Source organism: Aphidius gifuensis, linkage group LG2 (genome assembly GCF_014905175.1).
Source record: "Aphidius gifuensis isolate YNYX2018 linkage group LG2, ASM1490517v1, whole genome shotgun sequence".
NCBI classification, from domain to species: domain Eukaryota; kingdom Metazoa; phylum Arthropoda; class Insecta; order Hymenoptera; family Braconidae; genus Aphidius; species Aphidius gifuensis.
In genome coordinates, this window is record NC_057789.1 from 14,677,486 (window position 1) to 14,821,664 (window position 144,179).

Sequence of the window (144,179 nt, forward strand, 5' to 3'; positions counted from 1 at the left end):
CAGATCTGGATCTGGAAATCTTTATCATTTTAGCTGCAATGATTACCGGAAAATTACTGGTAGATTACTGGTAAAGATTTGCCACAAAGATTATCAGAAAATTACTGGTAGATAACTTTTAATTATTTACCACAAAGATTACTGGAAAATTACTGGTAGATTACTGATAATATTTTTGGTAAATGTTTACTAGTAATCTACCGGTAATTTTCCAATAATATTTGTGGTAAATGTTTACCAGTAATCTATCAGTAATTTTCTGATAATCTTTGTGGCAAATGTTTACCAGTAATCTACCAGTAATTTTCCGTTTACCTGTGTTTTGAAATATTTTGTATTTACCAGTAAATTTCCGGTAATTTACTAGTAGCATATTGTCTTGGTTATCTGCAGTTCAACACAAAACTATTTAAAAATGATCTCAGTGACTTATAGTTACACCGTAAGTCAATATTTCTTTAAAAACTATTGCTTAAAACTATCATTTATTCATTATTTACTATACATTATTTTATTATCTGTTTTTTTCAGTAAAGAACAATGAAAGCTATTTGTGGCCACAACCAATACAAATTGACATTATCTTCGAAGAAGTTAACAGCCATCTAAAATTCAGTGATCTTCTAAATGTAATTTTAAATCCAACTGGTCTTTCATATTAAGAAAAAGATGGTGAAGATATTGTACTTATAAGTTATAAGTAACGCATGAAACGTCACTTTGTTATTTTTAAAAAGTAAAAAAAAAAATTCATAATAAGAGTTGTATTTTTAGATAATTTTGATAAAAGTTGATAATAAAAAATTTATTTTCATTTACAATTATATTATATAATTTCATTATACAATTACATTATCTTTCAGCTACTTGTCTGAGGTGGCCAGTATACAATGATGATAATTACAATTATTTCTAATATTTATCACAATTACTCCTCTGTTAACCCTGGCGGAAATGGTGAGAGCTAAGCCAGAAGAAAATGATATCGCTTTTGTCGCCATAGCCAGAGCAAAACCAGAGCAAAGCCAGAGATAATAAAAACAGAATATTAACGATATCAAACGTAAATTTGGGCTGTATATGGATATATTATTCAAAATAAATTATTATTGAACTTATTTTTAGCAATAATATTGATGTAAAGAGATAAATATAAGTATAACAAGTAATATAAAAGTTGACAGATTTTGACGTTTTGAGGTTGATATGAATCGGATAATTAATAATCCGCACCCGTATTCACAGGGCATTACAATTTAGGGCTTTTTTCATCCACCGGTGGCGCTTGTGGAGCTTTTATATGTAAAATCTATATAAAAAAAATTTTATAAGCGCCATCAGTGGCAAAAAGAAGCCCTAAATTGTATAAAATTTGCCCTGAGAATACGGGTGCGGCAGCAGTCCAATTCACAGGGCAAATTTTTTACAATTTAGGGCTTTTTTTTGCCGCTGATGGCGCTTGTAAAAATTTTTTTTCACTGAAATATAATAAAACAGCAGCACCCGTATTCACAGGGCAAATTTTATACAATTTAGGGCTTTTTTTTCCCACTGATGGCGCTTATAAAAATTTTTTTATATAGATTTTACATATAAAAGCTCCACAAGCGCCACCGGTGGATGAAAAAAGCCCTAAATTGTAATGCCCTGTGAATACGGGTGCAGTCCAATTCACAGGGCATTACAATTTAGGGCTTTTTTTCACCACTCACAGCGCTTGTGAAGCTTTTGTATGTAAAATCTATATAAAAAAAATTTTTACAAGCGCCATCAGCGGCAAAAAAAAGCCCTAAATTGTAAAAAATTTGCCCTGTGAATTGGACTGCTGGAAGGTGAACTCCTATGCTTAGCCAATGCACGGAGTGTCGCCAGAGATAGCAATATATTGGTTGGCTTTCCCTCTCTCTTTTTTCACTGAAATATAATAAAACTGGAAGGTGAACTCCTATGCTTAGCCAATGCACGGAGTGTCGCCAGAGATAGCAATATATTGGTTGGCTTTCCCTCTCACTCACGCATGCGCACATTAAATCTTGTACAGTCAACGTCAAATCAAACAAGTACTACACGGTATAAAAGTTACATTATATTCCAGTAGTCTCAACCAATTATAGTTGACGTGACTGTACCGACAAGGACAACAGCACCCGTATTCACAGGGCATTACAATTTAGGGCTTTTTTCATCCACCGGTGACGCTCGTGGAGCTTTTATATGTAAAATCTATATAAAAAAAAATTTATAAGCGCCATCAGTGGCAAAAAAAAGCTCTAAATTGTATAAAATTTGCCCTGTGAATACGGGTGCAGGCCAACCATTGAGTTTCTCTCTCGGCGACACGAAGTTCGGCTTCCAGCTTTATTATATTTCAGTGTTTTTTTTATATAGATTTTACATACAAAAGCTTCACAAGCGCTGTGAGTGGTGAAAAAAAGCCCTAAATTGTAATGCCTTGGAATTGGACTGCCGTATTCAGAGGATGTTCTCATTAGGGCGTTTTTTTTTCTGATGGTGGCGTTTGTGAAGCTTTTGTATGTAAAATCTATATAAAAAAAATTTTTACAAGCGCCATCAGCGGCAAAAAAAGCTCTAAATTGTAAAAAATTTGCCCTGTGAATTGGACTCATATATTTAATACTACTATATTGCGCATCGCCTATGCTTTCCCATAAGTGGGCTGTGCGCATTCATTACGGTGCAGACGATCTCTCTGTCGCAGTCATACTGCTCAACAAAAATCTTTTGCGCATGTCCGAATTATTATTCGAGTAGGAGCTCGGAAACATTCGGCAACGCACACAAATTCATTGTGTATACGTGTGAACCGAACGGATTATTCGGACATGCGTAAAAAAAATTTTGTCGAGGCGTATGACTGCGACAGAAAGTGCTTCCTTTTGTGTATTTATTTTTTTTTCACTTTCATGCGCATGATCATGCACATGCGCCTGTCATGCAAACTTGATGAGAGAACAGTGACGTCGAACAAATAATTCTTAAAAAATAAAAATTAAAACATTGCTGATCCAGCCCCTCATGTCCTACGTTGTTGCAAACTGACTTTTTTCTGATTGCGCATTCGATTGCGCATGCGTAAAAATAAACAGGAAAAAAAATAAATACACGAAAGAAAGCACCTATTGAGATTGTCTTTACCGTAATGAATGCGCACAAAATCATACCCTAAGCGCAATATAGTAGTATTAAATATATGATTGGACTGCTGTGATGGGTAATTCGACGATTTTCGGGGTATCATACAATCATACTAACAGAAGTGTATGATAGTTGAAAGTGACCTCTTTTTTTATAAAATGAACTAAATGATTTATTAAACTCTGTTAAACTCTCACTCACACCACTGTACACAGCTGTCAAACTGTTTTTTTTTATTACACGATAAATAATGAATAAATTCATCAACGTGTATAAAAAATTTTAATAGAATTAAAACATTATACGAGAAAATAATTTAACAGTTAATATTATGACTTCTTTGGAAAATTAGCTCACGAGTTCGCCTGGAATATATTCAAGTATGCTAATATGATGAAAGAGGTCAACTTGGCAAATAGGTCTCCCAGATTAATATAATACGTTTCTCATAAAAAACGACAGGGAAAATATATATTTGTGATACTGAGTTATTTTATGATATTGATGTTAAATTATCTGTGTGATTATAATCTCATAATTACTGTATTTATTATTTTTTTAACTAATTAAACTATCTTTTTTCCTGGCATTTCATGATGTTCCTTAGAACTTGTCAAAACCCTCTTTGCCTACATATCATGTCTATTATCTCATTTTTTTATTGTAATTTTTGAGATTATTCAAATAAAATACACACAATCATTTTTCGTGAGTTGATTTATTAATGAATATTAATAAATTCATGAGATTAGATATTATGTTGGATGTTGACATATTAGGTGTGTTCGTTCACTATTCACACCGAGCGTATGCACGGAGCGTATAGAGTGGGTATAATTTGATATAATTTGATATAATTTGATAAAGATCCCCAGATCTGGATCTGAAAACCTTTATCATTTTAGCTGCAATGATTACCGGAAAATTACTGATAGATTACTGGTAAACATTTGCCACAAAGATTATCAGAAAATTACTGGTAGATAACTGGTAATTATTTACCACAATGATTACTGGAAAATTACTGGTAGATTACTGATAATATTTTTGGTAAATGTTTACCAGTAATCTACCAGTAATTTTCCAATAATATTTGTGGTAAATGTTTACCAGTAATCTACTAGTAATTTTCCGTTTACCTGTTTTTTGAAATATTTTGTATTTATCAGTAAATTTCCGGTAATTTACTAGTAGCATATTGTCTTACCAGTTATGGTTATCTGGGTAGTAACCGGTTAATAACAGCAATCGCATTCACGGAATTCGCTGATGGCGCTTGACAAAATTTTTTTATATAGATTTCACATAGAAAATAGAGGGGTATAAGCAGAGTGACGCCAATAGCAAAAGTTAAAGCCCAGAAGTCACTGTGCCTATACCAACTCTATACAAAAAGCACGATATGGCGGACCTGAACCCGCTGTTGGCGTGACTCTGCTTATACCCACTCTAATAGAAAAGCTTCACAAACGCCACCATTGGAAAAAAAACGCCCTAATGAGAACATCCTTTGTGATTTTGAATGAATTTTTTTTATATAGATTTTTATATAGACAATTTTGTCAAGCGCCATCAGCGGAAAAAAAAAGCCCTAATGAGAACAATTTTGCCTCGTGAATACTCATTAGGGCTTTTTTTTTCCGCTGATGACGCTTGACAAAATTTTTTTTATATAGATTTCACATAGAAAAGCTTCACAAACGCCACCATCGGAAAAAAAAAGCCCTAATGAGAACATCCTCTGAATACGGGTGAATGGGTGCATTCCTTTAATAAAAAATTTTTTTTCGTTTTGCAATTTCGCCCTGTAATACCGACTAAAAACTAGAAACAGAAAAAACGACAAAAGTGATAAATTTCTCTATGCAATATTCCAGGCTTTACAGTTTACGATAATGTGTGGTATGAGCTATGTGACAATAACAAACAATCACAACAAGTCAATTTTCTATTTATTTCAGTTTGATATAAACATTGAACAGCAGTCCAATTCACAGGGCATTACAATTTAGGGCTTTTTTTCACCACTCACAGCGCTGTGAAGCTTTTGTATATAAAATCTATATAAAAAAAATTTTACAAGCGCCATCAGCGGCAAAAAATAGCCCTAAATTGTAAAAAATTTGCCCTGTGAATTGGACTGCAGTTATCCATCTAATAATTGGAAGCCAAAAAAAATAATGTCATGTGCCAGTACTGCCACTACACGAAACAGCTTTTTCCTATAAAATTTTGGCCGGTATTACAGGGCGAAATTGCAAAACGAAAAAAAATTTTTTATTAAAGGAATGCACCCCAGCAGTCCAATTCACAGGGCAAATTTCATACAATTTAGGGCTTTTTTTTGCCGCTGATGGCGCTTTTAAAATTTTTTTTATATAGATTTCACATACAAAATCGTCACAAGCGCCGCCAGTGGAGGAAAAAAGCCCTAAATTGTAATGCCCTGTATTTGATTTGTAGCAATTCATTTGGTACTTTTTATATTTTAGTTTTGCATGATGGCGCTTGTAAAAATTTTTTTTATATAGATTTTACATACAAAAGCTTCACAAGCGCTGTGAGTGGTGAAAAAAAGCCCTAAATTGTAATGCCCTGTGAATTGGACTGCAGGTATGTGAAATCTATATAAAAAAAATTTTACAAGCGCCATCAGCGGCAAAAAAAGGCCCTAAATTGTAAAAAATTTACCCTGTATTGACTACCCGTACTGCATTTATATAATTTAAGCTTTTGCCACTGATGGCGCTTATAAAATTTTTTTTATATAGATTTTACATATAAAAGCTCCACAAGCGCCACCGGTGGATGAAAAAAGCCCTAAATTGTAATGCCCTGTGAATACGGGTGCTGCAAGAAAGAAACGGAATCTTACCGTGGTTGAACCATAGTACCATACCTTTAATTCTCTAATTGACTGAAGGACAATTGCATTTACTGGCTTACTGCAACAGAAATCCGAAACGACGGTGGACGTATAAACCTACAATATTAATCTTTTTTTTTCATTGCATTTTACCCATTGAATTGTTAGCAAATTTGATTATTAACTTATTATCGTGCATCTTAGTTTGCTTTGAAATGAATTGTTGTCAACAATAGGATTTGGCTATTTGTGCTCTTTTCCGTGGTTCCAGAGTGAATTTAGCCTAAAAAACAAAAATCAAATTATAAAAAAAAAAATCTAACCGTATATATATATACTGGCAATCGTTCAATCATTGACATAAGCTATGCGCGTGCGTCTGACACATATTCTCACTTTGTGTCAAAATTAGGTCGTGTCACTCCTAAAGCCGGCAAATTGTACTCACGGTACTTGTGCGTTTGACGTATGGATTTGAAAAAATTAATTGATAAATGTTATAAACTTAAAAAAATATCGCAAATATACAGTAAATCGTGATCATTTTCACTTGTAAAACTTCGTCGTTGACGAGATATTAATTTGTCTCCCCCTTTCTTTTTTTTATTCATTGTCTACGAGAATTACTTCTACGAAAGTTTCTTCTTTTTATTATGTAAATGATAATAAAATCAACCAATAGCTCGACATATATTTAAAACTAGAGTCAAATATAAACACTCTTTAAAAAAGTTCAGGTATGTAAGATAATACTACTTCATGAAAGAGTTGAATAAATTTATTCAAACGTACTTTGAAGTGGTGATGCGCAAATTTTGTGAAAAAAAGTAGATCATTATAAAAATAATGTTAACTTTGGACTAATTTTATCATCATCAGGTAGTTCGAGCAGTAGTGTGAAGTCAAGATGCCGGCAGTGCGTGGTGATGGCATGCGTGGACTTGCAGTTTTCATTTCGGATATAAGAAATTGTAAGTTTTTCAAAATATTTTAGAAATAAAAAGCATGAATATTAAGCATAAAACCTGGCAAAATCACGATCAGTCAGGCATGAATTGAATAGTCGGAGACCGTATAATCGTTTTTTAGTATTTATTTCTTGAGCACAGAATGGCTGAAATTACAATGCAACAAACAAATACGAAAAAGAATTTCTGGAAAGGATGAAGTGCTAATTATTTTTTCGACTACGTGTTGATTTTTTGTTGACATGAAAGATATTTTTTTTTTTTTTGAATATCGTCGATTAACTACCGTATTTTTACAGGTTTGTAAGTGCCCAACGGACGTAGGTAAATTCAGTTACGCGGCACCTCCCGGGGTCAAAGTTTTCTGACGTTTATATACCTTCGCATGTGTACCTGGTCCATGGAGTTTAATAAGGTAGATAATCTCTGATGTCACACTAGTGACAATACGTACTTACTCTATTCTGTGAGCTTCAGTAAAATTTGAGAGATTACCCTCCTTGTAGACCTCCATGACCTGGTCACTGCATTTGGAACTAAATTTACCCTTTGAAGATGCAAACGAGAAGTATATTTCGTTGCTAGCTAGAAAAAACCAGCAGGATGATACCACAACGACAGAATATTGAACGATAGTTTATCAAGTGATAAAACATAAAACAGTTCGAAATCAATTTTAAATTATTCTTATCCTCTCTATTTTCTTTATGTTTATATTTTGTGAGTTGGTTGGAGGTGATTAGTTTCTGGGCGTGACACTGATAACTATTATCGTCCAATGATAATATATGGCAATATGCAAACGGAAACTTTCTAATTGCGGTATTTCGTTTGTAGAAACCGATTCTAAGTTTTTTGATGCTACTTTGAATTTTATTTTGATTACGTATACGGAGAGACAAAAATAATGAAAATTGTTGCAACAGCACGACAAACTAGAGGCGAAATCTTATCTTGTCACTTTTTTTTGTATTGCAAAAAAAATTGTCGTATCGTTGAACAAATTTTATTTAGCTGCACAACAATTTTTATCATTCAATAATATTCGTTGTGCTGCTCAATAATATTTGTTCGGCTGCTTAATAAATGTTGTCCAGGGGTGCTATTCTTGGTCCCGTATTTCGGGAGTTATTGCGGGTCCCGCAATAACGATTCGCCAACAAGAAATGTTTGTCGCGATAGAAAAACATGAAGGCACTTGTTGCTTTCATGTAAATTCTACCTTATTTTTGCATTTGCATACGACTATGGCAGCTTCACATGAAAGCAACAACAAGCGCCTTCATGTTTTTCTATCGCGACAAACATTTCTTGTCGGCGAATCGTTATTGCGGGAATAACTCCCGCAATACGGGACCAAGAATAGCACCCCAGGATAGCTGTTCTCGACATAATTATCCGCAAGTTATCCCGAGCGACTGGGATAACTATTTTGTGGAAATTCACCTTAATTTATGGCTTTATTTGTATCTTTTTCAATGGTTTCCATCAAACGACTATATCGCTTTCAAGCGTTTCCATGTTATCCGATGTAGGTGGGATAACTATGTCGAGAATAGCTATCCAGTTTCAAGGCAAACTTTACCGTGCTGCACAACAGTGTAAGGCTTTTCGGGTATTATCGGTAAAGGCTTGTGGCCACTAGCATAGTTTTTCGACCAAGTTCTATGCCATAGCGATATGGCAGAAATAGTTCACATATGACGGCGATAGGGCGGCGTTTTAATCATTTTTTAAAATTGTTTCAGCTGTACCAACTTGCTTAGAAACACATAAAAAATAAATAAAAATATAACCTTTCTTATTTGTTGACAATTTGATATTTTGACAGTCAATCATTATACATGTGTAAATATAAACAAACAAATTTATTAATAACGCTAACCATTCACTGAAATATAATAAAACTGGAAGGTGAACTCCTATGCTTAGCCAATGCACGGAGTGTCGCCAGAGATAGCAATATATTGGTTGGCTTTCCCTCTCACTCACGCATGCGCACATTAAATCTTGTACAGTCAACGTCAAAACAAACTAGTACTACACGGTATAAAAGTTACATTATATTTTAGTAGTCTCAACCAATTATAGTTGACGTGACTGTACCGACAAGGACAACAGGCCAACCATTGAGTTTCTCTCTCGGCGACACGAAGTTCGGCTTCCAGTTTTATTATATTTCAGTGTAACCATTGTTGTTGTATTTTTTTAATGTTGGCTGTATCCAAAAAAACTAGTGTGAAGTTAGCGGTTCTATGCTGAAAATGCTGCGTGCAGCATTTTTTCAACATAGTCCTCAGCGGCCGTTTTCTAGTAAATTTTTAGTGAGATATAGTGACACAAGTGCTATGGCATAGAACTTGGTCGAAAAACTATGCTAGTGGCCACATGCCTTAAGACTCTGTCTTGCTCGTGTGCCTCGGTATAGCTACATGGCATGGTGTGGGATTGCCTTAGTTGTCAGTTGAGATTAGCTTTTGTGTGATTAACATTTTAAAAATAAATAAATTAATGCCAGGTTTCGATAAAATTTTAATAAATAAATTATAGACTATACAATATTTGTGAGCAACTAGATAAATAACATAACTTGATATTCAACAAATTACATCAACAATAAAATATGATTCATGAAAATGACAAACATAACCTGCAGAGATTTTTTATTTTAATCTTTGGTAATGAATATGAAAAATAAATCAAAGCATCGTAATTCGAATTAATTTGTTCCACAATTATTTTCTTTCTTATTTTCAATTATCATAATGAAAGTTTATTTTGTAATTTTGAAAAAAAAAAATTTAATATGGTTTTAAAACTTTTTTTATGTGGAATCTCTCCTTATATAAAAAGGACACTTGACCGCTTTTTATTCGTGATGTGATTGGTAAAAAATATTTAGCATTTGTTTATAACTAATATTTTATTATTTTCTCTCTCATACTAACTAACACGTTGCTACAGAATAGAAAAAATTATTAAATAATTATTAATTAATTCATAAATAAATTATTTAACTCTAAAAATAATTGGAGTTTATTATATAATACGGTGCTATGATATTGAAATTTTTCTAAGTCCAAAAACTGGAGTATCAGAATACTTTTCAAAGACTTTTAAAATACCCAAACATTTAAAATACCTGTCAGGGATAATTGTATCCGAGAACCGATATTCGAGCTCTTCATTTACTTCTTTCATAATACCACCAAAATATCGAAAATACTCATAAGTATTCTCACAATACCTCATAAACATCGCCGGATATAATTCAAACACTATAAAATATCAATAATACTATTCGAATACTTGATTTTTTCATCTCGGGATATAGATTTAAATATTATATAAATAGTATAAATGTTTATATAAATAAGTAAACAAATAGAAAAAGTTAGTGTGTGGTTGCTACGTATGATTGCTACTTATATTTTTTCATCAAATACAATAATATACAATTGACTTTATAAAAAGCTGTAATATGACTTTAATACTTTGATTGAACAACGACACGACTAAAAGATTTAATAATTGTTTATAATTAGATCAAATGATATTTTTGTTCATTAAGATAATTATAATATTGATAATTAACTTGAAATAAATATAGTAATTCATGGAAATGACAGATAAGAAATGTACTTCTTGGGATTAATAAAAATTATAATTATGATGAAGAAAATAGTATTAATAAACATATACACAATAATATATACAACCACGCGCCGGAGTCGCGGGGTCGCTCTTGTAATAAAAATTAATAAACTAAATCCGAAAATTGTTGTATGTTCAACATTTTTTGTTTGAAGCATAACAAATTTTGTTCTATGTTTATCAATTTTTTTTGAAGCATGACAAATTTTGTTAAACTAACATAATATATAATAGAAATAAAAATTGTCGTAATGCAATACGAAAATTCTTACACGGTTTGCAAGTTTTGTTGGACTACAAACATTGTTGCGCTGCACAACAAAATCTATTATGCACAAAGCAAAAAATGTTAGATTGCAAATAAACATTATACTAATAGAATATAACATTTGTAATTAAGTAGATAAAATTCGTAATAAAGTAGGCTAAAAAATGTGGTCCAATAAAAATTATGACGCTGAAACTGGCATCCGAGCTAGCGTCCAAATCAGGGGCGTAGAAGAACCGGTGCCCCAAACTAGAATTTTTTTTGTTTTTTTTTTTAGACTTCGGGAACGTTTCACGTAAATATGAAAAATCGATCTCCCTTGAACTACCCTGAGGAGTTTGAACCCTGTAGAAGCTGCGTGAACCTAGCACCCCACTTTATTGTAGAAACTTCTAGTAAAGTTCATTTTGAAGGTCTTAATTTGTAGTAATTTGTAGTGTAAAGGGTTTAATTTGTAGTTCGAAAATCAAAGGTGGAAAAAGGGTTAAAAGATACTTTCTTCAAAAATTGACTTAGAGCAATGAAATTAGGGGCAATACGTTCGTTGAAATTTGTAGTAATTTGTAGTGAAAAGGGTTTAATTTGTAGTTCAAAAATTAAGGGTGGAAAAAGAGTTAAAATGTACTTTCGTAGAAAATTAAAGAAAAAAAGTGATAAATAGGTCCAATAGCTTTCGTAGAATTTGTAGTAATTTGTAGTTAAGGTATAACTTGCCAAAATTTTTGGGGGCGTGTCCTAAATATCAAGGTCTGTAGATTAATAGACGGCTGGGATAAGGTCGTCGCACAAGCATCAAACATGGCCGACTTTTAGGCGCGCATTATTTAAACCATCTTTATAGCTTACATCTGGTCTATTACAGAAACAGTATACAACAAGAAGTTAACACTTAATTTTTTTTAATCAATAATTAATTAAATATTCTGAAAAATTGACAAAGTTATCAGACAGTTTAATATAAATAGTTGTAAAAAAGTGAAACAAAAGAAGAAGAAGAATAATATAATTTTTTCTTTTTCAATATAAAAATAAAATAATCGAATACAATTTTTTATCTGACAACAAAATATATTTTTCTGGCTTTAGTAGGCTTTTGCCTGTCGCATACTATAAATAAGTGAATAAAATAACTCAATTAAAAGGTTTTTTAAAAATGGACAATTTTCCGAATACATTAAGAAGCTTGTTAAACTTGTTTTTAATTTTTTCTCGTTGTCTTTCTGACAGTATCCTTTTTTCTTATTCAACTCGTAATTCGCAGTCTAAACTAATATTTATTTTTTTTAAGCTTTCTACTTCCTAGTTTAAACTCGAAATTTCGTGGTGATAAAGACAATGTTGATTTTGAAGCATGAAATTAAATTTAATAACTCCTTCATTATATTTTTTTATTATTTCTGCTTGTAATTCATCAGCAAGAATTGATACTAAATGATCCTTATCCAAGTTTACTAGTGGCAATTCAATCTGCTGCTCATCACTTGGTAAACATTTGGTATTATTAGACTTTGGTAACTTGAATAAACTCTTTTTGTTGTCAGTGGTATATTTATCTATGATCACATCAAGCAATGGTCTGGAAAAGGATTCACCTAAGTTTGTTGTTGACAACTGCTTTAGTGATTCACATGAAGTCTAATTAACATCATGTTCTAAAAAAAAAATAACTATTAATATTTTTTTATCAAGACAACTTTAATATAAGTTAAAATTCAATGTTTATTCTTACTCACGTCACTTGTATTTTGGTGAATTTTACTTAAAAAATCTATCAAAACATCACCAAACAAAGTTGGTACTGCATTTGGTTTTAATTTTTTTTGAGCCATCCTGACGATGTTGTTCATATTGAGATTCATTATGTTGGATCTTTATAAATATATCTGTAAATATCAATATTTTTTAACTAGTAAACTAATAATTTTGATCAGGAAAAAGAAAATCATGTGATAATTTTGATCAGGAAAAAGAAAATCATGTGAAGAAATAATCTTACCTCACATAACGTTGAGCATGGTTTTATTTGGCTCACACCAGCACCAGTAGATCATTTTCGACGATGATCTAAATCTCTGGGGGAAGCAACCGATCGCACAACGTTGACGTACAATATTTATTCAATAAATAAATGATTAAATTTTGATGTTGAAATTTTTTTGACATGCCATACACTGTTTGTTTACATTGTGTGGTGAACATTAGGAGTGGGGAATAGCATCAAACATGGCTGACCGCGCATGCGCACTGAGTCATGCGACGACCTTATCCCAGCCGTCTATTAATCTACAGACCTTGCTAAATATACTGCCTATGCTTTTACATGGATAGTTTTTGCGTTGCCAACCCCAAATAACTAAAAAAATAGATTTTTCTCGGTGGTTTGTGGCTTATTAATAATACTTTTTGCTAGAGAATCTTATCATTTCGTCTATTTTATTGCATAATAAATCATATTCTTGTAATTTAAACAATTTTAATTAGTTTTTATTTTCTCGTAATGACCCCGGCAATAGTGCTTTTTTTGTCAGTTTGCAACACTGATCTTGACGCCATCTTAATATCTATTTCATGAATGTATGTGTGTGTATGCTGTGTAAAAGCTAAACATGGATGCTAAATTTTGCTAAATTTGCTGTTTAAATTTTCCCGCTTCAATGCGCTGTTGCCAGAGCCTCAATACTTGTTCTCATAAAATTGCTAAAAATCGTGTTTTTAGCTTATATTTTTATTAATTACGTGAGATTTAGTCTTATAAGCCCATTTCATCCTGATATCAAAAAATTCCTTATTTTTTCTTTTATTATCTATTAGTTTTTGGGATAGGTGAGACTAAAACAAGTATTGTTTTGTTAAGTTCGTAGATATTTTCTAACACCTCCTCCCATAAGAGCCCATGTTTAACCTCTCTAAATTATGTCAACTTTGAATAATTATTAAAAAAAAAAAAGTATTATAACATAAAAACTGAATTGACAAAAAGATGCATTATTATTTCATTTATCTAAATTATTAATTTCATGAGCCTCAGACTATTTTTCATTTTGGCAAGTTATACCTTAACGAATTTTAATTTTAAGATGGAAAATGATGACAAAAAAAAAAAATTTTTTTTTTGGAGCAATAATATTAAAATTGCATAACTTTTTTGTTTATAATAAGAAAAAAGCAACTCGTAAAGAATATAAAAAAATTTTTACTAAACCAGTTTCCCAAAAAAAAGCGTCAAAAAAGTGGAAAAAATTTTTTTTTTTTTTACTCCAAAATATTAAAATCTTGATAACTTTTTTATTTGTAGACCAAAATTATAACTAAAATATCTAATAGATACAGAAAAATCCTAACTAATTTCTGGTGAAGAAATTAGAATTTGCAGTTGAACCGTTTTTGCGGTATTGAAACGTACCCCAAATTTTCAATGTAATTCAGCCGGCTGAAACCCGTAAATTTAAAAAGTAATTAGCCAATATCTTTTAAACGGCACTGAGGAAATGGATAATTTTTTTTTCATTGATTTCGTATTTGTGAAGTGTACAAATCTGTAGAAAAAAATCAAAATTTAAATTAAGAGTTTTAAAAGTACAAGCGCAAACGTACCTATACTCCATATGCTTGCGTGTTAGAGTTGTCAACTTTGACACTAATTATCTGGATTTTGACGCAGAGGAAAATTACGAAAAATTCCACCAAATAGATAATTATTTTATTTAAACATTAAAAAAAAAAAATCGAAAATTAAATTACGGGAATTTCATTTGAAAACAACCTTAATAAAATATTACGTAACTTTTTTATTCATAGACCAAAATTATAACTATAATATCAGATAGATACAGAAAAATCCTAGCTAATTTGTAGTGAAGAATTATTTGTTGAATTGAACCTTGTAAAATATTGCGTAACTTTTTTCTTTATAGACCAAAATTATAACTAAAAAATCAGATAGATACAGAAAAACCCAAGTTCTGGTTCAACTACAAATTCTAATTTCTCCACTACAAATTAGCTAGGATTTTTAGTATCTATCTGATATTTTAGTTTCAATTTTGGTCTATAAATAATAAAGTTACGCAATATTTTATTAAAGTATTTTATGAGAGAATTATTTTTCCCGCAAAAACCGTTCAACTACAAATTTTAATTTTTTTCACTACAAATTAGCTAGGATTTTTCCGTATCTATGTGTTATTTCAGTTATAATTTTGGTCTATGAATAAAAAAGTTACGTAATATTTTATTAAGATATTATATGAGAGAATTAATTTTCCCGGCAAAACGGTTCAACTACAAATTCTAAATTCTTTACTACAATTTAGCTAGGATTTTTCTGTATCTATCTGATATTTTAGTTTCAATTTTGGTCTATAAATAAAAAAGTTACGCAATATTCTATTAATGTATTATATGAGAGAATTAATTTTCACGGCAAAACCGTTCAACTACAAATATTAATTTCTTCACTACAAATTAGTTAGGATTTTTCTGTATCTATTAGATATTTTAGTTATAATTCTGGTCTATAAATAAAAAAGTTATTAAGATTTTAATATTTTGGAGTAAAAAAAAAAAAATTTTTTCCACTTTTTTGACGCTTTTTTTTTTTGGGAAACTGGTTTAGTAAATTTAGAAATTTTTTTACCGTTATCATCATCGATGTAATACTAACCCTCTACGAAAATTTCATCCCCCTAAGTCGTGTTCTAGGGGGTGAAATTGAGGTAGACACTATATTTATACAAAAAAAATTAATTTCTCTAAAACTACTTGTAGCTACCTCGAAAGGTACACGTCTACCTTAATTTAAGGTAGACGTGTCTGCCTGAATTTCATCCCCATTCATTGATAGAATAATCACATAATGTGATGAAAAAAATATAAAAGTATTTTAAATTAAAATGTGATCAAAAAATAAATCACATAATGTGATCAAAAATATAAATGTGATTTTAAATTATAAGTGATTATTTTGTCATAATTAGTGTGAGTTTTGTGTGTGTGAGTATGCAGCTGCGCATTCGTCCGAATGCGAATTTATGCTTTAGCTCTATCTGGCGTTCGAATTTTGAATTAATTAAAAAAACAAAAACATTTTAATCCATGGCGCGTAAGCACACACGTGGGTTCAGACGCCATAATGATGATAATTATCGACGCTCGATTCTCATTGGTCAACTTAAAACGCTAATAACTCGGGCACAAAGCGTCGTAGACCCAAAATTTGAAAACACGTACTATTTAAAATTTCACGTTCAATCTCGTGGTATACCTGGCATGCGCGACTTACGAGACATCCTGTATATTCTACTACATTTTTGCCAGAATCGTTACTCTACAGTGATCATATCACTCAAAAAATTATAAGCCACTGATACACTTTTTTTATTATAATTATGTATTTGTAACTGTGTGTGTTAATAAAAACTTACAATATCTGCCTAAATCAGTACTTAGTTAATTTGAACAATTTCAAGACTCGATTTATAATAAAATTAAAGCATACTTTCAAAATAAAATACATACGTAATAGTTTAAATATTGTCAAGTACTAAATTTTCAATATCTTTGAAATTAAGAAAAAATTCAAAAATACTATCTTGAACATTGTCATTTGCTGTCCAATCAATTATTATTATGATGAAAAAAATATCTTTAATATCTATCATTATTCATTAGATTTTTCATCAACAGCAATTATTTATTAATTTGTTATTGGTAATTATTATTTTTATAAAGTTCTTTTGATTGAGAGATTTCCAGCACAGATTGAAAACGCAGATAGACCCTTAAAATTTTTTGAGTAGATTTATGAAATAATACTACACACGCTCAAATTTTTTAATAATTATCTTTTGGACTACTTTTTGGAGGTTATACATGGGTTCTTATGGAAAGCCCGGTTCAGGTTCAAGAAACCTGGTTAGCCATTTAATGAAAAACGCAGATGGCTTGACCAAAAACTAGACAGATAAAGGATAAAATAAGGAAAATTTTTGATATAATTTCTAATAGAGCTTACAGACTTTTTTTAATTTTAATCTCTTTAACAAGATTACGATATCCGAGACACCCCATTTTTTAATTGGTTTTTCGTAGGAAATTTGCTCACGATTACGGGAAAAATATGGAAAAAATTCCTACGAATGCGCAAAGTGCTTAAAAATCGAGTTGAAATATGGAAAAAAGGCTATGCATATGTACACTGAGAGAAAAAAACAGTTATTTTTATTTGACAATTTATTTATTTTCACGTGATGGATCAAGTTTTGACGGACCGAGAGACCATTTCAGTAAAATTCACGTGATCGCAAGGTTGAAATAACGTAACGTAAACAAATGACTTTTCACTGGGGAACCACGTGAAAATAAATACATTTCTCGAATAAAAAACTTTGTGTCACATAAAAATAAATTTTTTTTTTTTTTGTCAAATATTTTAACAATGATAATTTCACGTCAGAATCACGTGAAAATAAATCCAGTTTCGAGTTATGAATACTATGAGTTACGTTAAAATAAAATTGTTTTGTCTTTTTTTCCATTGAATTTGAGATCACGTAAAAAAAAAAAAATTATTATATAATAAATTAAACAGCTTTATTAATTATTTTAATCACAGAAACTAAGAACTGAAAACAAACGATATAGTCATTTTTTACCTTAAACTAACAGGAAACAAATTTGTTTTTTTGGCCTAATGCGGGGTTTGAACTTGGGATCGCGGGGTGCGAAGCAAACGCGTTATCCGATGAGCCACGATAGTTAATGTTACTTACATAAGGAGCTTGTATTATTTTTATGTAAAAAAATAAATTTGTGAGTTAAAAAACTTCGAAAATGTAAAAATTTATTAAATAAATAAAATACATGTGGTTTATTTTTTGAAAATAAAAATGTCTAAGAAAAAGATAAAGCTAAGAAATTAATGCTGCTTACTCCATAATTTTTTTGGCTACATTAATTCCTTAGCTCTATTTTTTCCTTAGCCACTGCTTGTCCTTGGTATTTTAATTTATTAGCATATATTTCTTTAATTTTATTTGTTAATTTGTTAATAATTATTTAATAATATTTCTATCCTTATATTAACATTTCCAATTTATTCTAGTAATCATGCTGGGGACACCACATCTTTTCCTTACATACATTTGCCAATAGCTATTTAACTATAATTAATTATGGCAAATGTTGATTAGGAAAGAATGTATAGTCAAATAAATCGAGTCGTTATCTAAAATAACGATAGTGAATCTCTTTTTTAATTTTTTCAATAAATTATATTTGTATAAACCTCGTAGCTTATGTGAACAAAATTTCAAATTTTATTAACTTGTAAAAATGGTCTCGCGGTAGAGTGTAGGTTTAGTAATTAGGAAAACGTAGGATCAAACCCCGGGTAGAAACGAATTTATGTGTAGTGATGCCGCGAGACGAGACGAGACGAGAGTCTGCTCTCTCTCGTCTCGTCTCGACTTTAAAAAATCGTCTCTCGTCTCGTCTCGTCTCTCGTGACGAGAGAAAATTTGTCTCTCGTCTCGAATATTCTCGTCTCTCGTCAGCTATCTCTCGTCTCGTCTCGTCTTCTCTCGGTCAAAAATTTATTCTTAGTAGTTTTATTTACAGTATAAATAATAGATTCATTACTTCGATTTTTTTATAAATTTTTTTTAAATTTTTTAATACAAATTATTTATGCTTAGATATTATTTGGTTATTCCGGTAATTTTCTGCGAAAAACAAATATAAAATGGAGAATAAATATGTGTTATCTACTGTACTACAAAAAAACAAGAAGCAATATAAATAATATTATAATCAACATTGATGAAAAAAAATCAAAAATTTGTTATAATAGATTAAACAAAATTATGAAAGTGTCTAAAGTATAATCCCTGAACCAAAAAAAAATCTTTAACAACAAGTAATATAGAATGGGTCAGAAATGTATATATAAGTAAATTGAAAATATATATAAATTAAAAAAAAATAAAAACAAGAACTAAATTATTTATCTCTCGACTTTTCTCTCGCATATCGACATCGGTGTCTCGTCTCGTCTCGTCTCTCGCGACGAGAGAAAATTCGTCTCTCGTCTCGAATTTTATCGTCTCTCGTCACCTCTCTCTCGTCTCGTCTCGAGTTCTCTCGTCTATCGCGGCATCACTATTTATGTGAAAAAATATATATGTAAAACGCACTCTTGTTGGATTTATTTTTTTCAAATAATTAACAGGTATTTTAACCGGATACAATTGTATTTTTGAGTATCCCGAGCAAGTATTTTAACCGGATACAATTGTATTTCAAATACTCGTCAAACATAATTATCCTGCTAAAAATACTTTTCAATCGTTATTCGAAAAGTACTTTTAAGGGCGCTCAGAAACACAATTTCAAGTATCAAACACAAGTGTGTTTCGTCAAAATACCTCAATTTTTTCATCTCGGGCTAGATTTTAACTGAATCATTTGACTCAAGCATCTTTCCCGTGATTCCAACGTTATTATAATTTGACATCTCAGGAAAAAAACTTGGAAATTTAGGGCTTCATGCGGTACGAGACGAGACGAGATTCAGCGAGTCTCGGTATCGGTCTCGCTCGTTCGCACCAGGTCTCGGTCTCGGTCTCGTCTCGCAAGTATCGCCGGGTCTTGCTTTTATACTAATATTTTTTCGTTAAGTATGGTTTAAAAGAATGGAAACCAATTGGTTTATTTATATATTATTCAATCTTTAAATGATTGAATAATATATAAATATTTTATTAAAAATTCATATAAAATAAAAACAATTAATATTATATTATTCAATATTTTAAAATAAATATTGAATTATTTTAATTAATATTTTATATCAATAAAATTGATAAATTAAATCATACAAAGGGAGTTCAAACAACACTCGATTCTATTTAACTTTTCATTAAATTTTTAGAGTAGGTTTATGAAATAGTTATCCATCTTATGCCAAAATTTCAGAAGTCTATACCTGCTAGTAAAATAGTTATTAATGTTTAAAGTCAATAACTTTTAACGTGTACGTTTACGGGAAAGTCGAAAAATGTTAAAAAAAAAACAATATATATCAAATTTTTACCGTGTTCTTAAATTCACACCTAAATAAAAAACTATCTGTATGAAACTTTAAAATCTTAGAATAATTATAGAAAAAAAAAAAATTCAAGTTACCTGCTAGAAAGTTAAACAATCATTGTTTAAAAAAAAAAAAAAAGTCAAAGAGTGAAGGAGTGGAGGTAACAAAATACGTTTGTGTGCATGTAAATACACACAACCGCACATGTATTGGTAGAAAACAGGACCGTCTACGCAGAAAAAAGTGAAGAGTGCCGCATAAAATTTTATAAATTTTTACCATAGCATTGAGGGGCCCACTAGGTCACATTTCTTGTTTGTACTTTTTTCGTTCGAACTCCCTTAATAATTTTTAGAATTTTTAAAATATTATTTCCGAAAAAATATAAAAAGAAAGAATGTTCGAAGTTGAAACTTTTAATTTTAAAAATCAATGAAGTAGTTGGACAAAAGTCTTTAGAAATTTCATAAACAAATAATAGATTTTTTTTCTTTTTTTCTCTTCATTGACATGTATTTTTCCCTTTCCACGAAGTAAAATACTGCTTTTAAAATATCAGATACAAAAAATATCAGTTTAGGAAAATATAATTGGCGTAACTTTACAATTTTCATAGGTACATAAGGCTTGTAGATATCTCGTTGTGACTGTAGCGTCAATGTCTTACTGTGCAGTATTGTACTGCATAACAGTTCTTCTTCGTTACGAGAAAAAAAAAAAAAAAAAAAAATTCAATCTGAAATTTTCAAAGTCTCGCGATACCGGCGAGACTTTCAGTCGATACTCTCGGTCTCGGTACCGCATGAAGCCCTACTTGGAATTCACGTGAAAGGCTTTTAACGCTTTTTTCACGTTAACATCACGTGAAAATAAATAAAAAAACAATGTTTCTTTATTCGGATTGGCTATTGAGTCCGGTAAAACTTGATGTCACGTGAAAATAACATTTTTTTTCTCTCAGTGTATAGTAACACATACTTTCTTCTGTAGTTGAAAAAGTTTCTATAGGATTTTGCTTAATTTACTATCAATTTGTACTTCTTTACAATACGAATTTTTTAAGCCCTTAACGATAATTAGGGCTTCATGCGGTACCGAGACCGAGAGTATCGACTAAAAGTCTCGCTGGTATCGCGAGACTTTGAAAATTTTAGATCGAATTTTTTTTTTTTTTTTTTTCTCGTAACGAATCGTATTGAAAAGAAGAACTGTTATGCAGTACAATACTGCACAGTAAGACACTGCACAGTAAGACATTGACGCTACAGTCACAACGAGATATCTACAAGCCTTATGTACCTATGAAAATTGTAAAGTTACGCCAATTATATTTTCCTAAACTGATATTTTTTGTATCTGATATTTTAAAAGCAGTATTTTACTTCGTGGAAAGGGAAAAATACATATCAATGAAGAGAATAAAAGAAAAAAATCTATTATTTGTTTATGAAATTTCTAAAGACTATTGTCCAACTACTTCATTGATTTTTAAAATTTAAAGTTTCAACTTCGAACATTCTTTCTTTTTATATTTTTTCGGAAATATTATTTTAAAAATTCTAAAAATTATTAAATTATGTTATAATTTTGTATGATTTATTTTATCAATTTTATTGATATAAAATATTAATTAAAATATTTCAATATTTTAAAATAAATATTTTTTTTATAAAAAAATTATAATTTATAAAAAAATATTTTTTTTATAAATATTTTATTTATTTTAAAATATTAAATAATATAATATTAATTGTTTTTATTTTATATGAATTTTTAATAAAATATTTATATATTATTCAATCATTTCATTTCTATTCTTTTATATTTTACTTAACGAAAAAATATTAGTATTAAAAACGAGACCCGGCGATACTTGCGAGACGAGACCGAGACGAGACCGAGACCGAGACCTGGTGCGAACGAGCGAGACCGATACCGAGACTCGCTGAATCTCGTCTCGTCTCGTACCGCATGAAGCCCTAATGATAATTTTCTACCGTGGATTTTAAAAGATATTCAATTATGAGAATCAAAATTTTCTATCATTAGCGGTCATTCTCTCGTGCTGTCTCATGTTTCTTGGCTATGGTAGTATGTGTGTGTCTATCCAGATAGACTACATACACCCATACTACCAAGAACCTGCCAGTATAGTGAATATATTTTGGACAGAGAGGTACTGAAAATATTTTTTATAACCATATGTAGATGCGCACCCTCTCAGGACCAAACTTCCTCCACCGGTGCGATTTACTTTCAACCTTAATGGGAAATTCATTAGGAGTCTTATAGCAACCATGAATCATCCTATGTAAAAAAAGATAGGACTTCCCTTAGGATATCCCTTTCATTTATTCACCAAAATTAGCGCTGGTATTGCCTCAAGGTTGAGTGTAAATACGAGTTCCCTCTCCTCGATTTTGTCATTTTTTTTTTCAATCGCTAGCTAGAATATTCCCCTATTCGGTAGAATTTTTTCGGATTTTTCGATAGTGAAGTAAAGATGACCAATTTAACACAGCCGTAAATGGAAAAACCCACTTTTTGATTTGTATATCACCAAACCATTCACTCGAAATTACTGAATTTAATTGAGATTTGTACTTTTTACAATTACGAAAATTTAAAAAAAAAAATCATGAATTTCGAAAGTTTTTTTTTTTAGAAGATATTCGATCGCGAATGGTTAATTACCTCCAAAATTTGCTTCACGATCTGATTTTACTGCTGAAGTACACTGTTAAAAATGTTAGTCTGAAATTCTGCATATATACTTAGAATGTGCATGAAATTTCATGTTTCTTCAAAAAATATACAGTAAAAATCAAGTATTACGCACAATACTTCAAATTTCCAGTACAATAGTTGGATTTTAATGTAAATTTACATTAAAATTCAAGTTTTTGTACTGTAAATTTATAGGACTGTGCATAAATCAAGAGGCACGGTAGTGCCTTGAGTCAAGTATGAGAAAGAAATATATATGTGTCGATGAGAATATGCGTGAGATGAGCTGATTAACTACTACTACCGTGCCTTATTATACATCAAATATTTTGTCCCCTTCCGTTTCTATTCTTTTAGAAATTCAATTAAAATATGATAGAGTTGAATGAGGATGCTGAGGTTTGGTAATGAACCCATAAATCGATGTCGAGCTTTTTTTAAAAAAAAAAATCAGATTTTTTCGTTGCGGTAATCAAGAGGCACGGTAGTGCCTCGGGGAATCGGTAAATTCAGATTCTTGGCACCCAGCGGTGAGGGTCATGCCCTATCTTGGATTATGCCATTCTACTGCTCTTCGGTAGATTCAGTTTTAGCTCTCTCGTTTTGGCTAGTTTTGCCAAGTCAAATAAAAGTAAAATAAGGGACTTAGGATAATTTTTACTTTTCAATTAATAATAATCTAAAAATTAGAAAAAAAATTTAAAAAAAATTCTAAGTCCCTTATTTTACTTTTATTTGACTCGGCGAAACTAGCCAAAACGAGAGAGCTAAAACTGAATCTACCGAAGAGCCGTAGAATGGCATAAACCGTGACCCTCGCCACGAGGGGGTCCCCAGGAGGACCCCCCCATAAATCGATGTCGAGCTTTTTTTTAAAAAAAAAATCAGATTTTTCCGTTGCAGTAATATATATCTAAAGCATAATTGATATTTACGGTCTTTTCGTTTTTCTCAAATCGACTACATTTTGTTCGTTCAGTTGGTATGGTATAAAACTTTACAAGGGTGATGCCATATTGGCTGCACTGCAGAATTTTATTTTATTATTTTTCATAACCTCCAGAGACCAGAATACGTCGTTGAACTGTCACGTTAAACGTCAAAAAAAAAAATATATACCTATATATGTAATAAAAACAATATATATTTACTAAATAAATTAATATAATAATAATAATAATAATTTATAATAAATACATCAAGTAGTAATGATAATTTATTGGGTGGTCTTGATCTTGGTATAACAAGTCTTGGTGGTAATGTTGAGCAAAAAGAAAAAGACTTGTTGCTGAATTTCGTAATCGTTCAGTAAATCCGCTAGATTGGGAAGTATTTTACAAGTATGTTGTGTTATGTTATGTTATTTATTGCTATTATTATTTGTATTATTCTAATTTAATTATTTATATTATTTATATTATATATTTGTGTATTTAGAAAAGGAGAAATAACAAGTGAACATGAATTTTTAAATGATAATACAAGTTGGGCATCTTGGGCAATAAATACAATGGTTAAAACACAATAACATCACCAGAAACAAATTACATTCATTTTAAAACAATTCAAGAAATTGCTGATTTAATATATTAAATTTATCTGTTAATGATTAAGATTTAATTCTTTCAGTTGCACAAATAACTAAAAAATGTTGTGATAAATATATATAATAATAAAAATATAACTGAAGAAAATATTAGAATGGCATTATTGTGGTTGTCAAAGCTTAAAAATGTCATCAAGGTATAACAACAACAACAACATCAACTACAACAACTTGCTGGTTTAGAGAATACTTTGGACTTAATCAAGAATTACATAAAGAGCTTAATTGTATTCAAGATAATTTACCAGTTAATATGACTACAGATAAAAATCTTTTTGCAATTTCTGGATCTTAAATTAATTTTGTAAATATCATTAATCATTTGGATTAATTTATTAAATTTTACATTACTATTGGTGAAATATATTTTTTAATTAAATTTTGTTTAATCCAGATATTTCAATTACAAGTATTGCCACCGTCAAGCAATATTACATTACCATCTGGACAAGTAACACAAGTACTAAAAGTATAACAAATTTATCATATTTAATCTATCTACATGAGTCCACAAACAACAAATGATTAAGAAAAAGATTTAATTATACAAAATAGAATACGTCAATTAAAATGGGTAACATGTCATAAGCTGAGAAAAAAAAAAGGTGACAGAAGAGTATTTACATTACCAGAAATAACTCTCTCTGAAATAACATAAACAAGTATTAGTGATCTTTTAGTAACACATCCATATTTTATTTCAACTATCCAACAAATTTAGCTAATTTTTTGGTATCATTTTTGGATAATAAACGTCCATCAGTTCGTGAAAAAGTATTTAATTGTGTAAAAAATATATTTAAAGATAATAAACGTGGTAAATTATCACTTGTTATTATTCGTAAATTAAACCAATATATTAAATTACGTGGTCACTTGGTTCATACTGAACTTGTTAAAGTATTATTGTCATTGAGAATAAAAGATATTGATCTTGATAAAAAACGTGATGATGAAATGACACAAAAAAAATTAATGAGCCATCAACAACGTATACTTTCATTGAGTAAACGTGAAAAAAGTAAAAAATTAGAAGCTGTTGAAAAAGAGCTTGAAAAGTTGAAGAACAAAAAATATTAACTGAAATAACAAGTATTGTATTTACAACATATTTTAGAATGTTAAAACAAGCACCAAATAGTCAAGTTTTACCTATAATGTTTAGAGGGTCTAGCTAAATTTGCACATTGTATTAATCTTAAATTTTATCAAGATTTAGCTAATATCATAAATACACTGATGGAAGAAAAAATTTAGGTTTACGTGAACAATTACATTGTATACAAACTGTATTTACAATATCGTCTGGACAAGGACCAGCATTAAATATTGTTTCATACAGATTTTATGTACATTTGTATAAAAATTCATTATTATCAATTAATGCTGGGAAAAATCAACAAGATTGTCATATTATCATTGAAATATTAATTCAAGTGTTGATTAATCGTAGAAAAAAAAATAAAGCAAAATCGTTTAATAGCATTTATCAAGAGAATTGCACCAATGTCATTGCAATTACAACATCATGGATCATTGAGGCTACTTGGTATTATTAAAATAATAATGCGAACAAAATCAATTGAGGGACTTTTTGATACTGATGCTAATTCTGCTGATGGTTTTTGTCAACCAGAACTTGATGAACCAGAATGTTGTGATGCATATTGTACATCATTATGGGAACTTGTTGCATTACAAAGACATTATCATTCTGTTGTACAAAAAATACCACGTAATATTGCAGCTGGTATACCAATAACTGGTGTTGCTAGTTTACCACCAGAACATTCCAAATTAAAACCCAAAGATTTGTATGGACAATTTGATCTAACTGGGTATTTAATCCATCAATTGAATCTACATGAGTCCACAGACAACAGATGATCAATTATTAATTGTTGTAATAATATATTTAAATTATTACAATTATCAGTTCGTGGACCAGCATCAGCTGATGAATTTTTACCAGCTTTAATATTCATTGTGCTAAAAGTCAATTATTGAAATGACAAATGGTAATCAAGATAATAACATTAAAGATGATAAACAACAACAAATTGAATCACAACAACAATTACCAAATACGAAAGAAATGTATTTGTGTTGATGAGAATATGCGTGAGATGAGCTGATTAACTACTACTACCGTGCCTTATTATACATCAAATATTTTGTCCCCTTCCGTTTCTATTCTTTTAGAAATTCAATTAAAATATGATAGAGTTGAATGAGGATGCTGAGGTTTAGTTATGATCCCATAGATCGATGTCGAGCTTTTTTTAAAAAAAAAAATCAGATTTTTTCGTTGCGGTAATATATATTTAAAGCATAATTGACATTTACGGTCTTTGTGTTTTTATCAGTTTTTATCAAATCGATTTCTTTCGTTCAGTTGGTATAAAACTTTACAATTATTTTTCTTCTCTCTCCTAGACGTCTCTTTTTTTTTAGTGTTTATATTTTGGCTGCACTGCCAATATTAATTTAAAGTGGACATTTAGCTTTCTGAAATTTTCTTTTTCAAAATGACTTTTGCTATTTATATTTATACTTCTTTAATAATTCATCGTCATATGTGCATTTATTTTTTTATGTTTTTTTATTCTTTTAAATAATGCTAAAATGGCTACGTGCAATAGAACTCATATTTTCTTGATTTTTTTTTTAACCTCATAAAATATACTAATTAAAATTTCAAAAATTTATACACACAGAGAAGGATATGTTAACAGTTAACTTATCCTGTTTAATGTTAACTATGCCATGTTAAAATGGGTGGTGGCTGATAAGTTCACATCAAAGATATATATATTAACATTAAACATACGTATCTTAATAGTTAATATGCGTATGTTAACTATTAAGATATCTGTAATTGACACAATTTGAAGGTTAGGCTGATAGTTGAAGACATTTACGTATGTAAATATAAAAATTGAATGTAAAATTAAGAATGAATTTACAAAAAAACTAAATTTAAATAAATTTATGACCACACGAGTACATATTATATTATATTACAATTAGAATCGTATCACAATATAATGTCAAAAAAAAAAGATGACAAGAAGTAGACTGGCGTATCAAAATATTTGGCCGCGTAAAGATACGTATGTTAACTATAAACATACGTATGTTAACAGTTAAGATATCTATGTTTATTGTTAATATATATATCTTAACATTAAACTTTTGTATGTTTAATGTAAACATATTGGTATGTTAACTGTTAACTTATCCTTCTCTGAGTGTATATTTGAATAAATAAATAATTCTTATAAATATTAATTAAGGTACAACCGGCCAAAATTTTTGGGGGCGTGTCCTAAATATACTGCCTATGCTTTTACATGGATAGTTTTTGCGTTGCCAACCCCAAATAACTAAAAAAATGGATCTTTCTCGGTCGTTTGTGGCTTATTAATAATACTTTTTACTAGAGAATCTTATCATTTCGTCTATTTTATTGCATAATAAATCATATTCTTGTAATTTAAACAATTTTAATTAGTTTTTATTTTCTCGTAATGACCCCGGCAATAGTGCTTTTTTTGTCAGTTTGCAACACTGATCTTGACGCCATCTTAATATCTATTTCATGAATGTATGTGTGTGTATGCTGTGTAAAAGCTAAACATGGATGCTAAATTTTGCTAAATTCGCTGTTTAAATTTTCCCGCTTCAATGCGCTGTTGCCAGAGCCTCAATACTTGTTCTCATAAAATTGCTAAAAATCGTGTTTTTAGCTTATATTTTTATTAATTACGTGAGATTTAGTCTTATAAGCCCATTCATCCTGATATCAAAAAATTCCTTATTTTTTCTTTTATTATCTATTAGTTTTTGGGATAGGTCAGACCAAAACAAGTATTGTTTTGTTAAGTTCGTAGATATTTTCCAACACCTCCTCCCATAAGAGCCCATGTTTAACCTCTCTAAATTATGTCAACTTTGAATAATTATTAAAAAAAAAAAAGTATTATAACATAAAAACTGAATTGACAAAAAGATGCATTATTATTTCATTTATCTAAATTATTAATTTCATGAGTCTCAGACTATTTTTCATTTTGGCCGGTTGTACCTAAAACAAAAAATGAATTGTATGAAAATAAACTTTAAATTATTTATTCATTCATTCATTACGTTTTTTATAAAAACAGGAGCTTTTACACAAAATAATCGGTTTTTGTTTATTGTCAAAAAAAGAAATTCATATTAAATTACAACATTTGTACCTGGTAGTAATACTGAATTTTCATAATTAATTTTCAACAGATATGTACAGTGTGAAGTTGATGGAATATACATATGGAATTACCATATGGTACAATGTCTGATGATGAAATGCAACAGTTGGGCCTCTCTGGTGGGAATATTTCTTCGAATTTTCTACGAATCTCTACGAATTTTTACGACATTGACCCATTCGAGAGTTTCGGAGTTGTTTCTCAATTTTTCTTCGAGTTTTTTGGCCTTCGGAGAAACTTCTCCAATTGCTCGGGAACTTCTCTAAAAGTCAACCATGTGTTAACATAGTTCCAAAATTTTCTTTGAATGTTTCTCCGAGTTTTTTTGGACTTCAGAGAAGATGGACTATTAGTAGAAATAATTTATAAATTTTCTTTGAACATTTTTCGGAATTTATTTAGTTCTTCAAAGAAGCTTCTTCGATTGTTTGCGAACTTTAGAAGAACTATTCAGAAATTTGTAAAAAGTTCGTTGAAATTCGTAGAAGTATTTCTACTATGAATTATTCGGCAAGAAACCTTAAAATATTTCTCGAAGCTCAGACAAATAATTAAGAGTACGGAGAAAACTTTCGAAGATTTTTTAAAATTTTTTCTCCGCATGGGTCAATTTCGTAGAAATTCGTTAAAATTCGCAGACAGCTCTTAGAAAATTCGTAGAAATATTTCTACCAGGGATACCAGCATTACAAGAGAAAGGTTTATTATTTCTTTGGGTAATTGGACGTGCTACGGAATCTGGTCGTGAATGTTTACAGCTATGGGGTTATGATAGAGTGGTTTTAATCGTTGGTGAGTGGCATAAAAATGACGTCAGTAAAATAGTTCAAAAAGTAAAATGTAGGGGCGCTTTTAATGTATAATGCATAGAGTGGGTATAAGCTTCTCCCCCTCTAATAATGCATATTGCATGGTATATGAAACTAAAGATTGCTAAAGATGCACATATGTATGATTGTATGAATAGATATCCGTCGTCAATATTATAAACAATTATAAAAGTGTGTAGGCTTGAAACTTTATTTGGGAAGAACCGGGCGGGGTCAAGTATAAAATTTTGTCAAAAGTTAAGACCATTCATATGGGTCAATGATTTTTAAAGAAATTAGTACTTTTGTACTTGACTTTTTTGATATTCTCTTTTTTTGTATGTTTAAAAAAAAAAATAATAACAATTTCGAATACTTGACTCTCCTTTTTGTACAAAAATTTATTTTTGTTTTTTGTTTGATATCTATTTAAAGCATAATTGATATTTACGGTCTTTGCGTTTTTATCAAATCGACCAGATTTCTTCCGTTCAGTTGGTAAAACTTTACAATTACTTCTCTTTTCTTTTTACGACATCTCTTTTTTCTAGTGTTTATATTTTGGCTGCACTGCAGTATGTTATTATATGTTTGTATTATCACGACATAACCTCCAAACTACTTTGACAGCATAAATAAATAAATTGTTTACTTCGCAAAAAGATGTGATATCTCAACAAACAAACAAAACAAAGTTTTTTCACAAAAAAATTGTCAAGTATTCGAAATTGTCACTAATTGTAAGTATATATTAATTAAGAGGTGATACCAGAAAGACAATAAGAAAATATATTTTTGATGAATGTAATTAAGTCTCAACTATTGAAAAAAAAAATTTTAAACTTGACCCCACCTGGTTTTTCCCAAATAAAATTTTAGTATTCAAGACATATATTTTACATCAGGTGGGGTCAAGTTTAAAATTTTTTTTTTCAATAGTTGAGACTTAATTACATTCGTCAAAAATATATTTTCTTCTTGTCTTTCTGGTATCACCTCTTAATTAATATATACTCACAACTAGTGACAATTTCGAATACTTGACAGTTTTTTTGTAAAAAAACTTGGTTTTTTTTTTTTTTGAGATTTCAGTTTACAGCACAAAAAAATATAATTTTACATCAAAAAACTTGAAATTTCATGCATGGTGTACACGAAACCCACTTAAAATTTAGGTTTATTTTTAACAGTGTAGTATTTGTGTGTGTTGTATAGGCCGGGTACACACATACTACTAAAAATGCGATATTAACGGGCACAGATTTTCGGCATAGAAGGCACTAATTTATATCGTGAGAGCATGGGCCGCAGGGCCGGGGCGTGCTCTTTTAGCACAAACAAGTCGTCCGACTACACTGAGAAAAAAAACGAACAATTTTTACTGTGCTAGCAGGGTATCGTCTGGTAAAAATTGATTTTCGGGTTTTTAATGCTCTGATAAATAAAAAATATTGTTTAGATAATATAAATTACTGTAAGTATATCACTTTTTACTTTGCAGCACAGTAAGAATTGAGATATGACAGGGTAGTATTTATAGGCATAACAAATATTAGTGAGCTAAATACTGTAACGGGATGGAATGCTCCGGCGCATACTTCGATGCCCCCACCACATTTACCTATCGTGTGACGTAGTCAATGTGGTGGTGGTGGTGGTGCTTCATAAATTAGTTTGTAAAATATAGAATTTACTTCGAGTCTGGCCACCAAGCTAATAGGTACGACCGAAAAATACACTGCTCAACATATATTCGTGACGTGGCTTTGCCACATCACCAATCCATAATATATATATCTTTTATAATACTCGAATAGTCTAGATCTTAAATCGAGAGGCACGGTAGTGCCTCGTGTCAAGTATAAGAAAAAAATAGTATCTTATATAACTAGTACGTAAAGTAGGTGATTCTTGAACGATTTTGAAGGTGTCAATACGAGTCACCAGGAGTCACGAGCCGATGGTGAGTCGAAAACGACCTGGTGACGAGTATGACACTTTCAAAGTCGTGGGGGATCACCTTCTTCACGTACGACCTATATACAATATTTTTTGACACGAGGTTTGTAATATGGACGCCATTTTGCGCCAATATAGTGCGTAAGGAGATACTTCTACGCACGATTTCTTGTTAAAAAATCGTGCGTAAAAGTATTTCTTTACGCACTATAATTGGTGCGTAATGGCGTCTTTTACAAACAGAGTGTCAAAAATAATAATACAGAAAAAAAAAATAAAAAATGAAAGTGCAAAACACTACCGAGTCTAATATACATCAAATAGAGGTAACCTCATCCCTCGCTAATTTTTAAAAATTTATTTAAAATATGATGATGACGATAAAAAAAAATCATTTTTATAATTTAAAATTCTATTGTATCAAGCTTTGCTATTAAAAAAAAACCAATTTATTTAATCGTTTATTTCATTTTTAATATTTAAATGAATTTTTTGACTGTGCGTTTTTACTTTTAAGGACAGAAAATTCTTATCTCTCTCATACTTTCTTATTACTCGCTATATCTTTCTCTCTACACGGAGAGAAATATTCAACAAAAATTGTTAAAAAACTACTTAAAAATTGTTAAACAGAACCACAAAAAGGTGGCAAGATGTCAATCCAATAAAATTTGTTGTGGTCAACATCAAAATTTGTTTTACCGACCCACAAATTTTATGGTTCCCGGGGACACAAAAATTATGGTTCTGTACAACAGAATCTATTGGACACATATTAAAATCTATATAACTTTCAATAAAAATTCTTATACAATACACAAATTTTGTTCTTTCTCAAATAAAAATTCTGATAAAGTGAACAAAATTTGTTCTTTTTTCGTATAAAAATTGTTGCACAGCACAAATAACATTTATTTGATTTCAAATAAAAATTCTTGTGAATTAAACAAAATTTCTTGGTTTTTTAATAATATTTATTGTACAATAACAATTGAATTCATTCAACTTTTAATAAAAATTCTTACCAAATGAATAAAATATGTCTTCCACCTAAATAAATATTAATAAACTCTTTAAAAAAAAAAAAATTATTAATAATTAGTAATTAATTGGTAATTAATGCAATTTATATATGGCAAGTCTTTTTTATTACTGTTACATGAAGCTTTACATTTTGTAGAATCTTATTTTAACTTACTTCTATTTAAATTACGTTTTTACCACCAGTTTTTCATTATAAATCTATGCCCTCTAAATGCACGTACAATGTAGCTAATATTACAACTATATAAATCATTTTGCGTTAGAATTTTCTATTGATAACGATAAGTTAATAATTTATACGCTTGGGTATGTGAATCATAAAAAACATCGGGTAACAATTTAACGATTGATATACAATTATTATTCTATCCAAGAATAATATGATTGACTTCAAAGAATACTGGTCCTTCTTCTGATGCAGTCACAACAACACATTGGTCTTTTATTAGCATACCATCCCAAGTTAACTCTTTAACTTTTGATATCAATCTAGTGATTGGATCACTTAATGGATACAAATATTCTTGAATTTTCAAGCAACTACTAATTTCATCAATGAGAAATGTCTTAACTAAATTTTTTTTATAAATTAACATTTTAAGATTCAAAGATTCATTCATTAAAAATCTATAGTTTAATTGAAGTTGATGCTTTATTGCAATCGTCTTACATACATTTAATCTACTGATAGCGACAGCTGAGGTTCTTTTACCATCACGATGTTTTGCCTCAAATCTCATCGTAGATATTCTAGATGAAGATCCAGTTAGAAACACCTCTATAAAGCTAGCTCACCAACATGGGCACAAATAAAAAAGGCTATACTGGAAATTTTGGGCTTTTTTTGGGCTTTTTTTGGGTGGTAATATCGATTTTTGGGCTTTTGTAGTTTTTTTTATATGCAGTGTTGTGCTAGCTCAAACTTAAGCTAGCACAACTTTGTCAATAATTGTTTGAATTGAAAAAAGGTAGGCTCATTTTTATGGGCTTTTTTTGGGTTTTCATTCTATCATAGTAAAATTTTTTTTTTAATATTATTTTTTTTTTTAAGTCTATTGTTGTGCTACCTTAAGCCTAAGCTAGCACAACTTGGTCATTAATTCTTTAAATTAAAAAAAGGTAGGCTCATTTTTATAAGCTTTTTTTGGGTTTTCATTCTATCATAGAAACAATACTCTGGGATAATGCAATAAGAAGTGATGTTTCGGTTTCATACTATTAGGAAAAAAATTATTACAAAGCGTTAATTAGTCGGTTATTATTTCACTTAATGTTAAATGTGTGTCACAATCAAGATAATAGCTTGTACAAATATCAATTATATCTTTTAACAGTAAAAATATTTCCCAAAGTTTATCATTTTTGTTTATATAATGGCCAATAATTAAACTAAAATGTCGAATCAAAGTCAACATTTCTGAAGCAGACATAATAATTGATTTTTTTTTTGTTATTTGTTTTAACAATATTTCGGATGGTTTATTTTTTATAAGTCCGTAATGAAAGCCTTGAATTCGACTATTAAGTTCATCTAGTGTAAATAATTTTTCTACAATGATATAATGATTTAAAATTAATGCCATGTCATATCAAAAATTGTTGTATCGTTTAACAAAAGTTTATTATCCTTGAACCAAAAAATATTAGATTGGAAATAAAAATTATAAAACAAGAAAATAAAAATTATAAAACAGATAATAAAATTTGTAATACGGTTAATTGAAAAATGTAGTCCAATAAAAATTGTTGTACCGTTCAATAAAAATTGTAAATCTACAAAATAAAAAATATAAAACATTTAACAAGTTTTATAAGAAAAACGAATAAAAAAAAAGAAGCTTGTATTTTGCCACCAAATTGTTGTACCAGAACCACAATTTTTGTTGAATATTTCTCTCCGTGTACTTTTTTATATTTTATTAATATCAAGAGATTCTTTTGTTTTTTTGGTAACAACTTTTTGTGAAGTATGTGTCATACTCAAAACAAATGTGTAAATGTGTCAAAGTTACAAAACAATGATTTTGAGGCTGGATTTATTAAATTTGATATGACCAAATGACTTAATTTTTAAATGACCAAATTTTAAATATTCAAACAGTATTAAAACCACACGTTACAATACAATTACTACAGTTTTTTTTTATAAATAAATTACTGAGCTCCTGATAATTTTTATTGTGCTGAACGCTAAATATTACTCAGCAGCATAGTAAAATTCAACCCTCGGCAATCTTCGCTGCTGTTCGATAATTATAGTGTAAGGCCCTTGTTATTGCTTGTTATTGTGGATGTAAAAAAAAATTGATATTATGAAAAATGATATTTATATCAATTAATTAAAGTGAATGAAAAAGTAAAATTATCTGAAAAAAATCTACGACTTAATGTCAGCACTTTTTATCAATAATTATTCATAAATTATCACTATTGAAATGGAAGTGCGAGCATAATGCCTTTACTACGCAGCACAGTAATTTTTATTAGAAAGTAGTAGTGAAAATGTTTTTTTTTTCAGTGTATGGGACTTACATTCAACCTTAAGCTGAAGTGTAGTGACAATCTTATCATGTGACTCATATGTAGTCAAACGTAGTCACTTAGTTAGAAGTTTTTTTAACTGTAGTCATTCGTGTTCACTAGCTGCTTGTAGTCATACATAGTTACAGCCATTTTTAATACATTTCGACTACATTTGTAGTCGTGTTGTCACTAAATCAGGGCACGAATGTCCCCTCGAAAAAGACTTATCAATTCAAAAAATACTCAAATAGATCTTTACATTTAGGCTTTTATATTATACCTATTGACAACATTGAGTTTGTCATTATCGTCAGAAAAATTTTTTGTTTATTCTTTTTAGAATTTCTTTATAATTATTTATTTATTCATATATTATAGGCAAAAGCAAAGAAGCTGAAATCAAGAGGATAAATAAAGAATTAGCAAATATCAGAAGTAAATTTAAAGGTGATAAAACCCTTGATGGCTATCAAAAAAAAAAATATGTATGTAAATTACTGTTCATCTTTTTGCTTGGACATGACATCGATTTTGGACACATGGAAGCTGTTAATCTCTTGTCTTCTAACAAATATTCGGAAAAACAAATTGTATGTACAGATAAACTTGAATATTTCCTAAATATTTATATAAATACTTTTTATATATTCTAGTTATAGTTTTTATTTAATATATGACAATAACTTACTATGAATTTAAATAAATTTGAATTTCTATTTGCAGGGATACTTGTTTATATCGGTTCTCGTTAATACTAACAGTGATCTTATTAAACTAATAATCCAAAGTATAAAAAATGATTTGTCGTCTCGCAATCCAATCCACGTTAATCTTGCTTTACAATGTATTGCAAATATTGGCAGCAAAGAAATGGCTGAGGCATTTGGTAATGAAATTCCTAAACTTCTCGTTTCTGGGTATGTTGGAAATAATAATATTTATCGTAATTATTTTATAGCTATTCAAAAACTGAATCAAAATTGTTCATTTACTTTGTATGAAACATTTTTTCTTATCGCTATAACCGTATTGAAACATTTTATTGCAAACAAAAAAATTTATTGCGTGTTACTTTATTAGATTTTGGAGTTTTTTTTCCTTTTCTAATACTTAAGGCCGAGTCACCTAGCCTAAAAATTTTTTTGGCCGGATTTTTCTTCGATAAAATTTTTATATTAAAAAAAAAAAAAAATCTTGTTATATTGATTTAAAAATAGAATGTGTTTTATCAAAATTTTATTTTTTATCTAAATGAAATGGTGATTCGATTGAAATCGCCAACAAAGATACATTTTTACGAACAAATAAAAAAAAATGATTTTAGTGTCTAAATTGCGCCTCGTGTTAGGTGCGTGAACCTGGCCTGCATAAGTCCTAGAAAAATTATCTAGGATACTCATTAGAAGCGTCTTAATTTGTACTATTTTGTACCGCCATTGATTTAATTTGTACCTCCAAAATTAAAGGGTGAAGAAAGGGTTAAAAATAGATTTTTTTTATAGATGACTTAGGAGGGAAAAAAAACTGCTACAGATACAGAATAATTTGTACTAATTTGTACCACCAAGCCCGGAATTTGTACCTCAAAAATAACAACAAAAAAAAATTATTTACTCCAAAATGATAATTAACAATTGCATATCTGCTTTAATTATAGGTATGAATTCGGCTCTTATCGGTACAAATTAGCTTTCGTTCTGCTCTATAAAATGAAAAAAAAATTATTTGAAAATATTGTTTTTTGAAGGCACCATGCGTTTGTTAATAAAAATGTTTGACTAACAATTGCATGGCACCTTTAAAAATCAATATTTTTAAATAATTTTCTTTTTACTTTAAAGAGCAGAACGTGGGCTAATTTGTACCGATTAGAACGAAATTTGTACCTCAATAATTAAAGCAGATTTGCAATTGTTAATTATCATTTTGGAGTAAATAATTTTTTTTCGTTGTTATTTTTGAGGTACAAATTCCGGGCTTGGTGGTACAAATTAGGACAAATTATTCTGCATCTGTAGCAGTTTTTTTTTCCCCCTAAGTCATCTAGAAAAAAAATCTATTTTTAACCCTTTCTCCACCCTTTAATTTTGAGGTACAAATTAAATCAATGGCGGTACAAAATAGTACAAATTAAGACGCTTTTAATGAGTATCCTAGAAGGTACATAAAGCTGGCACAGGCATAATAGCGCAACCAGATCAGACCTTATCAGTAATTATGAGCTATTTTTGAGTGCAAATTGCGGTTTTTGAGCTTTATTTTTTTTTTTTTATTCATATAGATGTGCTAGCTTTGAACGTATGCTGGCACAACTTTTTCATTTATTATGCGATAACAATCAAGTGAGGCCCTTAATTATGAGCTATTTAAGAGCTATAATTGAGTGTGTAAAAAAAAATTTTTTTTATAACATTTTTTTTTTTTATTAATGACTATGGTAGCTTTCGACGTAAGCTAGCACAACTTTTTTATCAATCATGTAATTCTGATCGAGTGAGGCCTAAAATTAAAAGCTATTTATTCGCTAAATATGTGTGTATAAAAAAAAAATTTATTCATAATAATTTTTTTTTTTTATCAATAATTATTCTAGCTTTTAGCGTGAGCTAGCCAATTTTTTAAATTTACGAGATGACTGGGCGCGCTTCGCGCGCCTGTTTTTCTTATGAACATGAGAAGATAGTTTTTTAAAAAATATTATCACAATCATACTTTCTCTTGATGTCATTATTCATTGAGCTATTTTGTAAAAATAGTAATTCACATTTATGTTTCAATTATTTTCATTGTTATTTAGTAATAATTTAAAAAAAAAAACAACACTCTGTTCACACGAATAAAAGACAATTTTTAAAAAAGATAGAGTTTAAACAAATTCGTACAGCTACTGTTGAAGCAAAACTCATTTTTTTATGACATTTTTGTGGATGTTTAGTTCGAATATTTTTTATTTTACTATTCAGTTTTTCATGGCTGATAACTTAATCATTCAGTTACAAAAAGAGCAAATTATAATTATGTTTTCTTATGTCTTTTAAAAAACCCTTCTTATAATTTACCCATAATACTTTATTCATCAAAGTCTGGATCATTTTATTTTCGATTCTTTTATTTCTGTGATGCAATTCCCAATTAATTGATTAAATATTCATTTCAAAATTACTCATGTTCATAATAAAATATTTCTAAATAGAATTTTCCCGAAATCATGAATCCTATATTCAAAAAACACCTCATGAAAAAAACTACAGGAAAACAAAAAAGTAAATTTTATAAATTAATATGGTTAAGCATGTGTTTTATTTTTTTAAATTGTAAAATTCATATTAAAAAAATATAAAAACACGTCTCCGTTTTTTCATTTTATTAATAGGTAATTTTCACTTGATTTTGTCCTTAGATTCTTCTTTTCCTCCGTAAAATATTAATTATACAATTTTTTTATGATAAATTTTACTTTTCATTTTTGTCCGTGCAGTACTTCTATCCTGAAAAATTTTAAAATCAATTTTGACTATTTTTTATATTTGCTTTAACTTGTAGACGAAATACGACGTTTCCTGCTTTAAGTCATGTACATAAAACATATATTTCTGAATAGAATTTTTGTGAAACTATGAATCTGAGACTTCAATCTCACCCTCAATAAAAATCTCCGAACAATTTCATGAAATGATTATAACTCTTTATTTTATGCAATTTTATATTTACCACGACTTGTAGATAAAATAAATTCAAAAAGTGGCTAATATTTCGTTTTTCTTGAGCCATTTGTCAAATCATAAACTAAAGATCTGAAAAATCATGCGCCTATTTTAAAATCTTCTTTTTCAATTATTTTTTATTAATGTTGATTATTAATTTTTAAAAAAATTTCGACATTATATTTTCACGAATAACATATAATTTATAAAACAATGAAATTTCCGGCAACCTTTGTCGAAAAAAAATCCATTTCTTTATAACATTTTTGTGCTTACTTCAAACATTTTCCATTTTACTATTCCGTTTTCAGGGGTATGTATATTTTTGATTAATTAATCATTCATTCACACAAAGCGAATTATTATGTTCTTAAGTATTTTAAAAAAAAAAATTCTTCTTTATAAATATGATCCCGAGTGGAAATCTGGTCAGGCTAGCCTGATTTGACTTCAAGACTTGATCAATGTTCCCTTAACACTGGAAGCCTGATCGAAATTTGATCAATATTTGATCAAGATGCTTGATTAAGGATAACTCGATCAAGATTGGATCAAGGAACCCTTCACTCATCCTTATTAAGGCCAGCCTGATCGAAAATTGATCAAGGAAACCTTAACTTATCCGTAATAAGGCCAGCCTGATCAAGAATTGATCGAGAAAACCTTAACTTATCCTTAATAAGGCCAGTCTGATCAAGAATTGATGAAGAAAACCTTAACTTCTCTTTATTAAGGCCAGCCTGATCAAAGAACTTCTTCAAAAAAATTGCCTAGCTTAGATACATGAAAATCTTGTGAGACTAATAAATATTTTCCAATGAAATTTTAGTGAGATCATGACTAATATCAAGACAACACCAACATATCATTTCAATTAAAAAAAAACCAGAAACTTAGAAAAAATAACGAAGTTCCCCCGCCGGGAATCGAACCCGGGTCTTTTGCTTTCCGGGCAAACGCCTTGACCACTAGACCACAGGGCTTCTTATTTTTTCTAAGTTTCATCAAGTCAACTCCGACGTCCTTCTATGCGTCAATTCATTTATTACCTTTAAAATGGTTTCCCTGGGCTATAATAGAAATCGTACAGTTTGAACGCATTACAAAAGTCGACATCCATGACTGTCGCAAAATGAGTTGTAAGGAGTTGACGGTTGGAAATACAGAAAGCAAGACGTGAGGCATACCGTGTTAAAAACTTCTTCATGAAAAAGAAGTGTAGCACGTTAAATACGACTCATTTACATTTACATTTTATTACCTTTAAAGTTTCGAATCCTCATTTTATTTGTTTCAATTTCTTTTCATTACATAATTCACCACAACTTCTAAACAAAGTGTGACATTACTCATTTTCGTGAATTATTTATAAGATGTAAAAGAAGAAATTATAAAAATAAACACCTATGCCATTAATCATATCAACATGACCAGTTCCATCAATAAATTATAACAGTCATATATTTATCAATAGTTATACTGAAATAATCAGTTTTTTTACTTAAAAAGACATGTATATATGTATATATATATATGGGGCATTCCAACTCAAATCACCGAGTCATCGGCCTGACCCCTACCGATTCACTTGGAAATTTTTTTCTAGGTGTATTTTGGACTAAAACGATTTATTTTTTCATTTTCACCATTTTTACACCATATAATTTTTTTTTTTCCTACTATCGAGTACTCAGACCGTTAAAATTCTGAAATTTTTCCCATATCATTTCGAGGTAAAGTCACTAAATTTGGAATGGACCGAGAATATTACTAATTTTTTATAACAAAAATTTTTTTTTTTACCAATTTTAAAAATAATCTAATTTTAATATAATCTAATAAGGTTTCTTGTAGAAATCAAAAAGAAAAAAATAAATGATATCTGGGCAAATTTTGGTTCTTTCCATATTTCGAGGGTAAAAGCTTCAAAAACTGAATTTTAAGCATCGCAGTTTTTCTATCTTTCCATCCTTAAATATAGGGAAAAACAAAATTCATCAAGATATCATTTATTTTTATTTTTGATTTTTCTACAAGAAACCATTATTATATTTTTCTATTTTTAAAATTCGTAAAAAAATTTTTTTTTAATCAGTTATAAAAAAATTAGTAATTATTCTCGGCCCATTCCCAAATTTTTATGGGTGACTTGTTTTTACCTCGAGATGATATGTGAAAAATTTCAGAATTTTAAACCTGGTCTAATTTGAGAAATACTCGATAGTAGGAAAAAAAAAATTATTTTATGGTGTAAAAATGGTGGAAAAAAATTGAAAAAAAATAAGGTCGTTTTTTGGTCCAAAATACACCTAGAAAAAAATTTCCAAGTGAATCGGTAGGGGTCAGGCCGATGACTCGGTGATTTGACTTGGAATGCCCCATATATTCTATTTTTTTGTCAAAATAGAATGATTACATTTTCAATTGTCAATGAAATTGTGAATAAAATGATTCCCTTTTTTTTTTTTTTTTGTTTCTAAATAGAATGTATGTGGATATTATATAGAGACATACTTTTATTTTCTTGTACATAAGCCTATTAATTTTTCCATCATCATATTAATAAAGTTATATATAAATCAGTTCATTTATCTATACAATAAAAAAAGGACCAATTTCTTGGAAACGCAGTTTTATGCAAAGTACTCGTCCGATTTACTTGAAATTTAACATAGTTATTCAGTTTGGCTATCTGATTGTTTAGATGACAAAAAAAACTACCCTGGCGACTTTTTGCGATCACCAGGAGTCAAAAACTTATTTTTCCATCATCTTCAGGATTTTCTCAATTTGATAATATATCATCTATTTTTTCTTCTGGTTTACTTAAAGATGATATATTTTTTCTGGTCTATTGGAAGATATGATATTTTATTCATGAATTTTTGATTATTGCTTTACGGTATAGAAAAAATAATTATTATTTGCTTTTTTTTTATTTCCGATTGATTCAAAATTTAACATATATATATGCTGTTTGGTTGTATGATCATGTAGATGACAAAAAAAAATAACCATGAATAAGATTTGTGATCACCAGGATGTGAAAACTGATTTTCTTATCATCCTCAGGGTTTTTTCAATTTGATAATATATAATTTGTTTTTTTTTTTTGGTCTATTAACAGATATGATATTTTTTTTATGGTTTATTGAAAAATATGATATTTTATTTGGGAATTTCAGATAAATGTTTCATGTCATAGAAAAAATAATAATTTGCATTTTTTTTCAAGTATACAGCCTACTTCAGATATGTATACAATATAAAATAAAAAACGATCGATTTTAAAAAGTATAAGCTGTCAATAAGATTAACCTATATTAAAACTCATTTAAGTTTACGAAAGTTCAATAGCAACAAACTAACCGTATCAATGAATTTAATTTGAACAAAACTATCAGTAGCATACAAATAATATTCTTATTATGCCTAAAAGGAAAAAAAATATTGAATGAAAATCTTTGTTGGCAAAAAGATTGAAAAAATTTAAAGAACCTCATAATACACAACAAAAAAAATCTAAAATAATTCTGGACACGAAAGCATTTAACTATACTTATAGCGATATATATGATGATGATTGTCGTATTTCTATTGGTAATATGGATGTTGAATGTAAACATTGCCATGCTTTGAGATTTAAAGATGAATCTGATAGTATGTGTTGTGCAAACGGAAAAATAAAATTGCCTTTTTTTAGTGAGCCTGAAGAGCCTTTATTCACTTATTTATCTGGTTTAACAGATTATTCGAAGCATTTTTTAGATAATATAAGAAAATATAATTCATGTTTTAACATGACTTCATTTGGTGCAAATAGGAAAAAAGAGTCAGGTTATCAAACTACCTTCAAAATTCAAGGACAAATTTATCATAGAATAGGGTCCCTTGTTCTTTATGATGGCGATGAATCTGCTTTTTTACAAATATATTTTATTGGTGATGATCAGATAGAGTCAGAACGTAGGTGCTCAATTGTCCCAAATGTACAACAAGAAATTATCGATTCTTTACAAAACCATTTGCACAAACATAATTTATTGATAAAATTATTCAAAATCTCATTAGAAAATATGCCAACAGATGAATGCAAAATAGTTCTCCGAGCTGATAAAATCCCTTCAAATGAACATGAACGACGTTTCAATTTACCTGTTGTTCAAGAAGTAGCAGCAATAATCAATGGAAATAAATTTATAAGACGTGATATTATATTACAAAAACGTAGTAACGAATTCGTCATATGATGCTCTACAATATCCACTAATGTTTTGGCGAGGAGAAGATGGATATCATTTTGAGTTGAAGCAAATAAACCCTAATACTAGATTAACTACAAATAAAAAAGTTTCAGCAATGGATTTTTATGCACAAAAACTTATGATACGTAATAATCCAAAAAATTATTTATTATGTTATAAGCAATTGTTAAATCAGTTTGTCGTTGATATGTATGCGAAAATTGAAAGTGAACGTTTACGTTATATTCGATGTAATCGAAAAACTCTTAAGTAGAACAATACATTCATTTAAAAGATGCATTCGAAAATGATGAAAATGTAAATAATATAGGGCAAACATTTATTTTACCAGTAAGTTTCATCGGTAGTCCAACGCATATGCATGAATATATACAAGACGCTCTTTGTTATGTAAAACATAATGGAAAACCATGTTTATTTATTACATTTACATGTAATAATCGATGGGATGAAATTAAAAATTTATTGTTACCTCATCAGCAACCGAGCGATCGTCATGACTTGATAGCTAGAGTATTGAAATGTAAATTGAGAAAATTAATTAATCTGATAACAATACATAAAATTTTCGGTGATGTTATATCTTGGGTTTACTCAATAGAATGGCAAAAGAGGTTTACCACGCTCATATTTTAGTATGGTTGAAAAATAAAATTCATGCAAACCAAATTGATGATATTATTTCTGCTGAGCTACCAGATCCAGAACAAGATCCACTTTTACACGAAATAATTTAAAAAAATATGATACATGGGCCATGTGGACCATTGAATCCTATTTCACCATGTATGAAAAACGGTAAATGTTCATATAATTATCCCCGTGCTTTAATTGATGCTACAAGATCGGATAGAAATGGATATCCTTTGTATAGAAGAAAAAGTGTAGTAAATGGTGGTTTTCAGACTACTATTAATGCTAAAATTCATAATAAATATGAAAAATAAATATCGATAATCGTTGGATTGTCCCTTACTGTCCACTTATTTCTAAAATAATGGAAGCACATGTTAATGTCGAATTATACAGCTCGGTCGTTGCGGTTAAATATATATTAAAATATATACATAAAGGTAGTGATCAAGCAATTTTTACCATAGAAAATAAAAACGATGAAACATTGTGGGCATGGCCAATCGCTGTAAGCAGTTGGCAAAAAAAGAAACTAATGACTTCAAGTAAAGTATATCCCATTAGCATAGAATTTTATTGTTTATTAAAAAAATGTTATTAACTATTGAGCATATACTTTCATGGGCACAAAAAACGAATTCCTCACGAAATTTCCTTGAAGAAAATCGTATTATATATGCGGAACATATTACGAGTATTGGTGTAAAAATTGATTCAAGTGATGAGTATCATGTGTTTGCCACTTGTAGACGGAGAGAATTTCCGATATATTATCAAAATGTGATTTTACTTTGACAGGTTGTTGTTTGTCTAACCTCGAAAATGCATAGAAACTTAGATCTCTATTTTTCCTGGAATAACTGTTGCACCCAGAAACGTAAAGTCTTGTTTTTTTTTTTTTTAATCAATTTCGGTGAAAATTTTGTACCAGACATCTCAAACTATTTGTAAAAATATTATTTGTTTAATAATTCAGCATATATACTGTGTATACCACATACGAATGGCTGGAAGAGTTAGTTTCCAGAAATTCACCACCAGACGTCGTGGTGAATTGTGCGTTTCCCAATATAAGTAGTAATGAAGCAATATGGTGAATTTGTGGATTTAAAATTCATGATCGATAACCAAATATCAAACATTGGAATGTTCACCTCGAAAATGGACAACGCGTTAATTTTTTAAATGAAAATATAGAAACAAAAGCTTAGACAGCACCAGAAACAACATTAACTGCTTTTTTTAAATTATGTCAAATAGATGATTTTGCAAGAACATTATTATACTATGAAATTCCGAAGTATTTTACATGGGATAATTCAAATAATGTTTATCAATATCTGGTCAAAATTTAGAGCATTGGGGCATAATATCCCCTGTTCGAAATAATAATATTCAAGATTCAGAAATCATACGTGAAACGTCATATGATATTAATAACTTGGGTGAATATATTAATGGTAATGAATTATTATTAATCGACGACCAAAAAAAAGGATATAAAAAGATTATTAAAATAATTAAAAATGATAAAGGAGGACTTATTTTTTTAGATGCCCCAGAAGGAAGAGGTAAAACATTTTTATTGAATTTAATATTAGCAAAAATTCGCATTAGTGGAAAGATAGCATTAGCAGTGGCCTCATCTGGTGTAGCAGCAACTTTATTACACGGTGGACGTACTGCACATTCAGCACTCAAATTGCCAATTAATTTTAATTTATCTGATGAGCCAATTTGTAATATTATAAGTAACCCTGCAAAATGTAAACTGTTAAAGCAAACTAAAATAATTATTCGGGATGAATCTACAATGGTCAAAAAAAAAGGATTAGAAGCCTTATAGATAGAACTTTGCAAGATTTAAATAACAAAAAATTTATAATGGGGAAAATTGTTGTTATTTTGGCTGGTGATTTTTGACAAACTCTACCAATTATTCCACGAAGAACATCAGCTGATCGAATAGATGCATGTTTAAAAAAATCATATTTATGGAAACATGTACAATTAATAACATTAACGAAAAATATGCGAGTATTTCTAACGGGTGATTCTACTTTAGCAGAATTTTGAAAACAATTATTACTACTTGGAGATGGAAAATGGGAGAAAAATTCTGATGATACCATCACATTCCCATCAAATTTTTGTAATATTGTAGAATCAATAGATTCATCAATAGAAAAAGTCTTTCCTAATATACATATAAATTATTCTAATACTGAATGGTTATGTGAAAGAGCTATTATCGCACCAAAAAATGATAAAGTTAATCAAATAAATAGAGACATTTTAAATTTTCTGCCAGGAACTTGTAAAGCATATGAATCAATTTATTGATACAGTATGTTCTCCTGAACAGGCAATATATTATCCGATGGAGTTTTTAAATGCATTGGAACTGTCTGAATTACCGTCCCATATATTAACATTGAAAATTGGAGCACCGATAATGATTTTAAGAAATATTAATCCACCTAAATTATGTAATGGAACTCGGTTATGTATAAAGTCATTGAACAATAATACAATTGAAGGTAGAATATTGACTGGATGTGGAAAAGGTGAAGATGTTTTTGTTCCAAGAAATAAATATATATAATCTTGTGAAATATATACACTCAAAGAATATAAATTGGAACATTTCTTCAATAAATATATGTGCTGCTTGCGATTGAAATCAAGTAAATTCAAACATTTTATGTCAGTCCACTTCAATTCATTAACTTGGTGCCATGATTTGCAAACTGGGAAAGCATTTTATAAATTTATTATTATACATTTACTATAAATAATTTATAATGTCACAACTTGTTACATTCAAGAGTTTAAAAAAAAAAATACCGAATAAAATTTGAATAAAAACAAAAAATAAAATAAAACATATGATATGTAATCAAATGGTGGCTTCATATTAGCATGAAGAAATTATGATGGTAATGTAGAATAAGATCAGGTTTACTTAGTCTTATAAAAGGTAAATAAATAATAATAATAATAGAAAAAAGAAATTTCAATTTTGTCAAATAATTCAATTACAAAAAAATATATAAATTACTATTGATATTTTCTTTGCTTTGGAATAAATTAATATGTAAGATATTCAATATTTTTGTTTCAATGAAAATTATGTTAGTACTTCAATTTATAGGTTCATTTTTTATTAAAAATATTCATTACACCATTGGATAAAATAAAATTAAAGTAATTATGAGTTTTGTTTTAAAATTATGATATAGACATGAGCCTTGGTGCAGATTCATTTTTAAGCATCACATTTATAAGAAACCCCCGAAACCCAAAAAAAATAAGAAAAAAAAAATTACCATAATTGCAATTTATCCTTTCTTCAAAAGATAAAAAAGAAAAAATATAATGCATGACTTCATATGAAAGATTAAAAATACTCATCTTGCTGCTGTCAAAAAAGAAAACATACTGGCCTCGGAACTAATGTCAGATTTACATTGATAATTTTTTTTTTTTTTTTTCAATTGTTTTTAAATAAAAAAAATTAAATTTTCTGTGAATTACCGCTCCCGGGCGAAGCCGGGTATTTCTGCTAGTTATCAATAAAAACAGTTATTATAATTTAAAGACTATTTTTTGTTCAAGCGATCTGTCAAATCTTGATTTCAAAATATATAAACAAATAAATTTATTGATTACCTTAACGACGGGAAAAAAAAAAAAATGTGAGTGACTGAGAAAGAAAATTTGTTTATTTATTTCATTAACAACCGACAAAGACAGAATGACAAATGACATGAGAATGACAAAGAAAACCAAATAACCAATCAAATCTTAGGAAGATCGATGACAACTGTCCTTTTTATATAAGGATTATGCGATTTTAATCAAGTGAGACCCTAATTTATGAGCTATTTCCGAGCTAATTATGTGTGTAAAAACAAAATTTATTTATAATAATTTTTTTTTTTTTACACACATAATTAGCACATAAATAGCTTGTAATTTTAAGCCTCACTTGATCAGAATTACATGATTAATAAAAAAGTTGTTCTAGCTTACGTTAAAAGCTAGCATAATTATTAATAAAAAAAAAAATTAATATAAATAAATTTTTTTTTTACACACATAATTGAGGGTCTGGATGCAATAACACGTTGAGCCCTCGAAGACATGGAAACGCGGCGTTGTTTTGGTGAAAAATTAAAATTGAAAAATTAAAAAAAAAAAAAATACGGTGATCTATAAAATTAAAAAATATACATTTTCATTCAAATAAATTTTTTTTTATAATAATTAGTTAATGCAATAAAAAATAAAATGTTTTTTTTTTAAAATAATACTTTTTTTTTAACATATAATTCGTGATAACTCCTTTAAAAATTTATAAATTGACTTGAAAATTTGACTGTAGCTTTATCATAGGCTAGCGATGGCAATAGTAATCTCAAATTGAGAGCCGCCGTTGAGGCTATATATGCGTGATTATCAGCCCCCTCTCTCGTGAACGCTTATGTTCGTGCGTTCGCATTTCCATATAAATACTAACGATATACGCGCTATTTGTTGTTAAATTAATAACTCAATGAATAATTAATAAAAATATCCGAAAATTTGCATAAAACTTCTTGATATACTGCTCACCAATATTGCCACTGACAAGTTACTCGATTTTGAAATTTCTCCAACTCTTTTTTTATTCGAAGTTAGACAAATTGAATTTTCCATCGGCACAATACAATAAATAAAATAAGTTAAACAATATAAATTAATAAATTTTTTAATATTACTATTGCCATCGCTAGCCTATGATAAAGCTATAGTGAAATTTTCAAGTCAATTTATAAATTTTTAAAGGAGTTATCACGAGTTATATGTTAAAAGAAAAGTATTTTTTTCAAAAAAAAAAATTTTGTTTTTATTTTTTATTGCATTAACTAATTATTATAAAAAAAAATTTATTTGAATGAAAATGTATATTTTTTAATTTTATAGATCACTGTATTTTTTTTTTTTTTTTAATTTTTCAATTTTAATTTTTCACCGAAACAACGTCGCGTTTCCATGTCTTCGAGCGCTCAACGTGTTATTGCATCCAGACCCTCAATTAGCACATAAATAGCTTGTAATTTCAGGCCTTACTTGATCAAGCTTAAGTTGTGCCAGCTTACGTTGAACTTTTAATAAAAAGAAAAAATTAAAATAAAAAAAAATTTTTTTTTAATTACATACCTAATTAGCTCATAAAAAGCTCATAATCTAGGGCCTTACTCGGTCGAAATCGCATAATAAATAAAAAAGTTGTGCTAGCTGTTCTTGAAAGCTAGCATAACTTTTAATAAAAAAAAAAAAAAATAAAGCTCAAAAATAGCTCATAATCAGCTCATTATTACTGATAAGGTCTAATCTGGTTGTGCCATTATGCCTGTGCCAGCTTTATATACCTTATCCTAGATAATTTTTCTAGGACTTATGCAGGCCAGGCTCACGCACCTGCTCGTGTTTGGATAAAATATAAAAAAAATTTAACACCGATTTTCTCAACAATTATTTCAAGTCCAGGTTTACCGAATGAAGCTGAAGTTAGCAAGAAAAGATGACGAATATGTGAAGTCCCGGGATAAAAATTTTAGGTACGGAAAAAGTCTTGAAAAATAGGACTTGGCGTTTCGAAATAAGACAAATCTTTATGGTTTCCAAAAAAGTATGGAACAATAACCCTTTTGAAATCACTTTGAAAAGGTATGGGAGTTCAAGGCTTTTTCGGTACTTTTCAGTGTTCACAACGTATCCAGACAAAAGTCTTAAATTCAAATACTTTTTCCAGACTGGAATTAAGAGCTTTAATCAAAATTATACTTTTGTCTTCAAATTCGTACCTTTTCAGGCCTCAAGACTTTTTCAGTACTCAAAATTTTTGTCCCGGGGTAGAATAATGGTTAAGTTAAAGAAACAAAATCATGTTTGCATATGCGATGTCGTGGCACAGCGGTTCACGCGTCCGCTTACATTTCTACATTTTTTTGGTTCGGTTCCCGGTCTCAATTAAGTTTTAGTTAGGATTTATTTCTATTCGTAGAAAAAAAAATGTGTCTGTCAGCAGTACGTGCGAGGGAAGTGAAACTTCTTTGTTGTTAGTCTACTTGATCCATGCTATTTTTTTCTTACTTACTCGTACAACTTACTCACTCATATGCTGAAAGAAATCTCAGATTTTAACAAGCGCGTGCACGAGTGGAAATCTGTTCAGGCTAGCTTGATTTGCCCCCAATCTTGATCAATACTTGATCAATGTTGCCTTAACTCAGGAAACCTGATCAAGTTTTGATCAAGATTTGATCAAGATGCTTTATTAAGGACAACCTGCTCGAGATAGCATCAAGAAAACTTTAACTCGTCCGTGATAAGGCCGTCTTGATCCAAACTTGATCAAGAAAACTTTAACTCTTCTTGACCAAGGCCGTCTTGATCAAGATAGGATCAAGAAAACTTTAACTCGTCCGTTATAAGGCCGTCTTGATCCAAACTTGATCAAGAAAACTTTAACTCTTCTTGACCAAGGCCGTCTTGATCAAGATAGGATCAAGAAAACTTTAACTCGTCCGTGATAAGGCCGTCTTGATCCAAACTTGATCACGAATTGATCAATAAATATTTATTTTGTTACTTGTTCTTTTGTTAAATATATCTTGATCAAGATAGGATCAAGAAAACATTAACTTTTTAATTTATTATATATTATGTTCATTATTACGATTTTTTTTTTTTAAATATTGATAAAAGTTCTTTTACTGAGAAAAAAAACGCCAAACGTGGCCTAATAATGTCTCAAGACTGGTCTAAATATATCAGCTTCAAAAAATCGCACGGTACATCGTTTCCCTCCGTGGTCGAGCGGTCTAAAGCGTGCCCGTTACTATGTCAATCTATACTTCGTCGGTTCGATTCCCGGTTACCGTGTATTAGAAAAAAAAAAAAACTTTCGCGCCCGATAATTATCTAACTCTTCTCAATGACATCACACTTCATAATATAATAATAAAAAAATAATAATTTGTAAATAATTTTTTTTTTTCAATTTTTCAATCAAGTTTTGATGAAATATCTTGATCAAATCTTGATCAAGAACGTAACGCTAAACGTAATCAAGATTTGATCAAGTTTTGATGAAATATCTTGATCAAATCTTGATCAAGAACGTAACGCTAAACGTAATCAAGATTTGATCAAGATACTTGATCAAGTTTTGATCAAAATACTTGATCAAATATTGATCACGTTTAGCGTTACGTTCTTGATCAAGATTTGATCAAGCATCTTGATCAAGAATGGATTTGAAATCAATGTTGCCTGATCAAGTCTTAATCAAGACTTGATCTCAATTTCCACTCGGGTGCGTTCTTTATCCAAGGGTGCATTTTGAAAATATAAATACTTCAATAAATATTCAATAACGTATGATTTATTTATTTATTTGCGAGAACAGTTGTCTCTCAAAATACATAGGTTTTTCTAAATTTTGTAACGAGGATGTTTTATGGTATGAATAAAGAGTTCTCATGATATACTCAGCAATTGAATGATATACTTAATTTGCTGACTTAATTAAGCTTCACTTTAACGTTATGCCATTGGGTGCACGTTTTAAAAATATCTTTATTTACGATTACACAAAATGCTGATGTATTGTTATTGGATTAAATTTTATTAATGTATTACATCCAGGAAATGAATATTCAAGTAAGATAATGCCGCAAAGAAGGCCGACGAGGAAATACTGCGGTATTATTGAAAGTAGTACTGTATTATTCCTGATCATATCCTAATAGTATTTAAATGAAAGAACTGATCGAAGTTCAACAAAAAAAGGAAAAGCTGTAAACAAAAATTATCCTATTTTAAATGAAGTGTGGACAATAGAAAAAAAAACAGGCGATTCTTTATCGAAAACGGGAGTTCTTCAAAACATACGTGATTTCAGTGAAGTATGTACTTAGATAAATAATTAACAAACATAGAATATAGATAGATCGAAGAGAGGCAAAGAATTGAACTTTTTGGATGGGAAAATATCAAAATGTGTCAAAAAAAAAAAGATTTATAATAAAAAGAGCATTATTAGAGGCAATTTAACGATTTTAATTAATCGGATACAATAAATATAAATAAGCAGAGTGTTAGGTTCAGTACATTCGTCTTAAATACAGAAAATATAACGAATTTCCATTAAGGTGGTATGTCAAAATATTGAAAAAAAATTCCCTCTCACAGATTTTGATCAAAGGAGGCTTATTTTTTAAGTGAAATAAAGATCTATTTTATCAATTTTTTTTTGTAATTTTCTACCACGATTTAAGTGAGATAATTAGGGTCAAAGTTGACAACAATTAACACTTTTTACACATGTATAGGAAGCATCGGCATGTTTTCTCTTTTATTGAAAAAACGCTCTCACAGAAAACCTTCATTTTACTACAGCTTATACTTCTTTAAATTACGAAGATAATAAAAAAAAAATCATTGATTTCTACCACGGATTTTGAAAGTTATTAATTATTTAAGACGAAAATTTAGGTTCAAAAAGTACCGGGTGAAGCATTGAAAATCTGCTGAAGTAGATTAGTGTGTGTAAATACGAGCCGCCCACACTCATACTTCTAAAGACGCGGCAGTAAAGTATAAAAATTTTAGACATTAGGGGGCGCTTATTATTTTTATAAATTATGGTTATCAGAGTGCCCCGTTGCACCCAAAGAGTCGTCCTACTTTGGGATTTACATACCGCCTTAAAACACGGAGTACTGTAAATTAAGTGTTTACAAATTTTATGGAAGCAGGTGCTTCTTGTCTGAAGAAAAGTGCAATTTTACTAAGGTATAAATCAACTAGATTCCAAAAAAAACGTTACTTTTTCCATGATTGTGTTCAATTATATTGTTAATTCTCATTAAATTTTAAAAAATAAACTACATCAGCATCCATCGTGGATACAGTAAATATGAATAGGTTCGTTTAAAGAATTGAGGAATGTCATTGAAATGGTGAAAATTTTTAATCAGACGCTCTTTTCTTGTCTAAAGTATTGCCTTTTATTGTTAGTCGTATTTTTTATTATTATTAAATTGTAGAAAATGAAATTCGTCAGCAGCCACCTTGGATACAATAAATATAGACAGATTCAGTTGAAAACTCGGGAACTGTGATTAAAATGTTGACAGTTTTTGATAATGAGACGAAATATGCCACGACTTGCAACAGTCTTGCCTTGGACTTGTCTTGATCTTGTCTTGGTCTAGGTTCGGAATTACATTGGTCTCGTCTTGGTCATGTCTTCCTTTTATTTTGTCTTCTCTCATTTTTAGAAACTTTCCAACAATACACAATTAAAAGAACTGGTCTTTGTTTGATTTCATTCAAATCAGAAACTTATTCGTAAGTTTCGTTATAGCCGCCTTGGCCAAGTGGTAATGCTTCACAGAAGATTCGAGTTCAAGTCCATGTAGAATCAAATATCAGTATTGTTCAATCATAATTTCTCCAAACAATTATTACGTAGGCGAAGCCTATAGTATTGAATTCACTCGCGTTTTTTAAAAAATGATCATATCTTGCAAAGTAATAAAGTTAGAAGAATCGTATTAGGACCAAATAATTCGTCTATGAAAATACTAAAACTGGGAACTTACAAGAAGTAATTTCAATTGTTAGTTAATTTATTATTAACAAAAAACGATCACCGAATAATTTTCAAAGCCAAATAATAAGAAAACTAAGAACAAATCATGGATGCGATTTTTTGCCAGGATATTAAGAATGACAGAATTTATAATAATCGAGTTGAAAATTGTTTCTAATGTCGTTAGAAGATTGTTAATAAAGAAAAAAACAAAATTGCTGTTTTTTTATATTTTGCATAACTCTTTAAAATTTTAACTTACAAGCTTTTTTTATGGCTCAAATTAATTGTCTTTTTAATACCGAGAGCCACCCTCTCTTGATAAAATTTGCTCTGATCATTTGTTAATTAGATATCAGCAATTGTTTATAACAATCACTATCATCCTTTATGTTACAGTTGAAAAATAGTAACGAAGGAGTGATTTTAGCGATTTTTATCAAGACAGGGTGGCTCTCAGGAATTTAATATCGAATTTTTTGAGCTCAAAAAAACTTTTTTATGTTAATTTGTTCAAAAGTTATCCAAAATATAAACAATTACCGATTTTTATTTTAAACATTTTTTCTTCAAAAAAGAGTTTAAAGCGCATGCGTAAAACTTTCTTTGCTGTGGTTATAATTTGCTTGATCGATAAAATAGTTATTTAAATTATCATGTTATTGAAAAGAACAAAAAAAAACTACCATGGACACATTTTTATAAATAAAAGTAATAAACAAAATGGTTCTAAAAAAAAATTGTTTAGTTAAAAAAAAAATAAATTGAACGATTTATTTTTTTATATTTGTATTGATTTCTTTTTTGAACGATTCTAATAAAATCATTAATTACAAGTGATATAACCTCAAATTTTTTTCATCTGTATTTTGATTTATATCCATAATTTGACAGGTGAAAAACAGCGCGAAAAAAACAAAAAATATTTAATCATATAATTTAAAATTATTAATAAAAAATATAACTAAAATGAATTTGGAATAATCAAAAGGAACCACACGGGCTTTTGCCGGAGTTTTGAAAATTTTCAATTTTCAATAGAACGAATCTGTTACTAAAAATTTTTAATAGTTTGTTTAATAAAAGCCATTTGGTTAAATAATAATTTCATACATGTTTCATACATGAAGTATCTTACATAAAGTTTACAGCGTCATCTTGCAGCAACCATAAAACCTTCATTTTACATGCCTAGAAAGATGATTCTTAAACGCGGCTCTAGAGATTTTGAAGACGCTTTTTTTAAGCCTAGAATGAAGTCTCTCCGTGAAGATCTTATCAAGAGTTATCAAATTTATAGTTTTTTCACTATACGATTTTAACACGATATTACACGATATCTCTGGATAGCATCATCGTAGCGAGGTTATGTTAGGCTTCCAAGAAGCGTCTTTTCAATACCTTTCGCCCACTCGCAAAATCACTTTTCAATTAGTTATACTAAAAATCGAGAAAAATGGTTTTTTTTTTATCTCGAAAACTATGATTCTAAGGAAAATAATTCTATAGAAAAATATATGGTATTTGAAAGACCCATTTTTTGAATTATATACGAAAACACTACGACGATTCTATTAAGAGTTATCGAGGTTCCCGTTGTTATTACATTGCTAGCGGAACGTTACGCAATCGATAACCCTTGATACAATAATCGCAGCGACTTCATGTAAGGCTCGAAAGATACGTCTTTCAAATACTCATCACCTGTATATAAAATTATTCTTCTATGATTTATAGTTTTGGAGCAAAAAATAAAATTTTTGTTTTTTTCATTTTTCGATTTTGATGTATTTTACTTAAAAAAAAAAAAAGTAATAACGAGCTGGATCTGTTAGAGTGTGATAGAGTTTTCACCGACGCTGAATTTGAGCCTAATACAAAGTCTCCACAAACATTTTATCGGAAGTTATTGAAAGCTCCGTATTAGAAAAAAAAAACCGGCCATTTTCACGAGCCTTTCTCAATCGCTTTTTCTATAAACTTTATTACCAGAAATTACTAAAACTTTCAGAGATATCTGGTGATAAATATTCTTGCATGTTTACACACCCCTTAAGACTTTTTTTTTTCAGTTCATTTTCGGCTGACAACAATTAAAAAAAAATTCAAATTTATTTTTCGTCATTTTTTCGTAGCAATTTGTGAACACATATTCATTAATTATTTTTTTCTGATGGTATAGTTGTATATAGGGGCAAGCGGGGCAAAATGGAACACCCAAAAAAATATTTTGACTCACATTTTTTTTCATTTTTTCGTCACTCTTCGATTAAAAAAGCCGGAAAAAAATAGATGCAATAAAAAAAAAAATTTTTAGAAAATTTTTTGAGCATTTTTTTTGAGAACAAAGAAAATTATTTTTTATATGTTTTTTTTTTGTTCGTCGAGAAAAATAGTGATAAATTGATTTAAAAGCAATTGTTCGTAATTATAAATGAAGAGAAATAAAAAAAAGTTAATTTTTGTGATTAATATCACATGTTATTAAACAACGATAAATAAATTTATAATAATAATTTTTTTTTTAATTTTTAAAAATTATTTATGTTTTTTTTATTAATAAGTGAGAAAAACTAATCGGAAAATACTATTGTCACACATCGATTTATATTTTTTCCTTAAGTGTTCCATTTTGCCCCGCTTTCCTCTATATATATTAACAAACACTTTGAAACGAGTATAATATCGGTTATCGATCAGAAAACCAAATAAAAAGTTTTTCATTAAACCCTGGTAGAAATTCAGTCTCATGATCGTCTAAAAACTAGCTATTTTTACTAGATTCATACTCAGATGTAGATAGTTTATACATAGATTCAAAACTAGACGTTTACAATTTCTATAGAATCGGACAATTGGCTAGTCTATGGCTATAGTTCGCTAGTTACTGAAAGAAAAAAAAAAAATTATTATAATAACGCTGTATATCCTTAATTTTTTTTTTTGTACAAGTGACCGGGATCGAACCTTTTACCTAGCTACCTACCTGAACTTAGTTTCTAAAAGCGAGTGTATTACCCCGAAGCCAACGCGCGTCAACGTGAATGTTGGAAAATTATTGTCATTATTAGGAAATACCTCCAATGCATTCAAAAAAACGTTATTTTTATGAATAAATTAAATAAATATAAAAAATAAAAAGTAAACTTATTTATTTTTTTTTTTTTATAAAGTAAGTATATTAAACGGAAAATGATATCGTGACTGTATTTCGTAGACAACGAAACTTACCGAAACTTAACTTTGGAAATTTACCAATCACCATGTTATTGTGCATTAAAATTCATGTTACTTATTCAAACAGACTAATAATAATTTTACCACAACAATATTATATAATTGTTTGTTAGAGACTTGTGTTTATACAAGTACTATCGTTCCATCATTATATAGTAATTTTATTCTATAATCATATTCAAATATATTGTTTCTGAGTGTTATACTCTACTACAGTCGGCAAGGTAGGTTTTTAGGAGTCGACATATTGGTCGGATGAATCCATATTCTCAATCTTTCATATGTAAATAGTAAGAAGAATACAACCCTCCAGAGGGTTCAATAAAAATTATTCAACTACTAATAAAATTTGTTTTACGACTAAAAAAAATTATTTTTCTTGAAACAAAAATTATAATACATACCGAGTGTCCCATTTTAATTTATCAATGGATTTTTTTCGTAAAATAAAGCTTAAATTGTAAAATTTTTCAAGTAAAAGTTGTAGGGTTTGGAGGGGGACATAGAAAAAAAAAAAAAAAAAATCGAAAAATCCAGAATGGCGGAGTTTCCGGTATAAACATAGTTTTTTAAAATGGATACTGCATTTTTTTTTTGCACCAAAACGTTTTCTACATCAAAACTAACACTTTTTATTTTAAAAATTTTTCGATAAAATCACTTTTTTTTTCGGCCCGATTTTCTCTGTTTATGGATTTTCCTGAAAAAATATGGCTTTCATTAAAAAATGATATTTAGAAAAGTTGTAGCGCTCAAAAAGACATGAACAAAAAAAAAAAAAATCTAACTTCAAAATGGCAGAGTTTCCGGTATGAACATTTTTTTCTTCGAGGTCAGGTGTAATTTTTTTTTATTAAAAAATTGTTCACATTAAGACTAACACTTTTTCTAAATAAAATTTTCTGGAAAAATCGAATTTTTTTCAAAACTTTGTTTATGCTTCTAACTCCGCCATTTTGATTTTTTTTCAGAAGTTTTTTTTTTTTTTTCGTTTTCGTCTTTCTGGGCGCTTTTCTAAATATCATTTTTTAATTAAAGCCATATTTTTTCAGGAAAATCCATAAACAGATAAAATCGGCCCGAAAAAAAAGTGATTTTATCGAAAAATTTTTCAAATAAAAAGTGTTAGTTTTGATGTAGAAAACGTTTTGGTGCAAAAAAAAAATGCAGTATATATTTAAAAAAACTATGTTTATACCGGAAACTCCGCCATTTTGGATTTTTCGAATTTTTTTTTTTTTTTTTTTCTTCGTGTTCTTCCAAACCCTACAACTTTTGCTTGAAATATTTTACAATTTAAGCTATATTTTTCGAAAAAAATCCATTGATAAATTAAAATGGAACACTCAGTATAATAACAATTGTAGATTCAGTAAAAATTGTTGTGCTGTTTAACAATTTTTGTAGAACACATAATAAAATATGTTAAAAAGAAAACAAATATTATTATAAACTTAACGAGAATTCAGTTTGGCCACCTTTTTGCTGTGCCAGCACAATAATTTTTATTGGAAACTTCTCTTCGTGTAATTGCAAAAAAAAAACAAAATTCAAGAATTTCGAGTTTTTGAAAATATAGACAATAAAAAAAGATTCAAGAACAAAAAGAATAAGTAGCCAAAAGCCAGTTGTACGTATTTTAATTCAAAATAAAAAATTAAATCTAAAACATGTGAAATCTCCATCTTATTTAAATGGGAAAATTCAATCGCTTACAGGCTCCCTTAAATATTGAAATAAAAAAGTGATATTGGTCTTCAAATTTTTGTCCCAACATGCAGAATGAATTCCTCAATATTTTTCCAAAGTCATCTCAATATCAGTCTAAAGCACATGTGTTTACATAGCACAAATCACGAACAAAGAACTTTAATTATGCTATAAAGTTGATGAATAAGTATAAAACCGATAACAGTTTTTTTTTTTCAAAAACAAGAGTCAAGTATTTGAAGTCATCGCCAATTGATTATACTAATTTTGCAGTTTCTTTATTTTTCAAATACACACTGAAAAAAAAAAAAATCCTCCAGAGAAGAAATTTAGTTCTTGAAAAAAAAAAACATTTGAAGTATAAAAGAAAAGTTTTGGTTTGAACTAGAAAGTTCTTTTCCAAAAAAAAAAAATTTCTTGAATATATTTCATACTATAGGGGTCTGACCTATGGGCGGGGTTTAGTAGCACAAATAGCGCGTATATCGTTTGTATTTAATGGATATACGAACGCGCGAGCATAGGCGTTCGCGGGAGAAGGAGCGGACAATCACGCATGTAAAGCCTTAACGGTGCTTCTGAATTTGTTATTAAATTAATAACTCAGTAAATAATTAATAAAAATATCTAAAAATTTGTATAAAACTTCTTGATATACTGCTCAACAATATTGCCGCTGACAAGTTACTCAATTTTTAAATTTCTCCGACTCTTTTTTCATTCAAAGTTTGACAAATTGAATTTTTCATTGGTAAAACACAATAAATAAAAAAAATTAAAAAATATAAATAAATAAATTTTTTAATGTTACTGTTGCCATCGCTAGTCTATAATAAAGCTACAGTCAAATTTTCAAGTCAATTTATTAATTTTTAAAGAAGTTGTCACGAGTTATATGTTTAAAAAAAAGTATTTTTAAAAAAAAAAAAAATTTTGTTTTTATTTTTTATCTCATTAACTAATTATTATAAAAAAAAAATTATCTAAACAAAAATGTGTATTTTTCAATTTTATAGATGACTGTATTTTTTATTTTTTTTATTTTTCAATTTTAATTTTCAACTTAAACAACGTCGCTTTTTCTTGTCTTCGAGCGCGGAGCGTGTTACTGTATCCGGACCCTCAATTTCGTTATCATTGATAATTTAATTTTCTCAATTAATAAAATAATTTCAAAAACGAAAAAATTAATAAAAAAAACTTTTTTTTAAACATGTAATTTGTTATTTTTTTTCAACGTAAGAATTTTTTTTTTTTTTTTTTCTGCTTGCATAACTGGGTATTCGAACCCATGCCCCTTCACTCTAACCGATTCTAAACCTATGCCTTAACTCAGGTAGTCACGAGCGCGATATAAATTTATAATGAGCAAATTTTTCTTTATTTACTTTTTTTTGCGGACGAAACAGGCTGGGTCAAGTGGAAATTTTGTCAACAGCCGAGACTTGATGCGTCGAAGATATATTTCCTTCTGGACATTCTGGTATCTTATCTGGTATCTTATCATATCTTATTGTATTTGGAAAATAAAAAAACGGCAAAATTAGTATAATCAGTTGGCGATGACTTCAAATACTTGACTCTTCTTTCTGTAAAAAAACCTGTGTTTTTTTTTTTTTTTTTTACGGAGGTGGGATAGACGGGAGGCGTCCCACCATAGTATTGTTTTCACTAAATGTTTTACGAATACCACTCACAGCTTGCAAAAATCATGGATGCGAAAATTCCACAGAATAAAGTAAAGAATATAATAAAGATAATTGAGAATTATTTATATTTTTTAAAATTTGAAAAACTAAAAACATGTTGATTTGGGAAAGACAACCTTTATAAAAATCAACTGAGAGATAATTTTTTTTTAGTCTTAATGGATTCCCAAACAAATCTACAACCAGAGCCATACTCGAAATTTTTTCAATAATAGGTTTTTTCATAATTAGCGATTGTTTATAAAAATCAACTGAGTGAGTAGTTTATAAAATAAAAAGAACCACAAAAAAATCATTCAATGAGTTTCTTCGGCTTAATAACTTGATAACAAGTAATTCTAGTTCTATGTATATATTACCGTATAGCGAGATCAGCGAGACCGGTAAGACGAGACGAGACCGAGACTAGGCGAGTCTATGTGTCTTGTCTTCCACATGAACCTCTAATCAAGGCCTCTGCCGAACTATTTAACTTTTTCAATTTTTAACAGTAACGAGGACTGCAAATCCTGTCTTTATTCATAATTAATCGAAACTTTATAATTTGGCATAATTTAAAAAGTCAGTTTTTTGAGTTTCTTAGTTTTTAATTTAACTGAAATTTATTTAGAGATACTATGGATGTGGTAAAACAAAGTGCAGCTCTCTGTCTTTTACGATTACTTCGAACAGCGCCAGATGTTGTTCCAGGCGGTGAATGGACATCTCGTATTGTCCATCTTTTAAATGATCAGCATTTAGGTGTGGTAACAGCAGCAGCATCCTTAATTGATGCACTTGTCAAAAGAAATCCAGATGAATACAAAGGTTGTGTTAGTCTCGCAGTATCTCGTCTCAGTCGTATTGTAACGTCTAGTTATACAGATCTCCAAGACTATACATATTATTTTGTGCCAGCACCATGGTTATCGGTTAAATTACTCCGACTTTTACAAAACTACACGCCACCGGCAGAAGATCCTGGCGTTCGGGGTCGATTGAATGAATGCTTGGAAACAATTTTAAATAAAGCACAAGAGCCACCAAAATCTAAAAAAGTACAACACTCAAATGCTAAAAATGCTGTGTTATTTGAAGCTATAAGTCTCATCATTCATAATGATAGTGAACCAAATTTATTGGTACGTGCCTGCAATCAATTGGGTCAATTTCTTTCGAATCGTGAAACAAATCTTCGTTATTTGGCTCTCGAATCAATGTGTCATTTAGCAACTTCTGAATTTTCTCATGAGGCAGTAAAGAAACATCAAGAAGTCGTTATATTATCAATGAAAATGGAAAAAGACGTATCTGTTCGTCAACAAGCTGTTGATCTTCTTTATGCCATGTGTGATAAAAGTAACGCTGAAGAAATTGTGCAAGAAATGTTGAATTATCTTGAAACAGCTGATTATTCAATTAGAGAAGAAATGGTATTAAAAGTAGCAATATTAGCAGAAAAATATGCCACTGATTACACTTGGTATGTTGACGTTATACTAAATTTAATTAGGATAGCTGGTGATTATGTTTCTGAGGAAGTTTGGTATCGTGTTATTCAAATTGTTATAAATCGTGATGATGTTCAAGGATACGCAGCAAAAACTGTTTTTGAAGCTCTTCAGGCACCAGCTTGTCATGAAAACATGGTTAAAGTTGGTGGTTATATTTTGGGTGAATTTGGAAATTTAATTGCTGGTGACCAACGCTCGTCGCCAGCTGTACAATTTCAACTTCTACATTCCAAGTATCACTTGTGTTCACCAATGACTCGAGCACTTTTACTATCTACTTATATTAAATTTGTCAATTTATTTCCGGAAATCAGAAGTCAAATACAAGATGTTTTTAAACAGCACAGTAATTTACGAAGTGCTGATGCTGAATTACAACAACGAGCATCAGAATATTTGCAATTGAGCGTAATAGCTTCAACTGATGTTCTTGCAACAGTACTAGAAGAAATGCCAGCATTTCCTGAAAGAGAGTCATCGATTTTAGCAGTTTTAAAAAAAAAAAAACCAGGACGTGTACCGGAAAATGAAATAAAAGAGAATAAAAGTCCTGCACCAAATACAAATCATCATGAAAATTCAACTAGTGTTTCTGTTCCAACAGTCAATAGTTCATCAGCTGATTTGTTAGGTTTATCAACACCACCGTCGTCGCAGCCAACTAGTAATACTGGTGTACTTCTTGATGTTTTAGGAGATATTTACAATTTACCAAACAAAGTTGAGACTGCAAATGGCACTCAAAATACATATAATCCAAAAAAGTAAGTTTTTTTTGTTGACTCTATTTCGATAGCTTTATTCATTTTTTTTGGTTTTTTAAATAATTTAATCAAAATTACATGAATTTATATATTTAATGTTTTTTAGATTCGTTTGTAAAAACAATGGAGTATTATTTGAGAATGACCTGATACAAATCGGTGTAAAATCAGAATTCCGACAAAATCTTGGACGCATTGGTCTTTTTTATGGAAATAAAACGCAATCTACGCTTATTAATTTTCAGCCACAGCTTTCCTGGTCAGATGAGAATCAATGTAAGTTGTCTGTGCAGATAAAACCTGTTAACCCTACTTTAGAAGCTGGTGCACAAATCCAACAGATGATCAACGCTGAATGTATTGATGACTACGCCGGCAAGTTTCTGACGAAAAATATCGTTTTTATAGAATTTTTCAAAACTATAATAATAATTTTCTTTCTTTTCCCGAACGATTGACAGGTGCACCAAGTGTTATAATAACATTCGTTCAAAACAACTTGCCACAGCAAATTACAATGAAATTACCATTGACGATAAACAAATTTTTTGAACCAACGGAAATGAATGGAGAATCTTTTTTTGCAAGATGGAAAAACCTTGGAAAGTATGTTCAGTTTTTATCGATTAATAAACGAATAACTTTAACAAAGTTTTACAAAAAAAGTAAATTGACTCATGAATGAATTACTATTATTTTTTTCATAGTGCCAATCAACAGCGTTCTCAGAAAATTTTTAAAGCCCAAACCTCTATGGATTTGTTACAAGCACGCGCTAAATTGCAAGGCTTTGGTATGCAACTTCTTGATGGGATTGATCCTAATCCAGACAATTTTGTTTGTGCTGGAATTGTTCACATGCGTTCCCAACAAGTTGGTTGTCTTCTTCGCCTCGAGCCAAACAAACAAGCACAGGTGGGCAAAATTATTATTATCATTATTATTATTATCGTACTTTTTATTGTAATTTTTTTTTAACACAGATGTTCCGACTAACCGTACGTTCAAGTAAAGAATCATTGTCCATCGAGGTTTGTGATCTTTTGCTGGACCAATTTTAACTACCAGTTACTGTTGCTCTTTGTTCACGTCCTACGCAAAGATCCAGATGATTTCTAAGAGCAGACTTGATCATGAAAAAGCAAAAGAAAAAATATATATAAATAATATCATTGAAAAAATGTCTTAGAAAATCGTATTAAATTAAAAAGACAATATTAATTCTACTTAAATTCTCATTAATAAACTTGCAGTATTAAGATAATATAACTTTGGTGCTGTTGCCATAGACGAAGCGAATCTAAACTTCAAACGAAGTGGTGCTAATCAATTCCTTATAGCTTGATTATCTATGCTCAATCCAATTAATTTATAGTTAAGAATATATTTTATAGCAGTCCAGGAAAAATAATAATACTAGTCAATAGTGAAACGGAATACGTAACATCAGTTGTACCTATAAATAGAAACCAAGATACTTTGGCACTGCTTTGTTTATACACCATACAGGTTCGTGTCTTATCAGCCTGGGGTCGGTGAGATTAAAATACAACAATGTACTTCTTCATTTAGAGTTTTATTTTGAAGAAGATCCCTGGTGGAAAAAATCTCTGATATCACGGTGCAATTAAAAGACAATAATTTGATCAATATTGAATAATTAAAATTTATGTATGTAGTCAGCCTGAACTTACTTTCATGCAAAAAAAACTTTATTGAGAGTTGACTTTATACTCATGAAACAATAGTTCATTTTCAATCAGTTGCACACACGCGTAAGAACGCAAAGATATGGTTCCGCACATAGTGCTATCTATTCATTGAATAACAAAGTTTATAATTTTTTCTATAACTGGATAGTCAACTTCTAGTGAATTTTAGGTATCTTCAAATATCTTTAAATCTGTGCTTGTCTGCACAAATACGACCCAACGGGGGATCTTCAGGTATCTTCGAAATTTTCCCCGGTTATTTTTGAAGATTCTCAGCGGTATACTGTGAAAATTTTTTGTTGAAGTTAAGACGAAAAATTTTGAAAAATAGAACTTTGTCTAGGAACTTTGTTTTTCAACGAAACCAAATCTGTTATAAAGCAAGACGAAAGTGTTTAAAATTAAGTCAAGTGTTTTTTTTTCAAGACAATTTATTAAATAAGAATAAAAAAACTAATTTGATTCCTTCAATTTTTTCAATTGAAGTATATGAGTGGTTTAAGTGTACATATAACATGCAATGTTATGATCGCTGGGTATCATCAAAGATCTGTAACGGTCTGTGCATGTGTTTACAGATATTATCAAACCGGGTATCTGCGTGTATCTTCTGGATTTTTCCCCAGGTACTAACTCCCAAAAATTGTTAATTGCATTCCAATATGCTAAAAAAGAAACTCTAAAACATAAGTACCTTGGTTTATTCCAATTTGACTGACCCCAGACTAAGTAACCACGAACTTCTTATATACATAATTGGGCACCATTTTGATGCTGTTAACAGAGCGAAATATCGAAATCTGTGTTAAATTGCAAAATTCTGTAGTCGATAAATCAAAGTCAACTGGAAAAATAAATTTTCGAAAATTATTTCTTTTTTTTTCACTAGATTCCAAAAAAAATTTATTCTCTCTCAACTGTAAAAATTTCTTTTATTCTATTATTTATTATAATAGTTTTCGAAAAAAAAAAACTTTGTACATAGACGGTAAGCTGATGGCTAAAAAAACTAGACACAACCTAAATGGTCAAATATTTGTTCAGTGGTAGTCCTTGAGTTCCAAAACACGTTGCACCTACTCCCTACCATTTTGATTGGTAACCGTCCACAGGTAAGCCAGGTGAAAATTTGATAATTCAGACAGCTCATAATTACTTAATTTTTTGTTTAATACTTTTAATTTTACGCTTCGCGTCACCTACGTATTGGATTTGTCTACCGAAAATTAAAAAACGCTCTCATTTCTTAAGTAATTGTCAAAGACACATCGTGTTAGAACCAAAGAAGCGTATCTTCAATCTCTTTAATTTGTATATTTTCGATTTTTTCTCAAATAATTATTAAAGTTGCCAAAGCCAAAATTGTTAAAAACTTTTTTTCCTTTTTAGATATTAAATAACTTTTTATCTGTAAGCGTGATCGATTTGCACTGACTAATTAAAAGTTTCCTTTTATTTTGATCTTTAAGTCGCCGCTATTTTGGAAACGATATCTTTAAAACTTACGGAGTTATTAGAATTCTAATAGAAAAATTCGATGTGGCTGTTTTTTTCCCGATTTAAATTGGAACCCAACAAAATCATGTTTTGTGAAGATTCGACGCGCAGTGTTGGTAGCCCTGCTTAGTTCGTCTCACATATGTTTATGATAAACTTTCGTAATGTTGTGACTAAACAATATGACATTTTATTTGAAAAAAAAAAAAAAATTACACTAACTAATAATTGCACATAACCCACCGGAGTATTGAAAATTTTAATTTTCGTTATATATGATTTTTATTATAATACTTTAGTTTTAAAATCCCGACTAAATTAATTGGTAAACAACGGAGATATTAATTTTTGAAAATTGAAAATAATACAAATTATAAGACACATTAAAAATAGTAGGCGAGCTAGGTTATTTTTTTTTAATGTATTTTAAATATAAAAAAAAAATTCTTAAAGGGGTTAAAAAAATTATTAAAAATTTAATTATAAAATTTGAGTTGTAGAGCAATGCGGGGGCTAAGCGGTATGTGGATTACAGAGGGGTGCGAAAATAATAGAGTAGTCGGGAGTTTTTTATCTTTCTTTTCTCTATAGTTTTCCTTTTCTAATATAAACTCCAAGCTGACTGCCAAACTTCCCACTACTACTAGAGGTGGACGCATGTAAATTTATAACATAAAGAAATAATTACGTACCAAAGAAATTAACACGTAGGCAACATCATTTATTTAAATAAATAAATAGTCATAGGAAAAATGGTAGCTAAGGAAAGGAAGTTGCCACATGTTAATTTATACAAAATTAATCTAGCCAAAGAAAAAGCTATAGGAAAAATGGTAGCTAAAGAAAGGATGTTGCCACATGTTAATTTCTTTGGCTAAATTAATTTTGTATAAATTAACATAGGGCAACTTCCTTTCCTTAGCTACCATTTTTCCTATGACTGTTTATTTATTTAAACTAATAACAAGCTATGGGAAAAATAGTAGCTTAGGAAAAGAGGTTGCCTACATGTTAATTTCTTTGGCTAAATTAATTCTTTAGAAATCACGGTGCGTCTAGTGATAAACATAAGCCACCTCGGATTTACACGTAGTGCTGGGGCCCTGGTAGGTGCAACGTGTTTTGGAACTCAAGGACTACCACTGAACAAATATTTGACCATTTAGGTTGTGTCTAGTTTTTTTAGCCATCAGCTTACGGACTAACAGTTTGATCCACTCTCTCGTCACTTGGTTCCACTACAACATCAGCTACAAGTCTAGAACGCTAGTATCCTGGGAAATGGGAATAAGGTTTTTATATAATTGTTTATCAGTATATTAAGAGGCACGGTAGTGCCTCGCGTCGAGTATGAAAAAACAAAAAAAGTGATGATAATTGAAATGCAAATAACTACTATACCGTGCCCATTGCGGTCTACAAGGAGAGTAATCGCTCGAAATTTACCGCACCCGTATTCACGGGGCAAAATTGTTCTCATTTGGGCTTTTTTTTTCCGCTGATCGCGCTTGACAAAATTTTTTTTATGTAGATTTCATATAGAAAAGCTCCACAAACGCCACCATTGGAAAAAAAACGCCCTAGTGAGAACATCCTCTGAATGGCTTGCGGCCTGCAGCGCCATGTTTCAATCCTCGGGAATTGGAAAACACCGTAAATGAAAAAATCTTTCTGACATAGTATTGCGATTCCATCTATTGTGAGCTACAACAAGTCGCCGCCGTAATGTTTTAGCCGACTAGCAGATCTTTCCAAATTCTAAAGTGTAAGCTTCGTAAATGAACTTTTCTTAAGTTGGGCCGAACTCTTAAAAATAGAAATTATTAATTAACGTTTATAATTATCATTCATAAATTAGATTAGGAAGAATTTAGAAATTTCGAATATTGTTGTTTGCATTATATTGAAAATGATAAACATTTTTTTGCCGTTTACTGAATTCTACTAAAAATATTATTAGATAACAGTATAATTTTTTTTTGTTCATATATTTGGAAAATATATGATATTATCACACTAAACTTTTGATTCTCTTAATACGAGTTTGTGATAAAAGCGAATTTTATTCCACAACTTTTTATCATTTTAATAAATATTGATAACAAATTAAATGCCACTTTATAAACAATAATAAAATGGAATTCTGAATTTGCACTTAGCAACCAAATAGATACATGTCCGCAAATATTGTTTCAATAAAATTAATATTCTATTTCTACACCAATTTTCGAAAATAAAAAGATGTTTTTTTTGTGCACAATCAAAAAAAATTAATCCGAAATAACAATTCTATATAAATGCTATGGAACTTTTTAAGCATCGTATAATTGTGCATTAGGCCTATTGTAATGTTACACCAATTTCATAGCCGTACGACACTGAAAATCATCTGTCACTCTGAGTCGTTAGAGTTTTCAATCTTCAGAATAAACATTCATCAAAAGTGAAAATGATATAATCAGATTATTGTGTACATGTAACGTTAATACAACTATGTAAATAATGGTTTTTAATTGGACGATTCGCTACAAAATCCAAAATGTAAAAATCCTGATTCATCCGCCGTATAATTTATCACCGAAAAAATATCGTCGGTAAGGCAGAAATTTTTGGCGTACAGTTTTTCTACAACCACTGTTAGATATTAATATTATTATTATTATTATTAATATTCATAGTCTTAAATTGTGAATAAAAAATTTTTGATGTTATAAAGAATAACAAACAAATAAATTGTGCTGTCATTTATTGTCAGCTATCAAAAGTGTATGATCAAACTCCATCCAAAACTACACTGCAGATTACTTTTATTGATCCTTGGACATTTGTATTTTAAAAAAAATGAATTTACATGTATTTTATTTATTTTATTTATAAAATAAAAAAAAAAGATCAAGGAAAAGGAGGAGCTAAGGAAAAAATGGAGCTAAGGAATTGAGGTTGCCAAAGAATTATATTTTTGGCAACATTATTTTCTTTAAACATAATTCTTTGGCAACCTCAATTCTTTAGCTACTGCTTTTCCTTGGACATTTGTATTTTTAAAAAATAAATTTACATGTATTTTATCTATAAAATAAATGAAAATGTCCAAGGAAAAGCAGTAGCTAAGAAAAAGATGTAGCTAAGGAATTTGTGTTCCCAAAGAATTATATTTTTAGCAACATTATTTTCTTCAAACATAATTCTTTGGCAACCTCAATTCCTTAGCTACATCTTTTCCTTAGCTACTGCTTTTCCTTGGACATTTGTATTTTTAAAAAATAAATTTACATGTATTTTATTTATAAAATGAATAAAAATCCCAATGAAAAGCTAAGGACAAGATGTGGCTAAAGAATTAATGTTGCTCAAAACATAATTTTTCTGGCCACCGTAATTCCTTAGCTGCGACATCTTTTCCTTAGCCACTGCTTTTCCTTGGATATTTTTATTTATTTAATCAATAAAATTACATGTTTTTTATCTATTAAATAAATCAAAAATCCCAAGGACAAGCAGTATATCTAAGGAAAAGATGTTGCTAAGGAATCGATGTTGCTTAAAACATAATTTTTTTGGCCACCGTAATTCCTTAGTCACATCTTTCTCTTAGCTACTGCTTGTCCTTGGTATTTTTTGATTACATGTAATTTTTTTTTTTTTTATAAAAATGTCCAAGGAAGAGCAGTAGCTGAGGAATTAATGCTACTTGAAACATAATTTCTTTGGCAACATTAATTCCTCAGCTCCATTTTTTCCTTAGCTACCGCTTTCCTTCGGACATTTTCATTTTTTCAAAATAAAATTATATGTATTTTATTTATTGAATGTATAAACATCCCAAGGAAAAGATGTATAGTCTTAGGAATTAATTTTTGCCAGTGAAATTATGTTTTAAGCAACATTATTTACTTAGCTCTATCTTTTCCTCAGCAATACTGCTTTTCTTTGAACTTTTTCATTTTTACAAAATAAATCTACATGTTTTGTATTTATTAAATGAATAAAAATCCCAAGGAAAAGCAGATTTGTACATTAATATCACTGAATTTTAACACATGACTACCTAGAACATATTCTTCCCCACCGTAATTTATAAATTATAATGAATTATAATTGTTATAATAAACTAAAAAAAAACAAAAATTAAAAAAAAGCAACAATAATAACATTTATGTATGTATTTTGACAACATATTTTGAGGTTATGTCTATTAATTGTAATAAATTCCAACTGTGTCGCCATCTCGTGCCATAAAAGTTAGTAAAACAGGGCCCTATTTATCGATTAATTTTCGAAAAACGGCTTGCGGATGAATCAGGATTTTCAGTATTTCGTTTTAATAAAAAATGCAAATCTGAGCATTGTAAAAATCAAGTGTTACATAATTATGATGGAATCATCACTAGGGTTTCATTCAATTTTAGAAACTCTATAATGGTCAATATATTTGAACGGAGAAAACACATTGCGAAAAATATAGAACAAATGAATATATGATTAGACAATAAAAATACAACTTCAGAAACCTATTGATCGGCTTAGCTGATTGAATCTGAAAACCGAAAGAGGTTGTAAAATAATATACATAGATTATTATTCGGTTATATCAATTAAACGGACAATAATATTTTAATATAGAAAAGTAGAATTAGCTATATATACATTTGATTAAAATTGTTTTTGGTTCATTCGTTCTAGCGGAATTTCATTATCAAGAGGCACGGTAGTGCCTCGAGTCAATTAGTATGAGAAAGAAAGTATGTGTGTTGATGAGAAGAATATGTGTGAGATGAGATTTAACTACTACTACCGTGCCTTATTATACATCAAATATTTTGTCCCCTTCCGTCGCGAATCTATTAAAAATTGAATTAAAATATGATAGAGTTGAATGAGGATGCTGAAGTTTGGTAATGATCCCATAAATGGATGTCGAGCTTTTTTTTAAAAAAAAAATCAGATTTTTTTGTTGCGGCAATATTATTTAAAGAATAATTTGATATTTACGGTCTTTGCCTTTTTATCAAATCGACCAGATTTCTTCCGTTCAGTTGGTAGAACTTTTTAATATAATTATTTCTTTTTTATTTTTTTTTGTTGTTATATTGCCGTAACTGCATAATTTTTTTATTATTTGTATTCATACATAACCTGCAGAATACATGGACTCTCACGTCAAATGTCAGAAAAAAAATAAACAATATCATAATAAATAAATTATAATAAATGAATCATAAATATATCATCCAATTGTAATAAAATTATTAACTTAATTCATTTATTTACCATTTAATACACTATTATGTTATGTGTTTTTACTGGACAACTTAAACAACAAGTACAAAATATTCTCAATGAATTATGTTTATCACAAGTGCATTTAGGTAAAAAAACATCATCATAATATTGATTTTCATTTTATAATAATTTTATCTACAGTGTAATTTCAATTTTTTTGTTGGTCTAGGCTCAGAATGAAATGTCAATAAATTGGAGACATAATAAAACTATTTTAGATAGATAGATACAGATAGATAAATACAAGCACCATTATTAATAATGTTATATCTTGATGTTCATGATTTTTAATTAATCTCATGATTATATTGAATAAACCAAATGTAAGTCAAGTCTTCATAAATTTTTATTTTTATCAGTATCAATAATAAGAATAAATTTTTGTTTTTTTTTTTTTTTTAGAGTGTTGGTAAATTTACATCAACGTATTTATTTTTTTTCAGACTTGAAAAGTGCTTGAATTTATTTGACAATAAATAAATAAATAAATAATGGAAGCTATCGTGGAATATAGCTATGTAGCTCATGAGCCAGATGAATTGACACTTCGAAAAAGTGATATTATTAAAGATGTAAAAGTTACAGCTGGTGAATGGTAGGAAGGAACTTTGAGAAATAAACGTGGCATGTTTCTTGATAATTTTGTAAAGGTTAGTAATAATAATTTAACAATAAATACCTTGTAGAAAATTAAATTAAATATATATTAATTATTAAATATTTAAAGGTAATTAAACCAACCATCACCAATAGAATAAAAAAAGATGAAAATTTAATGAGAAATAGTGGTTCATTTGGTAGAAGATATTGTAAATTATTATTTAAAATTATGAGCCATGTAATGAAAAAGAATTGGAATTAATGCCACAAGATTCAATTGAATTTCTGGAAGAAGTTGAGGAAGGCTGGTGGCAAGGAAGATAACACGGACATGTTGGTATATTTCCATTAAATTTTGTAACATCACCAAGTCCAAAAGAAGCTGAAAGTCCAACTGGTAGTATTGAAAGAACAACTAAAGAATTATGTCTTGTATTATTTTCATATGAAGCACTTAATGAAGATGAATAAAAATAAATATATTTATCATATAATACATACAATAAATGAAGGTGAAATTGTCACAATAATATCACGTAATGTTGCTGACGAAGTAAGCATACAATTAAAATTAAATGTTAACAAGTTAATTTATAGCTATAATAAATACAAATTTTTAGGGTTGATGAAAAGGTGAAATACATGGTAAAATTGGTCTATTTCCTGATAATTTCGTTAAATTAATTAAAGTTAATCAAGATATCAATAATGAAGATTGGCATGATACAAATCAATCATCATCAAAATCAAGTTCCATGAAAAATCATTCAGTTCATAAAAAAAGTGAAAAAGCACATGCTAGAAAAAGACTTGATTTACGTAGTGGATTATCAAGTATTGATAATAATATGTCATCAAGAAAAATATTAGATTCAACAACATCATCATCTTTATCATCAACATCAACAATGTCATTATCACGAATAATGATGCAAGGTGATTTGAAATCATCATCAACAACAAGCTTAAAAAAAATTAATGATAATTTATTAACTGAGACTGTTGATAGTCTTACTGAAATTTGTATACTAAAAAAGAACTAGATGGTATTGAACGTGGTGAAGGTGCACCATCATCACATTTAACAGCATCACGTGCTAAAGCACCACGTAGACGTTTACCATCAAGTCAACATGTAAGAGGACTAACAACATCAATAAATAATAATTTCTAATTAACAAATACAACTGAATCAATTATTAATAATTAATAATAATTTAACAAATGGTTCAATTGATACTGTTGATCAAAAAATACGCGTACTACTGATGATAATGATATATAATAAATAATAATGGTAATATTAATAGTAATAATAATAGTAATGATAATGTAATAATTAGTAAAACACATAACATAATAGTGTATTAAATGTTCAATAAATAAATTAAGTTAATAATTTTATTACAATTGGATGATATATTTATTATTATATTTATGATATTGTTTATTTTTTTTCTGACATTTGACGTGAGAGTCCATGTATTCTGCAGGTTATGTATGAATACAAATAATGGTGCTTGTATTTATCTATCTAAAATAGTTTTATTATGTCTCCAATTTATTGACATTTCATTCTGAGCCTAGACCAACAAAAAAATTGAAATTACACTGTAGATAAAATTATAAAATGAAAATGAATATTATGATGATGTTTTTTTACCTAAATGCACTTGTGATAAACATAATTCATTGAGAATATTTTGTACTTGTTGTTTAAGTTGTCCAGTAAAAATCTATGTTGGATATAGGTTTAAATTTAAATGTTATAAAAATTTATGATAAACAAATGGTTATCAAGACTAAATATATATATATATATATTGATAAATATAAATCTATAAAATCAAGTATTTCAAATTTTTAAGAATGAACATTATCAACTCAATCCATCAATCGATCAACTCTTTATTATATACATAGGTATATTATTATAGTTTATTAAACAATGTTAACAGTACCTAATTTTTATTTTTTATCAATATTTATTTAAGGTGCAAGAAAAAGGAAATAATTTTAATATTTTTATTTTTTTTCATACAAATCTTGGTGTTAATGAAATTAAATTTTAATAATTTTATGTTTAGGTTATGTTTATCATTTATGTGTCAAAATTTTTTAATTGTGACAATCAAAAAAACAAGTCTTAATTTTTGAGTCTTAATTTGAAAAAAAAGTACGATTATTATTAATTGACAATTATTATAAATATAATTATTTATTTATTTATATCAACTTTGAGTACGTTTTTTTTTTTTTTTTTTTTTTACCAACTAACTTTGTACTTATACTGGTTATTTTTTATCAAATATTATTATTATCACCATGATAATAATAATATTTATGCCTTTTTTATATTTTATTTATTATTTAAGGCATTTTTATCACTTTTTTTTATCACGTACGATCGGTCTTTTTTTTATTTATTTATTTTTTTTTTAAATTAAGACTTGTTATATATTTTTTTTTTTATCCTTGAAAATAAACCTGTATGCCACCACCACCTGAACGAATACCCCTTCCACGTCTACTTCTATTACCACCACGACCACGTTGCTCACGATATTGATGGGGACGATTAGCCATCATTTGAAAGAATTGACGTCTCCAAAATCTGAAATAATTCATTGATTTTATATATATTGTTGTTATTTAATTGTTGTTATTTTATTGTATATATTTATTGTTTTTACCTGACTCTGTCTCTGACACTGGCATCAACTGGATCTTGGTCGCGTTCATCACGAGCTCTACGACCTTGAGCACCAGTTACAGCACGATTCAGTCCAGCACCAGCCGTAACCCGACGCAATCCACTGCCAGCTGCAGCACGACTTGGTCCACCACCACGTGATCCTGCCCCAATCCCACCACGAACACTTCTAACCGCTCCACCACCTAATCCTTCAGCAACACCACCACCAAAAGCATCCATCAATTCATCAACTTCTTCAGCATTTTCTTGATGATTTTGAGGCTGATCGTTGGGTGCAGCCAATGGATCATCTTCTTGACGTGCTGCTTGACCGTCGTTAACCTCAAAATCATCTCTGACCATGTTGATGTCGGAGGCCTCAAATGCAGGTAAAGCTGGAAGCTCAAGTCCCTCTTCAAGGGCTTGTTCCTCCAGGAGGTAAACCTGTGCTCGAGCTTCAGCATGACGGTCGACGATCTTTTGGTGGCGACGAGCCCTTGTTTCGCTCTCGCGTTGACGCTGACGGTCAAAAGCTTCAAAACTGAGTGAACCCTTTAAAATATATATTTATATATGGGGCATTCTTAGTCAAATCACGGGGTCATCTGCCTGACCCCCTACGATTTTGATAATATGAGCTATTTTTAGTTGATTTTAGGCTGAAATTAAGCCTCTAATTTTTTTAGATTTTTTCATTAATTTTTCTAGACTCCATCATCTTGAATATCACTATTTTTGCAATTTCTCAAAAAGGACCATTTTTTTTTTTCTGAATTTTTTTTACAGAATCAGTTACACAATACACGCATTTTAAGCACAGCAAAAATCTGGGTCCAGAAATATAAATATTTTTTTTTTATTTTATTTTCAGCAAAAGTTTCTAAAAATGCCGAAACAGAAAATTTACCAAGGGAAAATCTAGTTTTATTTTATTTTTTTGAAATCAAAAACTTATATATTATAAACTTATATTCATTTTGGAAAAAAAAATTTTTTTTTCTAGAAACAAAAAGTGTTTTTGCTGAAAAAAAAAAATTTCAAAAATAAATAAAAAATATTTATATTTCTGGACCCAGATTTTTGCTGTGTTAAAAATGCGTGTATTGTGTACCTGATTCTGTGAAAAAAAATTCAGAAAAAAAAAAATGGTCCTTTTTGAGAAATTGCAAAAATAGTGATATTCAAGATGATGGAGTCTAGAAAAATTAATGAAAAAATCTAAAAAAATTAGAGGCTTAATTTCAGCCTAAAATCAACCAAAAATAGCTCATATTATCAAAATCGTAAGGGGTCAGGCAGATGACCCCGTGATTTGACTAAGAATGCCCCATATATAAGTATACAATAAATAAAATATATACAATAAATAAAATATAAATTATAAAAATAAAAATAAATATAAATAAATATTTATAATAAAATATAAAACTTACTGGTCTGTTCATTGCCATGCTGTTTTTATAAAATTAACTAAATTTTTTATAACCACAATGAACCACGTTTGGCAACTGATGCTGATAAAATGGCGTGGCTTGGATAGCTCACGGATGCCGAGATTTGCACAGGACTTTACGTCATGACGGTCGAACGAGGAATGAAAAAGACAACGCTAAAAATAATCTGGATCGGTAACGTAACTTTCTTCCTCTTTTTTGAAGAAGCAGTCTGTAGATGGCCATAGTGTCTTATATTTTTTTTATATATATTTATATTATTATTATTTTTACTGCAATTTATTTATTAAGTTGGTTCCGATATATAGTTATTATATATATTTTATTAAAAATGAAAACTGTTATTATTATAAATTAATAACAAAAAAATACTGACACAAATTTTGTAGATATTTTTTATCACTGTAATCGCGCATGCGCAAGTACTAGTTAACAGTGATTAGCAAGGAGATGAATAGTACAATAGTTTTTATTTAATATTTAAAAAAATAAAAATTATTAAACAATGATAAACGAAGAATAGTTATGTACAAACGATTTGCTATCAATTGAGCATCTTACTACTATCAAAAATATCAGCCACTTTAAAATTATGAATTGTCGCCTATCTGGCAACTCCAAATATTTCGATTAATTAATTAAAATAAATGAAGGGTTGAAAAAAAAACAAATATATGACAATCATCTACAATTCAAGTACAATCAGCTACAATCATTGTTTTTTTGTCGGCCCGTGGGTGCATTCCTTTAATAAAAATTTTTTTTTCGTTTTGCAATTTCGCCCTGTAATACCGACTAATAACTAGAAACAGAAACAATAACAAAAGTGATAAAATTCTCTATGCAATATTCCAGGCTTCACAGTTTACGATAATGTGTGGCACGACCTATGTGACAATAACAAACAATCACAACAAGTCAATTTTCTATTTATTTCAGTTTGATATAAGGTGTGTTCGTTCACTTTTCACACCGAGCGTATGCACGGAGCGTATGCAAGGAAGCGCTAGCGTTTTGCGGTCATTTGAAGAAACTTTAGTAACTAAAATTTACTATTTATTTATTGCTATTCGTTTTTTCCAGTTCTTTCGCTCTCTTTCATTATTATTAATTGGTAATTTGTTCTTGCGTCTGAGAAAAAATTATTAAATTAACAAAATAAAAACAATGACTGAAAATAACGAATGTTTTAGTAAATTTTAGTTACTAAAGTTTCTTCAAACATGTTTCCTAGCTAACATACATCATACTCGGTGTGAATAGTGAACGAACACACCTATAGACATTAAACAGTTATCCATCTAATAATTGGAAGCCAAAAAAAATAATGTCATGTGCCAGTACTGCCACTACAAGAAACAGCTTTTCCCTATAAAATTTTGGCCGGTATTACAGGGCGAAATTGCAAAACAAAAAAAATTTTTTTCACTGCAATTCCGCCCTGTAATACCGACTAAAAGCTAGAAACAGAAACAACAACAAAAGTGATAAAATTCTCTATGTAATATCCAAGACTTTACTACTATCTAGTGCGACCTATGTGACAATAACAAGCAAATACAACAAGTCTATTTTTTTCTATTCCAGTTTGATATAAAGATTGAACTGTCATTATTCTTCCAATAATTGAAACCAAAAAAAAATAATGTCATGTGCCAGTACTGCCACTACGAAAAAACAGATTTTTTTCCTATGAAATTTTAGTCGGTATTACAGGGCAAAATTGTAAAGCCAAAAAAACATTTTTATTATAGGAATGCACCCATTGTAATCAAGTTGTATAATAAATTGTAATTATTTAATTGAAATTAAACTGAATGTCACTAAATGTTACTAAATTCCAATAAGAGTTCTATGGCGCATGCGCTCAGATTTTTTTTAAATTGCCAGGCCCAGCACCCGTATTCAGAGGATGTTCTCATTAGGGCTTTTTTTTCCGATGGCGGCGCTTGTGAACTTTTTATATAGATTTTACATAGAAAAGCTTCACAAGCGCCACCATCGGAAAAAAAAGCCCTAATGAGAACATCCTCTGAATACGGGTGCAGCCCATTTATGTGTGTCAATTAGAAAATTGATTTTAAATATTTATTTAATTTATTACAAAAAGAGTTAACCGCTGAGAGATGTTAAAAATATATATTTGGCATGTACAATTGAGTTACCATTCAATACAATCCCGAATGTATGATACGCGTATGATTCTTATGTATAATACATCGGTATGATATACTTTTCAACCCTGACTTCTGTCAATCAGACCACACCCTTTTTGCTTGTCGCCATTAACATATTGGATTTTGTCGCTCGCGGGACAAAGTTTTGACATTTATGTGTGTTATTATTCTAATGTGTTTGATTGTTAATAAAATAATTTAAATATATTAAAGTGTTTCACATCTATCTTTATTACATGTTAAAAAGTTTTCTATTTAATTTTGATGAGTGCTATTTTTTTTTTGTAAATTATTCCTCGTTTGACGTTTACCTAACCTATTTTTTTTTGTCCCTTTTGCCTTTTTCCTTTCTTTATAGTATATTTCAGGATTTTACTTCTTTCGAGAAAGTATTATTGGCCTTGTCAAGAGATTTTTCTCTTTCTAGAAGAATTAATTTCCTTGACAAGAGTATTTTTCCTTCTTTCAAGAAAGTATTAATTGGCCTTGTCAAGAGTTTTTCCTCTTTCCAGAAGAATTCATTTCCTTGACAAGAGTAATTTTTCTTCTTTCGAGAAAGTATTATTGGCCTTGTCAAGAGTTTTTTTTTTCTCTTTCTAGAAGAATTCATTTCCTTGACAAGAGTTTATTTCGAAACGTCTTAGTTTTATAAAATTATATATATTAAAAAGTTTAAGTCGTGATTCTTTTTATATACATATAACTTTTTTAACTAAAAAAAAAATGTCTGAAGTTGATCAACTCGAATTCGATCGTAGAATCATTTTAGGTTCTGATTCATTGCTAAGAGATGAAGAAATTGACTTTTTCGCCTATTTATTGCATGAAAAATTAAATTATGAGTTTATACGCTGTTGGACGCTCCAACATGCTGATCTCGCAGTCCAAATACCGGCTAATAGTAAACATATTCAAATTTTACATACAGCAGCTGAAGATATTTCTCATCCGAATGCATATAAAATGATTGGTGGTCATTGGATATGCAGTTATTATGATGGCGATTTAATTCATATTTATGATTCCGTAAACAATTCAAATCTAGATAATCAAATTATAAAAAAGTTGCGGATGTTATATGGCAATGCATTTGATGAAGAAACTGTAGAATTTCACAGAGTACAGAAACAACCTAACAGTTATGATTGTGGAGTATTTGCTATTGCAAATGCAGTAACTCTTGCATTAGGCGGAAACCCCGAAATGACTACATATAGGCCATATAAAGTTCAAGACATGCGTGCCCATTTATTATCAATGTTTGAACTTCGCGATATCTTATCTTTTCCTCGATCAAATATTCATAGTTCAACTAATAATAGGCTGAGAGATGACGAGAATACTTTTGAGAAAAAAAATATCAAAGTACCTACTTTTCTGCCAAATATCCAAACTTCTAAAAGAAAATGCCCAACTAATGGTGACGTTTTGTTAAATACTAAAGGATATGATTGTGGCCAAAAGCGCATTTGTAAACGAAAGGTTATACAGATTCCAAGTATTTCAGAAGAATCTAAAAACAGAATTGGAGGGAATCAAAGATTAAACGGAGACGACATACTGTTCTTTGGAAAGTTGCTATCTGGTTGTTCTGATTATGTACCGCAAGATACTTTATATATCCAAAACTTAGATAAAATTCAAGCCATTCCAAAAACTAAAAAACATATGTTACGTACCAAGTTGAAAAATTAAAATTTAACTATGAAATAACAAGAAAAAGAAAGAATATGTAAAATCAAAATTAAATAACCAAATAATCATAGAATAATTAAAATAAATCAACTTGGTATTTCACGTTAAAATTAAAAATCCTCTTATTTTGTTATTCCCTACAGGGTAACGGGTTAGGAGGGAATGTGTATGATTGTAGATGTACCTTGATGTAAGAATAATCCGAAACAATTGTTGAGAGCGTGTCAATCTGGATGGTCGCCTGTTGATGTTTGTAGTCTCGAATAATCCAAACGGTAAAATAAACTCGAAGCACAGAAAACAACACCCCGGAGAAATGTCACAGTCAATAATTTTTATATAGGATTAGGGAAGGTTAAATAACACAGGAAATAATAATTTATCACAAGAATTAATTAGTTTAAATTCACTCGAAAAATGTTATTTATTTAAAACGTAAAAGTTCAATTGATTTTATTTAATTTTTATCAGATGTAATTGATTTAATTTTAATTTTAATTTTAAATTTTTAATTTAGTTTCAATGATTTGAATAGAACGAAAGTTGTCGCAAGAGTGACGCTCCTTAATATTAAAAATAAAATTATTCCCATAAAAATTTAATTATTAGGTAGGGATGAAAAGTGGTGCCATTTCTTGAACCAATCAGATACAATGGTTCCCATAGTAGTCAGCATATTCAATTTGTTTAAACAATTTAATAAATAATAATCTAGCAACTTCAACGGATGTGGCGTCTCGCGTTGCAGAGGTGACTTTGAAAACTGCTTACCAAAATTTATAAAAAAAAAAGAAAAAAATAATTTGTTTTATAAAAACGCAAAATTTGAATTTAATTCCGTGTGAAAATAAAAAAATAAAAAAAGAAAAATTTTATTGCTTGCTCGGCATCCGTTGAATTTATTAAATGATTATTTATTATCGATTATTAATTATAAATATACCAAGACGTAACACATATACAAATCCTCCATAGCAGAGGCGCTTCTGGCCCAATGACTGATCACTGGGTTTGCAGTTATTACGATGGTAAAAATATTCATATTTATGATTCATTAAACATTCATATACTCCATAATGATTATCAAATGTATTTACAACGTTTATTTCCATTTTATTCAGTTGAACAAAACAATGTGCGGTTTCCAAGAGTTCATCAACAACAAAATGCTGATGATTGTGGTGTGCTGGCTATTGCATTTGGAGTTTCTTTATTATTTCGTCATAAACCTGAAACTATTGAATACGAGTATGACAATTTAAGAAAGCATTTGCTCAATATGTTTGAAACCCAGATAATAACTCCTTTTCCGATGATTAAGCATAGCGATCCACCACTTCCACTACCACTGGAAGAGATAGTAAAAAAAGAACATAAAGCATATTTGGAACGAACACGCTTAGACAACAATGCTCAAACAGCGACCATTCAAAGTAAAAAAAAAACGTATCGAAACAGCCTCAAATCTTGAAAAGTGAGCTACCAAAAGACGATAATACATATGTTCCGTTTAAATCTTCAATAGAAATATATATTCAAAATCTTACATATGAAATTCTGGTTGAGTCTATCGACAATCTTACAAACGAAACAGAAGCCAGGCTCAGAGCTGAAAAAATGGTCAAGTGGTGTATGCAAGCAAGGAAAAATTATTATTCTGTCCAATTTAAAACTCTTCAAAGAATGATAAAAATGGCAGATTCACGTTTAAAAAATATGATTGATGATTTTGACATTGAGAATTGTGGAGACTCAGAGCATACCTCGTCTTCTGAACCATATTTTATGATCGATCATACAATTTTAATTATGAATGAAAAACCAAAACAAGTAAATGCTATATCAGTAAAAGAAGGCATGAAGACAACGAACAAAATGAAATGATAATGGAAATCAAAAAAAAAAGTTTAGAGACTTTTTTTATAAATCCTAGGTCAAGCAGTCAATATATTACCAATTGACACAAATAAAAAGGGTGTAAAATTTTGGAGCTGTGATTCTATTTGCACAGTATTGAAAGACCAAAAACTTTTTAATCTCTATAAAAATTTTCTCCAAATTTTAGTAACTCAGACGTTGTCAAGTTGTCCAAAATTTCTACAACAATGTTTTATTACGCATTCAGAAGATAAGTTAGGTCATTCATTTAGATGTTATAGCAGTGAATATCCATGTAAATCAATCAGCTTCTTTCTGCATCTTTTATCACCTCATTTCTCATCAATAAGGTCAATGTTACGATGTTTATACAGATTAAATGAATATTATAGAAAATTACTGAAATTGAGCCATGATTTAGATATGTCAAATATAAAATCATTATTAGAAGTTGAAAACGAAATGAAAAAACAAAATGTAGAATTGAGCACAAGTCATGAGATGGATTGCTTGAATGAAGATTCGATAATTGCAGAGAATAGTGCAGCGTTCAAAATTTACACAAAAAAAATGATGGATTTACCTAGAAATCATTGTAGATCTTGCCAACGATTACTTTTTGAACGTTCCTTAAAGAATATCAATAATTTTTATTTGCCAATTGTAAATCCATACTGGGATCAGATGGAAGAATTCTTCATCAATCATCCTGATGAAAAAGATAGCGATTATATTTGTGATAACTGTTTGAAATATTTCCGAAAATCAGATATTCCTCCAACATGTATACTAAACAATTTACAGGACGGTAATGTTCCCGAAGAAATTAGAGAGTTATCAAACTATGAAGTAATGTTGATTCAACAAGCAAAAGCTTTTCAAGTAGTTCAAAGAGCTGGGACTGTACAAAAAAAAGATATGCCACATTCTTCAAGATATCAAATATCTAAGGGGCAGTGTTTTCATTTACCTCTACCACTTTCAGAAATTTAGGAAAACTAGCTTCAAAATTCGACCCAATCAATACAAACCATGAGCTATATATACTAGTACGAAGTATTCCTACAAAAGCTAAAATTGTTTGGCAAAATTTAGTAAATTTAGAAAAAGTATTCAAAGCTTTACAATGGTTACGTTTAAACAATCTATTATATAAAGACATTGTATTGCCAGACTCTGCTGAAGTATTGCTCAATATTTAGAAAAAAAGGATGTTGAATATTTTGTTGAAACGAATGTCTCAGAAAACTTCGAAAATAATGAAGAAGCATTAGAAAACAATACTAGTACTGAAAAAAATAATATCGAAAATCCAGCTGAAGCTAATGCTCTCATTCAAAGTTCTAAAAGTAGAGAAACTACATTAACTGCCAGTGATGTTTTACAAAGCTCTAGCCAACATGTAGAAAAAAAGGATGTTGAATATTTTGTTGAAACGAATGTCTCAGAAAACTTCGAAAATAATGAAGAAGCATTAGAAAACAATACTAGTACTGAAAAAAATAATATCGAAAATCCAGCTGGAGCTAATGCTTTCATTCAAAGTTCTAAAAGTAGAGAAACTACGTTAACTGCCAGTGATGTTTTACAAAGCTCTAGCCAACATGTAGCTGAGCAAAATTCTCAATCTCTTGACAGTGTAGAAACTACATTAACTGTCAGTGATATTTTACATAGTTCTAGTCAACGTGTACCTAAACAAAATTCCCAGTCTTTTCGCGTTCTACATATTCTAAAAGTTCTAAAAGTTCTAAAAGTGGAAAAACAGCATCAACTGCCAGTGATGATTCACAGGATTATGATCTAGATAAACAAGGTGCTTTTCAGTGTTCTAAAAGTGCTTATATTAATGACAGCAAAACAAAATCTGAACAAGACGAAATAATACACTCTAATCATAGTTTATCAAAATACTTAGAAAATGATAATGATGAACTCCTTCTCTTAGCGAACGCCTATGATTGTGGTCAGAATGATAAAACTGCTATAAAAACTCAACATAGTTCCAATGATGACGAAACTGATAATGAAAGCCTAGGTGCACTTATTTCTGGTAAGAAAATTGAAAAAATTATCACCGAGTATGCAAATAAAAATTTTAAGCCAGATCCGAATGCAGAGGATAAAAATGAAACAGAGAATTTGAAGAAACGAGCTATGCTTACTCAAATAGATCATTCAGAATTAAACTACGAACAATATACAATATATCCTTTGTACGATAAACGAATAAATCAAACAGCTACAGACATTTATCAAATGTTGAAAATTCAAGACGATTCATTGGATTCACGAGTAAAAACTTTAGATTTGCAGTGCTTTCCAAACCTATATCCTCGAGGGATAAATGGACAGTGCCAAGACCGAGCTAAGCAGGTTCGCGATCATGATTTTATAAAGCAAAAACTCTGTTCCCTTAAGCCACGATTCAGACTAGACCAGCAATATATATTTTATTTATTACAAAATGATAGTATTCGAAAATTAAAGTCAGGAATTTATCACATCCCCGATAGCCAGCGGCGTACACTTTGCGTTCACGTTGAGGTCACGCCGTGCATGCACTATCGTGCCTTCATAGTGTATGCAGAGTGTATTCGTAAAATGTACGGCAGATGGAGCAGACACCATGCAAGCCATACGAGCTGCATTAGTGGATCACGTAGTGCCTTGACCGTGTACTTCCTTCGCGAAGTAAAAATTTAGATAAAACATTGGAAAATGTTTTGGTTTGATTAATTCCTGACCGATTTACCGAAATTATTTTATTATTCTATTTTGGCAAATGTCTATGGAAATAATGTAAATTTGCAAAAAAAATTTTTTTCGATTTTATTATTTGCCGATAGCATTTAAATTAATTCGTAGACTAGATAATTTTTACAGCATTATTTTCTAGTTTAAAAAAAAATTATTAAGTCACATGTTTGTAAAAGTAATCTGAGCTACGAATTAATTTATTTGGAAACATTCTTTCCTAAGATACATTTGCCATAATGAATTAATAAAAATTATTTGCCACTCTAGATTATTTTTACAGCCATTTGACCGAATAATTTTCTTTTAAACTAGAAAATAATGCTGTAAGAATATTCTAGTCTACGCAGTAATTTATTTGGCAATTCCTTAGCTACATCATTTTCTTAGCTTCTGCTTTTCCTTGGGATTTTTGTTGTTAAAAAATAAATTTACATGTATTTTATTTATAAAAAAAAAAAAAAAAGGGCCAAGAAAAAGAAGTAGCTAAGGAAAAGATGTAGCTAAGGAATTAATGTGACTAAGGAATAATTTCATTGAAACATAATTCTTTGGTCACCTTAATTCCTTAGCTACATCTTTTCCTTAGCTACTGCTTTTCCTTGGACGATTGTATTTTTAAAAAATAAATTTACATGTATTTTATTTATAAAATAAATAAAAAATGTCCAAGGAAAAGCAGTAGCTAAAGATATGAAATGAGGATTATTGTGACTAATGAATTATTTCCTTGAAATATAATTCTTTGGCAACATTAATTCCTTAGTCACATTAATTCCTTAGCTACATCTTTTCCTTAGCTACTGCTTTTCCTTGGACATTTGTATTTTAAAAAAAAAAATTTACATGTATTTTATTTATAAAATAAATAAAAAATGGCTAAGGAAAAGCAGTAGCTAAAGAAAAGATGTAGCTAAGGAATTAACATGACTGATGAATTATTTCCTTGAAATATAATTCTTTGGCAACATTAATTCCTTAGCTACATCTTTTCCTTAGCTACTGCTTTTCCTTGGACATTTGTATTTTTTAAAAAAAATTTTCATGTATTTTATTTATAAAATAAATAAAAAATGTCCAAGGAAAAGTAGTAGCTAGAAAAGATAACAACTAAGAAAGAAAAAAGATATAAAATAAGGAAAAGCAGTAGCTAAGGAAAAGATGTAGCTGAGGAATTAATGTGACTAATGAATTATTTCCTTGAAACATAATTCTTTGGCAACATTAATTCCTTAGCTACATTAATTCCTTAGCTACATCTTTTCCTTAGCTACTGCTTTTCCTTGGACGATTGTATTTTTAAAAAATAAATTTACATGTATTTTATTTATAAAAAAAAATTAAAAAGGTCCAAGGAAAAGCAGTAGCTAAGGAAAAGATGTAGCTAAGGAATTCAGGTGACTAAGGAATTATTTCCTTGAAACATAATTCTTTGGTCACCTTAATTCCTTAGCTACATCTTTTCCTTAGCTACTGCTTTTCCTTGGACATTTTTATTTATTAAATAAATAATATAGATGTAAATTTATTTTTTAATAATACAAATGTCCAAGGAAAAGCAGTATAGAATAGATAAGATGAATGACTTTGATAAATAATATTATTTTTGATTTAGATCAATATGATTTTATTATTCCTAAATTAAAGAAAAAAAATATTGCTCAACTCAAAAATTATTTATTGTTTTTGTTAAATAATAATTTAATCAATTAAAGTTTCCTTTTGCCTGCATTTTATTATTGTTATTAATATTATTGTTTTTTAAATCTATTTCAAAAGTTATTAAAAAATTACTTGCATTGAAAGCACGGTGAATACACTATGCCCATTGATGTGTATTGTAAATGCCTGCGCTTCGTGTACACGCCGTGGACGCAGCGTGCAGTCAGATAGAGAATTTATAGACGTGACACAAAGTCAGCAATACTGACTACACGGTGTGTGCACGATGGCTACATTCAGTGCATGCACTGGCGTGTACAATAGTGCCTGCACCTTTGGCTATCGGGGATGTTAAATGTTACAAATCCACGTGACAGTTATACTGTAAAAAATTATTTAAACAAATTAAGTGAGGGTCTGTTAGAAAGTGAGTTAAGCTCTATATTTGAGCGTCTCCCAAACACAGAACAATTTTGGAAAAAGCCAAGAAATAATCTTAGGTGTATGATAAGAGAATATGGTCCAGCTACATGGTTTCTTACTCTAAGTCCAGCAGAGTATTTATGTGATGATTTGATTCAATATCTTCGTGAAATTAATGCTCCATTCTTAGACAAGATGTTACCGGGTCAAGTAATTGCTGCAGATCCTGTGTCAGTTTCTCGCTACATGGATCAAAAATTTCATGCCATGTTAGATTTCCTTAACTCAGAAAGTAATCCACTTGGAAAAATTAATCATTATTTTTGGCGACGGGAATATCAAGGCCGTGGTATTCAACATTTCCATATATTATTATGGGTTGATAATGCGCCTATGATAGGTGCAAACGAAATTGAAGAAATAGTTGAGTTTATCCAAAAATATGTGACTTGCAAAATGCCAAATAAAAATTTGGCACCATTATTGCATCGTAGGGTAACGACTCATCAAAATCATCATCATAATGGTTATTGTATGAGGTCATCAAAAAACAAATACGGAAAAACGATTAAACGCTGTCGATTTGGATTTCCTAGACCTGTTACCGAGACATTTGTCTTACGTGATCCAGCGATCGCAATCGCAAATCACAGACATTCACGGTCTAAGAATAAACTATATGATCTCCCTAGAACCGAAGATGAAGGGAATATTAATGATTATAATCCTGTTATTCTTACAGTTTGGGAAGGGAATGTGGATATTCAATATGTAGGTGAAACTTCCTCAGCCCTAACAGGGTATGTTACAAAATATATAACGAAACATGAGCGATCAAAAACTCAAGCGATGGTCAATGATATTAAGTCCACAGCACCATTGCTCACCAGATTATGGAATTTTGCTTTTCAAAGTTTAAATAATAGAGAAATTGGAGCTCTTGAAGCAGCAGATACATTATTAGGAACTTCTTTGAGTGGAACTGATAGTAATACAACAATAAAATGGTTGAATGTGAGACAAATTAGAGGGCGTAAAGTAAAACCGTTTGAGGAAATTAAAACATTGGATGAAGATTCAACCGATATTTTTGCCCCGTCTTTAATTGATGACCATTATCCTTCACGTCCTGTTGTTTTGGAAAATCTTTGTCTATATGAGTTTTGCAAAGAGTGGGACGTTGTTAGATCTGAGCCTGTGTCTGATAAAGTCGAGTATTATACACTCAAAATAAATGATCAAGGGAACCCTATATTATGGGTCAAAAAACGATCTCGAGGCTATTTAATCCATCATTGGATATACAACATGAAAACCCACCCTGAAGACTTTTACTTTTCATTATTATTTTTATTTAAACCTTGGAGAAACACTGATGAATTGAAAGATGGTTTTGAGACATTCGCCGATTTATTTAATGCTAAAAAAGATGAACTTCAAGAAGCGTGTAATTATTACAAGCGTCTAGATGATTTTCAAGAAGGATTAGATCATATGCAAAAACTAATTGAAGAAAAAGAAAATGAAATTATCGGAAATAAACCTGAGGATCAACTAGAAGATCCAATAAATGATGGTATTACGGAAAAAGCTGCTGGTGAAGCGATGAAAGATTTTAAAGATATTGGTCATGCAGATGCAGAAGAAGAAGTTGATTTAGATGAACTGATCAGCGAGTTGAATGCTGATCAGCTAAGAGTCTTCCAGAAAGTGACTGATGTTTTTACGGATGATAATGATGAACCTTTAAAAATTTATATTAGTGGGGAAGGTGGAACAGGTAAAAGCTTTCTAATCTACGTCATTAAAACTTGGATTCGAAAAACATTAAATCGTCAAATTGCAATTGCCGCTCCTACAGGCCTTGCTGCATTTGGTATTAACGGTATGACGCTGCATAGAATTTTTTCACTGCCGGTTCAGCATGGAGGTACACCAAAGTACATGGCTTTATCTGACGGTGCTCTTAAAGTATTACGTGAACAGTTAAGAGACATTGCACTAGTGATTGTTGACGAAATTTCAATGGTTTCTAATGTTACGTTAATGTATGTAAATCGCAGATTGAATGAAATTTTTAATACTTCTGATGAATTGAATGGATGGTTCGGTAAAAAACATATCCTATTTTTTGGAGATCTAATGCAACTTATGCCAGTTGCTCAAGACGCAGTTTACATGGATTTATCATCCGATGATATGAAAAAATGTCTTGAATCTATGGGACATTTTAATATTTGGAAACAACTGGTTGAATATGATGAACTTACTATAAATATGCGTCAGCGAAATGATGATGCCTATGGGAAACTTTTGTCTCGATTGAGAGTTGGATCTATGACGAAAGAAGATGTTCAGCTGTTAAGCACTCGGAATATAAATTTAGATATATTCCCTGTTGGTGAGAGACTCGATGAACTGTGTAATTATATACAAAAATTGCCTTCATCTGCTGTATGCTTGTTACCAACTAATGAAATGTGTGATGCAATAAATTCTGCTATGTTAGACAAAATAAAAACACAAGAAGTATATAATCTCTGTGCAAATGATACCATCGATTGTAAGCCTATTTATCGAAAAAATGCAGAAAAAGACTTAGCTAACAATGAATATGATGCTAGTCGATCAGCTGGTTTAGCAAAAAATATAACAATTAAAATCGGTGCAAAAATCATGATTAGGCGAAATATTGACTACACATTAGGCATGGTCAATGGTGCACTTGGTACAGTTGTATCTGTTTCAAAGAGTATGGATGGTAAAAACTTGCAATCAATTGTCGTTAAATTAACTAAAGGAGGCCATGATTGTATAGTTGAAAGAATAGATGTGAAATTCCAGTTGTCTGATGGAGTGTTCGTAATACGTTCACAATTTCCTATTTGTGTTAGTTACGCAATGACAATACATAAATCTCAGGGAGTTAGTTTAGAGTGCGCTATTGTTGACGTCGGTGAAAAGTCTTTTGCCAAAGGTATGACTTACGTTGCACTTTCGCGAGTTACAACATTAAATGGTTTGCATTTAATAAATTTTGACCCATCAAAAGCAATAGCAAGTCAGCAAGCAATCGAAGAATACAATCGTTTGCGGAAAATTTATAAACCTGATTTGAAAGAAATTCCAATTTCGAATAGAAGTTTTCCGAAAAATTTTGATACCAAGTGGTGTTTCAAATCATTTTTGGTTGATATAGAATGTGAAAAAAAATCCAAAGTTATCGACACGCTGTCTAATGTACATGGATTATCTAATGATAATGGTTCATCGAGCTATGTAAACTCTGTGATGCAATGTATATTACACTCAGAAGTTATAAATGAGTCATTAAAAAACATTAGCAACTCACACCATTCGGTAGTAGCTAAATTTTTCAATGAGTACATTTCAAAAATGACTTCTTCAGCAGATGAAATTAAAACATTTGTTGGTGAAGCGTTCAACCATAATAACGAAGATGATCCTGCTAAATTTTTAACAGCACTCTGTACAAAAGATCATGTTCTTACCAAGCATTTAGGCCATGAAGAAAAGTATTTAGAAAAATGTGAATCCTGTTCATACGTAAATGTCTCATTGTCAAACCAGTACATTATAAATCTTTTAATACCAAATGGAAATAACACTTTCACATTACAAGAACTTATAAATCAATCGTTCTAATTGTGGCACGAAGGAACTGGTACATGTCTAGATTGTTTAACTTCAACGAAAATTTTTAGAAAATTAGAAATTCTTAAGACAAATGATGTTGTTGTTTTAAAGGTCAACTCTTTGTCAATGAATCAAAATGGTCGATAGCAAAACAATTATTGTTCGATAAAAGGGATACCCACATCTAAAGTAGAAATTTGTAAATCTCTATATAAAGTTAATTACGCTATATTCACTGATAGCGGTAGATCAAACCAACATTTCATAAGTTATATCCGTAATAAAAATCGTTAGATAAAAATTGATGATCAGTTTGTTACCAATGAATCTTGGCCAAGAAATGCAAAAAATTCTTATATTTTATTTTTAGAACGTACTCAAAAGGGTACAAAGCTCACTAAATAAATTTTAAATAACGATTCACGAACTGGACGTATGATGGGTTGTTATTTTTTATAAATGAACGATTAAAAAACTTTACAAAAAGATATGATATCACACAAAAAACAAAAATAAATTTTTGTAGGAGAGTCAAGTATTCGAAATTATATTTTATTTTTTTTTTGAAACATACAAAAAAAGAGGATATCAAAAAAGTCAAGTACAAAAGTACCTATTTCTTTACAAATCATTGACCCATATGAATAGTCTTAACTTTTGACAAAATTTTATACTTGACCCCGCCCGGTTCTTCCCAAATAAAATTTCAAGTCTTTCACACAAATGTAGGCTCAATGAAAAGTGAAAGATAGGAGTAATTTAACTGTATCAAATTAATTAACACGCATATGAAAAATATGTTATGTATATAATACTGAACTATCATACTTAGCCAACTACTGGTGATAATATTTCTCTACGTATACTTTGATTTTCTCCATAATTAGTCTGAATTTCTCGCAAATTGAACCATACAGAGAAATGTGTAAAAAAAATTTTTCTCCAACTGTTCGTGAGCAGCCAAAAAATGACGTCAGTAAAATAGTTCGAAAAGTAAAAAGTAGCTCCTAATGTGTATGAAACTACAGATGTATGTATGATGATACACCAGTATCATACTTACCAACACTGCACCCGTATTCACAGGCATTACAATTTAGGGCTTTTTTCCTCCACTGGCGGCGCTTGTGAAGCTTTTGTATGTAAAATCTATATAAAAAAAATTTGACAAGCGCCATCAGTGGCAAAAAAAAGCCCTAAATTGTATGAAATTTGCCCTGTAAATACGGGTGCTGGTCAGTATTAAGCGGTGTATTTACATGCTAGAATTCTAAATTCAATGCAAAATCTTGCATCACTATTCACTAGATATGACCAAAATATATTCAGTAATATCTAGGTAAAATATTATAGTAACTAGTGATGTGAATTCTTGCTACAGAACTTGCATGATTAATCTAGCTTGTGGACACACCACCTTACAGGGGGAAATCCAGTGAAATCGTAGAGCAACAACATCATTCTTGTCGTCGTCAATATATATTATAAACAATTATAAAAGTGTGTAGGCTTGAAACTTTATTTGGGAAGAACCGGGCGGGGTCAAGTATAAAATTTTGTCAAAAGTTAAGACTATTCATATGGGTCAATGATTTGTAAAGAAATAGGTACTTTTGTACTTGACTTTTTTGATATCCTTTTTTTTTGTATGTTTCAAAAAAAAAATAAAATATAATTTCGAATACTTGACTCTCCTTTTTGTACAAAAATTTATTTTTGTTTTTTGTGTGATAAGAGTACTCTATGTATATAGATAAACCAATTTTTTTACGAGAGATTTTACTGTTGAATATTTGTTGTCTGTAATCTATTTCTACATATAAATATAAGACGGATAATTTTTCAGACGATGAATAGACACAAACTCATAGACACAAACTCGTAAAAAATTACTAGTGATTTTTATCGTATTCGGTATAATTATTGAACATTATTTTTCGTTAAAAGGTGACTTATATATTATGATAAATATCGTAATAACATGAATTTAAAAAATTAAAAAATTAAAATATGCTCATTAATAGAAATACATAGTGTCATAAATTTATTATTACAAAATATGAGTAAATAAAAAAAAATATATCTTCAAAAATTATAACTCTTAAACATAATAAATATATCTTATTTATCATTCATCTTGTGGCATAACATTATATCGGATAAAAGCAAAATAGTTTAATATGTAACTAAGGAAAAGTCAATTTACGTAAAGTATTCAAGTCGGACATAGTGCCAACTGGATATTTACCAACATTCAATATCCCTATTACGGACTAAATGAGCTAAAAGAGACTTTATTTTTCGGATGTTCACCCTGAACGGTGTAACCGAAACTAGCGCTCCGGGCCGCAAGCTCACAGAATGGAGCAAGTCAGTACGTTTTTTTGCCAGTGATGACGCTTTTGCTACAACAGTTCCATGGTCACATGTTATTTTTGTTTATATTTTTTCATAATATGTGGTAATAATGTGACAAGTCAAAATATAATTATTTAATAATTAATATGACAATTTAAACTATGATCATAATATAATAAATTAATTAAACTATAAATAATTCTACATTTAAAAGAAAGTAAGTTCTCATTTTTTTTTATTATAAGATATATAGATATGTCAATTCTTTTGTATATATAGCTTTAATGTTGAAAACATTAGAATATTATTAATTACAGTTATAACAATATATTCAAAATTATTTTATTATCACCACTGCTTTTTTAGCAGGAAAAATTGTACTAAAATGTATTTTTTTTAACCGTCAAATATTAGAGAAGAATAAAAATAATATTTATATTTTTTAGACAACATGTTTTTTTGTTGGTTTCTTATAGGAAATTTTCTCACAATGACGGGAAAAATACGGAAAAAATTCCTTCGAATGCGCCAAGTCGTTAAAAATGGAGTCAAAATATGGAAAAAATGGCTATTAATCGGTTTTACATCGTATGGTTTTTAAAATAACGATTAATTTTAAAATTGAATAATTGCAATTACATCACATCAAAAAAAGAAAATAAACAAAAACACCATGTGACTTTGGATCTTATCGCCACTAGCGCCGTTGCTGGCGATAATGTGCACTGATGTCATCTGAATATCTATTTCATGAATGCATGTGTGTGTATACTGTATGTCAGAATATCAGGTTTGCTGTTTAAATTTTCCTGCTTCAATGCGTTGTTGCCAAAGCCTCAATAGTCGTTCTCATAAAATTGCTAAAAATCGTGTTTTTAGCTTATATTTTTATTATAGACGGTAACATGGAGGTGAATATTCATGGACGGTAAGCTGATGGCTAAAAAAACTAGACACAACCTAAATGGTCAAATATTTGTTCAGATGTAGTCCTTGAGTTCCAAAACACGTTGCACTTACTCCCTACCATTTTGATTGGTAACCGTCCACAGGTAAGCCAGGTGAAAATCTGATAATTCAGACAGCTCATAATTACTTAATTTTTTGTTTAATACTTTTATTTTTATTATATTAATTTAATTTTAAAATCCCTACTAAATTAATTGGTAACCAACGGAGATATTAATTTTTGAAAATTGAAAAAAATACAAATTATAAGACACGTTAAAAATAGTAGGCGAGCTAGGTTATTTTTTTTCAATGTATTTTAAATATAAAAAAAAAATTCCTACCAAAAAAAAAATTCTTAAAGGGATTAAAAAAATTATTAAAAATTTAATTATAATGTTTGAATTGTAGAGCAATGCGGGGGCTAAGCGGTATGGGGGTTACAGAGTGGCGCGAGAATAATAGAGTAGTGGGGAGTTTGGCAGTCAGCTTGGAGTTTATAGGTGTATTCTTTCATGGCGGATTTTCCAGATATTTAATACTACTCAAGAAGACTAGAGACCAGGAGAGTAAACTCCCTGTAGTGGGGGATAGGCTGGATGGGACCAAAAACGTCGTAAACTTTTACACAGGGGCAGGCTTTATAAAAAAGGCTGTTTCAGCGCTGTTGTCGACCCACGAACCACGCACACATGTATTGAATATAATACATATAATACATATACTTAATAAATTAACAGTCTATTTAAATTAATTCCTTAATCACTTGCCACCAATATTTTTATTTATCATAAAAAATATGATATAGACTACAAATTAAATTATTTGGCTAAATCAATTATTTTATCATACATAAATTATTATATATGATAAATCAAAATATTGGTGGCAAATAATTGAAGAATTAATTTAGACTGTTAATTTATTTATTTGGTTCCATCCTTTTCTTAGAAAATATTTTCCATAATTAATCGATTAAATAGCTATTAGAAAATGTATCTAAGGGAAAGATGTGGCCAAATAAATTTATATGTTGTCTAGATTAATTTCTTGGTAACATTTTCTATAATAAATCAAAATATTTGTAGCGAATAGTTGAGCAATTTTTTTAGACTACGAAATAATTTATTTAGCTACATCCTTCTTTTAGCAAAAATTATTACATACAATCAATTAATTGTATAAATTTAGATAACAAACTTGTGGCGTATTTTGATATCAAATTGATATACGTAAAATAGTACAAATCAGCATTAAAATATCAACAACAATTGTGAACAATTTTGGTTCGCGAGACGCCGAAAGCGCCTCTCCGTGGCCAAATGTACAAGCCTTATTTCACGACATATTTTGTCCCATTCCCAATGTACATAGTTGACTCTCCTGGTTTCTAGTCTTCTTGATACTACTATATTGCGCATCGCCTATGCTTTCCCATAAGTGGAACGCTGATTCCTCAAACGGTGTAGACAATCTCTCTGTCTCAGTCCTTGGAAAATTTAGGCAATGACAAGAGTGGGGATTCGGCAGAACTCGGCTTACATGCATGCGCAATGAATTTGTGTGCGTATTATTTCTGTGTGTAAATATATGATGCATATAATATTACTATTAACATGTTTCCTTATTTTTAAAATATTCTTTTAAAATATTAATAAATAAACGTAAATGGGTGTGTTCATAATCACTGATTATTTCTACATTTGATGAATTCCCCGAATAAAATCGCCTGAGCGTTCAGAAAATCGCGTTTTGCTGCTGTTGACATTGCGATGACAGCTGCAAAAACAACATAACCAAACATCAATAATAACACCAATATTAATTGTTTTCAATAATTAATAGACAATTTATTGTAATTATCCATTTGTTTGTTTATCCAAGTAACGAAGTACAATAATCAATTTAATATCAGCATTTCTCTTCATTTATTAAATAATCCACGTTATTATTTTTTTTGAATATGCAGCCATATTGTTTGAGGAATTTCAACGCGCGATTCTGAACGCGCAGGGGAATATATTTTACATTACATGAACGCTCAGGGGATTTTATCCGGGGAATTCATCAAATGTAGAAATAACTAGTGATTATGAACACACCCATTAATAAAAATAAATTAGGTCAGACTATTGTTTATTTATACATAGCTGATCTCACGTATGAGGGAACCTGTATATGTGTTGAGCTATTCCGAGTTCTGCCGAATCTCCACTCTTGTCATTGCCTAAATCTTCCAAGGACTGCAACAGAGAAATCGTCTGCACCGTTTGAGAAATCACCAAATTGAGCCCCATGCGCAATATAGTAGTATTAAATATACGGGATTTTCTGGCGAATTTCCACCTCCACTAGATGTCTCTTCTTTTTTTCACCCCTTCTTTGAGCTTTTGAGCATAACGAGTTAAGAAGGAGAGCTCAAACGCTCAAGGAAGGGGTAAAAAAAAGAAGGGAATATAGTGGAGCTGAAAATCCACCAGAAAATCCGCCATGAAACAATACACCTAATATTAGAAAAGGAAAACTATCGAGAAAAGAAAGATAAAAAACTCCCCACTACTCTATTATTTTCGCACCCCTCTGTAATCCCCATACCGCTCAGCAGTGATGGGTAAATGGTCGATTTTTGAGGTTTCTTACACTTACGGTAAGATACTGTAAGAAACTGTAAGATACCTGAGACGCCATTTTTGAACATTCTTACCGACTGTCGACTCGACAATTAGCTGTCATTGCTCGATATATGTTGGTACATGTATTTTATTTGTTGAATAAATATATAAGATATCAAGGAGAAGCAGTGGCTAAGAAAAGATGTAGCTCGGAAATTAATGTTGCCAAACAATTATGTTTTAAGAAAGTAATGTTGCTTGAAACAGAATTTTTTTGGCAACTGTAATTCCTTAGCTACATCTTTTCCTTAGCTACTGCTTTTCCTTGGACAGTTTTATTTATCAAATAAATAATATACATGTAATTTTATTTAAAATAAATAAAAATGTTCAAAAAAGTGTAGCTGAGGAGTAGTTTAGAATTAAGGTTGCCAAAGAATTATATTTTAAGCAACATTATTTCCTTGAAACATAATTTTTTGGCAACCTTAATTCCTTAGCTACATCTTTTCCTTAGCTACTGCTTTTCCTTGAACGTTTGTATTTTTAAAAAATAAATTTACATGTATTTTATTCATAAAATAAATAAAAATGTCCAAGGAAAAGCAGTAGCTAAGGAAAAAATGTAGCTAAGGAATTGAGGTTGCCAAAGAATTATGTTTAAAAAAAATAATGTGGTTTAAAATATAATTCTTTGGCAACCTTAATTCCGTAGCTACATCTTTTCCTTAGCTACTGCTTTTCCTTGGACATTTGTATTTTTAAAAAATAAATTTACATGTATTTTATTCATAAAGTAAATAAAAATATCCAAGGAAAAGCAGTAGCTAAGGAATTGAGGTTGCCAAAGAATTATGTTTAAAAAAAATAATGTGGTTTAAAATATAATTCTTTGGCAACCTTAATTCCTTAGCTACATCTTTTCCTTGGACATTTGTATTTTTAAAAAATAAATTTACATGTATTTTATTCATAAAATAAATAAAAATGTCCAAGGAAAAGCAGTAGCTAAGGAAAAGATGCGTGGCTAAGGAATTACAGTTGCTTAAAAAATAATTCCTTATACCCACTGCAGCAACTGTAATTCCTTAGCTCCATCTTTTCCTTAGCTACTGCTTGTTCTTGGGATTTTTATTTATTTAATAAATAAATGACATGTATTTATCGAATAAAAAAAAAATTGTGGCATGAAAGTTCCACTAAAAAATCATAGGAGGCGCTGGGAACGCAGTGTAAGATACCTCGATGTATGAAACCAATGATGTAAGATACAGTATCTTACATGGTATCTTACCCATGTAAGATACCAAGGTATCTTACCTACCCAACGCTGCCGCTCAGCCCCCGCACCCGTATTCACAGGGCAAATTTTATACAATTTAGGGCTTTTTTTTGCCACTGATGGCGCTTATAAAATTTTTTTTATATAGATTTTACATATAAAAGCTCTACAAGCGCCACCGGTGGATGAAAAAAGCCCTAAATTGTAATGCCCTGTGAATACGGGTGCCGCATTGCTCTACAATTCAATTGAATTTTTAATAATTTTTTTAATCCCTTTAAGAATTTTTTTTTTGGTAGGAATTTTTTTTTTATATATAAAATACATTGAAAAAAAATAACTTTGCGCGCCTACTATTTTTAACGTGTCTTATAATTTGTATTTTGTTCAATTTTCAAAAATTAATATCTCCGTTGGTTACCAATTAATTTATTAGGGATTTGAAAATTAAATTAATATAATAAAATTAAAAGTATTAAACAAAAAATTAAGTAATTATGAGCTGTCTGAATTATGGGATTTTCACCTGGCTTACCTGTGGACGGTTACCAATCAAAATGGTAGGGAGTAAGTGCAACGTGTTTTGGAACTCAAGGACTACATCTGAACAAATATTTGACCATTTAGGTTGTGCCTAGTTTTTTTAGCCATTAGCTTACGGACTATTAATTACGTTAGATTTAGTCTTATAAGCCCATTTCATCCTGATATCAAAAAATTCCTTATTTTTTCTTTTATTATCTATCAGTTTTTGGAAAGGTGACACTAAAACAAGTATTGTTTTGTTAAGTTCGTAGATATTTTCTAACACCTCCTCCCATAAGAGCCCATGTTTAACTTCTCTCAATTATGTCAACTTTGAATAATTATTTTTTTAAAAAAAGTCTTATAACATAAAAACTGAATTGACAAAAAGATGCATTATTATTTCATTTATCTAAATTATTAATTTCATAAGCCCCCCATTATTTTTCATTTTGGTAAGTTATACCTCAAAAAATAAATACTAACTTTTATAAGTAAGTATATGATAAATTGGTGGAAGTACAAATCGTGCTACACTGGCTATACCTCCATAGATTTGATGCTGGATTTCGTCTTCAGTATGAAAATGGGAATAGCTAGCTGGAAAGGGGAGAGAGCACGGTCGGGGAAATGATTGGAACAAAATCGGATTTTTCGCCAGGAACAAGCTCGGACTAAAGTGGGTATCAAGAGGCAGTGATGTGTCTTTGGTCGATTTTTGACTTTATTACATTACATGTAAATTATTGTAATTTACATGTACCTTATGTAATTTGTGTAGTTCACTGAAATATAATAAAACTGGAAGACGAACTTCGTGTCGCCGAGAGAGAAACTCAATGGTTGGCCTGTTGTCCTTGTCGGTACAGTCACGTCAACTATAATTGGTTGAGACTACTGAAATATAATGTAACTTTTATACCGTGTAGTACTAGTTTGTTTTGACGTTGACTGTACAAGATTTAATGTGCGCATGCGTGAGTGAGAGGGAAAGCCCACCAATATATTGCTATCTCTGGCGACACTCCGTGCATTGGCTAAGCATAGGAGTTCACCTTCCAGTTTTATTATATTTCAGTGGTGTAGTTTAGTCCGCCGCCATTTTTAGAGCCTCTTCTTTACCGGCCGTCAACAAAAAGCAAGCTGTCAATTGATGTTTACATGTTATATTAATAAACAATAATCATTTAACAATTATAACGTTTGAAAAAAATATTTTTGCATAACGACATAACAAAATGACATCCAAGAACATTAAAAATACATCTGTGAGTATAGCAAATAAGTAATTTAATTATATTTTTACTTATGGAGTATGAACAGTTTTATTTTGATAATTAAATAGGTATAATTTTTTTCACACACGTTTATTAAGTTCATATTTGACATATTTTTCTTTAATTCTAGTTGGGTTCGCAAGAAAATTAAATTCAAGTTCAAATATGCCTTATTATTATATTATTGCATTTAATGAATAAATATAGTATATAATAATATTTACAGAAAACAATTATAATATTTATTGTTGAATCAATAAAATTAACATATCGGTGTAAAACAAGAATTAGATGTGAACAATAAATTATAAACATTAATGATTAACCTGCATTAATTTGACATATACAAATTAAAAATAGAGTTTATCCTTGTCATTTTTTTTTTATTTTTTGTCAATAGGTGCTTTCTTTTGTGTATTTATTTTTTTTCACTTTCACTTGATGAGAGAACAGTGACGTCGAACAAATAATTCTTAAAAAATAAAAATTAAAACATTGCTGATCCAGCCCCTCATGTCCTACGCTGTTGCGGTAAACTGACTTTTTTCTGATTGCGCATTCAATTGCGCATGCGTAAAAATAAACAGGAAAAAAAATAAATACACAAACGAAAGCACCTATTGTAAAAACATAGAAAGCAAAAAATTTCAAATTACCAACTGTAAAATCAAGGTTCCGAGGTTGCTGTAAGATGGCGCAACGAAATTCATGTAAATTACCCCATGTATGAAAGTCAGCCATGTAAATCACAAGCCCATCACTGTCAAGAGACACGGCAGTGTCTCGAGTTAAGTATGAGAAAGAATTATATATGTGTTGATGAGAACATTAAGACTAGAGACTCTCTAGTCTTCATGGATGCGAATATGTGTGATGAAGCTACTACTTTTTCTTATTATACATCAAATATTTTGTCCCCTTCCGTCCCTAATCTTTTAGAAATTTAATTAAAATATGATAGAGTTGAATGAGAATGCTGAGGTTTGGTAATGATCCCATAAATCGATGTCCAGCTTTTTTTAGTGTTCCGTAGGACACTTATGTTTTCACTTTTCGTGTGACTTTTTGTTATTTCGCGATAAAAATAAAAGTTATAAATCGAATTGGCTTCTATGAAGCCCATTAGGTTCCATTTTTTTTCCCAAAAGCAATCATCGTATTTATTTTCAATTTTTGGCCCTTATCAGTTGTGATAGTGCCATTTTTCTACAGGGCCCAATTTCAAATATTGACGGATCGGATCCGGCAATGATTCAATCGACGACGCTTTATCTGTAGACTCTACGATATTTTTTTGAAGTTTTTTGGTCGTTTATTTTTTTTTTTATTAAACAAAATGTAGTGTCAGAATTTGTTTTTGCAAAATATTTTTTGAACCGCCGAACCGAATTAGTTGATGTTAAATGAAATTTATGTTTTTTTTTTTTCCCAAAAGCAATCATCGTATTTAATTTCAATTTTTGGCCCTTATCAGTTGTGATAGTGCCATTTTTCTACAGGGCCCAATTTCAAATATTGACGGATCGGATCCGGCAATGATTCAATCGACGACGCTTCATCTGTAGACTCTATGATGTTTTTTTGAAGTTTTTTGGTCGTTTATTTTTTTTTTTATTAAACAAAATGTAGTGTCAGAATTTGTTTTTGCAAGATATTTTTTGAACCGCCGAACCGAATTAGTTGATGTTAAATGAAATTTATGTTTTTTTTTTTTCCCAAAAGCAATCATCGTATTTATTTTCAATTTTTGGCCCTTATCAGTTGTGATAGTGCCATTTTTCTACAGGGCCCAATTTCAAATATTGACGGATCGGATCCGGCAATGATTCAATCGACGACGCTTCATCTGTAGACTCTCCGATATTTTTTTGAAATTTTTTGGTCGTTTATTTTTTTTTTTATTAAACAAAATGTAGTGTCAGAATTTGTTTTTGCAAGATATTTTTTGAACCGCCCAACCGAATTAGTTGATGTTAAATGAAATTTATGTTTTTTTTTTTCCCAAAAGCAATCATCGTATTTATTTTCAATTTTTGGCCCTTATCAGTTGTGATAGTGCCATTTTTCTACAGGGCCCAATTTCAAATATTGACGGATCGGATCTGGCAATGATTCAATCGACGACGCTTCATCTGTAGACTCTACGATATTTTTTTGAAATTTTTCGGTCGTTTATTTTTTTTTTATTAAACAACAGAAATAAACACCATTAGAAAATAAAACAAAACGAAAAAAAAAGTCATTTATTTTACAACAAAATGAAAAAACAAATCAAACAACAAAAAAAAAAATAAAAAATCCTACGGAACACTTAGGGTGCACCTTGGGGGACTTGAATATATTTTTTTTTTTTTTTTTATTAAATCAGATTTTTTTGTTGCATTCTTATATTTTTAAAGCAACGTCGATATTACGGTCATTGCGTTTTTGCTAAATCGACTAGATTTTTTCCGTTCAGTTGGTTAAACTTAACAATTATTTCTCTTCTCTTTCTTACGACCTCTCTTTTTTTTAGTGTTTATATATTTGCTGTACTGCAGCATATATTTATTAGTACTCTATTGCTGACAAGAATTGTTTTTATCGAACTGGGCAAGAGTGCAGACGATATTATCGTCTCTTTCGCTCTTCGTCCAAAAACAACGCGCGCATCTGGCACTCGGAGTGATTCGGAAAACACCTACATTTTTTCGCTTTTTTATTTATGTTTTGTCAAATGAATGAAGGTTCTGTTGTATCCAAATACATTTCGTTGTTAACAATAACGAGAACATTTACAACTTATTATTGTTACATAATTTATATATTCCATTTTTGTTCTCAAATTACGATTTTATATAAATTATTATATTTTTTATAATTTAATATATTAAAAGTTATGAAATAAACTTTGCAATAGTGTAGGTGTTTTCCGAAGTCTTCCGAGTGTCCCACTATTTGAGATCCGCTCGTAGTTTTTTGGCGAAGAGCGAAAGAGACGACGATATCGTCTGCACTCTTGCCTTTTCGTCTAAACCACTTATTGAGAACATAGGACGTACGTATCATACTGGTATGATACCGGTATGTTTCCGGTATATAAGTGGTAGAAAAGTAGTATTATACAACCGGCATAAACAGGTATTATACCGGTATCATAACAAAAAAAAAAACCGAGTTTTTTCTACAAAAAGAAGCGTCAAGTATTCGAAATCTTTAGCTGTTTTTTTTTTTTGTACAAAAAGATGTGGTACCAAAAAAATCAAGAATTAAATATATTTTAAATGCATATATGTAATTCAGTCTTGACTCTCGACAAAAATATTTAAACACTAAGACCTTTTTCACATTTTAAATATCATATTTATATAGGTATATGTTGAACCAGGTGGGGTCAAGTTTAAAATTTTGTCGAGAGTCAAGACTGAATTACATATATGCATTTAAAATATATTTAATTCTTGATTTTTTTGGTACCACATCTTTTTGTAAAGTTTTAGTTACAATAGATTTTTTTTTTATACGTTGACGAATTAATTCATTATATTTATTCTAAAATAATAAAACATCGATTGAATTTTTCTTTTTAAATATCTCAGATTTTTCTTTTGAAACAATTGTTTTACTATATTAATATGAAAATACTTGCAAGTGGTAACACAGCTTATTAAATATTAACCGTATTATTTTCACACAACAATATATAGCGCGCGCAACATCGATGCGATGTTGATACTAATGTAATAAAGGTTTTTTCACACCATCTACTGTTACCTTGCTGAATTTTATTTTATAAAGTTGTCAATATTGATCTGGACGTTGAAATCTTAGCTCTTAATTTTTTTGAAGTTGTAAGATTGCTCTGGAGTTTTGAAGATATTTTAGCTTCTATATGTGTTTATATACTAAAAAAAGTAGCGAAAGATTTATTCTACAGAATTTCCCTTACCGAACTTTTTTATCTCATATTAAAATAAAAGCGTACAGATTTGAGGGTAACTTTGCGCTATGTATAGCTTAGTTATTCTCGTTTCCCCACTTTTTTTTTTCTCATACTTGACGCGAGGCACTACCGTGCCTCTTGATACTGTACTGTCACAGCGTACCAGTAAAATACTGGTAAAATCTCAGACTTTTTATGACAAGCTGTCTACGGAATGTTTACTGGTATGATGCCGGTATTTTACTAATATATGTATATAGAGTAAAAATAATACTAGCAATATACTGGTGTTTTACCGGTACTTTGTTAACGATATATTCTTAATTTATAATAAATAATTTGTGATTTATCAAAAAGGAAATTCTATCAATTGAATCAATAAGAAAAAGTCCAAGGGAAAACAGTAGCTAAGAAAAGGTGTAGCTAAGGAATTACAGTTGTAGGTGTAGCGAAACAAAAGATGTAGCTAAAGAATGACAGTTGCCAAAAAAATTATGTTTTAAGCAACATTAATTTCTTAGCTGCAACTTTTCCTTAGCTACTGCTTGTCCTTGGTATATTTTATTTATTCAATTAATAAAATACATGCAGTTTCAATTTAAGTGAATAAAAATCCTCGAAAAAGAGCAGTAGCTAAGGAGAAGATGCAGCTAAGGAATTAATGTTTCTTGAAACATAAGTTTTCTGGCCACCGTAATTCCTTAGCTAAATTTGTTCCTTAGCTACTGCTTTTCTTTACACATTATTATTTTTTTTGAATACAATGACATGTATTTTATTTATTGAATAAATAAAAAATACCGAAAATACAATATGACGCTGAAGCTGGTGTCCGAGCTAGCGTCTGTATCAGGGGCGTAGAAGAACCGGTGCCACGAACTGAAACTTTTTTTGTTTTTTTTTCTAGACTTTGTTAGGGTTTCACGTAACAATAGGTGCTTTCTTTTGTGTATTTATTTTTTTCCCTGTTTATTTTCGCGCATGCGCGATTGAATGCGCAGTCAGCCAAAAGCCAGTTTGCAACAGCGTAGGACATTAGGGGCTGAATCAGCCATGTTTTAATTCTTATTTTTGAAAAATTATTTGTTCGACGCCACTGTTCTCTCAACAAGTTTGCATGACAGGCGCATGTGCATGATCATGCGCATGAAAGTGAAAAAAAATAAATACACCAAAGCACCTATCTAAAAATCGATTTCCCTTAAAGTACCCTAATGAGTTTAGGCACTGTAAACCATATTCTGAGTAGTGAAAATAAGATGACGCTGAAGCTGGCCGCCACTCTGGCCGCCAAACGCTGGATAGTCAGGGACGTATAGAGGCCCCGTGCTTACAATACCGAAAATTGCTTCGTTCTCATGTTTCACTACTTAATCTATTATCTAAATCATAAACGAAGTAGATAAAACCTAGAAATACATTATTTACCATCAGCATAGCGTTTAAGGGGGTAAAAAAGAGGTGAAAACGCGTATACCAGTAAATTAATTTTTAAACTACTTTAGAACGAAAATTGGACTAAGCCATTATTTTTTAAATTAGTATTGAAACAATACAAAGCTATATAAAAAAAATCAACCCTTAACATAGCGTTTTAGGGAGCAAAAGGGGGGTAAAAACGCGAAATTTTTTGAAAATAATTTTTTTAACTACTTTAAAACGAAAATTGGACCAAACGGTTATCATCTAAATCAATAATAGAACAATACAAAGCTAGAAAGAAAAAATTAACCCCCAACATAGCGTTTTAGAAGGGGGCCAGGGGGGACGGAAACTTTAATTATTTTTTTTACTAACTTTAAAATAAAAATTGGGGTATGAAAATATTATCTAAATTCAAAGTCCACTAATAAAAAGCTAAAAAAAAAAATTACGACCCTTAACATAGCGTTTTAGGGAGTGAAAAGGGGTGAAAACGCGGATTCTAGACAATTTAATTTTTTTTTCTATCTTAAAATCAAAATTGGGGCATGAAAATATCTAAATTCAAAGTCGACTGATTAAAAGCTAAAAAACAAATATCAACCCCCAACATAGCGTTTTAGGGGGTGGTAAGGGGGATTAAAACTTTAATTATTTTTTTTACTTACTTTAAAGTAAAAATTGGGGCATGAAAATATTTTCTAAATGAAAGTCAACTAATTAAAAAATAAAAAAAAATATCAACCACTAACATAACGTTTTAGGGGGTAGTAGAGGGGTTGGAACCTTTAATTATTTTTTTTACATACTTTAAAATGAAAATTGGGGCAAAACATTATTATCTTAATTGATATGGGACTAATGCGTTTTAGGGGGTGGTAGGAGGAACTAAAACTTTAATTATTTTTTTTACTTACTTTAAAAAGAAAATTGGACCAAACGGTTATCATCTAAATTAATATTAGAACAATAGAAAGCTAGAAAAAAAAATCAACCCCCAACATAGCGTTTTAGGGGTGGCCAGGGGGGACGGAAACTTTAACTATTTTTTTTACTAACTTTAAAATGAAAATTACGACTAAAAAAAAAATTACGACCCTTAACATAGCGTTTTAAGGGGTGAAAAGGGGTGAAAAAGCGGATTCTAGACAATTTAATTTTTTTTTCTATCTTAAAATCAAAATTAATCCTTGAAAATATTATGTAAAATGATAGTCGACTAATTAAAAGCTAAAAAAAAAATATCAACCCCCAACATAGCGTTTTAAGGGGTGGTAGGGGGGATTAAAACTTTAAGTATTTTTTTTACTTACTTTAAAATAAATATTGGGGCATGAAAATATTTTCTAAATCAAAAGTCAACCAATTAAAAGATAAAAAAAAAATATCAACCACTAACATAACGTTTTAGGAGGTAGTAGAGGGGATGGAACCTTTTTTTACATACTTTAAAATGAAAATTGGGGCAAAAAATTATTATCTCGATTGATATGGGACTAAAAAAAAGCTTTTTATTGTCCCTATATTAACTTGGATAAATACGGCTTGGTCCAATTTTGATTTTAAAATAGAAAAAAAAAATAAATTGTCGAAAGTCCGCGTTTTCACCCCTTTTCACCCCCTCAAACGCTATGTTATAGGTTGAAATTTTTTTTCTAGCTTTTTATTAGTCCCCTATTCATTTATATAATAATTTTCTGCCTTAATTTTTATTCAAAAATAGAAAAAAAAAATAAATTGTCTGAAATCTGCGTTTTTACTCCTTTTTATCCTCTAAAACGCTATGTTAGGGGTCGAAATTTTTTTTTTAGCTTTTTATTACTCCCATATTGATTTTAATAATACTTTTTTGCCCCAATTTCTATTTTAAAGTTAGTAAAAAAATAATTAAAGTTTCCGTCCCCCCTGGCCCCCCCTAATACGCTATGTTGGGTGTTGATATTTTTTTATTGCTTTCAATCACTCGACTATTGATTTACATAATATTTTCATGCCCCAATTTTGATTTTAAGATAGAAAAAAAAATTAAATTGTCTAGAATCCGCGTTTTCACTCCTTTTCACCCCCTAAAACGCTATGTTAAGGGTCGTAATTTTTTTTTTAGCTTTTTATTAGTTGACTTTTAATTTAGAAAATATTTTCATGCCCCAATTTTGATTTTAAGATAGAAAAAAAAATTTAATTGTCTAGAATTCGCGTTTTCACTCCTTTTCACCCCCTAAAACGCTATGTTAAGGGTCGTAATTTTTTTTTAGCTTTTTATTAGTTGACTTTTAATTTAGAAAATATTTTCATGCCCCAATTTTGATTTTAAGATAGAAAAAAAAATTAAATTGTCTAGAATCCGCGTTTTCGGCCCTTTTCACCCCCTAAAACGCTATGTTAAGGGTCGTAATTTTTTTTTTAGCTTTTCATTAGGGGACTTTGAATTTAGATAATATTTTCATGCCCTAATATTTTATTTAAAGTTAGTAAAAAAAATAATTAAAGTTTTCGTCCCCCCTGGCCCCTCCCTAAAACGCTATGTTGGGGGTTGTAATTATGTAGATGTATATGTAGAAGTATTAAATATATGTACTGCAGTATGTTATTATTTGTTTGTATTCATGACATAACCTCCAAACTACTTTGACAGCATAAATAAATTGTTTACTTTTACAAAAAGATGTGACATCTCAACAAAAAAAAAAAAACAAAGTTTGTTCTATAAAAAAAGTGTCAAGTATTCGAAATTGTCACTAATTGTGAGTATATTAATTAAGATGTGATACCAGAAAGACAAAAAGAAAATATATTTTTGACGCATGTAATTAAGTCTGAACTATTTAAAAAAAAAATTTTAAACTTGACCCGAAATAAATTTCACCTGGTGAAAATCTAGCTAGTAAAATAATGTAGATATTGGTTTGATGGCTACAAATTACAGCTAAGTAAAAATCTAGCTAACTGAAAAATCTAGCTAAGTAAAATAATATAGATATTGGATTGTGTGGCTATAATTGACTAAGTAAAAATCTAGCTAAGTGAAAAATCTAGCTAAGTAAAATAATGCTAGATAATGATTGTGTGGCTAATTACAGCTATGAAAATCTAGCTAAGTAAAATAATCAGATATAATTGTGATTATTATAGAGTCTAGCTAATTGAAATCTAGCAGAAAATGAAAATTTAGCTAAGTACAAATAATACATTCTATAAAAATCTAGCTAATATAAATAAAAATCCTAGATATTAAATAATCCAGATATCTAAATTTTTTTTTTCATAGAGGACTTAGTTTTTTTTGTAAAATTTAATTTTTTTTTTCTAAGTCCATTGTTTTCAACATGGCAAAACTAAATGAAACTAGTCGAAAAATAAAAATGACAACGGACGGTCATGGAGACCAGGGGGGCTATTCTCGAATTCATACGAGTCGACTCGTTCACACGGATCGAGGTCCGTTGACGGATCTTGCCTTGAGTAGAGATGTGAGATCCGTTCACGGACCTCGGTCCGTGTGAACGAGTCGACTCGTATGAATTCGAGAATAGCCCCCCAGTATGGACGATAAGTCACGTCCCTCACCGCGGGGGCCACGGCACTGAATTCGGATATTCCCAAATTTCAGTATTCAAGACATATATTTTACATCAGGTGGGGTCAAGTTTAAAATTTTTTTTTTCAATAGTTCAGCCTTAATTACATGCGTCAAAAATATATTTTCTTCTTGTCTGTCTAGTATCACATCTTAATTAATATACTCACAATTAGTGACAATTTCGAATACTTGACACTTTTTTTGTAAAAAAAACTTGGTTTTTTTTTTTGTTGAGATACTTATACCCACTCTAGCTCGGACGAACATGCTCTGCCGTCTAAAATTAACCCACACAACTACACACCACCGTACACAACTGTCAAAACTGTTGTTTTATTACACAACAATAAATAATAAATAAATTCATCGGCATCTACAAAAAATTATATTATCATTAAATCATTCAATAAAAAAATAATTTTACAGTCAATATTATGATTGATTATGACTATACTTTGGAAAATTGGCTGTCGAGTTTGTCTGGAATCATGGAGGTCTACAAGGAGGGTAATCTCTCGAAACTTACTGAAGCTTACAGAATGGAGCAAGTCAGTACGTTTTTTTACCGGTGATGAGACTTTTGCTACAACAGTTCCATGGTTACATGTTATTTTTGTTTATATTTTTTCATAATATGTGATAATAATGTGACAAGTCAAAATATAATTATTTAATCATTAATGTGACGATTTAAACTATGATCATAATGTAATGAATTAATTAAACTATTAATAATTATACATTTAAAAAAAAGTAAGTTCTTATTTTTTTTATTATAAGATATATAGATATGGAAATTCTTTGTTCATATACCTTTAATGTTGAAAACATTAGAATATTATTAATAACAGTTATCGAGAGGCACGGTAGTGCCTCGTGTCAAGTGTGAGAAAAACAATAATAATACCAAACAAAAAAAAAAATTGAAGCCTTGAAGGCGCAAAAACACTACCGAGCCTAATATACATCAAAATATTGGGTAAATGGTCGATTTTTGGGTTTAATACTTTCATACCGGTATAATACTAGTATGAAAGTATGAAACTCAGGAACGCCCCCTATGGCATCAAAATTGTCTACCATACCAGTATAAAACTCTCGACTGTCAAATTTTTTGTTGATATATTAATAGATGTATTACAGAATAAACAAATAATATAAACAATATTTGATTATCAAAACAACAATAGTAATGTATTTCAATTTATTTGAACAGATAATAAGCTATTGACAAATGGCTAAGAAATGGATGTAGCTTCCCTGTTAATTTTCAGAGAATTAATTCAGCCAAAGTAATTAACATCCTTTCCTTAAATATTTTTTCCATAGCTTTTTATTTATTCAAATAATGAGAAAGCTATGGAAAAAATAGTAGCTAAGGAGAAAATGTTGTTTACATGTTACTTTACGGAGAATGAATTTAGCTAAAGAAATAAACATGAAGGCAACATCCTTTCCTTAGCTAATATTTTTCCCATAATAGCTTTTTATTTATTTAAATACACAAAAAGCTATGGGAAAAATAGCTAAGGAAAAAAAGTTGTTTACCTGTTAATTTCTTTGGCTAAATTAATTCTTTATTAATGAACATGTGGCCACATCCTTCCCTTAGACATTTTTCGCATAGCTTTTTGTTTATTTAAATTTATCTATTCAAATAAATAAAAAGCTATGGGAAAAATATTAGCTAAGGAAAGGATGTTGCCACATGTTGATTTATAAAAAATTAATTTAGCCATGAGAATTAACATGCACGCAACTTCCTTTCCTTAGCTAATATTTTTCCCATAGCTATTTATTAATTTGAATAAATTAATTTTTCCTATGGCTTTTTATTTATTTAAATTAGTAAAAAGCCATAGGAAAAATATTAGCTGAGGTGAGGATGTTGCCTACATGTTTATTTCTTTGGCAAAATTAAATTTCTATAAATTAACAGGTAAACAACTTCCTTTCCTTAGCTACCATTTTTCCTATAGCTTTTTATTTATTTAAATTAATAAAAAGCTATGGGAAAAATATTAGCTAAGGAAAGGATGTTGCCTACGTACTAATTTCTTCGGCTAAATTAATATTTTATGAATTAACATGTAAGCCACATCCTTTCTTTAGACATTTGTCAATAGCTTTTAATATATTCAATAAATTTATTACTACTGACAAATGTCTGAGGAAAGGATGAAGATTATTACTATTATGCTATAATTAAAGGAATGATATTTTTAAATTCAAATTAAAAATATAATATATAATATTAATATTTTAAAAAAATTTCCCTGGGTGGTAAAAATAATTTGGCGAATTATGTCATAATATCGCATAATATGACATAATCTGACATAATATCACACAATATGCCATATTCCTACAAAAATTGATTTGCCAGAAAATGGCATATTCTGGCATCCGAAAATCATGTAAAAATATGTCAGAATATGTCAGAATATGGCATATTTTTTGGATGTTAGCAAAATCATTTTGATAATTATTCTTTAGAAAATAATGTTTTTTTCTCGATCACGTCGTTGTTTTAATTATGCGACACGCCTGTCATTAAAATATTACGCAAGAAATTTTTTAAGTGATACCATTATTATTTAATTTTCTTCTTGTAGATTGTTATTTGAAGTTTCTCCCATGTGGTCATCTCAAGACTAGTTCTTATATATACGATTTATTATTCTGTTTCTTCGTCTGTTTTTTCTAAATTTTTTTTTTTTCTTGTTAATTTTATAATATTGTGGTTGGCAACGGTTGTTGTGGGGTCAAACATTCTATCGCTGTTTTTTTAATAATATAAAATAAACTTTTTTTTTTTTTTTTTATGAATTAGGGGGAAAAAAAATTACTACAAACGAATAATAATTTGTACCTGAAAAATAACAACAAAAAAAAAAATTATTTAATCTAAAATGTTAATTGACAATTGCATATCTGCATTAATGATCAACATATTTTGATGTTTTTTTTCCAAAATAAAGAATTAGTTGTGCTTCAATTTGTATCATTGAATTTATAATGAAAAAATAAATTATTTAAAAATATTTATTTTTGGAAGCAGTATAAAAACATTTTGGAGTAAATATTTTTTTTTTTTTGTTATTTTTCAGGTACAAATTTCGGGCTTGGTGGTACAAATTAGCACGAATTTTTTTGTGTTTGTATTAATTTTTTTTTCCTCCTAAGCCATCTAAAAAAAAGTAGATTTTTAACCCTTTCGCCACTATTTAATTTTGAGATAAGAATTAAAACAATTACAGTACGAAATAGTACTAATTAAGACGCTTCTAATGAGTATCCTAGAAAATTTTTCTAGGACTTATGCAGGCTAGGTTCACGCACTTCTGTCTTTCCAAACTCAAAGAGGCAGAGAGACGCGCCGCAGGCGCGTCATGTTAACTAGTGTATTCAAAAAATATGACGATGATAAAAAATGATAAAAAATTAAAATAATCAATTTTTCCCGTAATTGTTTGAAAGAAGTAAAAATAAAAAATACGTTAATAATTATGTTAAATAAATATAAAAAATTCTCTAGATGCCATAATATGCCATAAAACGGTAACGGTATATTTTTTCAAACGACAAAAATACAACGACATTTTTTATATCAATTATGCGTTTTTATGGTATATTAAATACTAATTTATCGATATCATGAAGTTCCTCTATCGGTAGAAGATGGTACCGTTTTGATGTATATATTATAGTATACAGCTGTATACAGTCAGTAGTCTTGATTTGATAATCTATTGGAAAAAAAATATTCTTGAGTATCACACGTGGTTCATTTCATAAAAAAAAAAAAAAATAAGTCGAACATAATTTTTTTTCGTTTTGTTTCTACAAAGCCATTAAATTTATTGCGTAGCCAAAAAGGCAACTATCAATGAATCAATGATGGATACGTATATAATAAAAGTTCGGTGTCAAAAACAAGTGGAGTGGTTTCATGGAGATGTGTTGGTCTCTTGAAATATAATTGTCATTGTGTTGCTAAAACTACAACTGCAACACGTGATGGTAATTATATTTAGCCAAAGCAATGATTATAAATTTTGTAGATGATATAATTTTTTTTTTTTTTTTTATCTAGGTGACATTATAAGTATCGATAACATACATGCACGTGATTCATTAAAAATTGAGGTTGAAAAAGTCAATGAATTTGTTTTTTTGTATTTTGTCATGTTGTCGTTGTTTTTTTCGTCAGGTAGCCCCATGAAACGCCATAAAAAGTTAGCCAATGATGTCATATTATGACATAATGTGCCATAAAATACTATAAAAAGTTGATGGATTTTGCAGTAAATAATTTGCAGATTATGACATAATATGCCATAAAAAGTTGGTTAATTATGTCATATTATAACATAAAATGTCACAAATTGACGATAAAAAATGGTGGATTATGTCATAATCTTCAAAAAAACAATCTTGTCAGAATTTTTCGGAATTTGTCGAAGGCCAAATAACCTTAGAAATTCCGGCATTTTCTGACAAATTCTGAGAAGTAATAATGATAGCAGATGTCAGTTTATGTCATAATATGCCATAATTTTCCTGTCATTTTATGGCATATTATGACCATGGAGGTGTTAAACTCCATGATTATGACATAATCTGCCGAATTATATTCACCAGGGGTTTTTTAAAACTTGTTGAGTCCAAGAAGACTAGAAATACAGGAGGAAATACTCCCTATCTCGCCTGTATGTATATGAAAACCGTATCGCTATGTGTTTCGGCGAGTGATTATATAAATCACCACTTGCTGTCAGAAGGCAGCACCTCACGGACTAGGCGTTGAAAGCGCCGCCTTGTGAGGTTTCACTTAACTTGATCGGCGCTTTACGGGCTCTCTCGGGTACGTTCGGACGTTGTTTTCAACTACGTTCACGTTCGGCGTCTAGCCGGCACACAAGCAATAAAAACATACACCCGTATACAGCGGTTTTTCAAGAGGCTTTTGTCATTTAATTAAAAGAGTTAATTAAACAGAGTAATTGAGGCCAATTATATACTATAATTGACCTACAATAATCATCATCAATATACAATTTAATATACAGACATTTATCGTCAATTAGTTCAATAAACTTATACTTAAACTTATATTCTAAAGTGTGTCGTGTCGCTCTCTCTCACTCCTACACGAAATCCTTATCCACCCTGTCACTAGCTCAAACACTATGTGATCGCTGTATAATTGAGGGGCGCTGGTAGTACCCTGGTAACATGCGCGACTTGTATCGCTTTTTTTTACAATGCGCACAATCCAAACATACTTTGGCAAACACTAAATAGAGCATTATACAGCTCTCAGGATTTTTATAAAAATTACTAATTAATTTAAAGAAATTAAGCGAAGAAATTAATTTTAGCTACGTCCTTTCCTTACCTCTATATTCGCCATAATTAATAAATTGAAAAGCTAGTGGCAAATGTATCTAGGGAAAGGAGGTAGCCGAATAAATTAACAAGTAGTCCTCATTAATTCTTTAGTTAATGAAGAATAACTAAATGCCAATAGCTTTTTAATTTATTAATTATGGCAAATATTACTAAGAAAAGGATGTAGCCAAATAAAATATTTTATAATCTATATTAATCCCACAACCATTTGGCACAAGAATTTTAATTTAATATAAGAATTACTGCTTAGAAATTAATTTAAAGAAATTAATTTATTTGGTTACAGTCTTTCCTCAGCAACATTTCGCAATAGTTTTTTGATAAATTATTTACGGCATATGTATGTAAGGAAAGGATGTAACTAAATAAATTATTCAATAGTCAAGATTAATTTCTCTGCAATATTTTCTATAATGAAATAAAATTACTGTGTCAAATGGCTAAGAAATTAATCTACGCTGTTAATTAATGTATTTAGTTAAATTTTTTCTTCAGCAACCCTTGCCAATAGCTTTTTTATAAATTAATTTCCGCAAATATAGCTAAGGAAAGAATGTAATTAAACAAATTAATTAATAGTCTAGATTAATTTCTCTGCAATATTTTCTATAGAATAATAAAATTATCGTGTCGAATGGCTGCGAGGAATTTATCTAGACTGTTTATTGATGTATTTAGTTACATCCTTTCTTTAGCATCATTTGCCATAAATAATTTATTGAATAACTATTGGCAAATGTATCTAAGTAAAGGATGTAACTCAATTCATTGTTTAACAGTATAGATTAATTCCTCAGCCATTTAGATCAATAATTTTAATTTAATAAAGAAAATACTGCTTAAAATTAATCTAGACTTCAATTAATTTATTTGGCCACATCCGTTCCTTAGATACATTCGCGACAATTGATTAATAACAAAAGCTATTGGCAAATGTATCTAAGGAAAGGATGTAGCCACATAAATTAATTATCAATCTTTATTAATTCCTCAGCTATAATGTATGCAGCCATTCGCCGAAACAAATCATAAAATAACGAATTACTGGCTGTGGAATCAAGGTTTCGTGGCTGCTGTAAGATGGCGCAGTGAACTTTGTGTAAGACACTTTATGTGAGAAACCAAGCCGTGTAAATTACTGTAATTAACATGGTATATTACACGTGTAATTTACACTGTAAATTACAAACCCATCACTGGACACCAGTATCATACCTACCTAACACTGGTATAAACCGTTGACTATATATAGTTATACAAGGTGTTACCAAATTCGTGCACGTGAGTTATACAGTGTCATTCTACGCAAAATTCTAAGATATACGTTATTTATTATTTTTTTTCTGCGAAGCTTCATTTTCAAGATATTTACGATTGAATTGACCAATCAAAAACAGGCGTCACGAACTATTCTTATGGCACCGAAAAAAACGTGCGTGGTTAGGCTCAAAAATTAGATCGAATAGTATGCGGTGCACATATTTAATTATTTGATTTGATCTAATGGGTGCATTCCTTTAATAAAATTTTTTTTTGCTCTGCAATTTCGCCCTGTATTACCGACGAAAATTCTATAGGAAAATGCTATTTCTTGTAGTGGCAGTACTGGCACATGACATTATTTTTCTTTGGCTTCCAATTATTGGATGAATAAACTGAATGACTGTTCAATGTTTATATCCAACTTAAATAAACAAAAAATTGACGTATTGTAATCGTTCGTTATTGTTTGTTATTGTCACATAGGTTGTACAAGATCCTATCATAATTAGTTTAAAGTCTGGAGAATTACATAGTGGATTTCATCATTTTTGTCGTTGTTTTTGTTTCTAGCTTGTAGTCGGTATTCCAGAGTGAAACTGCAGAGCGAAAAAAAAATTTTTATTGAAAGAATGCTCCCAATCCATGTTTGCTTACAACAATTGAAAAGAGAATGTTATTGAAGGTTTTAATCAAATTTTGTCAGTACAAATATTTTAAATATACCTTTATCCTGTGTAACAACATAATGAATCTCAGAACAGTTTCCAATTATTAATTCCTGACCTGCTAAGGCTACCGCTGAATGGACTTGATTTTTTTGATTTTGTTTGAATTCAAGTCCGGTTGCATCTTTAAAGTAAGACTTCATACCATTTATATTTATTGTTCTATCTTTTGATAAGGGCAAAGCACATGAGTCACGATCCGAGACACATACTCTCTTGGTCTAAAATTAATTAATTATTGTTAATTATCTTACAGAAATAAATTAGATGAAAATAACTGATACCGAATAATGGAACATGTACATTTCTAGAAAAAATACTAACCTTGCTTGTCATTTTATATTAAATATATTTTGTATAAAGGTGCTTTCTTTTGGGTGTTTATTTTTTTACACTTCAATGCGCATGATCATACGCATGCGCAAATTTCGCAAACATGAGAAGAGAACAGTAGCGTCGAACTAATAATTCTTAAAAAATAAGAATTAAAACATAGCTGATCCAGCCCCTCATGTACTACGCTGTTGCAAACTGATTTTTTGCTAACTGCGCATTCAACTACGCATTCGCAAAAATAAATAGGAAATAAAATAAACACCCAAAAAACACCTTCTAAGAATAGTTTGTAACGGGATGAAATGCTCCGGCGCATATTTTGATGCTCCCACCACATTTACCTACCGTGTGACGTAATCAATATGGTGTTGCTTCATAAACTAGTTTGTAAAATATAAAATTCACTTCAAGTCCGGCCACCATTGAGTGCGTCCGATAAATAAAACTTGCTAAAATATATCTTGGTGACGTGGCTTTGCCACATCATGCATTATTCAAAATATATCTTGTACAATAATCAATAATATGTATATCACGTAGCCTAAGTATTTTTCATAAATAGTTTTAATAGTATTAAATATAAAAATTTGTGTCTTTATTTAAATATATTTGAATAACATATTTAAATCATAAATTAGAGTAGTTTGGTAGTAAATGTTAGAATATTTCAAATATTTATACAGTATTAAAACCACACGTTAAAAGTTCTTCTAAAGTTCGCAAACAATCGAAGTAGTTTCTTTGAAGAGCTAAATAAATTCAGAAAAATCTCCAAAGAAAATCTATAAACTATTTCTACTAATCACGGTTGACTTTTAAAGAAGTTTCCGAGCAATTGGAGAAGTTTCTCCGAATGCCAAAAAACTCGAAGAAAAATTAAGAGATAACTCCGAAACTATTTTCTTGAATGGGTCAATTTCGTAATAATTCGTATGAATGATTACGAATTATTATCTCAATGAATTATGAGATTCATAATAATCGATCTATACGAATTTTTTCGGAATTAACTCATTCTAGAAAATAGTTCCAAAGTTAACTTTTTATATTTCCCTGAGTTTGTTTGGCTTTCGGAGAAAGTTCTCCTACTGCTCGGGAACTTCGATATCGTCGAAATAGTTCGGAAAACTGGATTTTTTCGGCTGAGTTTTAGCTTTAGCTATTAGTAAATAGTATATTTCGTTACAATTGCCCAGGCAGAGAGTGTGCTTCCAACGAATTTAGAGGGGCAAGCACGAGCCTTGGCGAGTGTTTCCCCTCCAAATGAGTTGCGAGCGGGCTTTCTGATTGGGCACATGTATCGAACTATATTTTATGTTACTAGGGACAGTGGTAATAATGTGTGAATTTCCAAAAAACGCACTACCCCTCTGACGCTTTGGAAATTCACACATTATTTCCGCTGCCCTTGTGACATAAATTATTTTATCGTGTACATAAATTATATAAACTTTATATATAACGATTATATATAATAGTTTATCTGAAATTATATATATTTTATTTATATAAATTTTATAAAAAATTCATCACATTTCCGCCCCCCCCCCTCCCATGAATTGATTTTATTTAAAAATTTCCTTAAATTTTAATTAAAAAAAATCAAATTAATCTTTCATCGGGTTTCGAACCAGGACCCTTCGGGTTGGGAACTAACTAGGTTTTTTTTTTGTTATGATAGTAGTATTACATAGGGCCGGTTTTGTAGTTCATAGTTACAGTTTTTTGGTATAGTCCAACGTTTCTCTCCCTTATACTATACTATACCATGTTAACTTAAAACTACAAAACCGACCCATATATGGTTTAATAAAGAGGGTTTAATAATCCCTTGAATTTTTCTAAAGCGCATAGAAAGGATCAAATCAGTACACCAGTAACGGCGCTAGTGGGGCGAATGTACAAAGCATCCTTATTTGCCCCTTCTAGTACCTGGCAACTCTGCTCATCTCTTTCCCTGCATCGAAATCTCGAGAAATATTAAATTCGACAAACAGCTTTGAAATCAAACACAAAAACTCACTATACAACAATTAATAGTTAATAGTGTTAACTTTTTGTTGAGCCGTGTCATATTTTTTTTGTAAGCGGTGAAAAAGATGTATGCTATTTAACCTCTGTATTTTGTCAATACATACACTCTATTCTCTAACAGCAAGTTAAACGGGAGGCACCTTTCGGAGTTTCGGTACCAGTCAAGTCATAGACTCAGGGCAGTCAAGTTTTGTGGACAGGTGAAACAATTTCGGAGTGTTATAGATAGTTTTGTGAATGAACGAAAAAAAGTCTAATTCAGGTTGTCTAAAATTTGTACAATAGAATAAATACAACACCATCACACATTAATAAGGAAACGACTTTATACTATTGGGGTATGTTGCTTATGTTACTTGTATCTTGTTTATTTTTTTTTGTGATGTTAATGTTAATTCTAAGTATTTTATGAAAATACAACGATTTTTTAATTAAGGTGATTGTTGATAAGACTCTTATCGAAAAGTTCAAATAAATTAGATTTTCTAGAAGTTTCTATACTGTCTGTAATAGTTTATGATTATCTATTTTTTTTAATAACTCGGTTATCGCTTATCTGCAAAGCCGGGTCATCAAATGATTGAGCTACCTGTTGATATCAAGTAAGTGAAAGCATAATCCTGGTGAAAATTTAGAATTGAAGAAGCATATAATAATTCTGACCCAGAAAAAAAGAACACAAGTTAAATTATTGAAATTTTGTATAAAATTTGATGGGCGTTTAACAAAATTAGATTAGTTTTTTTAAATTGAATGCAAATGAATTATGATTTAAGGTTAAACAATCCATAAACATATAAAGTTATGTCATATTATTGTATATTTTCTTAGTTTCGATTTAATGAATTTCTTAGTTCGGTAAGTGACTCAAATAATAGGTTATAAAATAGTAGCTCTTTTATGAATAAAAATAAAAAAGAATTATATCAGAGGTGAAAAAAAAATAAGGGCAATAACTACTTTTTCCGTGGCGACAGAATTCCATGACAATTTGTCATTTACAAATGTTAAGGTGTAAAGCGGTGTGTCCACACGCAAATTTTTTCATGCAAGTCCTTGCAGTTTGCACCACTAGATTATTACTAGAATTTTGGTAAAAAACTGTCCTAAATAGTCTTGCAAGTTTATCACAGCCAATGGAACATGTTCTATTTTTCGTACAAGATTTTACTGCAAGGAATTCAGGGTTTCCACAAGAGATTTTGAAAAAGTACCGCGCGGAGTGAGAAAAACGTACCTTTTAGGAAAAAAAGTACCTCCACTTAAGGGATTTGGATGATTTTTTTCCGAATATGAGACAGATATAAAATTTATACAGTATATTCTTGAAATACTAATACATTTTATGGAATTTTTTGGTAATTGTTTGGAAGCTTGTTATTTTTTTATTAATTTTCAAAGTTGACAACTTTTAACATCGACTCTTATGGAGAATACGATTTTTGTCAAGAAAAAATCCATTGAAATACCAAGATCTCCAATCGACAATATGACATCGTGAAAAAAAACTATCGGGTTATAAAATGAGACAAAACAAAACGTATGGTAGAAAAATAAAAAAAGGTTTGGAGCTTAGTTTTTTTACAATTGAGGGTCCGGATGCAATAACATGCTAAGCGCTCGGAGGCCTATAAAACGTAACGTTGTTCAGGTTAAGGTACAACCAGGGAAAAATGAAAATAATGACGATTTCACGAATTTTATAGAGTAGATAATTGAAATAACGATACACCTTTTTCTTTAATCAGTTTTTTTGTTATAAGATGTTTTTTTGATTAATTAACTGTTAAAGATGGTCCTTTTTTTGAGGTTAAACATAGGCTCTTATGGAAAATGATGTTCAGCTTTTCATAATACCCCATCGAAATACTTGAAAAAATAATGCCATATTTACCAAAAACTAAAGGATAAAACTAGAAAAAAAGACGGAAAGTCATCACCCAAATTTAGTATAGGTTTTAATATTCAATTTTAATTAATAGAGGATAATGAATTTTTGTCTTTGTCTAAATACTTGAGTGGAAGTGAGAAACAGTATTCTCTTTCTAATCTTTCGTCCTTTTCGCACTCATGAATATATAATGTTTTTAGCAAACATCCGCCAGATGTCTCTCATTTTGCCCTGGTTGTACCTTAAATTTACGAAAATTTCAAAATGATTTTAAATAAAAAAAAAAAATACCTCCATGTAAAGAATCAAAAATGACATATTTTTTTTCAAACAAATGACTTTCAATTACAATTATTTAATGGATTAAAAAATAAAGTTTAATAATTTTTTTTTCGAAAAAAACATTATTTTTCCAGGTCTAACTCGTCATAACTTTGTTAATAATTAATGAATCGACTTGAAACTTTGCATATAGTTTTTTTATAGTCTAGCGATAATAAAATTAACATTAAAAATATTATTTACTTGTATTGTTTTTTTTTATTAATTTATTGAGTAATGCCGGTCGGAAAATACGTTTTCTGAGCTTCAAGATAAAAAAGTGTCGAGAAAATTTTAGAATTTAAAAACTTGTCAGTGGCAACATTGTTCATCTATATATCAAGAAGTTTTTTTCGAATTTTCAAATTTTTTTAGTAATAATTGACCAAGTTATTAGTTAATAAACAAATTGTGAGCTGCCGCTGCCACCAATTATATGTTTGCATGCGCAAGAGATTAGTATTTACTATGACTGGAAAGTGCACATACGTTCGCTTCGGACCCTACGATCGCAGCGGCAGCTCAGAATTTGTTAATTAAGTAATAACTTGGTCAATTATTACTAAAAAAATTTGAAAATATGGAAAAAACTTCTTGATATATAGATGAACAATGTTGCCACTGACAAGTTTTTAAATTCTGAAATTTTCTCGACACTTTTTTATCTCAAAGTTCAAACAACGTATTTTTCGGCCGGCATTATTCAATAAATTAATTTAAAAAAACAATACAAGTAAATAATATTTTCGATGTTACTTTTACTATCGCTAGACTATAAAAAAACTATATGCAAAGTTTCAAGTTGATTTATTAAATATTAACAAAGTTATGTTGAGGATGGATTTTAAGGAAAAAATATTTTTCAAACTACTTTATTTTTAATCCATTATAATTGTAATTGTAAGTCATTTGTTTGAAAAAAATATGTCAATTACTAATATGTATTTTTTTTTTATTTAAAATCATTTTGAAATTTTCGTAAATTTAATCATTTAATCAATTGACGTATCTTGTATATAATTTTTTTTTAAATAGTTTTTTCAAAACCGTTTTGTATGAATCTGTTATTCTTAGAAGTAGTGAGTACAGTTTTGTTTTTTTGCTTTGAAACTCCACACTTAAACGATTTACATGATCTAAAATAAATGCCAAAAATGTAGAATATATAATTTAAAATTCAGTGATTTTAATGCATTTAAAATAGTGGAAGAAGCTTGTAAATTATCTTCATTAACAGCTTCTTGAAAGAACCGTTCAAGAATTGGCCATTGTTCCAACGATCTTTGGACAACAACTTAAAGTGATAACCATCTGGTATTAGCTAGTTTCAACAATTTATTATTTTTGATATTCGCAAGTGTTTGAAGTTGTGTAAATTTATTGAGTCTTTTGGAACTGTGGCAAAAATAACCACTCACATCTCTTGCCAAGTCTTCTATGCTTTTAGTTAAACTTCTGGCAGCCTCGGATGCACATAAATTAAATGAATGAAATATGCATCCCAAAGAGAATAATTTGTCTTTCAATAATTTTACTACACCATTAAATTGACCTCGCATAAGTGCAGCATTATCAGATGCAAAGCCTATCATATTATCCAGTGAAATATTATTTAGAGCAAGATGTTTATCACTGAAGTGTATAAACCTCTAGCTGTACCATCTTCAATTTCAATTATTCCCAAGAACCTGTCCCTTACTTCATTATATTTGATTCAATAATATCTCACGACAATGCCAAGACATTGTTTTGTTGTTATGTCTGTTGTTTTATCAATTATAATTGAATATTACTTTACTTGAAATTAAGCAGCAATCTTTTCCATACTAGCAGGAGCTATAATACTTGTAACAAGTTTCGTTCCCTTTGTTCTTCCACATTTTATTTTTTCACCAACTTTTGAATCTTCAAAACAAGATTCAAAAAAAAGTGCTTGGTGATCAAGAAAAGTAAATGGCAAATTGTGTTCAACTAATCTCATAACTATTTTTAGTTCAATACGTTTAACTTCTATATCAATCATTGCTTGTAGATTTATTTGAAATGATTTGTCTATAGTTACAACATTTTTAAAAATGTTATAATTTTTTTTATGTTTTTTGGTCAATGCATGACAAGCAATATGATAAGTGCCTCCAGATAATATTGATTTACAGAGAAGGTTACACAATTTACGAGAAGGTTTATTGGAATCATCAACACACTGCAAAAACTGCGCCTTTGGATTATAGGCACTGTTCCATTGGATTCATGGAGCACATTTTATTGAGCGCTGCTCAATGATATTCAAGGAGCACCGATATCGGTCCAGTTGCTCTGTTAATTCAAAGGTACTGTTCAACTGTATTCGTTGAGCAGCCTGAGCCGTCACTCGAATTAAGAAAGAGACACGCATACACATAACACTAACAGTAACTATATTAAACAATTAACACATATAACATAATGCATATATGTTAAATATTCGATAAATTTAATAACTAAAGATATATAGAATATTTATAATAATTTATAAATGAATATTTATGATGTATATGACATAAGTACAAATAGAGAGAGAGAAAAAATATAATGTAGTTGTGTTTGCGCATGCCTCCGAAACGCCGAAATCTGCTCAACAAATATATAGGTACAGGACCAAGAAATCAAAGGAAAAACTTTAGCGGAGCAGTGCTCCATGAATCCAATGGAACAGTGCCTATAATCCAAAGGCGCATTTTTTGCAGTGCATCAAGCCAAGTGTAACTATTTTTTCTCTTACACTAATCAATTCTTATATTTCTTCTTACTGATCCAGCTCGTTTTTTGTTATTATCTTCATTTGGTTTTGATAATTCAATAATACTTCTGTCAATAATAAAAAATAAAAAAATTATGTACTCATTAAATAAAACGGCAATATAAAATGTTTTAACTTACGTAGATGAACTTTGTTACCGATTATTTTGAGTTAAATGGTGAGTTGTTTTCAAATGATCTGGAACACTTTGTGTAGGATTTTCTTCAACTGTTTCAAGTATAGATCTTAATTCACTACATTATAAATGAATGGAATAATAAATCATTTTGTCTTTAAAAACGACAACAATCGACTATGAGGACCCGAGTAGAAATTCAGGTCAGGTTCGGATCAAGCCCTGATCAGGCTTGCCTGATTTCAAATCCAATCTGGATCCAGATACTGGATCCGAACCTGATCAGGATGTAACGCTTTTTCGTAAGGTTTGGATCCAGAATGGATCAGGATACCTGATCAGGCTGTAGTAAAGATACATGATCCATAATGGATCCAGATACTGGATCCGAACCTGATCAGGATGTAACGCTTTTTCGTAAGGTTCGGATCCAGAATGGATCAGGATACCTGATCAGGCTGTGGTAAAGATACATGATCCATAATGGATCCAGATTCCGGATCAAAACTGGATCAGGATACATGATTTATTCAAAAAAAAAAAAAAAAATTAATAATTTCAAATTTATTTTTTTTTTTTTATTTGAAATCTAACGCCTAACAGAATACAGATAAACTTTATTATTACAAACTGACCTAATTGATAATTTACCTAACTAATTATTGCTACGACCGGGGTTCGAACCCTTCGACACGGGATTACAACGCTAGTACTTGACACGCTCGGCCATTGAGGCATTCGATAATTCGTACTAACTTTTTGTCCTCATAGGTTCTAAATTGCCGGTCAGATAGCATCAGGCCATCTCTATTTTATCCTTAATAGGGATAGCCTGATCCATTCTGGAACAAGACTGGATCAAGAAAAAATTATTTGAAAAAAAAATAAATTCAATAATTTTTTCTTGATCAAGATTTGATCCAGAATGGATCAGGCTACTCTATTAAGGATAAAATACAGATAGCCTGATGCTATCCTGATCAGGCAATTTGTAAAATTCAAAGACGCAAATTTGATACTTGTTTCTTCATCCATTTTGGATCCAGCTAGCCTTACTCTATCCTTAATAGAGTAGCCTGATCCATTCTGGATCAAGACTGGATCAAGAAAAAATTATTTGAAAAAAAAAATAAATGCAATAATTTTTTCTTGATCAAGATTTGATCCAGAATGGATCAGGCTACTCTATTAAAGATAAAATACAGATAGCCTGATGCTATCCTGATCAGGCAATTTGTAAAATTCAAAGACGCAAAATTTGATACTTTTTTCTTCATCCATTTTGGATCCAGCTAGTTTACTCTATCCTTATTAGTAGCCTGATTCATTGGATCAAATCTTGATCAAGAAAAAATTATTTGAAAAAAAATTAATTTAATTAATTTTTTCTTGATCATGATTTAATCTAGAATGTTTCAGGCTACTCTATTAAGGTTAAATTACAGATAGCTGATGCTATCCTGATCAGGCCATTCCTACTCTTATCTTTAGCTGATCCAGTCCGGATCAGGACTTGATCAAGATGAAATTATTTAAAAATTAAATAAATTTAATACTTTTATCTTGATCAAGTCCTGATCCGGACTGGATCAGGCTATCCCTATTAAGGAAAAGATGTAGGTGCCTGATCCAGGCTTGATCAGGATGTAATAGAGTTACTTGAATAGGGATAGCCTTACGATATCCTGATCAGGCCTGGATCAGTGTTCAGGCTATCCTGAACAAGTTTCTACTCGGGGACGTGAATATTGACTTGGCGATAAAACAGTATCAAGAGATCCACAGCTGTGTTCAACAAAAATAAAATATATATTAACTTAGTTGAAACATTTAATTTATATTTGAATGTATAAATGAACTACCTCCAAGAGAAACTAACCTCGAAACTGATCGTGATGAAAAAACTGAATTTAACGTGTCATCATCTTCATCAGAGTATGTATTCAATGTTATTGGTGTTATTAAATTATTGACAGCTTTTTCATTCTTCTTAGTTTTACCTAATTCTTGAGTGGATAATGACTCTTTTGGTGCTGCATACACTAATATGAAAAATTTCAATAAATAAGAAAAGCATTTGACAAATAATAACTATGTGTCAATTCAACAAAAATATAAACTTACTTGTCCATCTAATAAGCTGGTAATAATCAATAATGGTACTTTTTTTTCATTCAAATAAACTTACTTATTTAATATTTATTCTACTATTTGTAGTTTATGTTTGATTATTTTTTTTTTCTTGACTTGTAATTGTTTATTGTTGTTAACGGTCGGTTTATCATCCCCCGGGGATAAATCCCGAAGATACCTGCAGATACCCGATTTGATAATATCTGTGAACACATACACAGATCGCTACAGATCTTTAAAGATACCCGGCGATCATAACATTGAATGTTATATTTGCCACTGAATATCTTTAAAGATATCCAGGGAAAAATTTAGAAGATACCTGCAAGTACCTTGCTTGATTACGTTTGTGCAGACATCTGCAGATTTTTCTAGATCTTCGAAGATATTTGAAGATACCTAGCGATCGTAACTGTGAACTTTATGTATACCGCTGGGTATCTTTAAAGGTATACCGAGACATTGGAGGATCTGTGCATGTCTTTGAAGATGTAATCAAATGGGGTATCTGCGTGTATCTTTTCTTCGTATCTCTGGGTATTTCAAGATTTTTTCCCGGGCCATATTTTTTTTTCTGTTTACTAATTTTACCCATAGAGTGCGAACGGGGCTGAAGTTAGCCGGACAGATAGCCGGGAAACGATCTGAGAGCAGGGACGAATAGGAGTCGGGGCCCCATAGTTATTCCATTGGGAGAATTTTTTTATTTTATGTTCTGATAGTAGAGGGAGGTCATAAGATAATATAGAATTGATTTTAAGTTTTTTAACCGTGGCGATAAGGGTGGCCGAGGGGTTGGAACCAGGATTTTTCAATGTTTTACAGAATTGTAGGATAATGTGTGTAGATTATGTGGGAAAAATTTTGGATTTTTTGAGGGTGTCGAAAGGGGAGGCCGGGAGGTCAAAACCGCGAATTTTCTATTTTTTCAACTTTAAAATTGTCTAGAATAAAAAAAAAAAAAACGACATGTTTATATATTAATAGAATTGTAGGATAAGGTGTGTAGATTATGTGGGATTAATTTCAAATTTTTTGAGGGTGTCGAAAGGGGTGGTCGGGAGGGCTGGAACCGCGAATTTTCTATTTTTTTATCTTTAAAATTGTCTAAATTAAAAAAAAAGAAAACGACATATTTTAATATTGATAAAATTGTAAGGGAGGGTATATAGATTATGTGGGATTAATTTCAGATTTTTTGAGGGTGTCGAAAAGGGTGGCCGGGAGGTCACAACCGCGAATTTTCTATTTTTTCAACTTTAAAATTGTCTAAAAGAAAAAAAAAAAAGAACGACATATTTTTATATTGATAGAATTGTAGGATAAGGTGTGTAGATTATGTGGCAAAAATTGTCTTTTTTTTTTTTTTTTATTCCAGACAATTTTAAAGTTAAAAAACTGAAGAATTCGCGGTTTAACCTCCCGACTACCCCTTTCGACACCCTCAAAAAATCCAAAATTTTTCTCACATAATCTACACACCTTATCCTACAACTCTATTAATATATATAAACATGTCGTTTTTTTTTTTTTTTTAATCTAGACAATTTTAAAGTTGAAAAAATAGAATATTAGCGGTTTTGACCTCCCGGCCACCCCTTTCGACACCCTCAAAAAATCCAAAATTTATCCCACATAATCTACACACCTTCCCTAACAATTCTATCAATATAAAAATATGTCGTTTTTTTTTTTTTTTTTCTTTTAGATAATTTTAAAGTAAAAAAATGGAAAATTCGCGGTTTAACCTCCCGACAACCCTTTCGACACCCTCAAAAAATCTAAAATTTTCCCCACATAATCTACACACCTCATCTTACAATTCTATTAATATATAAACATGTCGTTTTTTTTTTTTTTTCATTTAAACAATTTTAAAGCTGAATAATGGAAAATTCGCGGTTCTAACCTTCCGAAAACCCCTTTTGACACCCTCAAAAAATCTGAAATTAATCCCACATAATCTATACACCCTCCTTTACAATTCTATCAATATAAAAATATGTCGTTTTCTTTTTTTTTTAATTTAGCCAATTTTAAAGATAAAAAAATAGAAAATTCGTGGTTCCAGCCCCCCCGACCACCCCTTTCGACACCCTCAAAAAATCCAAAAATTTTTCCACATAATCTATACACCTTTCCTAACAATTCTATCAATATAACAATATGTCGTTTTTTTTTTTCTTTCTTTTAGACTATTTTAAAGTTAAAAAACCCCGATAGCCAAAGGTGCAGGCACTATTGTACACGCCAGTGCATGCACTGAATGTAGCCATCGTGCACACACCGTGTAGTCAGTATTGCTGACTTTGTGTCACGTCTATAAATTCTCTATCTGACTGCACGCTGCGTCCACGGCGTGTACACGAAGCGCAGGCATTTAAAATACACATCAATGAGCATAGTGTATTCACCGTGCTTTCAATGCAAGTAATTTTTTAATAACTTTTGAAATAGATTTAAAAAACAATAATATTAATAACAATAATAAAAAAAGGGTATTAAATGCAGGCAAAAGAAAACTTTAATTGATTAAATTATTATTTAACAAAAACAATAAACAATTTTTGAGTTGAACAATATTTTTTTTCGTTAATTTAGGAATAATAAAATCATATTGATCTAAATCAAAAATAATATTATTTATCAAAGTCATTAATCTTATCTATTCTATACTGCTTTTCCTTGGACATTTGTATTATTAAAAAATAAATTTACATCTATATTATTTATTTAATAAATAAAAATGTCCAAGGAAAAGCAGTAGCTAAGGAAAAGATGTAGCTAAGGAATTAAGGTGACCAAAGAATTATGTTTCAATGAAATTATTCCTTAGTCACATTAATTCCTTAGTTGTTATTTATTACTGCTTTTCCTTGGACCTTTTAATTTTTTTTTATAAATAAAATACATGTAAATTTATTTTTTAAAAATACAAATGTCCAAGGAAAAGCAGTAGCTAAGGAATTAATGTGACTAAGGAATTAATGTTGCCAAAGAATTATATTTCAAGGTAATAATTTATTAGTCACATTAATTTCTTAGCTACATCTTTTCCTTGGACCTTTTAATTTTTTTTTATAAATAAAATACATGTAAATTTATTTTTTAAAAATACAAATGTCCAAGGAAAAGCAGTAGCTAAGGAAAAGATGTAGCTAAGGAATTAATGTGACTAAGGAATTAATGTTGCCAAAGAATTATATTTCAAGGTAATAATTTATTAGTCACATTAATTTCTTAGCTACATCTTTTCCTTGGACCTTTTAATTTTTTTTTATAAATAAAATACATGTAAATTTATTTTTTAAAAATACAAATGTCCAAGGAAAAGCAGTAGCTAAGGAAAAGATGTAGCTAAGGAATTAATGTGACTAAGGAATTAATGTTGCCAAAGAATTATATTTCAATGAAATTATTCCTTAGTCACATTAATTCCTTAGCTACATCTTTTCCTTAGCTACTGCTTTTCCTTGGACCTTTTAATTTTTTTTTATAAATAAAATACATGTAAATTTATTTTTTAAAAATACAAATGTCCAAGGAAAAGCAGTAGCTAAGGAATTAATGTGACTAAGGAATTAATGTTGCCAAAGAATTATATTTCAAGGAAATAATTCATTAGTCACATTAATTCCTTAGCTACATCTTTTCCTTAGCTACTGCTTTTCCTTGGACCTTTTAATTTTTTTTTATAAATAAAATACATGTAAATTTATTTTTTAAAAATACAAATGTCCAAGGAAAAGCAGTAGCTAAGGAAAAGATGTAGCTAAGGAATTAATAAATTAAGGAATTAATGTTGCCAAATAATTGAGGATTACAATTAACGACCACATAATAATGACTAAGGAATTAATGTTGCCAAAGAATTATATTTCAAGGAAATAATTCATTAGTCACATTAATTTCTTAGCTACATCTTTTCCTTAGCTACTGCTTTTCCTTGGATACTGTTTTTCCTTGGACATTTGTATTTTTAAAAAATAAATTTACATGTATTTTATTTATAAAATAAATAAAAAATGTCCAAGGAAAAGCAGTAGCTAAGGAAAAGATGTAGCTAAGGAATTAATGTGACTAAGGAATTAATGTTGCCAAAGAATTATATTTCAAGGTAATAATTTATTAGTCACATTAATTTCTTAGCTACATCTTTTCCTTGGACCTTTTAATTTTTTTTTATAAATAAAATACATGTAAATTTATTTTTTAAAAATACAAATGTCCAAGGAAAAGCAGTAGCTAAGGAAAAGATGTAGCTAAGGAATTAATGTGACTAAGGAATTAATGTTGCCAAAGAATTATATTTCAATGAAATAATTCATTAGTCACATTAATTCCTTAGCTACATCTTAGTTGTTGCTTTTCCTTGACCTTTTAATTTTTATAACAAATACATGTAAATTTATTTTTTAAAAATACAAATGTCCAAGGAAAAGCAGTAGCTAAGGAATTAATGTGACTAAGGAATTAATGTTGCCAAAGAATTATATTTCAAGGAAATATTATTAGTCACATTATTTCTTAGTTGTTATCTTTTTTCTAGCTACTGCTTTTCCTTTTGACCTTTAATTTTTTATAAATAAAATACATGTAAATTTATTTTTTAAAAATACAAATGTCCAAGGAAAAGCAGTAGCTAAGGAATTAATGTGACTAAGGAATTAATGTTGCCAAAGAATTATATTTCAAGGAAATAATTCATTAGTCACATTAATTCCTTAGCTACATCTTTTCTTTAGCTACTGCTTTTCCTTGGACCTTTTTTATTTTTCTTTATAAATAAAATACATGTAAGTTTATTTTTTAAAAATACAAATGTCCAAGGAAAAGCAGTAGCTAAGGAAAAGATGTAGCTAAGGAATTAATGTGACTAAGGAATTAATGTTGCCAAAGAATTATATTTCAAGGAAATAATTCATTAGTGTTATTAATTTCTTAGGCTACATCTTTCCTTACAATGTTTTTCTTGATAATAAAGTTTTTCTTGGACATTTGTATTTTTAAAAATAATTTACATGTATTTTTATTTATAAAATGAAAAAAAAAATGTCCAAGGAAAAGCAGTAGTTAGGAAAAGATGTAGCTAAGAATTAATGTGACTAAGGAATTAATGTTGCCAAAGAATTATATTTCGGTAATATTTATTAGTCACATTAATTTCTAAGCTTATCTTTCCTTGACCTTTAATTTTTTTTTATAAATAAAATACATGTAAATTTATTTTTTTTTAAAAATACAAATGTCCAGGAAAGCAGTAGCTAAGGAAAAGATGTAGCTATGAATTAATGACTAAGGAATTAATGTTGCAAAGAATTATATTTCAATGAAATTATTCTTTAGTCACATTAATTCCTTATTTTTTCTAGCTACTGCTTTTCCTTGGACCTTTAATTTTTTATAAATAAAATACATGTAAATTTATTTTTAAAAATACAAATGTCCAAGGAAAGCAGTAGCTATGAATTAATGTGACTATGAATTAATGTTGCCAAAAGAATTATATTTCAAGGAAATATTTATTAGTCACATTAATTCCTTAGTTACCTTTTTCTATTACTGCTTTTCCTTGGACCTTTAATTTTTATAAATAAAATACATGTAAATTTATTTTTTAAAAATACAAATGTCCAAGGAAAAGCAGTAGCTAAGGAATTAATGTGACTAAGGAATTAATGTTGCCAAAGAATTATATTTCAAGGAAATAATTTATGTCACATTAATTCTTAGTTTTATTTTTTCTATTACTGCTTTTCCTTGGACCTTTTTATTTTTTTTATAAATAAAATACATGTAAATTTATTTTAAAAAATACAAATGTCCAAGGAAAGCAGTAGCTATGAATTAATGTGACTAAGGAATTAATGTTGCCAAAGAATTATATTTGGGAAATAATTTATTGTCACATTAATTCCTTAGTTCTTTCCTTAGTTACTGCTTTCCTTGACCTTTTTTATTTTTTATAAATAAAAATACATGTAAGTTTATTTTTTAAAAATACAATCGTCCAAGGAAAAGCAGTAGCTAAGGAAAAGATGTAGCTAAGGAATTAATGTGACTAAGGAATTAATGTTGCCAAAGAATTATATGTCAAGGAAATAATTCATTAGTCACATTAATTTCTTAGCTACATCTTTTCCTTAGCTACTGCTTTTCCTTGGATACTGCTTTTCCTTGGACATTTGTATTTTTAAAAAATAAATTTACATGTATTTTATTTATAAAATAAATAAAAAATGTCCAAGGAAAAGCAGTAGCTAAGGAAAAGATGTAGCTAAGGAATCAAGGTGACCAAAGAATTATGTTTCAATGAAATTATTCCTTAGTCACATTAATTCCTTAGCTACATCTTTTCCTTGGATACTGCTTTTCCTTGGACATTTGTATTTTTAAAAAATAAATTTACATGTATTTTATTTATAAAATAAATAAAAAATGTCCAAGGAAAAGCAGTAGCTAAGGAATCAAGGTGACCAAAGAATTATGTTTCAATGAAATTATTCCTTAGTCACATTAATTCCTTAGCTACATCTTTTCCTTAGCTACTGCTTTTCCTTGGCCCTTTTTTATTTTTTTTTATAAATAAAATACATGTAAATTTATTTTTTAACAACAAAAATCCCAAGGAAAAGCAGAAGCTAAGAAAATGATGTAGCTAAGGAATTGCCAAATAAATTACTTCGTAGACTAGAATATTTTTACAGCATTATTTTCTAGTTTAAAAGAAAATTATTTGGTCAAATGGCTGTAAAAATAATCTAGAGTGGCAAATAATTTTTATTAATTCATTATGGCAAATGTATCTTAGGAAAGAATGTTTCCAAATAAATTAATTCGTTGCTCAGATTACTTTTACAAACATGTGACTTAATAATTTTTTTTTAAACTAGAAAATAATGCTGTAAAAATTATCTAGTCTACGAATTAATTTAAATGCTATCGGCAAATAATAAAATCGAAAAAAAATTTTTTTGCAAATTTACATTATTTCCATAGACATTTGCCAAAATAGAATAATAAAATAATTTTGGTAAATCGGTCAGGAATTAATCAAACCAAAACATTTTCCAATGTTTTATCTAAACTTTTACTTCGCGAACGAAGTACACGGTCAAGGCATTTACGTGATTCACTAATGCAGCCTTTAAAGTTGCATGAAAGTCTGCTCCATCTGCCGTACATTTTACGAATACACTCTGCATACACTATGAAGGCACGATAGTGCATGCACGGCGTGACCTCAACGTGAACGCAAAGTGTACGCCGCTGGCTATCGGGGAAATGAAAAATTTGCGGTTTAACCTCTCGACCACCCCTTTCGACACCCGCAAAAAATCCAAAATTTTTCCCACACAATCTACACACCTTATCCTACAATTCTATTGATATATAAACATGTCGTTTTTTGTTTTTTTTATTCTAGACAATTTTAAAGATAAAAAAATAGAAAATTCGCGGTTCCAGCCCCCCGACCACCTTTTTCAACACCCTCAAAAAATCCAAAATTTTTCCCACATAATCTACACACCTTATCCTACAATTCTATTAATATATAAACATGTCGTTTTTTTTTTTTTTTCTTTTAGACAATTTTAAAGCTGAAAAATGGAAAATTCGTGGTTCTAACCTCCCGACCATCCCTTTCGACACCCTCAAAAAATCTGAAATTAATCCCACAGAATCTACACACCTTTCCTAACAATTCTATCAATATAAAAATATGTCGTTTTCTTTTTTTTTTAATTTAGACAATTTTAAAGATAAAAAAATAGAAAATTCGCGGTTCCAGCCCCCCCGACCACCCCTTTCGACACCCTCAAAAAATCAAAAATTTTTCCCACATAATCTACACATCTTATCCCACAATTCTATTGATATATAAACATGTCCTTTTTTTTTTTTTTACAATTTAGACAATTTTAAATATAAAAAAATAGAAAATCCGCGGTTCCAGCCCTCCCGACCACCCCTTTCGACACCCTCAAAAAATCTAAAATTTTTCCCGCATAATCTACACACCTTATCCTACAATTCTATTAATTTATAAACATGTCGTTTTTTTTTTTTTTTTTCATTTTAAACAATTTTAAAGCTAAAAAATGAAAAATTCGCGGTTTAACCTCCCGACCACCCCTTTCGACACCCTTAAAAAATCTGAAATTAATCCCACATAATCTATACACCTTCCCTAACAATTCTATCAATATAAAAATATGTCGTTTTTTTTTTTTTTTTTTTTAGACAATTTTAAAGTTAAAAAAATAAAAAATTCGCGGTTCCAGCGCTCCCGCCCACCCCTTTCGACACCCTCAAAAAATCTGAAATTAATCTCACATAATCTCCACACCTTCCTTCACAATTTTATCAATATAAAAATATGTCGTTTTCTTTTTTTTCAAATTTATAAATAAATATAGCTAAAAACATTGAAAAATCCTGGTTCCAACCCCTCGGCCACCCTTATCGCCACGGTTAAAAAACTTAAAATTAATTCTATATTATCTTATGACCTCCCTCTACTATCAGAACATAAAATAAAAAAATTCTTCTAATTAAATAACTATGGGGCCCCGACTCCTATTCGTCCCTGCTCTCAGATCGTTTCCCAGCTATCTATCCGGCTAACTTCAGCCCCGTGAGTGCGACATGCAAAAATCAACCAATCAGACCTCAAATTTTCTTCTAAAGAAATTTATGATTGGTTCGCCAATGTATAGAATGGCCAACCAGAGAAAGAGAGATATGAAAAAAAAGAGGTTTTCATAAAAACGACAATAAGGTACCTCCTGACCAAAAGTAGTATCTTTGTACCTTAGGCAACAAAAAAGTACCTCAAAAGGTACCAAAGTACCAAAAATACCAAAGTACCTTTTGTGGCAACCCTGAAATACTTGCATAAAAAACTTGCGTGTAGGCACACCGCTTAACCGGCCAGAGTGCTGTGACAGTTTTCATTCCCTATTGGGGTCTGTTCAAAAACGTTCCAAGTCCGTGACTTTAAGATGGCAAAAACTGTGGTCCTACGACAATGTATTTTGCTGTAATCAGCTATATAAAATTGACAGCAAAGATACTCAATTTTTTTTCATTTTTAACTTGGATTCGACCATCTTGAGGTTCCGTAGTAGTGCAGACTCACGAAACACCGATTTTTTGTGGTTGATCATGGCTACCTAGGTCTCTAGTCTTCCTGACTGGAAATCCTCCCAACACGGCGTTGGCACCATATCCGGTTTTCGTCAGGCAAAAAGACTGGAAATACAGGAGGACGAACTCTTCATCTCGCCTGTATATAAATACCGTTTCGCTATATGATCGCGGCATAACTGAGTGGCGCTGCAGTATTCCGGTAACGTGCGCGACCCGTTTCACTTTTATTTTACAATGCGCATAACAAACATACTCTGGCAAACACTAAATGAAGCATTACACAGCCGTCAGAATTTTCTAGTTATCACTCAATAAATTTATTTAATATTTTATTTATTGTAAATAATACTTGTTTTAGTGACTATTTCAATTATTAAATTAATATAATTATCGTTCACTTCATATCATTTTTATTACAGTAAGTTAAAAAAAATACTATCTATACATACTGACATTAACTCACGTGCAACAATGTTCTAATAAATATTTTCATTCATATGTTACATAAAGCTATATATTTCTAATTATGGCGATATATTTTTCATAATTATGACGTAAAATACTTCACACAGCAACCAGTCACTGATAATAAGCTCAATGCACATGAATGTGATGAAAGTAGAGAAGCTACATGAGCTACATCATCAAACTTATTTTTAAAATGTTTTTTTTTTTTATATTTGCCATCTAACGCACGTAATGTGGAATCGCCAAATGAATAGTGGGCTGTTTTTGTGAAACGTAATAAATTTGTTGTATTTTCAAGACTAGCGATCTCTGATTTTGAGAAGCATTCAAACTTGACAATTTTACAAAAAAAAAAAACACGATTAATAGTGTGAGGTGTAGTTTCCCTCACTTTACTATTTTACATTTAATTTAATTTCAAATAATAATTTTAAACAAAGACACGAAATTTATATTTAATATTAAAAATAATAAAACAATTTATTTAACAAGTAGACTATTTAATATGATAATTTAACAAGACACAATATATATATATTACTGGTTGTGAGGTAGCATAGCCACATCACCAATACAAATTTACAAGTATAGTTCGGACACACCGTTTGGCTTGGAGGCCGGACTAGAAGCGAAGAGAGCGGAGTCTCAAGCAACAAGAAAAAGTGAGTTTTCTCATACCCACACATATATATATGGCTAAAACACCTCACTGACTACGTCACATGACATGTCAGTGTGGTGGGAGACATCAAATATTTCTATCTCGCTACAGTACCCCCCTATTATGTTCATTTTTTGACATACAATTAAAAAAAATAGACATAATACAATTGTTCAATATTTGATGACTCCAAAAACAAAAATTACAGATACATAATTACAAAATGCATATAAAATATTCAACATAATGACAAACAATATTAATAATTACAAAATTAAAATTTCTCAATGATCATTAAATAAAATCAAAATTATCTTTCCTTTAAAATTAAAATTGACCTTGAAAAATCTAACATAATAATAAGTGAAATCAAAATTTAAAACTTTATATCAGTCATCTTTTAAAATTAAAATTATCTTGTTTTAAATTTGACCTTGAGTCTTAAAAATTTAAAAACTAATATAGAAATTATCAATTAAATTATTTGTAAAAAGAATATAATACATATTTTATAATTCTTTTATAAAATTTTGATGAATTTGCGCCACTCCTTGAATATTTCCAGCATATTGCAGAAGTAGCATCCACCATAATATCATTTGGTCCTCACATGACATATATTGAATGCGCCATTGAAGCTCACACATGAATACAGTGCTAGCATGTCACCTGGTCCTTGACGCGAGGCAAATGACAATAGCCAACTTGATTTTCCATCTCCATTACTCAATTGACAATCCAAGACATATATTATACATGTCCCATCGACAACAATATTTTTTTCTGCCTCCAAATTTACCATCATGTTTAGACTTATTGGAGTGCTCATTATTATTATTTATTAAATGCAAACAAGTTAATTTTATTTTGCATTTAATTTTATTATCATTCTCCATTTTATTATTTACCAATTTCAACTTTATTTTATTTTTATGTTTATTTTTGGCACAATCTATTTTGTATTGTTGACTAGCATTTATTTTTCCAATATTATTGTCATGAGTATTATTCATGACCTTGAAATGAAATTTCTTTTCAACAACATTCACATTATTATTATTAATGCTATTTTTACACATATTTTTATCACAAATTATTTGGTGATAATTATTTGCTTTATCAACATGATTGTTGTGATTATGATGCACAAAATTTAATTCATTTTCATGACAACCATTTGTGTCTTTAACGTATTCATTGTGATTATTATTCACAACATTTATTAATTTATTTTTATTATCAACAATCATTGCTGGATTTTGTTGATCACAAATTATTTTTTCACTATGATTGTTGTGATTTTCATGCATAACCTTGATTTTATCTTTATTTTTACATACATTATCAACAAGATTTAATTTATTTTGTTGATTTATTTTATCATTTTGACTATTGTGGTTATTCATCACAACATTTGATTCATTTTTATTTTGATTATCAACAACTATTGATTGATTTTGTTGATCACAAATTATTTTATCACTATGGTTAGCATCTTTTGAGGAATCACCCCCCTGCTGATCATTTATTTTATTCATGATTTTTTCTTTTTTTTTTTCTTCTAGCATGTTTTTTATTATTGCATGCATTATATGTTCAAACTCCTCATCACCATGCATTTTATGATATTTTTCATCATACAAGTATAAATTCATGTTGCATCGCATGAATTTTGATACATCAACATGTGCTCCATGCAACCACAAAATAACCTCTGAACATATTTTATGAATTAATCTCAGCCCATTTATTGAAACTGATATACATTTTACTTGTTTTATAAATTCAATTATTGTTTCATTAAATCTTTCAATATTGACTGTTCTATCTATTATTTCCATTAATTCTTTAATGACCTCAATTTTTTTAAATATTGTATATAGATTTTGAACATCAGCCTTTCCAATTATTATTACCTGTTATTATTACATATTGGCCACATGTTCACTACCAATGATATTAGTTATTCCATTTTATTTTATTTTTTATATTTTACACGAACAATTATTTCAATATTTTAAATACTATATTATCAATTATTTTATATCACATATTAATTTGAATGAAAATATTTTGTCTATTTTTCATGTATTATTTTATCATACAGTACATTTATTATAATTATTTTCTGATGAAATCAGGCGTGCCCAACGCTTAGTTGCCACGTGTATTCAAATTTCATTATTATTATTTTTATTTTTCTGATGGAATTTTCACAAATATGGCGTGTTCAACACTTCGTTGCCACGTATATACAAATTATTATTATTATTATTTACTCACAAGATTTGTTGATTTTCTTCCAATTTATATGCGAAAATTTTCTCAACAATCTTTATTTTTAATTTAATGTAATGTATTTTATACTTTTTATCAATTTGTATATCAATACTTCTCTTCTCACTCTCGTGATTGAGATTATAATTTTGAGCCAATTATATGTACTTACGACTGAATTTTCACAATTTTATTAATTTCTTTATTTTATCAAATATTTATATTTTTTTTTTTTATTTTTTATTTTATTTTCTCACCTCGTGGTTTGAGCTGCTCGTTGGAAGCCAATTGTAAGGTGTGGTTTCCCTCACTTTACTATTTTACATTTAATTTAATTTCAAATAATAATTTTAAACAAAGACACGAAATTTATATTTAATATTAAAAATAATAAAACAATCTATTTAACAAGTAGATTATTTAATATGATAATTTAACAAGACACAATATATATATATTACTGGTTGTGAGGTGGCATAGCAACATCACCAATATAAATTTACAAGTATAGTTCGGACACACCGTTTGGCTTGGTGGCCGGGCTAGAAGCGAAGAGAGCGGAGTCTCAAGCAACAAGAAAAAGTGAGTTCTCTCATACCCACACATATATATATGGCTAAAACACCTCACTGACTACGTCACATGACATGTCAGTGTGGTGGGAGACATCAAATATTTCTATCTCGCTACAATATGTACATAATAATCTGTAATTCAATAATTTAATGTCATACACATATATGTGTATTTTTTAACAGTGAAATAATAATTGTCTTTACCTGTGGAATTTAGAAAAAAACATTCTTTCACTTGATTTTGGATATTGACTATCTCATCCCCTGATACAACAGTAAAACACCATGTTTCTAATTAATTAAGTGATTACCTTGGCCAAATTTTGGGGTATAGGAGAGGGGATAAAGCCTATGTTTAATACATTGGTCCGAGAGCCATTGCCAACCTCAAAAAGATGAAGTTTTCATTTTTTTTTTTTGATAAAACAACAGTTTTTTGAAATAATTATTGTATAATAACCTAATATTGATAATCCCTGAAATACATTTTATCAACTTTTTATTTTTTTAAACATTTATTTAATAGTTAAAAAAAATGTGTAAACCGTGAAACACTGCAAAAAAAAAAACAGTGGTTGTACTGAGAGCGCGGTTATGTTAGTGTATGATATAGCTGCTGTGGCAGTATGTGTGTATCAATGTGGGATTTATTACTGGCGTTTTTAAACCTACGCGCCACAACATGGCGGATCACAATTCGATGTCGCCAAGCGTACATTGGAATATAGTAGACGTCATATACACTGCATTAGATGAATTTTTTCGAACTTTAATTATTAATTATAAAAAAACTAAGCTCCAAACCTCTTTAATTTTTTTTCCATACGTTTTTTTTTGTCTCATTTGTATCACTTGTTTCTTGGATCCGTTATATATTTTTTTTTTTAAATCCCCGTTGTCATTTTTATCTACATTTTTTTTTCTATTAATAGATTTGTTTAATCAATTTTTTATAGATTAATTGTTTTTAACGTAACGAAATTTATGAATTTTGTATTATCTGGTTGATTAATTTTTTTTTGTTATATAAAAACACATTATTAGATTTTTAAATTGGCTAAATTATTTCGAATCGTTTGAAGTATTTACAGAAAAATTTTCAAGTCATTTGAACGTTGCATTTGATTTTGGCACCAGATTAATTGATTTTTCTTTTTTTTAATTAAATTTTCAATCCAAGCTATGTTGATGGAAGATCAATGGAATAAGTATAATAAATTTTTGATAGATGCATTTTTATTTTGATTCTAAAAAACAAAATCTTTTTTTATAAAATAAATCATTAATATAAATGAATAAATAAATGAAAGCTAATTAAAAAAAATGTAATATATAATTGATTCGTGAAGCAGTTTCCTCATTGAAAAAGAATAAAAATTGTTCAAAAAAATAAAACCAATTTGAGAATACTAATTTCGTTTAAACTAAATATTATAATAGAACACCGGATGTTTGACACAGTAACGGGCAATATGTCTCACAAACGTGTATCGAATATGAATAAATCTGCGTCAAAATTTGCCTTAGAAAATTTGAAAACAAAATTCATAGAGTATAATAATTATTGACTCAAAAATAATATAAGAATCTTCAAAAAATGCATAAATTTGTTGACGGTAAAACGTAAAACAAAATAATATTTTCATAAATAACAGTGATTTAAGATTACACACTTGGTTTATTATGTCAGGCACATAAAGTGTATAATAAGGAAGTTTTCTGCGAGCATACTTTATATCTCGTATAATTTTCATTTCATATTGTATATACATTTTTTTTTTTTAGTTATACAAAATACGATACAACCAAAAGATAATTTAACCCTGGGTTTTTACCTTGTGTTTGTTTTCTTCACAATAAACATTTTATTTTTTTAAAATTTTTCATGTCAAATATATGCTAACGGTTTTTAATAGAAAAAATATTATAATTGATATTTATTAAAAAAATACAAAGGTATATTATATTTATGTCAATTATATATTATTTCATTTATAAATCATAATATATATTATTAAACAACAAAACAATACAGTTATTAATATAAAAAAAAATTAAATTAAAATAAAATTTATAATTTCTAAAGAAATCCAGATATTAATAAATATTAAAGAATAAGAAAAAAAAACAAAAATGGATAAAATGAAATTTATTTCTTATAAATTATACTATATTTATTCATATTATTTATAAATCATAGTGCTTTCGTCGTTCGGTTAGTTAGAAAACTTAAAGTAATGAGCCGATTAGTATTTTCTATTATCTTCAGTTCTCTAACTCACCACGACAAAAGCGCATGAAACGACCGCTGCACTTTTGTTTTTATAAACAATAATGATACCTTAAACAGATAATAGGTGTGTTCGTTCACTTTTCACACCGAGCGTATGCACGGAGCGTATGCAAGGAAGCGCTAGAGTCACGCGGTCACTCAATGAAACTTTAGTAACTAAAATTTACCAAAACATTCGTTATTTTCAGTCATTGTGTTTATTTTGTAAAATTAATAATTTTTTCTCAGACGCAAGAACAAGTTACCAATAAATAACAATGAAAGAGAGCGAAAGAACTGGAAAAAACAAATAACAATAGATAAACAGTAAACTTTAGTTACTAAATTTTCATTAAATGACCGCACGACTCTAGCGCTTCCTTGCATACGCTCGGTGTGAAAAGTGAAGGAACACACCTAATTTATACATGACAAAAAATTTTCTGACGTCACATGTCATTTACTCTGACACGAAAAAAATACATGACAGTCATTTTGTCAACACTACTGAGAAGTATCGAATGTTAACATTTGGATCTTTTTCAAAATACCAGTAAGAAACGACATTTTGTCGTAAATGAATGTTGAAATAGATTATATTTTATTTCGTTAATTAATTCATTTTAGTTTTTTCTTCCTTAAAGGGTGATTAACGGTTGAAGTATTCAACAAGAATTTTGAAAGTTGATTCACGTGATCAGTGTCACGAATCGAATAAATAAAACAAAACAAATAATGTTTTATGAAGAATCTACTGAAGTTTAAAAGCCTCACAGACACTGTGAGGAACATATTACGTAGAAAATTAATTATAAATTCATTATAATATATACTATATCATATATTTGGATATATCATGATGGATATTTTACTAAAAATTTATTAATTCATTAAAAAATTATTGCACAACTCTTCAAACAATTAAATTTTGTTTTTGACTATTACTGATTTATAACAATGACTTATTACGTTCTAAAAATAATTTTGAATAGGAAATGATCTTAAAGTTGATTCCAAGTCTCATCGACTATAAACACTTTCAAAGAAAATCAAAATCAAACCCTACCAATCGATCCAATTTATAATCAAGATAGAGTCAATAAAATAAAACAATTAGCAACCCTTTCTATTTCACATCAATTTTTCACTTTTTACAAGTAGCACATTATTCAGAGCAACGTGATTTAAAGAGAGTTGTACTATAATTACACATTAAAGAAAGGTCCTATTCATAAAATGAAAGAAAAAATTACTCTGAAAGCAATTTTTTTTAAATAAAAATATCTTGTGGGTTTTTTTCGGTGCCTTCTTCTCTGAATACAAAATAAATTGTAGGCCCAGAGGACCGCTGTGTGATGACTCGGAACAACATTCATAATAAAGTTTTGAAAAACCGATCTAACAAAACTACCGCTGCCTCTCAGTTTATACGCTCTCCGCACCCGTATTCACCGGGCAAATTTTATACAATTTAGGGCTTTTTTTTGCCACAGATGGCGCTTATGAAATTTTTTTTATATGGATTTTACATATAAAAGCTCCACAAGCGCCACCGGTGGATGAAAAAAGCCCTAAATTGTAATGCCCCGTGAATACGGGTGCCGCATAGCCTTGCAGTGCAGCTATACTCTATTTTGCTAACTCGCTTTGGGCGCGGAACTGTCGGGTGCTAGTTTCAGCTCCATTTCAGGATAGCGTCAAGTATCATTCCATATCTCGAATAAGGGTGTCCATAATCATAATCTTTTTAGTTCAAAATATACTCAGTATTTTATTACATTAACCTTAACAATTAAGGGTCCGGATGCAATAACCGGCCGCAAGCTCGAAGCCCAAGAAAACACGACGTTGCTCTGGGTGAAAAATCAAACATGAAAAATTTGAAAAAAAAAAATACGATCATTTGTAGAATTAAAAAATACATATTTTCCTTTAAATAAATTTTTTTTTATGATTATTAATTAATAAGTTAAAAATTAAAAACAAAATTATTTTTTTTGAAAAAAATACTTTTTTTTCAATATATAACTTGAGATAACTTTTTTAAAAATAGATACATCAACTTGAAAATTTGACAGTAGCTTTATAATAATTTAGCGATGCCAACAGCATTATTGAAAAAATTATTTATTGATATTGTTAACGAAAAAAGAGTCGGAGAAATGTAAGAATTGAGTAACTTGTCAGCGACAATATTGTGTAGCAGTATATCAAGAAGTTTTATACAAACTTTCAGGTATTTTTATCAATAATTTACTGAGTTATTAATTTAACAACAAATTGCGCGTCTATCGTTTGTATTTTTATCAATATACAAACGCGCGAGCATAAACGTTTACGGGAGAGGGGGTAATGATCAAACATATATAGCCTTAACGGCGGCTTGCAATTTGTTGTTAAATTAATAACTCAGTAAATAATTAATAAAAATACCTGAAAATTTGTATAAAACTTCTTGATATACTACTATCAATTTGATTACTCAATTAAACTCTTCGTTTGAAGTTGGACAAATTGAATTTTTTCGTCGACATGAAACAATAAATAAAAATAATTAAACAATATCAATAAATAATTTTTTCAATAATGCTGTTGGCATCGCTAAAGTATTATAAAACTACTGTCAAATTTTCAAGTTGATTTATCTATTTTTAAAAAAGTTATCTCAAGTTATATATTGAAAAAAAAGTATTTTTTTCAAAAAAAATAATTTTGTTTTTAATTTTTAACTCGTTAACTAATAATCATAAAAAAAAATTTATTTAAAGGAAAATATGTATTTTCAATTCTACAAATGATGGTGTTTTTTTTTTTTTTAATTTTTCGTGTTTGATTTTTCATTCAAAGCAACGTCGTGTTTTCTTGGGCTTCGAGCGTGCGGCTGGTTATTGCATCTGGACCCTCAATTACAAAAAAATTATTCCATTCTTTATTTATTAACGGGAAAAATATAGAAAAAATTCCTACGAATGCGCAAAGTTCTCAAAAATAAAGTTGAAATATGGAAAAAAGGCTATGTATATGTATAATAACCATGGAGGTGAATAAGGAGTGTAAGCTTTGCTTTTGTACTGAAGCCGACATTTCGGAGTAAATGAGGGCGCTGGGATCGGACTCGAACGACAGTATCACGTGTAATTTTTGTCTTTAAACATAGTTGTACAGGCTAGAGTGAATAAGAATATTTTGTTCTGTCTTTTTTTTTTGGTCAAGGGCTGATGTCAGCGCTGCAGCTGGTAGTTTTTCGAACTGACTTACTCCGAAATTGAGGCTTCAGTGACAGCCTATGCTTTAACACAGTAAAAAAGCAAAGCTTACACTCCTTATTCACCTCCATGATAATAACTATACGATACGCAACGAACGTCACCGATAGATGTCACGTGCTGTCCCGTGTCGTCTGGGTTATCGGAATCTTGCCAATATGTATAGCAATTACACAAAGCGAATACTCGGCGTCTGACTACTTTTATCCGGCCGTTGGACGGCTGTCACTTGAAATTCCTCGTAGGCTGATTAGTCACGTATATCGAAGCGTTTTTTCTGAGATCAGGCAGTGATAAAAATCTATATTTTACTTAATGCATTATTTATACCGTTGAATGCCAAAACGTTTTCGGGTAATCAACTGAATTCAAAAAAAAAATTGTGTGGGCTAACCGAAATAAAATTTTTGAGTTTTTATGAGTGTGCAAAATGAAGGTCAGTCTTTATTTGACCCTTTCTGTGTGCCACAGTGATCGAGAATTTAACAAAAAGGCTCTCAATTACTCTTGATGCGAAGAAAAAAAAAAGACTATTTTTAAAATACTCATTAAGACTCTGCACTAAATCTTTGAAGTATTAAAAATGGAGACTCTGAAATATATCCTGAGTGGAAAAATTTTCAGAAAGGCCTGTTCGTCCTCCGAACCTAATCAGAAACGGATCAGGATTCCTTATTCAGGAGACCTGACCCATTCTTGGCCCGAACCTGGTCAGGATACCTGAAGATTTCTTTGAGTGAGGTAACCTTATTTAATCCTGTTCAGAAAAGGAACTGAAAACCTGAATGTATTCTGAATGAGGTTCCCTGATCAGATTCTGACCAGAATACCATCAGGATGAATGAATAAAAAAATCTGCTTTTTTTATTCAGTTTTCCTGTCCAGGCATGCGACTTTTTTTTACTTAGTTTCCCTGTTTAAGAAAGTAACAGGGAACCTTAACGTATTCTGAATAGGGAATCCTGATGAGATT

At 29.7% G+C, this 144,179-nt stretch overlaps 3 protein-coding genes, 2 long non-coding RNA genes and 1 pseudogene across 6 annotated transcripts; 4 read left to right on the top strand and 2 right to left on the bottom strand.

Moving 5' to 3' along the window:
• The first annotated feature begins 400 nt into the window (after positions 1-400).
• Positions 401-1,192, top strand: LOC122849171. The gene is made up of 3 exons (XR_006373522.1): positions 401-442; positions 532-629; positions 864-1,192. It is a non-coding gene; the product is annotated as an uncharacterized LOC122849171 (long non-coding RNA).
• Positions 1,193-6,000: 4,808 nt separating this feature from the next.
• LOC122849088 (AP-2 complex subunit alpha) lies at positions 6,001-64,667 on the top strand. The gene is made up of 9 exons (XM_044147666.1): positions 6,001-6,759; positions 6,902-6,993; positions 35,300-35,511; positions 35,645-35,838; positions 60,439-62,085; positions 62,192-62,460; positions 62,547-62,691; positions 62,793-63,000; positions 63,069-64,667. The coding sequence occupies exons 2-9, from the start codon at positions 6,930-6,932 to the stop codon at positions 63,144-63,146; spliced, it is 2,817 nt and encodes a 938-aa protein (XP_044003601.1). The 5' UTR covers positions 6,001-6,759; positions 6,902-6,929; the 3' UTR covers positions 63,147-64,667.
• On the bottom strand, positions 11,654-13,206 carry LOC122849158. The gene is made up of 3 exons (XR_006373509.1): positions 12,909-13,206; positions 12,646-12,795; positions 11,654-12,564 (listed from the first exon to the last, which is right to left on the bottom strand). It is a non-coding gene; the product is annotated as an uncharacterized LOC122849158 (long non-coding RNA).
• Positions 64,668-69,036: 4,369 nt separating the features above from the next.
• Positions 69,037-73,043, top strand: LOC122849155 (annotated as a pseudogene).
• A 529-nt stretch (positions 73,044-73,572) lies between these two features.
• Positions 73,573-76,094, bottom strand: LOC122849126. The gene is made up of 3 exons (XM_044147721.1): positions 75,306-76,094; positions 73,871-74,424; positions 73,573-73,791 (listed from the first exon to the last, which is right to left on the bottom strand). The coding sequence occupies exons 1-3, from the start codon at positions 75,321-75,323 to the stop codon at positions 73,647-73,649; spliced, it is 717 nt and encodes a 238-aa protein (XP_044003656.1). The 5' UTR covers positions 75,324-76,094; the 3' UTR covers positions 73,573-73,646.
• Positions 76,095-77,328: 1,234 nt separating this feature from the next.
• Positions 77,329-80,921, top strand: LOC122849104. 2 transcript variants are annotated; one of them, XM_044147693.1, is made up of 2 exons: positions 77,329-79,173; positions 80,159-80,921. In XM_044147693.1, the coding sequence occupies exons 1-2, from the start codon at positions 78,227-78,229 to the stop codon at positions 80,667-80,669; spliced, it is 1,458 nt and encodes a 485-aa protein (XP_044003628.1). In that variant the 5' UTR covers positions 77,329-78,226; the 3' UTR covers positions 80,670-80,921. The 2 variants fall into 2 exon arrangements, with proteins under 2 accessions (XP_044003628.1, XP_044003627.1); XM_044147692.1 differs by having other exon boundaries at positions 77,329-79,169; positions 80,155-80,921.
• The last annotated feature ends 63,258 nt before the right edge of the window (positions 80,922-144,179 follow it).

Excerpts from the sequence above, each read along its gene's own strand:
- LOC122849088 (XM_044147666.1), top strand. The coding sequence starts at position 6,930 with ATGCCGGCAGTGCGTGGTGATGGCATGCGTGGACTTGCAGTTTTCATT. Across the intron at positions 35,839-60,438 it reads CCTAAACTTCTCGTTTCTGG|AGATACTATGGATGTGGTAA; the intron begins GTATGTTGGAAA and ends AAATTTATTTAG. Across the intron at positions 62,086-62,191 it reads AATACATATAATCCAAAAAA|ATTCGTTTGTAAAAACAATG; the intron begins GTAAGTTTTTTT and ends AATGTTTTTTAG.
- LOC122849126 (XM_044147721.1), bottom strand. Across the intron at positions 73,792-73,870 it reads AGTGTCAGAGACAGAGTCAG|ATTTTGGAGACGTCAATTCT; the intron begins GTAAAAACAATA and ends GAATTATTTCAG.
- LOC122849104 (XM_044147693.1), top strand. The coding sequence starts at position 78,227 with ATGTCTGAAGTTGATCAACTCGAATTCGATCGTAGAATCATTTTAGGT. Across the intron at positions 79,174-80,158 it reads CCAAAAACTAAAAAACATAT|ACAAATCCTCCATAGCAGAG; the intron begins GTTACGTACCAA and ends CGTAACACATAT.